Source organism: Rhinatrema bivittatum, chromosome 7 (assembly GCF_901001135.1).
Source record: "Rhinatrema bivittatum chromosome 7, aRhiBiv1.1, whole genome shotgun sequence".
Taxonomy (NCBI): domain Eukaryota; kingdom Metazoa; phylum Chordata; class Amphibia; order Gymnophiona; family Rhinatrematidae; genus Rhinatrema; species Rhinatrema bivittatum.
In genome coordinates, this window is record NC_042621.1 from 142,179,602 (window position 1) to 142,323,780 (window position 144,179).

General features: G+C 42.7%; 2 protein-coding genes across 11 annotated transcripts; both read left to right on the forward strand.

Annotated features, from left to right (window-relative positions):
* The first annotated feature begins 20,099 nt into the window (after positions 1-20,099).
* AIFM2 (apoptosis inducing factor mitochondria associated 2) lies at positions 20,100-79,742 on the forward strand. Of its 3 annotated transcripts, none has more exons than XM_029609284.1 (9): positions 20,100-20,142; positions 40,115-40,306; positions 42,780-42,895; positions 53,648-53,767; positions 62,262-62,354; positions 68,742-68,850; positions 75,027-75,179; positions 76,487-76,687; positions 78,630-79,742. In XM_029609284.1, the coding sequence occupies exons 2-9, from the start codon at positions 40,132-40,134 to the stop codon at positions 78,782-78,784; spliced, it is 1,122 nt and encodes a 373-aa protein (XP_029465144.1). In that variant the 5' UTR covers positions 20,100-20,142; positions 40,115-40,131; the 3' UTR covers positions 78,785-79,742. The 3 variants fall into 3 exon arrangements, with proteins under 3 accessions (XP_029465144.1, XP_029465146.1, XP_029465145.1); XM_029609286.1 differs by lacking the exon at positions 20,100-20,142 and adding an exon at positions 20,587-20,733; XM_029609285.1 differs by lacking the exon at positions 20,100-20,142 and adding an exon at positions 26,984-27,139.
* Positions 79,743-92,979: 13,237 nt separating this feature from the next.
* Positions 92,980-119,051, forward strand: LOC115095510 (protransforming growth factor alpha-like). Of its 8 annotated transcripts, none has more exons than XM_029609287.1 (7): positions 92,980-93,107; positions 98,340-98,404; positions 101,173-101,220; positions 105,695-105,812; positions 108,670-108,822; positions 110,220-110,299; positions 118,480-119,051. In XM_029609287.1, the coding sequence occupies exons 1-7, from the start codon at positions 92,995-92,997 to the stop codon at positions 118,485-118,487; spliced, it is 585 nt and encodes a 194-aa protein (XP_029465147.1). In that variant the 5' UTR covers positions 92,980-92,994; the 3' UTR covers positions 118,488-119,051. The 8 variants fall into 8 exon arrangements, with proteins under 8 accessions (XP_029465147.1, XP_029465148.1, XP_029465155.1 ...); XM_029609288.1 differs by lacking the exon at positions 105,695-105,812 and adding an exon at positions 105,860-105,935; XM_029609295.1 differs by lacking the exon at positions 105,695-105,812 and adding an exon at positions 105,860-105,935 and having other exon boundaries at positions 92,990-93,107; positions 98,233-98,404.
* The last annotated feature ends 25,128 nt before the right edge of the window (positions 119,052-144,179 follow it).

Consider the following 144,179-nt stretch of genomic DNA (forward strand, 5'->3'; position numbering starts at 1 on the left):
CTCTGTATAAACTCCCTTTTGTATTTCCTTTATTCCCCCACAAGGGTTACCGCAAATAGTAAGAGAGTATATTTGATTTATGGAAATGTGTTAATTCAGTTTAAGGTATTTCTTATATGTAACTCTTATGTTTCAAAGCAAAGGAATCTTTGTTTGTAATTTGTAAAAGAAGTTAAATTAAAAAAAATAAAATAAAAAAATCTGTCACCACAGTTAGTATATCTGCCTCTGTCCAGACAGATATCTTAAGCCACAAACAGTTACCAGTTTGGTGTGAATGATACCTGCCCATCAACTCATTCTGGAAACAGGTGGAGAGGTTTAGAAGCATCCATGGCAAAGACTACATTGATAAAAAGTTTCTTCAGGCTTCTAAGATGGAAAAGTATAGTGGAGGGGAAGGAGAAAACCGATCACAAGAAGACAGCTGGACACAATGGGATTTAAGAGGTTTGGACAAGTTCCTGGAGAAAATGTCCATCACACATTATTAGCCAAGTAGACTATAGGAAGCTATTGCTATCCCTGTGAGTGAGTAATAGGAATTAAGATCTACTTCATGGGATCTGCCAGATACGTGCGAGCTGGATTGACCACTGTCAAAGGCTTCATGGACCTGGTCTGACACAGCATGGCAATTCTTATGTTCTTATGTAAAGCCAGTAGAATAGAATCCTCACCTTGACCCCACCTTCTGCAAGCTGAAGAACTGGTATACAGCTCTGGAAGACAAAGTGGAGAAACCATCCTAGGAAGTTGAGGACCCAAAGCTTGTGAGCCTTGGAGATGCAGGGTTAGCAATCACTGTGTCTAAGAAGCAAGGGGTAGTTGAGTTGTTGTTGGCGACTGTTTTCTGAAGAGCATGAAGGCATCCATTTGCCAACCAGACATGCTGTCCTGGGATGCGTGCTGTCTGCTAGGTGCCAAGATCTGAGACATCAGGAAGAGATTGCTGAGAATCATCAAGCCTACAGACTATTATCCGATGCTGCTCATCCATGTTGACATGCATGATACTTCAAGGTATCCCCTGGAAAATATCAAAAGTGAAAGAAAGTGAAGCAGTTAGGCATGCAGGTGGCATTTTCCTCAATTCTCTCAGTCGAGTAGAAAGGCTGAGACAGAGAAGCTTGCATTCTGAATGTCAAAATCAGATCTACATTGCCACACTCTAACTAGGACTAATCCCCCCTAATGGACTAGGAGATCATGACTCATAGGGAAGACTCTGGGAGAGGGCCTATGCAGGAATGCTGTCTCCACGTAAGCTGTTGTAAAATCCTAAGGGCTAAGAGATAGGGCTATCTAGTGGCTGAACAAGGGGTCACCACACCAATCAATTTTGATCCTTAGCAGCTGGATTATAGACAATCTGGAACCTTTGTAGTACTTAGTAAGGGGAGGTAAGGTGGGAGTATTTTGCTTTGAGTTTGTGCTGATAGGTCTGGGGCTTTATCTGGAGGGAGAGGAATCTGTATTTTCATCAGGGTGGATTGAGCCATATTTAAAGAATGTGTTCCAGGGAGTGCATTTAGGTTAAGGGAAGAAAATAGCATGGGTACATTGCATTTTCAACTACATGAGTATTACTTTCTATGGAAATATTACCTACAGAAAAAAGCAGGATTCAAGGGTCTGTGGGTACCTTTTCCCCAGGGTATGTTTCAAAGTACTTTCGCTTTGAAAACTCAAAACTGGTACAAAGTCGGCAGATAAAAAAGTACCCCTTGGCTTGTCTCTATATGGGCAGTTTGAAAGTTGCCTCCTACAGGTTCAACAATCTAACTGCCTTTAGACAACCAAACAAATGTGGAAATCCAAAAAAAAAAATCTTCATGACAGCATTAGCAGCTAAATTTCATAGGTTTTTATGATTCAAAGTGAATACTGAAAGGTTCCTCATGTCCCATAACAGCATCCAGACAGGCTTTCCAACTATTACCAAGCTTCCTTTTCTTCTATCCTAACACTGAATGACTGTTTTTCTGAGGAAGAAGAGTACTTAAAGGCATTAGCAGGTCTCATGCAATCAGACACCTCCAATTTTGTAAAACCAGAGCATTATACATCTGTGGGTCAAGAGGAAAACAAAATGCACAGAACCTGCCAATGAGGAATCCAATATCTATGAGCCAGACACTACGTAGTCTATGCAGCAAGAGTTAATCCGCCTTCACATCCTTAATAAACATCTTGAACAGATGAATGCTGAAATGATAGTGCTATAATCTGTCAGAGATTCTCCTCCTCTTCCTTCCTCTTATTTTCAACTCAATTTGTTACTTGGCAGTCTATTCCACTGCTTCAGCCAAATCAGGGATTACGAATTACCGCAGCTCCACACATCAGCTCTATTGCCTAGACTTGCCAATGCCATTTGTCCATGATCAGGGAATGGGGTTAGGGCAAGGCAGAAGCCAAGCAGGAATCAACTTCTGATTTCTCTCCCCATACAGTAGAGAGAGACAATTATCTTTTACTATATTCTTTTCTGCTCTATCGTCATGCATAGCATTACAGTCATATCGAAGATGATTTTCCAAGCAATTTCTGTGGGTAAAAATCATTTTAGCTGTGCTAACTAGTTGTCTGAAAATGGCCCTCCCTCAATGCTGCTGAAAATCTTCATTCTTCCATCACTCACAGACTTTTAGCTGCATTAAGCAGAAGCATTTGCAGGGATTAGGCTGGGGGAGAAAATGTGCATGTGTAGATTGTATTTTCAGCTCCACCCATGCACTTTTCCAGCAAAACTCTACTTGCAGAAAAAGCAAGTTGTAAGTGCCTTCGTGCACTTTATACCCACAGTAAGTTTCAAAGTGAAAGTATCCCTATATTTTTGTTTTGAAAATTGGTGCAAAACCTGAGGGTAAAAGAGTATGCATGGTCTTTGTCTCAGTGTGCGCCGATTGAAAATTGCCCCCATGATGAACTGAAAATAATCACCAGGATGCAGCATTACCCTAGCTTCCTGTGATGGAAGGAATCACCATTGCATAGCAGGCACTGTGACTTTCATCATCTCTCTGACACAGTATTACAGGGGCTGAGTATGCAGCAGTTGGGCACATGGCAAGGAATGGTGCTCTGTACAATAGGCAGGATAGATGGATGGGCACCTCTATGCTCTCTCTCTCTCTCCACATTCCTCTTTCCTCAGACACTGGGTGTCTCCAGAAGTCCACAGGGACTAAACGTGCTCCTTGAATGGGATGCAGCTTTTGTTGTTTTTAGTCATTTTTAGGTTGCACACTATGGCAGCAGCAGCAAAGTTTGCAAAAGGTTGTACTTCCCATGTTTCCCCTCTCAACTTGTTGAATAGACGAAAAAAAAAAATCCCGAAGGCAACGGCTGTAACCTCAGAGGCCATACTGAAGTGATAGGGGTGGTGAGTTCTCTTGTGGTGATTGGACAGCTGAGACCTCCTATAGCAATCCATAAATCTGTTTAAAAAAGATATATATATATATATATTTGAGTCTGACAAAAAATATGATCAGTTTAGTGGAGATGCTTTGGCACAGCCTGCCCAAGTTCTCCTTCATAGGTAGTTTGTGAGTAGCACAGTGAATGCTCTTATTAGAACACCCTTGGGACCAAGCTAAAATATTTTTAGGAATAGAGTCTTCTTATAGCAGAAGCGCTCCCTAAGGAAGCAGAAAGTCAGATCTCTGGAAAAAAGCTGGTCTTAGAACTGAAGTTCCTGTGTGTACAATCCCCTGTCTCAAACGACAGAATGTTGGAGCGCATGTTAATTCACTTTAATTATACTTTTTGCATATTAGATGGAAATTTCTGTAAGGTCCTTGTGCCTTTAACCTAGATAGAAATGAAATTTATTTGCAAAGGGTCTAGAAAACTTGTTAGTTTTCTCTGAGATGGTTATAGCACAAGAAAAAAATGGTAGGCAAATGATAGGGACACAGGACATTCCATCCTGCTGAATATTTTCAACAGTTATTTTGAAGGTCTGCTGAGTAGGGATATGTGCAAAGGAAAACATTAATTTTACAAATAAATTTTCAACTGGTCCATAAAATCTACATAAATCCAATCCCCGTGGGCTTTGCACTATTTCTCAAAAGGAAAGGATGCACGCACTTTCTGTTTGAAAATTGTCCAACGAAAAAGTATCCCCCTCCCCCAAGGTTTGTACCTGCTTTTCCTCGGATATCTGTTCCCTGAAAAGCGATGCATGAGGTCTTGAAAAGTTTAGAACCAGGTAAAACTGATCTAGTTTGATTTTGCTGTGATAAAATGTGCACATCACAGTTGCTGCCTTTCCTAATGATCCTGGCTGGTTTATTTTTTTAACAGCTGCATGGTGTGGGTGATAGACCCCTTGATCCCTTTTTAAAAATTGGTATTACATTGGCAGCCTTCCAGACTTCAGGTACTATAGATGATGTTATTGATAGTTTACAAATTTCCAATAGCAGGTCTGCAATTTCTTTTCTCAGTTCCTTCAGCATTCTGGGATGTATGCCATTTCATCCAGGTGATTTGCTAATCTTTAGTTTGTCAATTTTCCCTAGTACATCTTCCAGGTTCACTGAGATTTGTTTCAGTTCCTCTGAATAATCATCTATGAATATCATTTCTGGCATGGCTATATCTGGCATGGCTATATATGGTTTTTTGGTTTTGGTTTGGTTGGTATGGCTATATCTCTTACATCTTCCTCAGTGAATACTGAAGTAAATAATTCATTTAGTTTCTCTGCTTCAGCTTTGTCATCCTTAAGTGCTCCTTTTACCCCTTGATCATCTAATGGTCCAACTGATTTCCTGTAGGCTTTTTACCTTGAATGAACCTGAAAAGGTTTTTATGAGTTTTTACTTCCACGGCAAGCTTCAAATTTTCTCTTTGTCTTCCTTATCAATGCTTTGCTTCTGACTTGCCAGTGCTTATGCTGTTTCCTGATTTCTTCATTCGGATCCCTTTTCCATTTCTTGAAAGATGTTCTCCTTTCAACCATGCTGGTAATCATTTAGCCACCTTTTCTAATGCATGGAATACATCTGTTCTGGGCTTTCAAGATGGCATTTTTAAACAACATCCATGCCTGAGCTAAACTCTTAACCTTTGCAGTTGCTCCTTTCAGTTTTTAACTAATCATTTTCCTCATTTTATCATAGTCACCTTTTTGAAAGTTAAATGCTGTCGTAGATTTCTTTTTTGTGCTCCCTCCAGTTATTAAGTCAAATTCTGATAATGTTGTGATCAGTATTGGCAAATGGCTCCAACACTGTTACCTCTCAAACCAAATCCTGTGTTCCACTAAGGACTAAGTCTAAAATAGTTTCCCCTCTTGTTGGTTCTTGTACCAGCTGCTCCATGAAGCAGTCATTTATTTCATCTAGGAACTTTACTTCTCTAGAATGTCCTGATGTAGCATTCACCCAGTCAATACTGGGGTATTTGAAATCACTCATTACTACTGTGCTGCTGATTTTGTTAGCTTCCCTAATTTCTTTTAGCATGTCATTGTCTGTTAGTTCATTCTGGCCAGGTGGATGGTTATTCATCCCCATTACTATTTTATTCCCTTTTTCACCTGGAATATCTATCCATAAAAATTCAATATTGCATTTTGTTTCCTGCAGAACTTTTATCCTGTTGACCCAATGCTTTCTTTAACATATAGTGCCACCCCTCCACTAATTTGATCTTTCCTATCATTTCGATATAATTTGTACCTTGGTATCACAGTGTCCCATAGGTTATCCTCCTTCCACCAAGTCTCTGAGACGCCAATTATATCTACCTCTTCATCCAGTGTTATACACTTTAACTCTCCCATCTTATTTCTCAGACTTCTAGCATTTGTATATAGACATTTCAAAGACTGTTTCTTGTTTGTATTAACAACCTGCTCATCAGTTGACAAAGGCAATTTGGAATCTTTCTGCACTTTTCTTAAAGGCACCTGATCCCCTATGGCATTTATTGAAACCTCTCTACTGGGATGCCCTATTTTCCCTGTTCTCTCAGTATCCTTCAAACATACATTTTTCCAAACCATACACTTCTGAGCAACTATCGACTTTCTCCCATCATCTAGTTTAAAAGCTGCACTATCTCCTTTTTAAAGGTTAGTGCCAGCAGCCTGGTTTCCTTCTGGTTAAGGTGGAGCCCATTCTTTTGGAAAAGGCCCCCTCTCCCCCAAAATAAAGCCCAGTTCCTAATAAATCTAAAACCCTCTTCCTTGTACCAGCATCTCATCCACGCATTGAGACTTTGGAGCTCTGCCTGCCTCTGGGGTCCTGCACGTGGAACAGGGAGCATGTCTGAGAATGCTACCCTGGAGGATCTGGATTTCCACTTTCTACCTAAAACCCTAAATTTGGCTTACAGAACCTCCTTCCTGCACTTTCCTATGTCATTGGTACCCTCATGTACCAAGACAGCTGGCTCTTCCCCAGCACTATCTAAAATCCTATCTATGTGAAGCATGAGGTTTACCACTTTCGCACAAGCAGGCAAGTTACCAAACGATCCTCACATCCACCAGCCATCCTATCTATGTAATGCGTGAGGGCCGCCACCTTCACACCAGGCAGGCAAGTTACCAAGCGATCCTCATGTCCACCAGCCACCCAGCTATCAACCTTCCTAATAATTGAATCACCAACTATAATGGCCATCCTAAAGCTTCCCTCCTAGGCTAGTGCCCCTGGAAATCTATCCTCAGTGCGAGAGGATACTCATCATCTTGAGTGCAGGTCCTAGCTACAGGATTGCTTCCTGCCTCAAACTGATGCTCTCCTTCCAGATGACCTTTCTTCTCTAAAGTAGCACAGGTGCTACCAGATTGGTGGTGGGCTTATCTACTATGTTCCTGAAGGTCTCCTCTATATACCTCTCTGTCTCCCTTAGCTCCTCCAGGTCTGCCAGTCTAGCCTCCAGAGAGCAGACTCGTTCTCTGAGGGCTTGGAGCTCTTTGCACTTAGCGTATAATTATGACCTCTTGCCAGATAATCATACATGTGGCTCTCAGTGCAAAAGTCTGGAAAGCCTCCCTCTCACTGCTGGACTACTTCCTGCATCATAATTTTGTTGATTTGTTATCAATTTAAAATTTCTAAGGGAGCAGGGATGTAAAGCTAACCTAAAGTAATTTTAGTCTCTGGATTTATTTTATATGTGTCTGTCAAGTACCCTCAAAACACTACAATTAATTTACCTCTATCTTCCTAGTTACCCAACTTAGTAATTCTTGTTTTGAATTAGATTCCTTATGCATAAAATCTACAACAAATTACTCCTACCAAACCCAATTACCATGTAAAATCAAAACATATAAAAACAAAGAAGATCTTTTAAACAGATAATGTATAGCAAGGTAAATGGATATAGTAAGGAAACTTGAGTTGGGGCTGTGGAGTTCAAAGCCTGGATCATTCGCTGTGACCTCTGGAGTCCTTTTCCAAGGGCTGCTGGGTAGAATATGCAGATGAGCCTTCAGGTCCTCTTCTGCTGCAAAACAATACTCACCAGAAGGGTGCCCAAGGGAATGGGGTGCAATGTCCCAAGGGAATGGCATGTTCCTGAATTGTAATGACTGGTTTGAGCCGCTTCAGTTCAGGAGCATGCCATTTCCTTGGGATGTTGCACTCCAATCCCTTGGGCCAATACAGTGTCCTGATCATTGTGATGAAATTACCAACCAGTACCCTCTTCTCCTAGGTTTGGCCAATCCCCACCCCTCCACAGTTCCTTTGTACAATTTCCAAACATCTTTTCTCCATGCTGCAACCCAACTTCTATAAACTCCTTTCTCTCATGAAAACCGATGAGAGCTTTCATATGATCTTTATCCTCTCATGTAATCAGGCATGCAATTCACAAATCACCTCTCCTCTCTCATCTATAATCCACACTCGAGAGATTTGTAGCACTTTAGAATGAAGCACTACATGTTTTTCCTCCAGGGACTTCCCCTTCTTCAGAAACCAGCCTCTTGTCTATGTGCTACACAAGCTTTTATACTGCACACAACACACAGCCATTGTTCAAAAATCATATCTGCCAGTCATACCTCTGACACACTCATGTCTGGGCTGTCCTTAAGAACATAAGAAATTTGCCATGCTGGGTCAGACCAAGGGTCCATCAAGCCCAGCATCCTGTTTCCAACCGTTGCCAATCCAGGCCACAAGTACCTGGAAAGTACCCAAACACTAAGAAGATCCCATGCTACTGATGCCAGTAATAGCAGTGGCTATTCCCTAAGTAAACTTGATTAATAGGAGTTAATGGACTTCTTCTCCAAGTACTTATCCAAACCTTTTTTAAGCCCAGCTACACTAACCTTGCTCAAACTATGGACATTTCTCTTTCTTAACCCATAAGATAAACTTTTGATCTTTGGGACTAGTGCCATAACCCCTATGGGAAGGGCAATCCTGATTCTCCTCCCAGCTAGCCACCCCTTTATTGTCCTTTGGCTGAATTTGCCTAGGAAACATGTTTACAGAGAAACATAGAGCCACTGCGCCATCTAGTGACCCCCCTGGGTTACACAAGGTTTCTTTTTTTCCCCTTCCTTCGAAGGATGGGATGAATGGTGGTATAAATAGTGCTTCAGTTGATGAGTGCAGTGTGAAAGACGATGTAGAGGATAGTCAGGGAATCCCTGACTCAGGATTCCATCTAGGTAGACGAGTGGAGAGGGAGTTTAGTAAGTGATAGATTCCAGCTGCTTGCAACCTCCCAGGTATGAGCTGACGGTGTGGTTAAGAATATTTTTAGTCCAGGTCACTGAAAACCATCCAGAGGGACTAAAGCTCTAAGGAGAAGGGGCTTTGATCCTTGCCAGAGAAGCCCAAAGTGAAGCTGGAGAGAAGAGTTACTGCTGTGTGGAGTTAACTCTGAGCTCCTTGGGATGTAAAACTGAAGCCTTGAATTAACATCTGAATGGGATTCTGCAAAAGAGATACTGAACTGTGCTGCAGCTGTAAGTCATTTCTTTTCATTTCGTTTCTATCTGTTGCTTGAAGATTTTTCCTCTTTATCTTGGACTGTATCTTGATAAGTTTAATTATGGTTTTTGAATTTTGATCTTACCTGGGACTTTAATAAATTAATTCCCTTTGAAGCTACAAACTGAGGTGTGGATCTTTGTTTTGTGAGTCTCCCCTTGGGCTCCCCAGCTTTTATGGTCCCTAACTGGTGAACTCTGGTGGACTTTACTCCATTCCGGAGCTGCAGAAGTGTGACTCACCAACGCTGTAGTCGCAGGGGGCAGGTGTGTGTGTGGGGGGGGAGGGGGCAGGAGTTACATAACTAAATATCCCAGTTAGATTGGGCAGGGAGAGATAAGTAGATGGCTTCGGATGAGACCAGCTGCAGCTCACTAGCAGGCCGATACAGTACAGTGCGCTCCCGTGGAGCGCACTGTTATCCCGCGATTGGATGCGCGTTTTGTTTCCTTTTGCTCCTCTGTAAAAGGAGCATTGTGGCATTCATGCCTCTTTTTGGACTATGTTGCCTCCCTCACTGAGCCTTGGGGCATTGAGTCCACCCTTTTTTCTGCATTGCTTTGTACCTGTGCTTTGTGGTTTTTTAATGCCAGCACTCCTGCTGCTGAAGTCTCTTTTGCTACCTTTTCTGTGGCTCTGCTTCTGCTCCAGCTGTCTTCAGGGATGTTTCCAAATTCCTGTATGTTCTTACTGACTACGGCTAAGTCACAACTACAGAGGAAATTTGGCAATATAAAATGCCACAATTTTATTACATGTACAACATTTTAATTGAAATACATATATTGTATACATCCAACTTTGCGAGGAAGTCTTTTAAGCCTATAGTTAAAATTAAAACTCATTACACTCCTAAACTGCTATACATTCCTTACATACCACCATTCACACCACTCACACATAAAACTCTAATACATATATACTCATATGAGCTTATACATTGTTCAATTCACAATCGCATACATCACATTTATATAATACTTATCAAATCATGATACATAGATTTTCACCAAAGCAATGTCTATTTTGTATACTATTCGTTAAACAATATGCAGCAAAAACCCACTAACATTATTTACAATGCTCCGACGAGATTCTCGTTTCGCGTGTATTACCAGGCTTCCTCAGGGAAACTCAATAGTTCAAACACTGTGGAATTTATGTGCTGTTATTCCTGATGTTCAATAATTTGCTTCTTAAATGCTGTATCGTATCATTAGATTAATGACGTTTCTACCGCTGATTGTATGCCATGTTTAATGACACATCTTCAGAAGGATAAACCAAACGACTCCAGATTATGCAGTCGTTATCCCCACAAAGCATCGGACTATATAAAAAACATTAGAATAAGTTGATGACTAATATTTTAATGTGTCTCACATTTAAAGACAACCTTCCATTTATTAAATAATGCCAGAAGAAAATTCATACCTGAACTTAAAATTTTCACCACCTCATTCACATGCAAATTGTTATCAAAATCGTACGTCCATTTCACGACTTTACATCAATATCGGGAATTTGCGTCAATATCAAACATGACTCTTCACCATATTTCAATGGCGCTCCAAATCAGGAGACGTTTGTTAATCTTACCCTCCTGCAATGCAAATGCCCAATACATTATATCACACATTTAAACTACCACAATCTTTTCTCCTATCCTATATATATTAATACAATACACTGTCGTGTCAATCTTACCCCATGTAAACTTATTTCCACTAGTAACCCACTCACAGATTTAACATCTAAAAATGCTTAACCACTAATCACTATCTATATCGCATATACTTACCAATCATAAAGGTGCATGTCTCGAACAAAATTTCCAGCATCCTTACCAGCTTCAATACCTCGTCTCCTGATTCCCAAGTAACCAAATATCAACCGCGAAAAACGCCATCTATTTAAATTCCCTTCATCCAATCATATTCACCCATATGTTGACGGGCCACCAACGCGAACAACGTCACATCTCCTCCAATCAAAAATTGTCTCTCTTGTTTTGCCAAGAACGTAACTAAGCAACCAATATCACAACGCCACCATTCAAAATTATCTATCTTTCTTAGCATAGAAGGATCATCAGGCAGACATTTATATATTTTTGAAAAAAATCGGTAAGATTGACTTAATCATTGCCGGTAATATCAACCAAATCATAACTACAACGTTTGCACAGGAATCCCAAATAAAATATACAACAAACCACCAAAGCTATTAGATTCCATAGAATGCCTCCCATTCTATCATGTCATTAAGGCCTCAAGGATGAATTGTATCCCACTGATATATATATATATATATTTGTTCAATTCTCCTAAGGATGTTGGTGATATCACTCTGTTGGCGTTCTTGGCATTGCTGGATTACAAAAAATCTAATATGATCTACACTATGGTTAGCCTCACCCCAATGAGAAACTAACGGAGCCCCAGTCCTGTTAGTTCTCAATCTACTTTTGTGTTCAATAATGCGCTGTCTCACACACCTCATAGTAAACCCTATATAAACGAGTTCACAAGGGCAAATGATGGCATAAATAACCTTTTAGAATCACATGTAAAGCGACCTCTTATGGTAAAGGGATTCTTCCAATGAGAGGCTTTAAAGGTTTTAATGTCCCATACGTTTTGACATACGGAGCACCCCTCACATTTAAACTGTCCCCAATTATCTTGCTCTATTAATGCTTGCGGTCTAGCTAACATGGATCTGATACTTGCACCATGGTGCATTGCAAAAATGGGTGGCTCTTCAAAGCCTGGCAATGATTGTACAATATGCCTGTGTTTCAAAATACTTTGTTTAATCTGATGAGATTTTGTAGAAAATGGTAATGAGCAGATAGGTCTCGTAACATTGTTATGTGGGCTAAATTGAAGTAGATTATTTCTATCTGCATACAATGCCCTTTTATATGCACGCTTAATGCATTTAGATGGGTATCCTCTTTCCTTAAACTTAAGCATAAGGGTCATAGCGTTTTGTTTATATTCCTTAACAGTAGAGCATATATGCCGATATTGTAAAAACTGGCTAATCGGTATGCTTTCTCTCAATCTCTTAGGATGGAAACTTTGGAAATGCAAAGTAGTGTTCCTATCTGTAGGTTTAATATAAATAGAGGTCAAAATATTTCCATTATGTAAACTAACCATAATCTGAAGAATCATCAGATGAAGACGAAAAGTCACCCTTATTCTTATATTTATTAGTTCTTTTGGTTTGCATCCAAGGGTACACGTATCCAGTGGTATAATCCTTTTCATCACGCTGAAATTTACTCAATTTCATCTTTTTAATCTTTTTAATCTCAGCATGATAATTATCAAGTTGTTTTTGATGTTCATTAAGTTGTAACTCAAATGCCTCCATTGAAAAACTGGTCTGTAATTTAAGAGCTTCTGCTTCTACTTCATTGGTCTCTTCCAACTGTATTTTTATAGTAGAAACAATCAAAATCATAAGGTCATAACTGCATTTGAGTATTGCATTCCAACGCTCAATAAATGCCTCATCTGTAGCAAATAAATGCGGTTCCTTGATCATTCTAAGACCTCGGGGTATTCTATTACAATGACAATATTTGGCTAAGGTGGCTGCATGCAACTCCATACGAATTAACTTCCTTTTAGTTTTAATGAAAGAGTTCCAATCACCTTCTCCTGTTGGTTTTGGTATCGATGTATCAAACAACCTAAACCCAGCTAAAATATCGGATGCTGCTTCATTTGAGTAACTATGCATCTTATCCATCATCTAATCCTTACACAAATCTTTTATTAAATGTTAGTTATCACTGACTACGGGTCATGCTATGCTAAATCTGATTCTTTACACACTTAGTGCACATCACAGGAAACGTTGGGGTGTTTTTGCCCCTTTACCCCTCTCTTGGTGCCTTGGGCGTTTGATGCCACTCTTCTTCCTGTCTTAGCACTCACTCTATCTTGGGGTATTAATGTCTCTCTTCTTGCTGCATTGCTCTGAACCTATGGTTTGTGGCTTTCACTGCCAGTGCTCCTGCTTCTCCAAGCATCTCTTGGTGCCTTTGGGTGGTTTTGTCTCTGCTCCTGCTGTCAAAGTTATATTTATATTCCTTTACAGTACTTGTTGTTTATGGTCATACCATGCCAATCCGAACACAGATTTTACTCAGTGACTTTTAATGGTTTCATGCCCTCTTGAACTTTTTCTTCAAACTCTATCCCCTTGTGGTTCTTAATGTTGAACTCAACCAATATTTAGCCTTCAACAGATTATACCACAGCAATGAGAAAGGCAATCCAGCCTGTAACCCCAGCCCTTTCTACAAATGATCCCATAGGGTAGGTGGGGCCAACACTAGTCCTCAAGAGCTAGAAACAGGCCAGATTTTCAGGATATCAAGAACGAATATGCATGAGAGAGATTTCCATGCACTGCCTTCAATGTATGCATTTTATCTCATGCATATTCATTGTGGATATCCTGAAAACCTGGCCTGTTTGTGATCTCCAGAACCAGAGTTGGCTACCCCTGCCATCAGGTCTCCTCCAGAGATTTCCGCTGGCTTCGCTCTACCTGAAAATAAAATTCACCCTCTTCTGGCTTCTAGATGATTCAGTTAATCTTTTACCATATACAATATACAGACATACAGGTCTGAGGTCTGATTTGTACATCAAGACTGCTACAAGCCTCTTTCAGATATTTTTTCTGGCTTCATTTTGCCTGGGGATAGTAAGTTCACCATATTTCTGCTTCTAGATAGTTTGATTAGTCTTTTTCCCTATACATACATGTGTTTGAGGCATGATTTGCACATCTTGATTGATACAAACCTTCTCCAGAGTTCTCTCCAGCTTCAGGTCATGGTTTGTAATGATTTCCCCTTCTCTTGGAGGTTTGGAAATCCTAGCAGGGGAGAAATGGTACTCCATATAACCTTGACATGAAGAAAGACACTTCTTTGAGAGTAGGTCATCTTCTTTGACAAGCATACGGCTTCCAGAAGGACAAGTAGGGAGCAGTAAGGGAGTAGCTGCATCAATCTTAGTAATCAACAGAGTGACAGATGTAAGTGATGGAATGCTCTCACATCCCTCTTGGAGTGCCTCTGTATCTTGCCACTTTTGCACTTTTGTTAGTGCCCTTTGATCCTCTTTACATGCCTTGGTGTGTTCCTACCACTGTTGCTGCTTTGCTTCTCTTACTGTACCTTGGAGTGTTCATGCCATTTGCTCTTCTGTAAGTGCCTTGGGGTGTCCATGCCTGTTTGGGTTCTGCTGTCTCCCTCACTAAGCCTTGAGGCATTGATGCCATTCCTTCTGTATTACTCTGCACTTATGCTTTATGGTTTTAAACTGCTCCAGGCCACTTTTCGGGTGTTCAGCATTTCTGTATCTACTTCTGCTGTCTTTAAAATTCTTTTCAAGTTCTCTTATGGTATTTACTATTGGTCTTGCCATGCTACTCTAATGCTTTACACAATTGTTGCACGTCTCATAGACCCATGAGGTCTTTATGCCATTGGTGTTGTTGTTGACCTTTGCCCCTCTTTTGGAATCTTGGGATATCTTGCCACTCTTGGTACTGCTTTGCTTCTCTCATGGTGCATTAGCCTGTTGATGCCTCTGTTTGGGTTACTTAGTCCTATCATGGTGCCTCAGGCTATTCATGCCACTTTACTCCAAGCTTGGTGTCTTGGAGTATCCTTCCCTCCACGACTTGTGTCTCCCGGTATGTTTCACTAAGTTTGAATAGAAAACCTCAATGTTGAAACTCAAAAATAGGAAATATTGCTTCCCTTATTGATTTTGATGGGAAACTAATGAAATGAACAACACAGTTTTTGTTTGAAACAAATGAAATTAATTATTGGAAGCATATGAAACAAATTAACAAACCAAAACATTTTTTCTGTGCATATCCTTATTGAATAATTGGTAAGGGTGTTTAAAAACAGAAGTGGAAGCCTTTCCCTATTGACTTGGAAAAATGTAGGCACCTTATCTGTAAAGCTGTACTATCTGCATACTGTGCAATCTTTCTAAAATATACAGATCAACCAGTAATAACCATGATGTGTCTCTTAAAATAAACAAACACTTATCAGCTATACCAATGCTAAGCGCCATCTGGGGCAAAAATTGCAAGAAGGGAAGAGCATGGCTTAGAATGACTTATCAACCACTATATGGTGCTAATGACCCAGTGCCAGTTAGTAACTACAGTCTGTATATGGGAGAGGAATGGGGAGAAAATGGTAACATACAAGAAGCTGTAGATGAAAGAACATGTTTTCCATTGGGTGTACATATGTAGGAGTGGTGTTCTAGTACATCCTAGTTAGTTGCACATGATGGCACTCCCTTATTCTTCCTCCTCCAGCAGATCTCTCTCCCTTTTGCTGTCATCCAGCATTTTATTTATTTAGACATTTTATATACTGTCTTTCCATGTATAGATCACAACGGTCAACAAGGTGACATTCATAGTTTTATATTCAGCAGGAGTATGAAAATTTTGGGCTGGATTTTGAAATTGAGTTACGTTCATAAAAATCTCTGGACACATTTACCTTTCCTTACACTAGCAAGAGGCGTTCCAGGGGGATGGCAACTGCATTTACTAGCTTACAGGTGAATTTGCAAAGGAGTTAGATATGTAAATGTAACATCATCAAAGCTATTTTCAAAAGTCATTTACCCACTTAACACTGGAAAAGCCTATTGATAATTCAATGGCATATACTGTAGCAGTTTTCAAAAGCCCATTTACATGGGTAAAGTGCATTTGCACATGTAAAACTCAATTTTAAGCACATGCAGGGAAAGTCAGCTTTCTCAAAAGCATGTACAGTAGGTGTGTGTATCAATGTGCATGCACATATTGGAGCAACCCACGCATTTTCAAAGTGGACATATGAATAAATCCGTTTGAGGAATAGCAAGGGCCTATAACACTGAGCAGAAGATGTGGATGGAAAAACTGGATGGGCCTTATGGTCTTTATCTACGGTCATGCTCTGTGTTTCTTTGTTTTGAAAATTCGGGCTATACTCTGCAGGCAGAAATACCTTGCAGACGTTGGCCCCATGTGAGCTAATATAAAATTACCCTCTCCATGTACAGACAGAATGGTCCATTTATCTCTGCTTGGGACATAGAACAATTTCTGTGAAGAAGGTTTTTGCTAGCTCAAGTGAATTAATTTAATAGTATCTTGAGTTTGAAAAATCTGCCAAAACATTTTACACAGTTAGGGAACTCTGATTAAATCCTTTTTATGTGGAGTTTTCAGCCTGGCTCCACTTTCTCGTAACATGTTAGTGGCTTCATTATGTAAGCCCTTATTTTCTTTTGAATATTTTGGGCACTTATCTGGCTATTTTTTAGCAAAATAATAGGTCATGTCCCGATTAAAATTTAGCCAAATAAAACAGGGGTGTTCTGGGGGGAGCTATGTTATCTGGCTAACTGAAATGATTTTTCAGTTGTATTCAGCTAAGATGGTTGAGTTACTTTAGGTCTGTCTCACAGTACTCCTAAAGTTATTCAGCTGCATGTGGCTGAATAACTTTAAACTTAACGACTATATGCAAAAGAACACAGCTGGTTAAGTGATTCAGTGCTGTAAAAATTTTTTAAAAAGTGTAACACGGGCCTGAGGTCTGATTCCCATACCCCCAGCTGATATATAAGAATGAGGCTGAGGCACCACCCCCTAATCTCCCCTTGCAAACTTAAACACTTGCAAATCTTGGATCCGGCCACAGCCTCAACCACCCACCCCCTCCCCTCCCGAGTTGCTGAAAGAGACATTTGAAAGCCTTCTCCTCTTCCTGCCTCATCCATAACCCCACCCACTCAATATCTCCCTTCCTGCTGCCAGGATGGAGGTAGGATATGTCTGCTCCTGGTGGTGTCCAGCATTGCTGGGCTAAAGCCCTCACATTCCCTTAGGTCAGCAACTCTGCATGTGCCAACAGGCAACGTGGGCCTGTGACTCAGGCGGCATGACAGGGTGGCATAGAGTTTCGACCACACCGCTGGGCGTGATCAGAGCTGAAACTTGGCTAAGTTAGCCGGATAACATAAGCCCCAGCCCAGAGCTCCCTTACGTGATCGGGCTAAATCCCTAAAATATTCAAAAGTCAGCATTTAGCTGAATAAGTCATAAATTATCCAGTTAAATACCTTTGAATATGGAGCCCCTAATGGAACTGCAAGCTACAACTAGTAATATTATTGTGCTCTTTGGGGCAGACAATGCATTAATGCTTTTTCTATTTATTTTTAGGGCCCTGCAGTTTCCTCCTGCTCCTTTGGGCTTCAGGTCAACAGGAGCAGAGCCTGGGATTTGGTGGTGTGACCCTGTATTTACAGCTACCCTGTGATTTGTTTTGCCCTATTTTATAATCTCCTCCCAACTCAACTATCCCAGTCATCACAGCAACAGTCCTTGGCCAGGAGCCAGGGACCAGTGCTCCTTCTGCCCTAAACCCAGTCATTAGGTGTCACCATTATGCAACAACCGGGCCTGTGACTGTCAAGGAAAAAACAAAGTTGAGCAGAAACGCTGCCTCTGCCTCTCCTCTCTCTGAGCCTGGGGCCCTGTGTACTACACAGGTGAGCAAGAAAGGCGACCGTCCTGCGTGCCACAACACCCTTTTGAGTCAGTCTGCGAGTCTTTAACCACACAAGCCCCAAAAAGGTGCTGTGCGTGTGTGCAGAGCAGGGGAGGGCATTGAAAACTACCCTTGCCCATGCCCCAATGGCACTTGCTTGTCTGTTGCCCAGTTATTTGGAGCCAGGGAAAGAGGGAGATGGAGAAGCAAGAAAAACACCTGGGAGAATGGAGAGAGAGGAGAGAAGAGACACAAACCAAGGAGGATGGCAGAGATATAATGGGAGAGAAGGGTAGAGATGCACAGGTGAGAAAGCAAAGGAGCGGAAACAGAGGGACGAGGGTCAGCACAAGGGCAGACACATACAGGGAGTACAAAGGGATGGATGGGGAAGGAAGGAGAGAGAGGCAGGGCCACAGGGTTAGAGAGGAGATGGACAGATGCCCAGGGAGGGAAAGTGGAGGCTCTACATGGAGAAAGAGGAGCATAAACAGCTTTATTTATTTAAAAATGTCTTGCCCACCATTCCATACTTCATGGCGGGATACAAAATACATTAAATAATAAATACATTTAAAATAGGGATTAAAAGTCAGTAAGACTAAATGAACACATAACACGAGATAAAACCCATGTCACCAACCATACAAAATTAAACAAGACTAAAATAAGACAACAATTAGTTTTAGTAACAGCAGAGATAAAGTGGAGTAAATGTAACCCCATCTCCTGGTGCTGGCTTAGCACTGACCGGCTGAATCACACAAGCTCGCTCTACACAGTCTCCTTTCCCCAGGGCCCCAGGCCCTTGTTGGAGGGGAACATAAGAACATGCCATACTGGGTCAGACCAAGGGTCCATCAAGCCCAGGATCCTGTTTCCAACAGTGGCCAATCCAGGCCATAAGAACCTGGCAAGTACCCAAAAACTAAGTCTATTCCATGTAACCATTACTAATGGAAGTGGCTATTCTCTAAGTGAACTTAATAGTAGCAGGTAATGGACTTCTCCTCCAAGAACTTATCCAATCCTTTTTTTAAACACAGCTATACTAACTGCACTAACCACATCCTCTGGCAACAAATTCCAGAGTTTAATTGTGCGTTGAGTAAAAAAGAACTTTCTCCGATTAGTTTTGAATGTGCCACATGCTAACTTCATGGAGTGCCCCCTAGTCCTTCTATTATCCGAAAGAGTAAATAACCGATTCACATCTACCCGTTCTAGACGTCTCATGATGCATATAGGGAAAAATAACCCATGCTATAATTACACAGGAATTACAAAGGAATTATTCCTTCTGGGCCCAGACTGCGAGGAGTGCTTTTATTTATTTACTGAATTTTCCTGTTAGAGGTATAAACTCATTCTGCTGTGAGAGCTGTAAGTGCCGATAACACACAGAGATGCTCTTTGAGTGTCCAAAAACAAATACTTGACTGAAAGTGAATCAGATGAAGTAATGGCAAAACTAACACAGTCTTCAGCACCACAGATTTATTCTTTATTTATTTTATTTATTTAAGTTTTTTATATACCGGCATTCAAGACAGCAGTCACATCATGCTGGTTCACATAAAACGGGGGTGCATAATAAACTTTAAACTGGAACTATGGTGCAGAAAAAAGCAGTTACATGTAACAGATGATCTTTTTAATTATAGTCCTTCCTCTATCTGTGCATGGGTCTCTTAATACCAGGGAATGGAGTAAATAAGGTTCCCAAGTGGGATATCCTTGCACGGGCAGGGAAAAATCCTCCAATCTGCAAAAATGGATAATACAGTCTATGCAGAGCAAATCCAAATTTCTCTCTCTCCTCAGGGGTGAAGACTCCCAACTGGGGGTCTCCTATAGCTCAACTTGGGCTTACTCACAGTTCTCCTCTCCAAATGCTTCTCTTGATTTCTCACTCTCACAATCAAATCCAATGAGGATAGGGATCCACTGTGGAACACACACAGCTCTCAATATTCCTCTGGACAGGAAGAAAGGGAGTAACAAAAACATTTCCTCCTGCCTTTTCTAACCAAGATGTTCCTTTTCCCAAAAACTGATCCAAACACCAGAACACATCTGCTGCAGGTCACCACCATTCTCCTGTCCTCCAGGAGGTTGCTGAAGGGCAAGTCTTCCCTATTCTGCTCCCCACCCCCCCCCCTGAACTATCCCTAAGCAACACCCAGGGGTCTTGCAGGCTTCTTACCATGAAAAACATCCAAAACAACCCCAGCCGGCCAGTTAGGACAGCTTCCCAACCTCTCTCAGGAGCACCAGGCAAGACTTTCCTGGCTCCTCTCCAAGTAGGCCCAAAACTCCACACCAAAAATATACTCCTGCACCCCGCCTAATCTCTTACCGGAGAGCTGCCTTTGTTACCTTACCAGGGGAACGGCCGTCCCAGCTGCCTCAAAGGGCGGGGCTGCCTATGAGTGGTGCCTCCCCCTAATTACCAACCCATACTAAAAGGAGCTCCCTGGTGCTTTAATGGTAAGAAGTCCAGAGGGCCATTATATAAATAATAAGCTCGAGCGAGAGGTAAGAGGAGCTGTAGCGGGGGAACGATTGAAAGGCAGGCCTTAAAGGAGGGAGGAAAACAGAAAAAACGAGGGGAAAGGAAGAGCAAAGCATTAGTGGTTTTTTTGGTGCACAAGAGTGTTAGTGTTAATAAAGCCTCTAAGGAGCTCCATGGCGCCTTCTGGCACTTAGCGTGTGTAGCAGAAAATGCTGAGCGAACTACCCCCTCCCCTCCGGTTGTGACTCATGGTGGAGGGAGGAAAACAGAAACATTCACATGCAGGATGATTTTGCGATGCTTGTATTTCTTTTTCTTAAAATGGTTTTCAAGATTCAGGAAACTGCCTATTTGGAGGTCCCCATTTAAAAGATGCGCGCACCCTGACCCCTAACCACCAAAGCTCTCCGGTGTGTGTGACGTGTGTCCCTTAGAGAGAAAGCTGTGGCCCATGTACAGGTTGGCGGTGCCTCTATTCCCCTTACACATGGAAGCCATGGTAGGCTAAACCCTAAAGAACTGCATGATACAATTGTTTTTGGGTTGTTTTCTTCTTATATAGCAGCAGCTTACCTTCTCGTTAGCTCCTGCTGGGGAAACTTTGCCTCCGATTGGTAAGTCCTGTTTACTTTTTACTTTTTTGCAAATTACTCCCTCTGCTTGTTTGTCTACAGGACTGTGCTTGTGCAGTTTTCTGCTGCTCCCTTTGCTCTTTGAGCAGCGCTGTTCCTTTCATTTACAACAAACGATCCAGCTCAGACCTGGACATTCGTCTTTGGGGGCTGCAGTACGAAGTTAGCTTTATTTTCCTTAAATCATTTTGTTTAGAAATGCAGATCTGCAATAGCACAGACAAAACGGTAGGTCAACAGGTACATTCCTAGGCTCTGCTACTTTATGAATAAACCGTTTACTATTTGGTTTGTTCTGCCCCCATTAGCTGTGAGCAGATTTGTGTTTTGTGTGTGCCGAGCACACTGGGCTGGATTTTCAAAACCCCACGCGTACGGGGGCGGTACGTGCGCTGGGCCTATTTTCAAAAGCCCTGGTGACGCGCATGTAAGTCCTTAGGCTTTACTAAAGGGGTGGTCTGGGGGTGGGGTCAGAGGCTCCAGGCACAGGGTCAATTAGCTGCTGTGCCAGGGATCACGCGCCGGCAGTTGCCCGCTGCGTGCAACTTACTTCATCCTCATGGCTGAAGTAAGCTTTTTGTGATAAAAGACAGGAAAAGGTAGGGAAGTTCCCTCCAAGGTGGCTCCGATTTCAGGGTGGCCTGGGAGGGAACGGGGAAGGCAGCTTGGCGTGGGCTCTGCATGCGCGTGCCAACCCCTGACTTTATAACCTGTATGCGCCGGGTAGCGCGTGCACATGTATGCCATGTGTGCTTCTTTTAAAATCTACCCCACTGTCTAACCCCGTGGTTGGATGCGCGTCCAAAGTGGCTTGTGCATTAAGGGGATTAGCCTGTCCAAAAGAGCAGGTGTTAATTTCTGATCAGCCCAAAAAATTGAACAAAAAAGCAAATAATGCTGTTTTCCTGTACATCCTCCAACTTAATATCTTAGCGATAAGTCGGAGGAACCAAATGATTTAAAAAAAAAAAAAAAAAGTGCCTGCGGTCTGGTTAGGGACACGGACGCTCAACTAACAAGCATCCATTTTCTTAACCCGTGGCTGTGCTCCGCTGCCAAGGAGGTGCTAGGGGCGCACAATTGTCCCTATTTTGGCTTGTGGTTTCCAGTTCAGTTTTTGTCTGCACATTTCTATTTATACTTTTGTGGTGTCTTTTTTTTATTCTGTATTTGGTGAGGGTCTGTCTGTGTTCTGTATATGTGACTGATATGAGGTATTCTTCCAGCATAGAGTTTCTGTGTAGAGGGATCTATAATAGCCTGGCTTGTTATGTTTTCCTAATAAAAGATGTATTGGTATTTTCTGGCCTGGTGTAGTATTTGCATTGTTGTCTTTTTTGAAAGATAGGGTTGAGTATTATTTGAGCGCTTGTAGTCGGTACTATTTTGTTATAAGAGGTTTATTGTATTTTAATTTTACCATACTCAACACAGTTTACAATAGGCTTAATACCATATGAATTTCAAGCGCCTATTTTTTGCAGGGTTTTCTGGTTGGCACCGTAGTATGCATGTGCTTCTGTACATCAAATTGGTGCTGGCTACAGGGCTAGGCGGCAGCATTTTTATATTCAAACAGGTAGAGTAGAAGCATCATGGATAGGGTAATAGGTTCCAGGGGATGAGTCAGTTTTTAAAGTTTGGATCACCGAAGGGCTTTTTTTTGGGGGGGGGGGCAGGGGAAAGGGGCCTGGGAGGGAGTGTGACTTGACAGTTTCGACTATGGGTTGGTTACTACCAAAACACAATCAGGCCGATTCAGGAAAACGCGTGGGAGAGCCGGTGCTCGGAGGTGAGTGCCCATTCTCCCAACACGCGCCCAGGCCACTCTCCTGGGCATGCGATTCAGTATGCAAATGAGGGCCTGCGGTAAAAAGGAGGCGCTAGGGACATGTCCCTAGCCCCTCCTTATTGGCAGAAGTGGCGGCTGTCAGCGGATTTGACAGCCGACGTTTAAATTTACCAGCATCTGTTGTCTAACCTGCTGACAGCCACAGGTTTGGAACACGGACGCCGGCAAAATTGAGCATCCGTCTTCGGGCAAATTTATTATTTTTTTATTTTTGGGGCCTCTGACTTTATCGCTATGATATTAAGTCGGAGGGTGTACAGAAAAGCAGTTTTTTCTGCTTTTCTGTACACTTTCCCGGTGCTGGCCGAAATTAACTCCTGCCTTTGGGTAGGTGTTTGTTTAACATTTTTTCTATACCGAACTTCATGACAAGCTTCATATCAGGCCAGTTTACATCAAACTTGGGGATTAACTGAACATAACCATATAACAGGAAGGCCGAAGCACAGGTACAAATAGGGAGAATGAACTTGGGGGCTAGAGTAGCCAGGAAATAAAGGACAGAGAAAACTGGAGAATGAGAATGTATGAAAATACAGTGGCTGGGTCGGTCATTTAGTCTATTGGGCTAAATGAAAGAACTGTTGCAATGATAGGCTTGGAGGAAAAGCCAAGTCTTGAGTTTTTTTCGGAAGGTAATCAGGCAGGGTTCTAGTCTTAGATCAGTCGGCAGGTTGTTCCAGATGATGGGGCCAGCTGTGGAGCATGCCCGTTCTTTCGTGGAGGTTAGACGGGAGGATTTATCAGAAAGTAAAATTTGCGGCTTGGCTGCACACTTTACTTTCTGTATCGCGCAGGACTAACTAATAGGCTCGTCAACATGCATTTGCATGTTGTGGGCGCTATTAGTTTTGGGGGGGTTGGCCACACGCTATTACCCCTTACTGTATAAGGGGTAATAATAGCGCGTCGAATGCGCAAGTCCAAATGGGGGCTAACGGTGCACTCTGCCTGAGCGCACCGTAGTGAATCTGCCTGAATGTAAGTGTTTAAAAAAAAAAAATAGAATGGAGGCCAGCACAGTAATTGTTTACACAGGGCAGCAATAATGCTAGCAATGGCACCTCACCTAGTACCATAAAAGATTCTCTGATGCTGATTTATCTCAAGCCATGCAGGTATAGTGGGCTAAAGGTGATTTCTTGGCCAAAAAAAAAAGCATAGGAAAAAAACTGGTACAACAGACAAATGCAGATTCTGTAGCAGAGAACTGGAAAAGGTTCTGTAGAAATTCCTACTAGAACAGGCACAAGAGCAAACTACCTTTTGTTCTGGGAGGAAACATAATAACCATAGTGTGGGCATATAGATCCCCCATGTGGAAGACTATTTGGTAAATTCCTCTGCTACACAAGCCCTGACTGCCATCTAAGGGTGTGGAGTGTCTTTGTTTTGTTTTTTTTTTTTTCACCCCAGAGGCAGCATGTCTTGGCTGTTCTCTATTTTCTGTTTGACTCTCTTCCATAGTGACTTTTTGTTTTTTAATTTTGGATATGGGAGTTTCTGTCCACCTTCCCTATTCTTGTAATTTCTTTTATTCAGATTTCTTTGAGTTCTGCGTACCCATTAACTAGGGACTCTGTTATTTTCTTTGCTGATTTAACATCAGAGGGAGAGGTTGCTTCCCTGGGAAGGAACCTGTGGGTCTTCAGTATCCAGAGGAGAGATGACTTATAGCCGTCCAGAGAAGGAGGAAATGCTGGGTGTGCAATCGTTTTTAAACAAAACAGATTAATTGCAACAAAACTGTCTATTTTGTCTCTATTTGGGAAGTGCTGCAGAATGCAACAAAAAATGCTAAAATTTTGTAAAAGTTAGTATTTTGTGTTAGTGTGCACTAACTGAAAATGTTACCAATAAGTTAAAAAGCGTCAGTTGGGGGAGCAGTTAGGTAGAGGTATGGTTCTGCATTCCCACTGGCTGCCTCCTTAGTTACTTGTTTTGTGTTGGCAAAAATTGCAAGGTGGTGTTTGTGGGAGGATGGCCAGTGCCTGGTAACAAGTGACCTAGTAATAGCATCAAGTTCTAGTCAGCAAAAGCATACAACGCAAAGAAATGCATGTTTTGAATTCACCAATCCCTTTTATATCTTAGGGAAGAGGCCCTGATGATTGGAATATGCATACATTGAATTCCCCTGGGGGATGACTGGGGTGGTGACTGAAAGAGAGGCAGCCTGATGTATGGGGGTGACTGTGTTTTGAGGAGATCCCTGCCAGTTTTTGAGAGACTGTATTGAGATTTTCTGGATAATTTAATGACTGGTGTGAACCCTGAACCCCTTTTGGTGAAGGACAGATCCGAAGGCCAGGGAGCTGACGACCAGTGAGCCACCCTTCTATTCCGGAGAAGAAGCGGCAGTGTCAGCGTCACCCCAGAGTTGATGATTTTCTTGAGGAGGCTTTCGATTTCCCCCTTCCCCCTTCTCGCTGGGAAGCTGGGCTGTGATCACTAGTTTTCCTGTTCCTTAACAGACCTTTCCTTCAGAAACGTCAGTCGTCAGAAGTTTGGGAAGGAGCAAGATCAGGAAACTCACATCTGGATCTCCAACCCCAGGGGACTAGGACTCAGGCTGGGCGAAAGTACAAATGATTTGGACTCAGGTTGGATTTTTTTCTGGATTAAGGGGGAACCAGAGAGAGAGAGAGAGCCTTGTAAGAAAGACAGCTGTAATATCACATTTTTGGATTGATTATTCGACATTGAATTTACTTTGAAGAATCAGTAAACTTAATTTGAACATCAATCTGTCCAGCTTGTCTGTCCCTGCGGCGTAGCATCACAGAGATCGAGAGAGAGCCAGTGAGATATACACACCCTTGGGGAAGAATTCACAACACCACCTGGTACAAGAAGGACTGCCTTCACCCCCAGAGAAAGAACTCACACCTTGGGGGGCAAGCGAAGAGGGGAGAGAGAGTTGCTATTGAAGACAGCCCCAGATCTAAACTTATTTTTGTGTCTTTGGAACCAAATGCCAGAAAAAGGTTACACAGAGGTTTTTGAACCCTTCCTTTATTTTCAATGCCCAGTTCACAACCAGCAGGGACACTGCAATTATCGCGCTCTCGGTTCTGTTTCTCCCCAGAAATATTGGGCACTTGGTCTCTTGGTGCTGCACGTCCCCATAGCCTTGGGGGATACTGGCTTGGTCCAGCTGGTAGTGGCTGTTCCCAGCACCTGGATTCACATATGTCTGGGTACAGGCAAGCATGATTGGATACCACCGGCCCTTCCTGGATACAGATGCAGCTTGTGGTGCGTTACTGGCTGGCCTCCAAGCCTCTTCAAGGGGATGTTCCTCCTCCTCATCCAAGCATGGTTTCCTTATCTAGGTGCAAGGACCTTTCTTCTAGAGCAGGGCTCCCAAACTGGGGGTCGTGGACCCCAAATGGTCATGAGTGCCTGAAATGGCAGACTCTTCAGTAATCTCCACTGCTGAGTGTGCATGAGCAATAGTGGAGATTACCACCGTTCAGCTCTTCTTATTCACAAATGAACCTGCTTAAGAGTAAAATATTGCCCCTGTCAGCAGCCTGTCCTCTTGTCCCTCAGTCATTCACCTTTTGGCCCAGGCTCCAAACGAAAATGTTGCTGCTGACCCCGAGCAGGGGAGTGTTTAAAGGAGGGGCTGTTTAAAGGGAGGGATCTGATACAGGAGGGACTTGTGGGGTGGATACGGGGTTTACTGCAGAGGGTGAAAGGGGGAATGACACAAGGTCGAGTGGAGGAAGTAAGAGAGGAGTTGGGCATGACAGAGGATCAGCTAGAAGTGTGTGAGAGATTGGGGAGGAGATGGGGGTGACAGGAGGGAATGGAGGATGGGGTGAGAAGTAGGGGATGACAGGATCAGTTGGAGGTTATAAGAGCTTGGAATAAGGGAGGATCAACTGGGGGGGGAGGTGAAAGGAGCCGGGGGATGGATGTAAGAGGGGATCAGCTGGAATGTGGGGAGGGTAAGAATGGAGTGATTGCTGGAGGGGGGACCCGTACCCTTACAAACTTCTTTTGGTCGTTCTGAGGTCATGTGAATTTTCAAATGCTAAAATGGAGTCACATTGGCTAAAAGTTTGGGAAGCACTGCTCTGAGAGTCCCAGCTACCCACTTACAGCATTTCAAGCTCTCTTGCTTTAAACTGCCTCTAAATATGCAAAAAGCCTAATATAACATCGTAAGCTCAGACCTGAAATGTCAGTGTGCTTATCTTTTCCAGTTCCTCTGGTTCCACCGGGACGTTCTACGTACATAACCCCAGGCAAAATCCTCCTCTCCTTTCACTGACTGTGCCTCTGTGCATTTATACGGGAGCACCAAGAAGCTAGAGCAGGGGTGGAGGGAGGATCGAAAAGGATCAGGGTAAGAATAAACCAGGCTGGGGGAGGGGAAAATGCCAGCTCCCAGGGAAGCAGCAGAACGTCACCAGAGCCTTAAAGGTGTATGACTGGGTAGTCGGGAAGGAGGAGCCACAGGAAGAAGGAAGACTTGTGAATGCAGACCTGGAGTAGGGAGCTGTGGAAGGCTGCTCCAGCTACAAGGTAAAAGGCTTCTGTAGAGCTGTTGCTGTTGGTTTCCTAACTATCAGGCCGATGCAATAAGATGCGCATGGTTTTACTCGCAGTTCGGCATGCTTTTCGGGCTTGCAATAATTGCATCCAGTGTAGCAAGGAGATTTAACGTGAAAAATGCACGCCCTAACAAAAGCGTACCAGATGGTGCCCATTGCATTTAAATTCCATGTAAATGAAGACATTAGCTATAACTGCCCGAAGCAAGAAAGTGCCACCAAGGCACACTTTTTAATGCTGAAAAGTTAACTCCAGCTCTGAAGGTGAAGTAAAGTTTACTCAGTCAAGGGCTCATGAGAAATATAAAATATTTGGTCCTCTGTGTTGTGTTAAATGTGCCCCTTGTAGGGTTGTTTAGAGACATTAGTATAAGAATTAGTTATTTGTTAAAAACAAAAAATAAAAACATGTATATAGGGCGTAGTGGAGTGGAGCAGGATGATTAAAGAGCAGCTTAAAAAATCGTGGGTGATTGCGTTCCTGTTGGTAAACATGCATAGCAAGCAGATTTCTGTAATTTCATGTAAGCCATGCACTTTTGTTAAGAACGCACAATTGCATCCATGTGCCCGATGCAATAAACCTCTGAGCACCAGAAATGCACATTTCTCCTTAGCGTGCCCGTTTTGTACGCTGCACCACTTTTTTTTCTCATTTAAATACTGCATCAGGTGCTTAGGGGATGTGGATGTGTGCGAATTAGGAAACCGGGTGCACAATATAAGCGCACGCTTTGATACGCGTCTGTGTTGGCTTGTACGAACAGAGGACTAGGGGGGAGGTGCATGAACAGGTTACAGTGAGCAAGTAAAGAGAGGATTCCTGCAAGTGGATGGTGACAGTCCACTGCAGTGAGCAGCTGTGCTGGGGGAAGGGAGAGCAAGGCCTCTATGAACCACGACTAAGACTTGGGAAGGTCTGCCTTGAACAGGAGACTTGGTTTGTCCTAGAATACTGCAGTAAGAATCTGTCTTTGGGAAGTTCTGCCGTGGAGTGAGTTGACGTTCAGAGACAGAGCCTTTAAAATATTCATGAGAGATTTGTATGCACTTCTTCCATTGTATGCAAATCTCTCTCATGCATATTCATTGTGGATATCCTGAAAACCTGGCCTGGTTGTGGCTCTCGAATACCGGAGTTGGCCACTCCTGAGCAAGACGGTGGGCTGTGGGAGCCAGCAGCCCTGCTCCGTACTGCATTGGCCTGAATGTTACAGGCACGAACGCGCTAAAGAACAGATGTCCAAACAGGGCGCCTGTTTCCCTAACGTGCGCCCATCCACCTCTCCTGGGCGCACGAAGCAGTATGCAAGGGAACAGCTGCATTGAAAAAGATGCACAATTTTCCCTAGCACGTCCTTGGCATTGGCACCCAGGAGACGTGGCTTTGCGCGGGCTAACAAAATGGGCACTCAATACATGCATCTGTTTTTTATCCCGCAGCAGCGAATATATATACGTGGCCTGCAGCATGTATATTGTGTGCCCAGAAATTTTATTTTTTGTGTCGAGCAATTTTTTTATTTTTTCCTGATGCTGCTTTCTGTGGTTCCTCCTGTTTAGTATCGCGATGATATTAGGTAGGAGGAACCACAGAAAGGCAGTACTCCTTTGTTTTTAAAGTAGACCCCATAACCCATGGCAAGACTTTATGCCTCCTCTGGGGCAGTGTAAAATTTGAGGGGTTAAAAAGTGCACCTTGGGTGGGCGGTGATTTTTTTTTTTTTTTGCATTGCAGGGTAATAGCCTCATCTACTTGGCATTTACATGTGATGAATGCTATTAGCTATGCCTTTGTCTGGATGTGCATTTTGGACTGGCTGATCCCCTTATTACATGGGGGGGGGGTTATGGACGAGTGGCCAACAGCTCGTTAAGCTGTGTGCTAGGCTGGACGCACTTTATTACCTCGGTCCATTAGCAGCAGAGTGGTGGCAGTAGCTGTGCCTGCTAAATTGGAGGGCACACGTGCTCCCACCCAGGTTTACAGAATTTCCAGGTATATGTTGCCTGTGTACGTATTATACTCTGTAAGCTTTCTATGGCACAACACAAGTATTAAGAATGCATCCAGTAAATGTGAGAGATTGAGATTGTACCCTGGCTTACAAGTGAGGTTCACTTCTGGCATGTGGTGCACAAGACAAATCAATATGGAGACAGCCCCCCCTGCCAAAGAGATTCTCACCTCTTCCCATTCCCTAAAAGTTGGAACTGCAGTTTCCCTAAATATATTTAAATTGAATTCTGTCATAGGGCAGTGCCCAAAGATCACTCAGATGATTAGAATATGGCAGGGGTTACTCTGCCAGGGGAGTACAAGCACTATGCAGCCAGATTTGAATAAAGCAACTTTATGAGCCACTGCTCAGATTAAGTCAGTGTCATTATTTGTTATTTACAGTTTGTAAGGGGGGAATCTGGCCCTTTAAGAAGTGCTGATTATGGAATGCTGGTGTGTGTGTGTGAGAGAAGGGTTGTTGTTTTTTAAAAGGAGTTCTGTGAAGTTCATTTCCTGGAGAGAATCACCCTTTGTGTGTTTCTCTCTGTTCCCTTGACTTGTAGAAGCTGCAGAGGTAAGCGATCTTGAGGTTTGAGACTGCACATACGTAAGATACATAGAGATCGCATTGACTCTCTGCCAGTATTCAGGGGGACTCCAAGGCACTAAATAAGCTAAGCTGGTTGTTAGTGAACTACGCCACCTGATTGAATGTGAATGAAAAATTAAAAAAAAGATGCTGTGCTCTGCAGTACTAGCACAATGGTATTAACTCTGCTATAAGGTTATTGTTTAATTAGTTGGTAAACAATTATAAGGTTTTGGCATACCTGCATATGAGGGCCAAGTGGAAAAATAGATGTATTAAGTTTGAAAGTAGAGAGGTTTTTGTTTAGTAGTTACATGGTGAGCCATTAAGATCTTCATGAGACAGACTGACCTGGGAGCAGCAGGAATCCTGCCTTGATCATTCTTCAGAAGGGGTGAGCTCATCTGATGCATAATACACAATTTTAAGTGATTTGCAATGTTTGATTGTGATCAAAAGAGCTCAGATTTAGAGTTGTAACTAGTCTAAACTGGTGAACATTGAGGTCCTGTGACAGTTTTTTGCAATTGAAAAGAAAAATATACCCATATGCAAATTATTTTTTATAGTTAGATTTATAGCTGGTCAATCCCAAATACTACCTGGCTACACTTAATCTGCAGAAAGCTGAAAAGAGGTGTGTGGTTTTTTATTTTTTTTTTAAGTGCAAGGAATCATTCTTGACAAGGAAATAACTAGGGATGTGCAGTTCTGAGTTTAATTTGATTTTCTTTTCAGGGTATTGTTTGGTTGTGTTTGTTTTTTATTTGGTTCATTAAAATTTTTTTTTTTTCAGTTTGATCAACCAAAACCACATTAAACAAAAAAAAAATCCCAAACCACTTAAAAAAAAAATCCTAGCTGGCCTTCCTGGGCTTTAAAACTTACCAGGCTAAACTGAATTCCTGGAAATAAACTAACATCAGAAGAATTCTGTGATCGGAGAATACATAAAATATATGCAGAGGAACTATTACACAGAAAATTGATAAATGTTATATTGAAAAATTTAGAATTGAACACCATCCTTTCTGCCAGGTCAAGAAGAATATTCTACTAGAGAAAAAAAATTGGTACTCTTTAGAGACAAAGTGATTGAATTGTTAATGGAAAGATTATGATCCCAGCCTACCTAAGAGTTATACATTTTTAACTTTTGCATCTCAGCTCTTCCTTCCAACCTTTGACAGTATGGGTATTCTCATACTTATGAATGGGATTGTGGGAGGAAAGTAGGACCCCCATACAATATAGATTCTCAGAGGAATTCAAAGCTTTTTTTAAACTTCTGGGTGTACAGGATCCTAACTCTCTCTCCCAGCACCATGAGATGTGAGGTTCTGAACATGCAACATTGCACCCTCTGTTTCTTCACTCTTTTACATTAGGGATGTGCAGGAAAAAAGTTTGTTCTGTTTCCCTTTGGAGAGAAGGAGACAAGGTCTCCCAATCACCACTCAAACCTCATAAACTCCTCAAACTGTTTGTTAAGGGACATCATACACGGAAAAACTCTGCACATATCTATAGAGAACACCACACCATTTGTAACGATAGTCCCATAATGTTTTATTATCTTCTCCTCAATCATGAACGAACAATTGCATTTTTAAATCCAGTATCATTTACAGACCTTTGAGCTGCATACTTCTGTTTAATCAAATTCAAACTCCACACTGCTATGGCAATCATCAGCAAACCATGTATGAAATCAAACACCTAAAAGTACTGTGATTTAAAAAAAAAAAAATAAAACTGTACTTTCCTTAGTCAAAGCTTAGCCAGATTGCATTGGGTGCATCACTCTAACATTACATAGATAGATACACCCAGTGTATACACCCATTCAAAGAACTTCAACAGCCAAAGTTAATACCTGCTGAAGTTAAGTGTGGCTATTATTAGCTCTGTTTAATTCTATACAATTTTAAATACTCTACAGAGTAAGCATCAGAATCAAGTCACATGCCATCCCAGTCATACTATGAACAGCTTGGAGACAATTAAAGTGGAATGACTACATTCTCCAGCCTTCCAGCATAGAGATAACATGTGCTCAAGGTCTATCTACTGTCCCACATTTCCTTCTAGTGAGCTGCATGGCAGTTGCTTATCCTCTGCTCTTACTATTGGTATACGATGTCATTCAGGGTTAAGTGGTGGGGGGAGGAGGGGTTATCCTCTAGATATGGAGTGATGCTCACACAGAGGATCTTGCTTAGGTGAAGTTGGTTGGTCATCCAGTCAGTTACTGTTTTGAGACACCAGTTGAGGAATATTGTTCTGCTATCCATGTGGCCAGTTGAAATAGTATTGAGTATTTTTAGAAGTTCTTTATTACTGGATAATGTAATATTACATAGATATATATCCACAGGTTGTTGAAATATCTTAATTTTCAAGGGAGAAAGGAGTCTATCTTGATGTTCATTGGTTTTGACGTTACAGAAGGAAATGAAAGTTATCAGTACTTTCCTCTGGTATATATTACTACGCACTAGTGATATACACCCAAGTGAAAGTACTCTGGCATAACTAATTTTTGGGTGGGCTACACTAAGTGCTTTTTTTTTTTTTCAAAATCATTTTTATTGAGAACGCATAAACACAATTACAACCGTCGCTAGACAAAATGACCAATAGTAGCCCGAAGCGGCCACCAAACACCAACATAGTATAAGACATTTGGAAGAAAACAAATAAAAACAATACATATGCCGCAACTGCCTATACGTCCCCATTTTCTAATATGTATTTACCTCTCCTCACTCATCCCTCTTACCATCCTAACCACCCCCCTATAGTGCCCCCCCTCCCCTTCCCCGGGGAATGGTGCATTATAAACAAATAGCAAATGAGCTAAATATTCAAACACTCAACTATTCAAATAGATGACGCGTTCAGGTCCATGTGGTATTATATCCAGTATTTAAGTTGGGTTTGTATATCCATAGGCAGCAGTGCAAAACAAGCAGCCCAGTAGGCCACACAGAGGTATTCAAAGTGCGTCCTGTTGAAAGAGCATCTAAACGCTCCATTTGCATGGTGGACGCCAGTCTGTGATACCAAGCTTGCATAGTAGGTTGTGTCGTAGGCTCTATCCAAGAGGCCAATATAAATGAGATCATTTTGGAATATTGTTCTTTGATTCTTGACTTAAAGACCAAAATGACTTATTGACAAATACATCCTCAAAGGGGTCTAGAATGTTTTTGGGCAGAGTACCAACAAGTTGAAAAGGACATTCAACAAACATTGCAAAAAGATGTGCTTCTTTCTCAGTCCAAGAAAGTCACGATCTGTTCACACACACCCCCCCCCCCCCCCCCCCCAAAAAAAAAGAAAAACAGCCCAACACACAAATCATGATGACCAAAAGGTCCTTCCAGTCTGCCCAGCAAACTTCTTATGATAGTAACTGCCTCTCTGTGCAGGTTACCACCAAGTCTTATGTTAAGGGTGGTAGTATTAAAAATTAAAACCAAGCAACTGTCAAACCCACAATAAAATTACTGCTAGCTACATTTTTGTAGCATGAGCAGCCTTCCTGATAATTCATACAGTGCTGCTGCTTGAACATGCTTTGCTTTTGGACTTGACCATAGAAGCAGTCCTGTGATTTTTCCATAATGTCAGAGTATCAGTACCCTAGACCAGTGGTTCTCAACCTTTTTTTTTTTTTTTTTTTTTTTTTTTTTTTTTCCCTTTGGGACACATCTGATAGTTCTCACATGTGACACACTGAACACATGACAGACACAAGGCTAACCCCACCAACACCCCGACCCTCAATGAGTATAAAGCAGAACTAGAACATTCTCCGTACAACTCGCCATACAAAAATGATATTCTGAGGTTATCTCAATAACAGCAGCACACGCCCTCTACTACCAGGCGCAATAGCCCTCCTTATAAGAAGACAGCAGTTCACCGCCAATGCATGTCCTATTGAGAAAATACAACAAATAAGGTGAGGTATTTTACTAGCCTACATGCTAGTTAAATATCTCATCTCTGTCATACAAACAAGATCGACCTTCACAAAGTACAGAAAGATTACAAATATGGAGACAAACTGGAATGGAAACCCAAAAAAGCCACTCTGCATGCAGTATAAAACTAGAGAAATGGAACAGAAAAATCGTAGCAGGATCTGCAATAATGCACACAAAGTTACACCCACATTATGGCATGCACTCAAATGGAACAGCCCTACCTATAAAAAGGCAACACTACAAATATTAAACCAGGCCCTAAACACCAATACACCTCCAATTAGGAAAACAGAAAAAGCCAAGCTGCTATAGAGTCCATCTAACAATTAAACTCTTAAATTTTATTAAGATTTCAAAACAGCAAACACATCATATAATACCCAATAATAAAAATGGCAGTCGAAAAATGAACTGAACTTACAAAGTCACCTTTACTTACCCTCTCCAGAAGTTCTCCTACTCCTTTCCCTTGGAGGCCACACCAAAGCAGCAGTAGCTGCTGAAGCTGTTCTCATGGTCCTCTTCCTTAGGGACCTCTGTGTCTGTCTTTAGCCACAGCCAGGAGCACCCTATCCCTCTCACTTGCACCAGCCCCCAGTTGAACAGCTGGTCTCTGGCAGCAGCGGCTCCAGTCTTCAGGTCTTCGGCCCTGTTGGCTTTGGGTAGCTCGTGACACAACTCCTGGTGCATGGTGACACACTGAGAATCGCTGCCTTAGACTGAAAAAGTCGGGCCCAGTGTTAATTGTCTGAATCCAATTCCCCTTTTCTCTGCCTCCCTCTGCCCCGCCATTGAAACAGAGCAATGCTGCAATTGCTTCAAAATCAGTAATCCCTCTCTGCTCACCTCCTGGTTCTATCATAGCCTATTGGCCTCCCTCTCCAGCAAACAGTGGCTAATGAGATGGAGGGGGCGGGGGGGGGAGAGAAGCGGGGCAATTTCAGGGAGTGAAGAGAAGCAAAGAGAATTTGAAAAGAAGCTTGCCGTCGTAACAAACTCATAATAAAAACTTTTTCAGATGAGATCATCGCGTGATTCAACATCGGCTGATCCACCCCATCTACCACACAAAACAATTGTAAACTTGCTTGGGGAACAGTGAATCATGCTATCTTCAGTTGCAGCACATTGCCTGGATAGTCATGTCTACAAGAACAGCCAAAAAAGAGAGAGAGAAAGCCAAATTGCCTGAAAGCAACGTGGCAGAGGACACCACTCTTGGGGAATCCTTACCTATCCCGAAGATGGCCATCATAGAAGCTTTGGAAGATTTTTGATAAATTAGAAGAAGTCTTGTTACTGGCTTTAAGAGACGACTTGCTGATGTTGAGCACTGAATTTTGGATGTCCAAGATGGTCTCTACATTGAAGTCAGCCTTGCAGAAGCAATCTTAACATTTGAAAGCGTTACAAAATAGATTTATCAGGCTGCCAGAGTTCTTGGAGAAGCAAGATCTACAGATGTTTTTGGAGTAGTGGCTTACTGCAAGCTGGGTCTCTCTGAGAAAAATGGTAAATTAAGGTTTGAATGAGCTCATCACCTCTGCCCTAAAGGGTAGATTAAAAGGCCCATGCGCGTAAATCTTGTGGCTTATGCGCATGGCTGGACCTTGCGTGCACCGGGTGAATTTTCAAAGGGGCCCGGCTACGCGTAAACCCTGGTTCGCGCATAAGAGCCTGGCCTCTTCAAAGGGGTGGGCTGGGAGGAACGTGTTCAGGAGCTGAAGTAAGTTATGAAACAAAGGAAAGGCGGGGGAATGAGGAATGGAGTATGGGTAGGGAAGCATCTCCCAGTCCGTTCCTTAATTGGAGGGGACTGGGGAAAGCTGGAATGCATCACTGCGTGGAAATTGCGAAAGGCCCACGCTGCCCGCACATACATATGTGGATTATAAAATCTGGTGCATGGATTTTGACGTGCACCTGTGCGCGCATGTTATAAAATCGGCACGTCCATGCGTGTGCATATTATAAAATCTCCCCCTAAGCGTGTGAACTCAGTTTGTTCCCATGTTATTACAAAAGTTCTCAATTTTGCTCATAAAACTCAAATCTTACAGGTTTTATGATCTGGGAAGTCTCTTTGCTATAACAAAAACTTTAGTTTTCCAAGACTTTCTGTGCAATGTCAGGCATTTGCTCCATAATGCACCAAGCTCTATTCTATGGGCATTTGGGCTGCATTGCTTTACCCAGCAAAGCTGCAAGTAGTTACTCCTGAAGGTATTGGATGGCTTACTGGGTTAGCCAAAGCTCAACAGTTTATCGGCCAAGATGACAGCCATTCCACATTCAGGTCAAGGATCGGTTTGTGATATGTCAAGAATTGGGAGCGAGTTGTGACATTTTTGTATTTACAAGTTCCATGCTACAAGAGTTTCAGAATGGAAACCTGAAGATTTGTGGCAGCAGTTTCAATATTTTGTTCTGTGATTTGAAGGCTTTATAGCTAGTTTCACACTTTCATTTTCAAGTTAAATATTTTTTCTGTTATCTTATTTGCTGCTTTTCTCTTTCATAATCATCCATTATTTTATACTACAATGAGCAAAAATTCTGAGAGCTGCAGCTATGGGTGGAGAGGGGATAGGGAGATTCATCCGCACGGAGTGTGATCTATATTGGTTAACATGGGGGTTTGATCCATTTTTTTTTTTCCCTATGGAGTCAACCAATATTGGGTTTATACGAATCATATTACTAGAATTTTGGGATAGAGGATGTATTGCTGTGGGAGGGGGACTTATACTGGGAGGTTCAGTTTACAATTTTCACCTTAGGATTCGATTGGGTGTAGGTTAAATGTCAAAGAAAGGCTTTAAAGTTTTTTTGTCATGGAATATATGTGGAATAAATTCTGCTGTTAAATAAGCGAAGATTCTAACTACTTTAAGACTTTTTATTTATTTATTTATATTTTGTTTTCTTACAAGAAACTCATTTAAGTGACCTCAAACAGTAAGCTGCTTAGAGACTGGGTAGGGTACTGTTCATTGTGCTTAAAGCAACCACACGGTCTGAGGGGGTGGTGGTCCTAATACAGAAAAAAGTGTCTATTACTATTAAGGACCCTAATGGTAGATACCAGATTCTGATTGCAGAACTGGATCATAATCCTCTAGTTTTTTATAATATGTACGCCCCTAATATATGATCACACATTCTTCAGAGGTACTTATAATGTTTTGCTTCATATGTTGACAATGGTCTAATTTTGGGCAGGGACTTCAATATTGTTAGGGACCCAACTTTAGACAGATTCCCATCCCCAGTGACTAGATGTAGAACCACAGCTAAGGGGATGGCTTGTTTTGTTTTTGGAAGATTCTTTACATTTGGTGGAGGATACTTCATCCATTTGAGAGAGAACACTCATTTGTCAAGAGCTCATGCTACTTACTGTAGGTTGGATTACATTCTTGTTGGTAAAGATATTTTCTCTAAGACTACTGCTATGGGCATTGATATTTTGATTTCTGTTCATACTCCTGTCTGGATCCATATGACTTCTCGTGCTGATGTTCAGCTGGTCAAAAGTTGGTGCTTCCCTTACTATTTAGCAGCCGACCTACAATTTCAAGAGTACTTACGTTTAAAATGGAAAGATTATTTGACTTATAATGGCAGTCACGTGGATGATTTTATTTTGGTACACCGCAAAGGCTGTGTTAAGGGGAGATTATCTCCTACATCGCTAAGAGAAGGAAAACTCTTCACAAACAGTTGGTATCTTTTGGAAGGTCTGCTCCCGCAAGCTGAACATTCTTTGTTACTGTCTAATACTCGTATGAATAGAGAGATTTGTTTGGCAATACAGGTATCTATTAATTCACCTATAAATAAATAATCGCCTAGAAAGGATTTTAGACAGTACTAGGGAGGAGCCAGCGGTCGTGGTACATGTGGGTAGCAACAACATAAGAAAAGATGGGAGGGAGGTTCTGGAAGCCAAATTTAGGATTTTAGGTAGAAAACTGAAATCCAGAACCTCCAGGGTAGCATTCTCTGAAATGCTCCCTATTCCACTTGCAGGTCTCCAGAGGCAGGCAGAGCTCCAGAGTCTCAATGCGTGGATGAGACGATGGTGCAAGGAAGAGGGATTCAGTTTTGTAAGGAACTGGGGAACCTACTGCTACTTAGTGTTAAAATTCTAAAAAAAAAAAAAATGTTTAATTTTAGTTCTGGGGTCTGGCCTGGAAAAAGAACTGAATTTTTAAGTATTTCACCTTCAGCACTTATTGATTCTTGTCTTTTATTTTACTCATTTATCGAGTTTTATATACAGTCATTCAGTTTCGCCATCACAACGGTTTACAAAGTTTCAATGTTTAACAGTGTTCAAGAATTCATATGCTTGTTAGGTTTATAACAAATAAGATAACATTTATCTTGGTTGTAAATTGTACAAGTTAAATTACATTTTTGGATTGGGTCTGCATGTTTATATGGGTCGAGAGGGAGGGAGGGAATGTCTTGTCAATTAAGCAATGGAAAAGCCAAGGAGGTACCATTGTTGGGCTGTGCTTAGGGCATTAGTTGTCCTGATGGCTGAGTGGGCTAAGGCACCGAACTTAATCTAGCCCTGTGTGCTGCCCCATAGATTAGTACAGATAAATGTAGGATTCCATTCGGATCCCTGCTAAGGAGTTTGCCCCTGTAAAAAGATAGTGTAGATTAGAGGAATGTACCTTCTTTGCCATAGCACCCCTCCATAGGAAGTTGCTGCAGTGGTTTATTCCTGGTTCTATATAATGTGACCCTCTAGGATCAGCATGAACTTTCTATTTTAGAGACTGAGAGAACAGGTACCTTTTACCTCCTATTGCACTGCATATGAATCTGCAGGCCCAAAGCCATGATGAAGAGAGCCAAGGTCTTGGGTGTGAGAGTGGCTACTAGTCGTGTTCCTTGTGGCTAGTGAGCTGCTACTTTCATCCTGTGAATTTTGATTTTTGGAGGGATGTCTTGTTCCACCCTTCCCTTCCCATCTAGCAGAGAGGGCAAAGGCCGCTTAAACACAGGTCTGAAGTCTTTCTTTCCTCTAGGGCAGGGGTGGGCAATTCCGGTCCTCGAGGGCTGCAAACCAGTCTGGTTTTCAGGATATCCTTAATGAATATGCATGAGAGAGACCTGCATACACACTGCCTCAGTTGTATGCAAATCTATTTCATGCATATTCATTAGGGGTATCCTGAAAACCAGACTGGTTTGCAGCCCTCGAGGACCGGCCTTGCCTCTTGCGAGACAGACCCTGGTAGTATTTGATTTTTGGAAATAAGGGGTTTTATTCTAATGACTGGATATTTATTTGAGGTTTTTGGAACCTTTGTTACTCAATCAAAAAGACTCAGTTGCTCAGTCAGCATATCTTGGAAGAAGGAGTGGATATTCATTTGGTACCATGCTGGGGAGGAGACAGACAGGTGGTGCCATCCTGGTTCAAGGAGGGGAGGTGAGTGGAAGAACAAGATAAAGTAGTGGATCCTATGTGTGGAAGGGGAATCCTTAGATTAGGAGCAACTTATTCATAATACCCAGGGATAGCCCTAAAGATTCAGAGGAGACCTCTGAGAAGAATTCAGTCTACAGACACAGATTCGGACATCTATTTTTTTTTCTGTAAAATGAATGTGACAAGAGTTGTACACATTTGCCAAATTACCACTGAACCAAGTAGTCTGTAAAGTTTGTTGGAACACCATCCTGGATATACGTATATATTTTTTTTTTTGGCATGTAGAAAATGCTAGACTCAAGTATACATAATGTCTTGTCTTGGAGATTTATCCTTTCTTCCAACAGAGAACCTGCATTTAGGATACCTAAAGAGAAAAACAAGGCTTTTAGCTTTGTTACTGAGTATGAGCCCACTTCATCTAAAGGATAATCTGGGTCAGGGTTATATATAAAAATGAAGAAACCCCCCCCCCCCCCCCCACTAATTTTACGAAGAGCTGGTATGTGCTAACTAAACTGCTGTGTTGGTGGCACCTAAGCAAAGGTTTTCACTTGCCAGGGCCACAGTCCATTGACTTTATTGCTTTATAAGACTATTGTCTGTGACATGTCAAACTGTGCACAGATGTGTAGTCTGTGAGTACTTGTTTGGCGAGGCAGATTTTAGCATTATATTTATGACTAACATGCATTTTCTTGATGATATGCTGGGACATCCACAAACATATCCAGAGAAAGGAATTATGGCAGCTGGCTGCCAGCAGAAATGAGGTTGTCCAGTCTGAACCTCCCTCACCTAACTCTGCTCCCTTGTACTGTTTTTTTTTCCAGGATTGTGTTTTATTTCACAGAATACTGGTGGTAGAAAAGTTGTCTCACTCCTTGTGTTTTTTTTTTTTATAGAAACATTTGTGCCAAAGATGGGATCCAAGCTCTCGGTGGACAATTCAGTGTGTGTGGTAATCGTTGGAGGAGGCTTCGGGGGGATTGCAGCTGCCAGCCAGCTGAAATCCTGGGGAGTCCCCTTTGTGCTGGTGGATATGAAGGAAGCCTTCCACCACAATGTTGCTGCTCTCCGGGCCTCTGTAGAGAGTGGTAATACTTGAATTTTCTTTAAATGTCTCCCTGATGCATTTATTCCTTTCTCACAGGAAGATGCCAGATACGGTAGACAGAGGCAGTACAATCTCTTTTTCTCACTTGACGTCCATGTATTTGAGAGTGGTGATAGAGGGATCGAGCATAGCTACCGATCTGCTCTGTGATATGAAAGTGCTTGCTTGTGTGGTAGTGAATTTTAGTTCCGATGGTGGATTTTTGTGATGTGAATGGTTAGCATGGTTTTTTTGGTCTTGGTTACCGTATCTATCTTTCTTTTTTTCCTGGTGATCTTTATGGAACGCAGCATTGAGAATCCTCCTTGGTTTTTCTGCACATTTATTCCTGCTTCCTGCCCCTTGACTCCCTCCACAGACCATTTCCACCTCCAAGGTTCTCTCTGGTTCTCTGCTCCTTTCTTGCTACATCATTTACTATACCTTTTTGCTTTGCAGAGGCCTCTCCCCTCTGTACTACTTTTCTTCAGTTCACCCTTACCTGCAAGTTCTCCATTGCTCTCTTGCTTTTGGAGCTTTTTGCCCTCTTCTCTCCACACTTCTTCTACTGTGAAGCTTCCTGTCTTTCATTTGAGCCCCATTGTGTTTGGCAGTATCCTTCCTGATTGATGTTTCAAGTGAGCACAGCAATCCAAGGGATGTATTCAAATTATCCTTCAGGATTTCACAACAATGCATGACAGGTTCCTGTTGTGTTAGCTGGACAAATGAGATTTTAAAATTCTGCTGAAAATGAGCTTCTATATGGGCACAATACTGAGTTCCACATTTAAGTTACTTCTCAGGTAAAGAACCTTGGAGTCTTTGTGGACAATATGTTGAAATCCTTATCTCAGTTTCTGGCAGCAGTAACCCCCCCCCCCACCCCCCAAATACAATGCTTATAAATTACTCAGGAATAAGAAATCAATTTGAGAATATCAAGTATCTGTATAATTCAATGGTGAGGCCATACCTTGAAGAGTGTGTGCAGTTCTGCTTGCTCCATCTGAAAATTGATATAACAGAACTAGAGATAAACAAAAATGATAAAGGGGATGAAACTGGTCCCTTTATGAAAAGAGGCTGAGCACCGTGCCAGTGCGAGGGTCTGCAGCCGCCCTAGTCAGCAATAATGTGGTGGCATCATGCAATCTCTCTTTCCCAAACTATCAGAGCTTCGTTCGCACTCTGCGACCTTTCCCATCTCCAGGTCTCTCCACTGTTGCTTTCAGAACTGCCGCCCTCACGTCCAACTATGTTGCCCTGCCCACTTCCAGCACTCTAGCTGAACAGATTAGGGCTCTTCAACTTGGACAAGAGGAAATAGAAAGGGAATATAATAGACATAAAATCATGAGTGGGGTGAAACAAGTTAATAGGGGACATTCCATAAAACTAACTGGTGGTAGATTTAAATTAAGAAGAAAATTTTTTAGTCAATGCACAATTAAGCTGTGTCATTTGTTGCTAGAGAGTATGGTCCAGTATAGCTGGGTTTACAGAAAAAGGTTTGGATATTTTCCTGGAGGAAAATTCCATAAACTATTAGCTAGGCAGGCTTAAGATTTGCTGTCTCTTATTTCTGGAAGTGATTAAAATAGAATGGATCTCCTCATTGAGAGCAATTGGGAACTTCCAAGTGACCTGAATTAGCCACTGTTGGGACAGGATCCTGGTCTGATGGAACATTGGTCTGATCCAGCATGTCACTGCTGCTGATCTTATGACACCATCATGGATGGCTAACTCTGATCCTCAAGAGCCAAAAATGGGCCATAAATTTGCATAGTAACACAGCCAAACAAAGAAGAGTCAGTAGTTACCCAACACCCAAAAGAGGAACCGCAAAATACAAGTATCAAATCAAAATAGCCTTTACTTCAAAGAATATAAAAGGTGTCAGCAAGCCTATAATTTACCTTTTTCTTAAATCATTGTCATTGCCCCTGATGAAGCAACCTTTTGCGAAACATCAGCCATGTTGGGCTTTCTGCAGAGACATTAAGACTGTCTTTTGTTAAACAATTTTATTTGCATCTAAAATATTGCTATAAAAATTCTCCTTTACTTTTCAAGGTGAATGAGACATCTGGGTGATCTGTTTATTTCCAGATACGCAGAGACTTGCTGACACCTTTTATATTCTTTGAAGTAAAGGCTATTTTGAATTGATACCTGTATTTTGTGGTTCCTCTTTTGGGGGCTTGTGTTCCATAAATTTGCATACCATGGAGGCAGTGCATGCAAATAATTCATCCATATTTTATTATGGATACCCTGTAATATATTATCATTGACAAAGTTTAAAATAAATTAGCATTTTGGATCCACAAATGTTTTTGATAGAAGCCTGTTGATGGAGGCCAAGGAGATAGGTTTGTTTTGTAACGTAAGGAAGATCTTCTCTGGACATTTGTGTTAAGGTTTGCTCACTATGTACCAGGTGATCAGAAATAACTTTTGTGACCCAGGATTTGCACGGAAAACCTTCATCTCCTATGCAGCAAGCTTTTCGGACAGTTTCAAGCAAGGTAAAGTGATTGGGATAGACCTGGAGAAGCAGCACGTCCTTCTTGAGGATGGAGAGGTAAGTGCATCAACATTCTGGAGCATGAGAGATCTTAATCTACATGGCAATATCACATTTTAAAATGAAAACATGTATTGCTTTTTTGAAGTTATTCTATACCTTACAGCTCATGTCTTTCCAATTGGCTAGTTAAAAATTACTTTGCCACAGCTGAAAGTATCAAAAAAAAATACATTGGAGAATTATTCTGATTCTTTCAAACCCTGACACCATTAAACTATTTTTTCCTATTGTCCGGTGAGATCAGGTGCTGAAATAATCATTCTAAGCTTTGCATTGCTTGGCTGATACTTTGTTATTGCTTATCTTATTTTTATAAATGCTTTTCACAGTTATAAGGCAGATAAACTTACAAATGAGAAATACTAAAAAAAAAAGTTCCCTTTACTGATCAGAGGTTAAACAATTTTATTATAGTATTAGCAGGAATATGCAGAAGGAGTCATTTCACAGGGACCCCATCTTATTTCTTGAGTTTCAAAACAAAAATTGTTTGTTCATATTTTTTGTTTGTCATTACACTCTAATGGTGGCAGCTTGAAATCTGTTTTGGGCTCCCGAGTTGGGGTTTTCTCATCCAAGTCTCATAGAGCTTGTCTGAAGAAATCAGAAGGGAGGGAGAAATTCAAGGTACCTGGACTGTGGTAAAGTGGCATGAATGACCTAAGACTCCATAAAGGGGAAAAGGGATACTAGCAGAGGCAGGATTTCTCCAAGGTGGCATCGAAGAAGAAAGCTAGTGTAGGAGGAAATACTCCAAGGCCCCCAAAAAGGACATGTGCAACTTTTGACAGCACTAGAGGCAAAGTGCCATTCTCCTACGGCAACAAAAAGGGGGAGCAAAGCAGAAAAGATAGCACTAATAAAGGGGCAGAGCATCACAAAGAATGGCATGAAGATTCCAAAGTAACCTGAGAGGTGCAAAGCAGAGCCCTATAGTGGCAGGAATACCTCTAGGTGTAAGGTGTGGGGTTTGGCAGCAAGGCTGACTGTCACACAGATCTCTGGGCATAGCAGAACGGCAGTGTGGGATGAGATACCAGTCATTCTGTTGAAGCACACTTGCCAATTTGATTGTCAGATTGAGTACAAGAAAATGAACTGTGATAAGTATCATTTTCTTGAAATAAGCTTATTACATTCCCTGCTTGAATTTGATCTAGCTGCTGAGTGGACATTTGATTTTCTTGTGAAATGGGTTTGCTGATGGAAACTCTTATCACATTCAGAACATGTAAATTGTTTCTCTAATGAATGTAGTTTGTTTTTTCTGGAAAGTGGCAAGGGTTGCTTTTATTTAGAAACCTTTTCCCATAGTCTATAGCTGAACTCTGGCTGTTCCATTTCTTGATTTTTCTGGTTTTTCAAGCTTCCTCTCTGCCTTTCTGATAGTTTTACCACACTCAGAACATGTAAAAGGTTCCTCTCCTGTATGTTTTCTGTCCTGCCTGTATTTTTTCCTGCAGACTGAGGGCTTTAGTGAACAAACCACCCCAGTATATAATCATTAATCAACAGGATGGGAAAACCAGGCTGGGATTGTGGAGAAGTAGAAGAAAAAACTATAGAACAGGTGCTATGGTGGTAGTAACTTGTTGGCCACATTTTAAAACAACCACATGCGCATGGCCAGGCCTTGCGCGCATTTTCAAAAGAGCCTGGTCACACGTAAGTGCCGATACGTGCACAAGTGCAGGGCCCTCTAAAAGGGGTGGTCTGGGTAGGACAGAGGCTAGCCAGGACAGCAGCCATTGGCTGCATGTTATAAAATCTGCATGTCCATGTGCGCACATCTTTTTAAAATCTACCCCGTATGTGAGACAGCAAGTATTTTTGATGGAATAAGGGGCAGGGCAAGTAGGCACGTGGCAGCAAATCCTCTCTGGTGGCATTAGGCATGTGGCAGCAAGTCCCTTATGTTGGCATTAGGGCTGGGCAAGTAACTGCATCCCCCCCCCCCCCCCCAAGACAATGTCTGCAGAGGAAATAATTAGTACATTTCATACTCAGTCTTCAAAATCTGTGTCGCTGGATCACTGTTATGTTTCTGTGCTGTGGTCTCCTTGAGAACAGCTTATAGCCTCACACATAACTCACTGGGAAGGGCTAACTGCTAATTTGTGTTATAGTTACAATTGCTAACTTATCACCTGCCTGCCATTGATTTCTATGGCCCATAGACTTCAATGGCTCATATAAATGAATGGGAAACTAAACAAATGAGATGAATAGGATTCTTTTAAATTGTGGGACCTCCTCCATTCATTTTGGGGACCCAAGAAAGAAACAAATGGGGATCCATTTATTTGGAATGCCCCTTTGTTTTAAACAAATGCACAACCTTAATTAATAATCCTATGACTCAAAATTGGATATGAGGTACTGAGGAGTTTGGAGGGAGGGGTACAAAATATGCAATATAACTTCAAAAATTAAATCTTAAAATGAGTGAACAAGTATCTAAGCCATTAGGCCAAAGCAAGGTAAACATCACTTCAAATATTATATAAAGCAGAATTCTTGTCAATGAATACCTAAATTGATTTGGATCTCAGAAAAAAATAAGCTGCCCTTTTTATATTTAATCTTGCACTTGGCTCAGTAACATAACAGTCAGCACCCAGTACAACATTTTGCTTTAGCAACAAACTTTTTTTTTCCCCATGCTCCTTTGAGTAACATTCTGGCATAATCTGACCTCGGTGCCCAAAATATTCTTGTCCCAAGTTCTGAAATAACCTTTAGTATAAATCTGATGGGCTCCATGGCAAAAGAAACAAGACACATGTATTTTTCAAATTGCAAATTTAGAATATCACCTGAAATATTCAGCACAGAACTTCACTGGTAGAAATATACCCTCAATATTGCTGAAAGGGTTACTACTTTTTTTTCCAATGCAGAACCACTTTAAAGCTTGCCACCACACTTCCAAGTCCTCTTTTTTTTTTTTTTTTTTTTTTTTTTTTTTCCTCTTACAAAATATGGCAAGAGATCCATAGAGTACTTTAACTAGCACAGCACTCCTGTCCCGTTCTGTATCCATTAACAGATTTTCATACCCATTGGCAGAAGGTAGACCTATAAACCTAAGATGTGTCATGTTGGGTCAGATTAAGCATTTAACTTGCAGTACACACTTATTGCAGTGATATCGCATGATATTTTCTCAAAAAAAAACCCATATTTAAATTAGCTGCTTTGCAAGCATAAACTTTGCAAACGTTTACAAAGCAGCTCATTCATATTTATTTTTATGTAAATAAAATAACAGATTGCCTCAAATAAGACCAGCTGCATTATTTCCCAAAAGGTTAGCTACAACTCAGGTGTTGTAGCCAACTTTTCCCCAGAGTATTGGCATGTTAATACGTCCCAAAGCTCCAGGACTGAAACTTTCAAGTGGCAGCAGTGGTCCAAAATAGGTGCCGCAGCCATCAATGTAAAACAGTGTTTTTATAAAGTGTTCCAACGTCGCGTGGCAACTGCCTCTCCACTATCCCTGCCCACTGAACCATGAAAGATCTCCCTCTCCAACAGCAGCCGGATCATACCTGCAAAGCCACCCTATCAAAGTGCCACCCCCCCTTGGGCTAATCTTTCAGCTCCCTGGTGGCCTAGTGATGGGGGGGGATTCCTAGTAAAGGGTCCAGATGGTCGGTGCCATATTGATTTAGTGATTGGCTGGTCTGGAGGCTCTGTGGGCCCCACTAGGTCACCAGGGAGCTGAAAGATTAGCTTAAAGGGGTCAGGATTGTGGAGGGTCTTTAGTTGAGGGTTTGCTGGCTGGGATGGGGAAGGGTCCAGATACTGTTAGAGTGGAGTTGCTGGCTAGGGGGAGGTGTTTCATGGTTAAGGGGTGGTATAGGGGAGAGGCCATCATTACATGATGATGGCACTTTATTTAAAATTTAATTTGAGCCCTGCAGCCCATCTCTAGAGGCTGTGGGGGGGGGCTTTGCATGACCCCTGGGGAGCTTTAACATGGGTGTTATTTCAAGCTGACATGGCCGTTTTTAAGAAGATGGCCCCGGGTGAAGGGGACTACATCATGCAATCTTTTCTACTTTCTCTTTGACACTTTTTCTCATGGGATTTTTTTTCATGAAAAAATATCACAGTGGCTTCCCCACAGTATTTTCTAACATGGAGGGGAAAAATATATCGTGGGAAGACCTCCCCCTCCGTGGTGTCTTAACATGGCCTATGGTATTTGTCCCCTCCCACAGTAAAATATGGTAGCATAGCAAATTCTGAGGAAAATTTATTATCTCTCAGATGTGTTTAAATGGTTATATTTATCTAGCTGTATAATATATAGTGGTATTAATTTATCAGAATTATACAGGATGAATCTGAAAAGAGATTTTGTTAGTGTATTAACTAAATTTTTTATAAGTTCTTTATCTGCAACCTTGAACAATATTGGTGTTTGAAAAAGTATGGAAAATTGTTTTTGAGTTGGAACCAGATTAAAAAAAACAAACCACACACTAAAGGGATACATCATTGAGGGTGTCGCCGTTGGCTTATCTTATTCAATCCTTATATTTTGTCACTCATAGGTTAATATGAACACCATTAGAAATTTCAGAACTTTACATTTCCTAGCATGTAGCAGATGGACTCGGGCCCAATGGGTATAGTGTACTCCTGATAGCAGTTGGAGACGGATCAGATTTCAATCTGACGTCAGCCCTAGTACATATACCCCTGCAGGAAGTGCAGCTCTTCAGTATTTTTCCATCTCCATAGCAGTTAGGGATTCTATTCACACTCGCACAGCGTTGGAGTAATTTTACCAAAGAGAACCAAAATAAGAAGAAATCTTACCTCTACAGACGAGCCCCACTTTCCTGCAGTTACACCCATTGGGTCCCTCCCCCAGTTGAGAATTCCTGAGGTGATTTCCGCAATCCCTCGGAGGTAAGCCTTGGTCTGGTGGCCAACCCTCGGCGGGGACTTAGCCCCCAACATCGAGTGAGGCTGAGAGGTGGCGGAGAAGGTATTTTCCCTCTCCCCCCGCAGCCGGAGACCGCCCAGAATGAGACCAGGAAGCGCCGAGGCGAGGTAAGGTAGAAATATATTTAAGTCTCCAGTTTCCGAAGCTCGGAGCTGCACAGGTTGCCAGCTGGGACCGGTGCCACCAGGTTGATCTGCCCTAGCAGGCTAGACCCCGGTCAGATCAGAGGGTCCTCCCACATGGAGGCCCTCCGATGTGGTCCCCATCCCAGTTTTGCTCTGTTCACCGCCATTCCGATCCGTGTGCACAGAGGCGAGCCTTGCGCACAAATACCTTGTGTACACAAGCGATGCGCATAGTCACGCGCTTACTGTGCCGGGCGCATAACTTCAACCTGTGCGCACATCTCCCTGAGCGCGCACCAAACCTACGCGCACAACTGTATTTTACGCGCACAAGCCATGACACCATCGGAAAAGAAACTCAGTGCCTTTGCCCAGCATGCCACACTAGAGTTGCACAGCATGAGGAGGCACGGCCCTGTGTATATAGTGTGAAGAGGCCCTAGGGGATCCAACTCTTGGCCCTCCCCAGCCAGTGCCGGGTTGCGGCCTCTCTAACAGTTGGGAACTCCCCTCAAACGAGGCTTCCCAGGGACACCGGTGCCCCTTAGTCTAGACCCAGCATCTATCTCTTGAGTGGAATTCTTCAAAGGTCTGCATACCTTCGTCCACATGCAACTGGTGCCTCCTATAAATACGGCCACAAGCTCCACCAGAGGACCTCAACATTCCGGGACCCTCTATGCCCAGGGAAGCGATCCCACCGCCCAGAAGTCCCACCTTCGGGGACACGGACAACTCGGATGAGGATTCAGAACCCCTGGAGGAAGGGGAACTCCCTCCAGGGACAGAGCCCTGCCGAACCATGAGACGCTGCTTCACCAAGGACTAGCTTCCAGACCTGGTCACAAATGGCTTAAAAGAGCTTACTAACCTGGGCACAAGTGCCTCAGGGGAACCTAAGACGAACCCCCCTACTAGAGGGACTCCGTCAGACCTCCCCGTCATTTCCTACTATTACAAGCCATCCAGCAACTAATTGACCTGGAATGGGATGCCCTGGAAACTACGTTCAAGGGGGGGCAGGCTCCGGCAGCCATGTACCCTCTGGACCCAGCCAGAGAGTGGTTGCCATAGTCTGCATGGAGGGAGGAGCAGCACTCAAGGATGCTCAAGACAGACGTCTGGAATCTATCCTCAAACAATCCTTTGACGTCTCCGCTATGTCTTTACAGATCACGGCCTGCTGTGCCATGGTGACATGTGACGTGGTGATAAGCAGACAGGAGGAACCACATGCCGTGGTTCCTCCTGTCTGCTTATCACAGACAGGAGGAACAGTCCTGGGGAGGCCCTGGACCCAGCAGTATCATTCCTCGCAGACACCACTTCTGATCTGGTGCGCACCGCAGCTAGAGGAGTTTCATCCGCCATGGCAGCCAGAAGACAACTCTGGCTCTGAAACTGGTCGGCCGACGCATCCTCCAAAACAAGACTCACAAGGATGCCTTTCAAGGGAATACTCCTGTTCAGAAGCAAACTAGAGAAACTAGCCAACAAATGGGGCAAGTCCCCACTGCCATGGCTACTGGAGGACAGGAACAAGAGAAACCAGCGATCCTTTCCCCGAACCTCCAGGGGCAGAGGATCACAGCGCTTCAACCCATATAGAAGCACATATCAAACTGCCCACTCTGCACGCCGAAGCCAGTCCTTTCGGAACAAGCACAACAAAAGGGGAGCCAGCTCGGGCCCAGGCCCCAGCCAACCCGTCGAAAGGAAGAAGCCATAGGGGGCAGACTTGCTCTATTCTACCAAAGATGGGTTGAACTTCGGACAAGTGGGTCCTATTCATCATTCGAGAGGGATATTACCTGGATTTCCACCACCTTCCTCCGGACAAGTTTGTGGAATCCCCCTGCCATGACCTTTCCAAGAGGATGGCAGTGGAAGCTTCACTGACCAGATTGCTAGCCTTAGAGGCTATAACACCGGTGCCTCCACAACAAATAAATACTGGACATTATTCCATCTATTTTAACGTCCCCAAGAAAGAAGGAATGTTAGGACCCATCCTGGACCTCAAGACTGTCAACCGTCACCTGAAGATTCCTTGCTTCCGCATGGAAACCCTATGCTCTGTAATAAGGGGGATACAACCGGGAGAGTTCCTTACATCCCTGGAACTGTCGGAAGCCTACCTACACATTCCGATCCATCAAGAGCATCTGCGTTTTCTACGCTTCTCGATCCTGGACCGGCACTACCATTCGGGTTAGCCAATGCACCCTGGACATTCACCAAGATCATAATGGTGGTAGCAACACTGAGGAAGGAAGGAATCCGTGTGCACCCTTATCTAGACAATTGGCTGATCAGGGCAAAATCCCCAGAGAAAAGCCACCAGGCAACCAACAGTCAAAACTACTGGAGAGCCTCGGGTGGGTGGTCAACACACAAACAAGAGCTGCCTGCAGCCCTCCCAATCTCTAGAATACTTGGGAGTCCAGTTCGACACCAAACAAGACAAGGTCATCCTGACACAGACAAGGAGATCAAAACTGATGACCCTGTTGAGCAAACTTCGCCCCACAGCATGGGACTACCTACAAGTCCTCGGCCTCATGGCATCCACACTGGAAGTAGCGCCATGGGCACGAGCTCACATGAGACCCCCTACAACGCTCACTACTATCACGATGGAATCCACTGTCCCAGAACTACACTGTACGTCTTCAGCTCCCAAACAGAGTTCGGGCCCAACTATGGTGGCTACAAGAAGGCCATCCTGAGCCAGGGAACGAGACTATCCTCACCAACCTGGATCCTGCTCACCACTGTTGCCAGCCTACGAGTATGGGAAGCACACTGCCAGGGGCTAACCGCCCAAGGGCAATGGAACAAAGAAGAGTCTGGATGGAACATCAATCGCCTAGAAGCCCGGGCAGTCAGACTAGCCTGCCTACGGTTCGGTCACAGACTCAGAGACAAAGCGGTCAGAGTAATGTTGGACAACGCCACAACAGTGGCCTACATCAAACGTCGGGGAGGACCCAGAAGCCAACAGGTGTCTCTGGAAATAGACCCCTAATGTCCATGGGTAGAACCGAATTTTCAAGAGATCTCGGCCGTCCACATTGCTGGGAAAGACACAGTCGCTGCGGATTACCTCAGCAGATAAAGTCTAGACCCAGGAGAATGGTGGCTGTCGACCACAGCATTCAAATTGATAGTAAACTGTTGGGAACACCAACCATGGACCTCCTGGCAAACCGGTCCAACGCTCAAGTGCCCAGTTTCTTCAGCTGCAGGCAGGAACCCTGGTACAGACCTGGCCACAGGAGACTGTTATATGCCTTCCTGCCATGGCTCGTATTGGGCGCAATCATCCACAAGAGAGATCATCACAGGAGACCAAACGTCTAGTGGTCTCGCACTGGCCAAGAAGACCGTGGAACGCAGACATGTGAAGACTGCTGACAGGGAGCCCCCTACCTCCACACAGAGACCTGCTCCAACAGGGACCAATCCTCCACGAGGATCCAGCTCGATTCTCTTACGGTCTGGCCATTGAGAGGACTCGCCGAGGAAGAGCGGATACGCGGGGGCAGTAATTGACACCCTATTCCGAACATGCAAGTTCTCCACATCCCTAACATACATAAGGATTTGGAGAGTATTTGAAGCCTGGTGCGAGGACCGCGACATCATACCACGGTCAGTCAAAATTCCTGCGATTTATTTTTTTTTTTTTTTTTTTTTTTTTTTTTTTTTTTTGGAATTCCTACAGAAGAGATTTGTCTCAATTCCATCAAGGTACAGGTGGCTGCATTGTCATGCTACGGAACCAAGAGAGAGCGGCAACATAGCCTCTCACCCGGATGTCTCCCGCTTTTTGAAAGGAGTCAAGCAGATCCGACCACCCCTAAAGTGGCCGGTGCCTCTTTGGAACCTCAACCTGGTCCTAGATTTCCTAGCAGGAACCTCCTTCAGACCTCTCCGCGGCCTGTCTCTCAGACTATTAACATTGAAGACAGCCTTCCTGCTGGCAGTCTGTTCGGCCCATTGTATATCCACGCTACAAGCACTGTCCTGCCGGGAGCCGTTCCTCAGACTCACCCTGGGAACTATCCAGTTATGCACAGTTCCATCGTTCCTCCCCAAAGTGGTGTCTGTCTTCCATCTCAACCAAACCATCTTGCTACCATCGCCAGATGAACATAAGAATTTGGAAGAGGCTCGAAGTCTACACCATTTCAACATCGGCAGACTCCTAGTCCGATACCTGGAAAGGTCTGAATCTGTACGAAAGACGGACCATCTATTAGTCCTTCACAGCGGGAAGAAGCAAGGGGAAGCGGCCTTGCGAGCAACCATAGCCCGCTGGATTAAAGAAGTCATCAAGGCAGCCTACGTAGAAGCAAGCAAGCTACCGCCTTTACAAGTCAAGGCCCATTCTACTAGAGCCCAGGCAGTGTCCTGGGCAGAAACCAAGATGCTGTCACCCACTGAGATCCGTAGGGCGGCAACATGGTGGTCCATCCACACCTTCTCCAGGTTTTACCGCCTAGATGTTCAGGCTCGGGAGGACACAGCATTTTGCAAGGACAGTACTAAGTGGGTCACGGGCAGCCTCCCACCCGGTTCGGGATTAGCTTTTATACATCCCATTGGTCCTGAGCCCATCTGCTACACGCTAGGAAATGGAGAAATTACTTACCTGAATTTCATTTTCCTTAGTGTAGACAGATGGACTCAGCATCCCACCCAGGGCTACTGTTATTCATGGAATTCTCGGGTGATTCACGGGTAAGCCATGCTTTTCTTTCAGCTAAGACACCCATCCTACCGGATGACGTTTCTCGGTTGAGGGCACTGGCGGTCTCCAGCTATAACCAATTCAACTGGTTCAAATTAATTGTTAGCCTAGTTATAAAGTTAATCAAATTATTCAGTCATACATACATCCACAATGCTTTGAGGAGAATACTGAAGAGCTGCACTTCCTGCAGGGGTATATGTACTAGGGCTGACGTCAGATTGAAATCTGATCCGTCTCCAACTGCTATCAGGAGTACACTATACCTATTGGTCCTGAGTCCATCTGTCTACACTAAGGAAAACAAAATTATCAGGTAAGTAATTTCTCCATTTCATTGAGTGATAAATGTTGGTTTTGCTTAAATGAGACTGGTACAATTTCTCTTCTGGTTTTCTTCTGTATTTGTGTGACACAGTATTGGATTGATATTTGGTCTAGAATCCAAGATAAACTAAAATTTAAAGATTTCTTCTGGTCATGTTCAGAGGGAAGGAGCAAATTTTTGGGTTGACAAGCCAGCTGGAAAATGAAAGCTTTTTTGATATCTCTTTAGCTATCCAACTAATTTTATGTAACTGGAAAAATGAATCTGAAATTGACTTTAATACTTGGAGGAACATAGCCTGCAGAACCTATAGTATAAGCTGGCAGCTGAAGAGAGATTTAATAGGTGAAGACAAATTCATAATATATGGGACCCCCTTAAATGTCTTCAGAAAACAAAATATTTACTTTTTTTTTGTTTTTTTTGTTTTTTTGTAATTCTGTTCACTCATTGCACGCAGTTTTAGTTTTGGTGCAATATTATCTGTTTGGTTTTTTTTTCTGGTAATAAAAAAAAAAAGTTAGAACATTTCCCTACTTATTTTAACCTTGCCAAACTATCTTTTTTTTTTTTTTAGAAACTTCCTTTTTCTCACCTTATCCTTGCTACGGGGAGTGATGGGCCCTTCCCGGGTAAATTTAATCAGCCGGTTAGCATGGAAGATGCCATCCAGATGTATGAGGATCTGGTAAAGGAGGTAAGATTAAAAATAGTCTGATATTATGGGATGCTGTTTTCAAATGGGTTCACTCAATCAATACCTTTGGTAAAATTCATTTGAGAATAGTCCATGGTGTGTGTTTAATAAATTTTGCTTTTCTAAAGGGAAATGAGATTTCATATATTGTATACAAAGGAAAGCATAAATGAGACTTTGTATCACGTGATTAAGGTAAGGTCAGGTTGACATCATCTTGAAAAATGTTGTCATCAGGTCTGGAGCTAGGGAATACTCTGGGCACACACTGAAGACCAATGATTTCAATTAGAGGTATGGGAAGGTTTGGAGGTGGGGTGGGGGTACCCCCCCCCCCCAGACCACCAGGGGGCTTGGGTGAAGATAGTGGACACCGGAGATATTTTAGTGTTTGGACAGAGGGTGGTTTGAAAAGATGTGGGGGCTTTTTTTTGGATTAAGGGGAGGGTTTGGGGAAGGGAGCAGGCCTTCACTGTGCAGTCTGCCTAATTTCATTTTTTAACTTTTTTTTTTTTTTTTTTGTCGGAGGCCAGAGCTGCCTCAAAAATAGGCAGGGGTGGTTCTCCGAAGACCTCCTGGGGGTGAGCCTTGGGTGCTTTAAGCTGAGGTGGACCACCATCACATAGTTAGGCCCTGTACTGTAGCGTGAGTGTTTGTCATGCGTTTGTACCACAATAGATTGTCATGGAGAGGCTGTATATCGTGGGGATGCCCCTCCATGATATTTGACTCCTACCATGATAAACTACTGTGGCTTTGTAATTCTCCTTATTAGCTGGATAACTTAATCCTGTCCTGAAAATGCCTTCAGATTATTTGGCTAATAACTTAGGCCTGGATTTATCAAAATGCACTAAATACCACATGTGATAGAAAAAGAGGCGTGTTTTATGGTAATAGCGCAAATTGCGATAAACTGCCTAATACTATGCGAAGAGCTAAGTTACTGCAAATTGCGATAACTTTTTCGCACTTTGAGATAAGTGCGGTATTTCCTACATACAACCACTGGGGGGACCAGGTTTACTATCAGAGCCACTGAGAAGGGAGAGAGACTAGTCATAATGCCCCCACACTAGATAAAGATATAAATACCTATAGGAGGCCCACCTAGTAACCTGAAGTGAGGTTTAGGTATTAGTGTAGGAGTTAGGGGCCACTTTGACATTCAAGTGAATCGTACGAACAGAACAGTGCTCTCTTGTGAAGATTTGATGACCCTTGGAGTGAGGAAACTCACTCAAAGATGAGATTTGTGCAGTGTTCTCTCAATCTAGCTTGATGTTACCCAGATAAAGAGTCCATCAAGCTAGGTTGAGAGAACATTGCACAAATCTCATCTTTGAGTATTTCCTCACTTCGAGGGTCATCAAATTTTCACAAAAGAGCACTGTTCTGTTCGTATGATTCACTTGAATGTCAAAGTGGCCCCTAACTCCTACACTAATACCTAAACCTCACTTCAGGTTACTAGGTGGGTCCCTCTCTCCTACTAAAACAGGCATGTGAGAACACGTCGCAAAATGTGATACAGCCTTAACGCAAGCTATCACACAGGTTAACGCTACTGAAAAAAGGGTAGCTAAAATCAGCATTAAAGCTGTGCGATAGGGCTTCGCAAAATGGTAAACCCAGCCCACTCCCGCCTCTAACTCCTCCTCCTCTTTTTCAGATTTGCATCGCACCATATGTTATGGTGCTATTGCATGCGATAAGCCCTTAACACATGCGAAAACGCCTTATAGCATTTTGATAAATGCTCCTATTAGCCAGATAACCAGGAAGTGTTCAGTGCACAGGAGTTTTTTTTAAATTCCATCATTTGTCCAGCTAATTCCCGAATTTAGCCAGATAAATCTTGAGGTCAATATTCAGCATGTTTTTCAGGCAAAGTTTGAAAAAAAAAAAAAATCCCTTAAAACTGAGAGTCCTAGATAGGACTCAGTCTGGAGCAGTTTGAGAACCTAAGGTTGATGTTCTAAATTTGTCATGTTAACAATATGGGTTTGGTTCCTGCATTGGTCTTTGGGTAGAGTGTGTAGCTGCTCTCTGTTCCTGGGCTCCTAGGGAGTTGAGAGACAATTAGGTTTTCGTTTATAAGCTGTTTATGTATATTTTTGATTATTGTGTTGAGGCAAAATCCGAATTAGTTGCTTTTAGAAAACATCTTAAGACTTTTTTTTTTTCTTTTCCTAGCTTATTAAGGCCTAGATTTATCAAAATGCAGTAAATATTGCATGCGATAGGAAAAAGGGTTTGTTTTATGGTAATAGCCTATTTATCGCAATGTGTGTTATCTTAGCACTTCGCATAGGTGTTACTGCAAAGTTTAACTTTTTGCGGTAATACCTACACAATTGTATTTTCTTACCTGCAAAGTGCTCATTTCACCACTGGGGGGGGAATCGAGAGACAGAGAATCTACAAGGCCCTTGTAGTAGTTAGCTATTTATGCTACTATAGGAGGCCCACCTAGTAACTCGAGGTGAGGTTTAGGTAGTGGTAGGGGTTAGACACTTTTACATGCAGAGTGAGATGTATGAACAGAACAGTGCACTCCTTGTAACTATTTGATGTCCTTCAGAGTGAGGAAACTCACACAACGATGAGATTTGTACAGTATTCTCTCAATCTTGGTGGTTGGACTCTCTACAGGTAAAGCTTAAATACAGAGAATGAACATTTTTTGTTGGGCCTCTTCCTTCCCCGAGTCTCCGTGCTTGGTGCGCTGATCTGACATTCGTTCCCACTCCCAAGGGAGGTTAAAGGACATGGGCAACCTGGCAGGTTGAGCAGCCCTTTTGGGCTAGGCCCCACTCTTAGGCTTTTCTCTGTGCACCATGTGGTAGGTCGCAGCAGCTGTTTTCGCACATGTTTTCCTGCCCTCTTCAGGATCTTCGGTTCGTACAAGTGCGTCCAATTGTGCACCTGCTTGGGTGCCCAGTTGGTAGCAGCATCTGTTTTTGGCACGAGCTTGCCTGTACATACTATCTGGGCTAGGGCGCTTACCTCTGGCCACTCATAACACCCAGGATTGGGATGCCTAAGTCTTGGATGCATGTATTATACAGCACAAATTTAGCTGGACGCACATCCTTCAGTTGCCTGTTAAGCGTACTGACAGACTGGTGCCTGTAGCTAAGAAACCTAAATGCCTCTCCCTCTGAGCTGTCACACTTGGGCATCTCAGCCAGGCGTTCCCTCTAACTTGTGCCAGCGCAGCTTAGAGGCTCAGGGAGAATTACCTTCATCTGATTTTACTTAGCCCAGTTCTTCCCAGCCTGAGGAGGACCTGGGTAAAGATGCGTCAGGGGGGGTGCCTGACCTCTTGGAACTCCCTTAACTGGTTCATAGATGGGGGAAGGTAGCTCAGTGGGCACAGCACAGGTGCCTTCTAGGTTTGGCATGGATTCTTCTGCCTTTTCTTGGGTGGAATTTTTTCAAGGGTGACGTCCACAGCCTCAACTAATTTTGTCAGATCAGAGTTGCAGATGGTGACCTCCCATTCATCTGGTACTGCTGTTTAAGCGCTGAAGTATACCTAGATCGGCAGCCAGCCTTCCCAATAGGGATCCGGATGGCATGGCTGATTACTCTCTGGAGGATGGGAAAACTCCTCTGGGACTGGAACCATATAGGACTATGTTGTGGTTCTTTCATAGGGATGAGTTACCAGCTCTGATTTCCCAGACATTAAAGATAGCAAACGTGCCTTGTCTTCAGCAGGTCCATCAATCTGGAACTCCCTACCTTCTTTCCTCTGGTTAGAACATTGCCCAATCGACTTCAAAAAGAGACTAAAAACCTGGCTATTCAAACAAGCGTTCTAATCATGACATTAAGTCACATCAACGTCCACGCACTAACAAATAATCTATCCAAAGACTCTCAACCAAGCTTGAAACATAACACATTACAATTAAGATAAACTTTCAGTTTCGCCATCATCTATTATGTTATAAGCTATTTTACCCATGTATTCTGTTCCAAGTTTTTAAGACCCTGTTCTATGTAACTTGCACTCTTCATGCATGTCTTTTTCAGTTACAATGTAAACCGAGCTGATATGCAAATTCTGCATGAATCCCGGTATATAAAAATGTTAAATGCTGGGAGAACCTGGGGCTGATTCCATGTCTGAGCCAAAGAAGAATCCCATTTTGGTTTCTCTGTGTAAAGCCTCTTGTTTTTTCCCTGTGTTAGAGGCTATCAAGAATGGATTGATCTTGAGTGGGTCACCCCCGGAATATAATTTCAAAGGGGGGTTGAATCTTGGAAGGCCTGTACCCCCTGGATACAATGGCGAGAGAGAGGTTGTGTTTTCTGAACGTGGACATGCTTGTGTGTGCCGCCTCCAAGCAGATGACTACCCCATGGAGGGAGGAGCAGTCTTGAAGGATGTGCACAATGGAAGAATTGAGGCCATCCTTATGCAAGCATTTGAAGCAGTGGAAATGACTTTGCAGAAAGCTTCTTGTTCCCTGGTGCTTGCTCCTGTTTACTTCTCTCAGGAGGCTGATGAATCTGGTGTGAATTCCAGGGCAGTAATGTAGCAAGCAGCCACCTTTTTGGCAGATGTGGGCTGCGATTTGGTCTGCACCTCAGCCAGAAGAGTGGCTTTGGTAATAGCGGCCAGCATTAGTTATGGCTGAGAAATCAGCCTATGCTACCTCCAAGGCTAACTTTACAAAATTACCCTTTAAAGGCTCGCTCTTGTTTGGGAGCAAGTTGGAAAAATGGCAATTAGTGGGGGTGAGTCCCTGGTTCCTCAGTTGCTGGAGGGGATAAGAAGCAGGAGTCATGCTAGCGGATCCAAGGGTTTTTGACCCTACAGAGTGGCCTTTCAGAGAGCTCAGCCTTTGGATACGTCTCATTCTTTTCATCGGAGACGGCCCAGACAGAGCACAGGCTCAGGTAGTGGAATCTCCCAAGCCTCCCAACAAAGATGTGCCAAGCCACCCCCGAGAACAGGAGATGGGGAGTTGCCGCTTTCTTTTATCGAACGTGGGTTGAAATCATGTCAGACCAGTGGGTCTTGAAGGTGATACGAGATGGATATTCACTGGAGTTTCGCAGTGTTTATCGGGATGCATTCATGGTATCTTTGCTTTTCCCTGCAGAAGAGGCAGGCGATGGAGTGTACATTAAGGCTACTCAGTCTGAGGGCTATGGTTCCAGTGCCCATGTCTCAAGAAAACACAAGCCAATATTCCATTTAACTTGTTTTGCCCAAGAAAGTGGGCTCTTTTCGTCCCATCCTGGATCTCAGTGGTCAATCGTTATTTGTGGGTGATTCATTTTCGCATGGAGACATTGTGCTCAGTGATAATGGCCATGCAGTCGGGGGGATTTCTGACCTCCTTGGATCTCTCTGCATACCTACATATTCCCATCTGGCTAGAGCACCAGTATTTTCTCTGATTCGTGGTTTTGGGTCGGTGTTATCAGTTTTGAGCCCTGCTTTTGGCATGGCCACTGCACTCAGAACTCTTTCCAAGGTTTTGGTGGTGGTGGCAGAGTTGAGAGAGGATGGGATCCTGGTACACCCGTTTGTGGATGGCTGATTCAGGCCAAGTATCTGGAAGAGAGCTTCCTGGTGAAATGCAAGGTGATCTCCTCATTACAGGAGGCCAGTTGGGTGGTGAACCTGACCAAGAACAGTCTTCATCCATCTTAATCGTTAGAGTATCTTGGTGTTCAGCTCAACACAAAGCAGGGCAGGACTTTCCTGCTGGAGGGTCGCGTGAGGAAGTTGGTGCAGGTGCTCAGTACACTCAATAGTGTGGTCCTACCTGCAGGTGCTCTGTTTGATGGCAGTGATCCTGGATGTGTTGCCATGGGCAAGGGCACATGTGTCCTCTTCGGTGCTCCCTGCTGTCTTGTTGGAGCCTACAGTCTTGAGACTATTCAATTGAGCTCCACCTGCCAATGGAAGTGTGCTGTAAACTACAGTGGTGGTTAAGTGGATCATCTAAAAGGTTTCCCTAAAATCACTGGACTGGCTAGTATTCACAACAGATGCGACCTCTAAGGTTGGGGAGCTCACTGTCAGGAACTGACAGCACAAGGGTGCTGGAATACAGAAGAGACTCTCTGGAAGATCAATTGGCTCTAAGCCCAGACTGTCCGGTTGGCATGTTTACAATTTGGCGACAGGTTGAAAGGTCGTGCATTCTGGTTAATGTCGGACAGTGGCTTACATCAATCAGCAGGGAGGAACCAAGAGCCAGCAAGTGTCGGAGAAAATAGACCAACTGATGGAATGGGTGGAAGCACATCTCCAGGAGATCTCAACCTTGCACTTTGCAGGAAAAGACAATGTAAGCGTAGATTATCAGCAGGCAGAGTCTAGACCCAGGAGAATAGGTATTGTCAGAGGCATTTCAGTTGATAGTGGATTGCTGGGGCTTTCCGTCTTCTGGACCTGTTGCGACTTTTTGCAATGGGAAGGTTCCTCAATTCTTCAGTCACAAGAGAGATCCGAAGTCATTGGGCATAGATGCTTTTGTGCAGGAATGGCCAGAGGACAATTTGCTGTATGCTTTCCCCTGTGGTCCATATTGGGCAGAATGGTTGAGGGTTGAAAAAGATCTGGTGCTTTTGGTGGCACCAGATTGACCCAGGAGACCATGGTATGTAGATCTACAGAGGTTCCTGGATAACCTCTTCCCCCCCACCCCCACCGATATCTGTTGTGGCAGGGGCCTGTTCTTCATGAAGATCAGACTATTTTGTCTTACAGTATGGTCCTTAAGAGGGCTTATTTGCTGAAGCATGGATATTCTGCTGTGGTGACTGCCATCTTACTACAAGCAAGAAAGTTCTCCACCTCCTTAGCCTATGTGCGGGTTTGAGTATTTGAGGCTTGGTGTGAAGATTGAGGGGGTGCTTGCTCGTTCAGTTAAGGTCTCACTCATTTTGGACTTCTTGCAGGATGGATTGAATAAAGGGTTAGTCCTTAATTCCTTATAGATACAGTAGCGGCTCTTGCTTGTTTCAGGAGTCAGGTGAATGGTGGTCCCTTGTCAGCATATCCAGATGTGGTCTGTTTCTTAAAAGGAGTTGAAACATCTTCATCCTCCATTGTGATTACCGGTACCCTTGTGGAATCTTAATCTGGTTTTGGATTTCTAAGCAGGCCTTGCGTTTTGACCGATGCACAAACTTTCCCTGTAATTGCTGACATTGAACACCAGTGTTTTTTGTGGCGACTTGTTCTGCTCATAGAATATCTGAGCTGCAGGCCTTGTCTTGCCTGGAGTCATTCCTTTGACTCCAGGGGCGCTACAGCTGCATACTTTCCGTTCCTTTTTGCCCAACATGATCTCTGATTTTCACTTGAATCAGTCCATTTCCCTGCTATCTCTGGATAGGGAAAGAGATGCGGAAGAATATCACCTATTACAACCTTTTGGATGTCAATAGACTTGTGAGGTATCTGGAGGTTTCTAAACCTTTCCTGAAGACACATTGCCTGTTTGTTCTCCACAGTGGAGGTAAATAGGGTGAGCCGGCTACAATAATTCGCTGGATTAAGGAGGTAGTCATGGCCACATATATGGATGCTGAAAAGCAGTTACCTAGTCAGGTTAGGGCTGAGGCAGTGACATAGGCAAAAGTTAAATTGTCTCCTGTCAACATTTGCCAAGCTGTGACATGGTCTTCCTTACACACCTTTTCCAGGTATTATTGTCTGGATATGCAGCCCCGAGAGGACACAGCCTTTGCACGTGTAGCTTTTCGGAGTGCTGGTGCACAAAATTCCTTTATGAAATCTCATCTTCCACCCAACACTGCAGTGTTTCGGAACAGGCATACATCCTCAAGGAAAATATACTAGTCATGTGTCCCCAGTTGGAAATCCCGGGTTTTGTCCATTCAGAGCAACAGTAGCAACCAGTCAAATCTGTCACTCTTCTAAAGGGAGACAATCCGGGATTCCCAAATGGGATCACATCACAAATATATACTCCTGAGGAAGGACACCTTTTCCAAAACATTGCAGTGTTGGGTGGAAAATAACTGTCAACTTTTTAATGAAATCTTATTTTGTGCTCTAGCGCTCCGAAAAGCCATTCCTTTTTCCTGGACCAGTCAAGCTGAAGATAAATTCAGCTTGTGTGCTACTATATCATTTATTTTATATGCAAAGACATTATACTTTTAAAAAAATGAAAGGTAGCCTAACAATATGGACATGGAGACTCACCGTTGACCAATGATTATAACTTAACGCACTAAAGGATATCAGAAACAAAATCTTCCATGCCTGACCTGTGCAGTATGATGGACGTAAATATTTAAATATGTGAGTCTAATTATTTGTCCCAAATATTTTGTTTTGAGTGAGATTTTTCACACTGTTTATTGATTCTTTCACTTTTTTGGGTTCCTTTTATTAGTAAAGATACTTTTCTTCACTGACAGAAGATTGACAATTGAAATAGCTAAAATAATGCAACATTGATAATTTTTCTTTTCACTATCTGTAAAGATCCAAAAAGCTAAGCGCATTGTGGTGGTGGGAGGTGGCTCTGCAGGAGTAGAGATGGCGGCAGAGGTGAAAACAGACTATCCTGACAAAGAGGTAAGAGAGATTGAGTTCACAGATTCATCTTTCCCTCCATAATGTTGTGTGCACTGCTCACAGCAATCCTTCCTGTTGGATGAATTTGTGGCAAGGAGCATCCATGAGCTTTCCAGTACACAAGGATCTAAAAAATGTTCTGTACAACCGTGGTTCACAAACCTGTCATTTTGACCCCACAGCCTGCCAGGATTTTCAAGATAGCCACAGTGGATATGGAAAATTTATCTTGTGCATATTCAGAGTCTCCAGTGTGCAAATCTTATACACTTTCATTGTGGATATCTTGACAACCTGACTGGCTGGTGGTTGATAGGATGGGATTGGAAAACACTGCACCACAATGATGTATTCTGGGAGAAGCTGAGAAGTCTGGGGGCTTTTGATACACACTCCATAAACCTTCAGTTAGATTGCGCTTTTATAACTGTAAATTCAAGAGGAACATAAATATGAGGTGATAAAATGGCAACACGGGTCCACCATGGCAGCAAGTAATCGGTAGCATAGCATGTCCATATTTTCAATTGGGGAAAACTCTGCCTAAGATACAGTGCTTGTTTCTGGGACCAACAGCCTGAAGGGGAGACTTACTATGCTGCGGTATTTTACTGCAGCTAAAATTACTGCAGGATTTACCAAGCACTGCAGGTTGTTAAATCCTGTGATTAATTTTCCACGCATTGCCATGGTCAGGAACCTTGTCGCGCTCCTAGCTGCAGCAGTACGCAGCGGGGGCCCTGCTTCCTGGGGCTGCCAGTTTTAAAGGCCTGTCCAGCCACATAAATACTCCCCTCCCCTCCAGCATGAAACAAATTATCTTTTGTGGTCTAATGGGATCCCTTTCTCTCCACCCCTTGCACCTTGAGTGAAGTTAAAAATTACAAATAGCCCACCTCTATTAGCAGCCCCCTAAAATAAAATTTACTTATACTCCCTAGGGTCTAGTGGGGGCAAGAGTAATGCCAATTTGTCCCTGCCACTTCATTTTACAAAATGGTGTCAATTGACCTCCTGATTCTCCTTGAACCTTTTGTTTTGTTTTTTTTTGGGGGGGGGGAAGAGTCAACAAGAAGCATCAGGTGTTAATCGGCAGGGCAGGAGCAAATGGGCATAGCTCCTGCACCCACTAGACCACAGTATAAGTTGGCTTTTAAGGGGGTGGGATGGCTATAGGGGTAGAGGAGTGGGGGAGGGATTTCTGCAAGGGGGGCCTCAAATTTACTTGTATTTTTTGAGTTGCGTCAGGATAGGAGAGAGAGGTTCCACTAGACCATGATAGATAACATTTTACTTGGCATTGAGTGGGAGAGGGTAATGGGGCTGGGAGGGCCCTTTAAGTGGTGGACCTGGGAGCACTGGAATGCACATTAGCAAGAAGTGTTTGATTTGTGTATTAAGCTGATTTGCATGCCCACATTTTGCCAGACTTGTTTAGTTGCATATAACGTTCAGAATCTTATTCTGCACATTATCTGTGCGGTAATGCTATTTACAGACCTGTCCTCTTACTAAAACAGTTCTTAAGAGTGCCGGTTCCGACTTTTCACAAAGTGATACAGCCAGGTGTGACAGTTACTTTTACCTTGACCTCATGGTCCAATTCTTTCCCCCCACCCCCCTAAAAAAAAAATAATAATCATATGCGTGATTCAGAGAAGGAAATTAGATTGTACAGCTTTGAAGAAAGCATGCTAAGAGTGGGACTTACCTAGCATAAAAGGATTTCTAGGGCAAGTCATACATTTTTTATATTGTGTGTACTGTATATATAGCACTGCTGTAGTTTAAACTAGAAGAATCTGTACTGTACATTGAGGTATTCGTTCTCATTCAGTATTAATGTATTTGTTGGTTGTAATTTGTTTCTAACATGCCTTGAGTGCTCTTGAGTGAGAGCATGCAACAAGAATAAAATTATTTAATAATGTAAGTGTATAATACACTGCAGCAAAGGAATGTTATATGGCTGTGCAGCACAGCTCACAATGAAATGCTTTCCTTTATTTTTTTATGTCATTGAGGTAGGCCAGTGCTTACTGGTGGTACATTCTGGCTAGTCTTTCTACCCTACTGCAACTTGAGGCCAGCACGCCTTCCCTCTTCTTTTTCATTCTTTTTGTGTTCCATCAGAAGAGTTATAAATCTTTATGGGCAAATAAATGACTGTTAGAAAAATAGCCCGAAGCATTTCAGGGGGTGGATTTGGAATTTATGCACGTGTGTTTGATTTTATAAAATGTGCAGATAAGTTATCCTGCACAAGTTATGCCCGCCAAAGGGGAGTTGTAACTTTCTGTGAGTTAATTTGTGCATGTCTCAGGCCAATTCCAGCAAACTTTCAAAGGAAGCTTGTACGTATGTACCCCAAATTTCCAAAGTGAAAAGTCTGCATGTAAAAGGCACACACAGTTCTAAAATGATCTTTTGTAAGCTGACTTCCCCCACCACATATTGAGCTGCTTTCCTGCTGTTCTTACAGAGCACCACAAGAGGAGCAAGAGAAGTTAGCAATGTACAACTGAAGCTCAGTGGTACCTTGAGCCACACAGCAGGGGAAGAGTTTGCTTTTTGTCTTTTATTGAAACATTGATTTTTCAAAAGCACATCAAGCGTAGGAACACATCAGTTGTCAACTAGAACCTACAATAGACTAAACTCCCACCAACACATGAACTCTCTGGAACCCCCTCTTGCCTCTAGTCACATGGGCTCATTACACATTAAGGCTGTGATGGTGCGGGTTGGCCTTTAAGGAGTGTTGCTGTCACATCCACGGGGAAGGTGATGGAGGAAGCTGGCAAGACAGATCGGTTTGGGAAAAGAGCGGAGAGATTATTGGAACGGTTGAGGGGAAGGGAGAAGTACCTCCGGTTTTATTTCATTCTCTGGCTGTTAGCTGTGGTGTGAACACATTCAGCAATCCATTGCTCATGCAGTGTCTCTAACTCGTAAGCACCAAAGTTTTGAATTGCAGTGCTAATGCATTAAAACAGAACTGCAGCTTAATCATGTTACTTAAATTGGTAAATTTTAGGGTACACTGCATAAACTGTGAATAATATGAGCTAACAAAGAAGCTCAGAGTCTCACTACATAAGCTATGTTATAAAAATGAAAGTGAGGAACAATATAGTTACAATGTCCCATCAGTGCTTCAGAAATCAGATATTTACTGTTTCATGGTACTGGATTGTTGAATAAATGTACTAAGATGTTTTCCCTGGAAATGAGACTTTTTTAAGTGCAATCAAAAAAAGTCCAGATTGGCCTTCACATGGTAAATGGTTATATTCTGGTGCCAAGAGCATTTTTTTTATCTTTGGTTTATTGCTGACTTAGCACATGCATTTATGATACTATATTCAATGAATATTAATTAAATCTGGTTCTAATATGCCTGGATATGTTTTGGACACCACCTCTTTCACACTGAAGCATTTCAGGGACATTGTAACTATATTGTTACTCACTTTAAGATCTATATTTTTTTTTAAACTATGAATAAGGGCATTTTTACTGTGTATCTGTAATAGTTCCTTCTGGGTAACTTTAGTAAAGATTCTCTGAAGGGCAGCAGTTCACCTTGGACCTGTAACTGTGTGTGACTTTCTTGATGTCAAACAAATGGATTCTTCCAGAGATTTCTGGGAAGGCCAAAAAGCTTTGTATACCTGTATGCAGTAGTTCCCATGGTAACTGTGGTTACAAATTTCCCTTCACTTCCATTTTGTCTGCCAGAACATTTTGGATTTGTTTTTTGTTACTGTGGCCCACAAAGTTGCTGAAGAAAATGTCTTTCCCCTAAAATTCCAGTGAAATTGGGCCACTAAGTGTCATGGAGAGAAAAGGTAGACTTTGCAAAAGCTACTACTTATCCTGGGCATAAGCAGCATGCAATCTTTCTATTTGGGATCCTGAGGACTTACTTGTGACCTGGATTGGCCACTGTTAAAAACAGGATACTGTGGCCACTGTTGGAGACAGGATGCTGGGCTTGATAGACCCTTGGCCTGATCCAATCTGACTGTTCTTATGAGAAGCTCAGACTCCTTTTCTTGATGTATATATCATTCCAAATTAACCTGAGATTTACCCTTCTAAGTCCCTCTTCTCCAAATTGTTTTAACTAAATGTTGGTTACATTTTTCAGAGTTTAGCCTAACAATTAATTCTGTTAGGGCTTATCTCAGTGCAGTTGGTGCTTATTGCCAATGTAAAACGAAACCACTTCTGTTTAGCCTCTAGTTGTCTGATTCTTGCAGGTTTCCTTTAATTGAAGCTTTTCATCAATCCTCCGTGACAAAGGGAATCAATATAGTTCTTTTCTAGCTGATGGAAGCCTCCTCTTCAACCTCTAGATTCATGTAAATTAAAGTACCTGTCCTGGTAAATCTTTTTTTTTTTTTTTTTTTTTTTTTTTTGAGGCAATCACTTCCATGAACCCCAGGCTCAATTGTCTTATCCATCTTACACCAGACTTTCATAATTAAGGTGATGCTTTACCCATATCCCCAAGTTCCTGAATCAGTCAATAGTCTTTCCACCATTTTTCCCTAGGCCACATCTATAAAAGTGAAAAAGCTCTTCATTCTCTTGGTTGCAAGATTGCTGTTGTCTTCTGTCTGGAGCAGTCTTAAGTCCATTGGAAATCCACCAATTTTGTGGTTTCTTTTTGACTCTAATAAACCTGGGAGTGCAGTGACAAAGTGCATGTTTTCTAATTGGCTGGATTATATCCATTCCTCTTATGCTCAGGCAGGCCAGGCTTTAGAGGGTCATGCAAAGCCCCATAATGTTACTGCCATGGCAGCATTGGTCCCTCTTTTTTATAAGGTCTACCTCCATATCACAGCCTTGCCAATCTTCTTAATGGAATTCAGTCCATGGATTCACATCCCATCACTGTTTGACATGACCTCCTGGTAAATTAGTAGGTATGAACTATCTGTTCTCCACATTCTTTGGAGAGGTAGAGCTCAACTCTATCCCTCCTAGGTACTATTTTATAACTTCAGGTTGCCTTCTCTGTTTAAAAAAAAAAAAAAAATCTACAAAAGGACTTATCAAAAATATTTCCTTTATCTTTATTAAAAATGCATGTATCTCCCAGTGCCAGGGCTCTAGGTGATTTATAGTCAAAACATTCACAATAAAAAGTATGCTGAAAAACAAATTAAACATTCATAAAATCATAAACAGAACATGATATAAACATTCTTTAATCTCATTTTTTTTTATTTATTTTTTTTTAGTAATATGTGGACAGGTAATAAGAGTGACTACTTTAAAAGATTACATAAAAGCTAAATGAAATAAATCTGTCTTTAAAAGGGATTTGAATTGTTTTGGACAGGTTGCCATCCTTGGTTCAAAGAGCAAAGCTGTTCCAAATTTCAGGGGTACCTACAGAAGATGCTCTTATACATGTAGTATCCAGTCATGCCATATTATGTGATAATATATCCAGGAGGCCCGTATCTGAGGATCTAAGAGCAGGGGTAGCAACATAGATCTTCAAAAAGGAGTTTACCTATGGAAATGAGTCCAGTCTTACAAGATTGTACATCACAGCTATCCTATAAAGGATATGCTGTTGAATGGGTAGCCAATATAGGTTTCTCAATAAAGGGGAGATATGCTCCCGAATGCTAATACCAATAATAAGACGAGCCACTGCATTCTGTAATAACTGTAGGTTTTTAAACTATAAGCAGGTAAACCTAATAAGACAGCATTACATTAAGCAATGGGAAAATAAATGCCTGTATAATGGTACAGAAATCTTGAGGGATAAGGTAGAGGTTTTAAACTATGTACTATGCTCGTAGTTTGTAAAATCCAGATTTAATAACAGCCTTGATTTGAGGTTTCCTGCCTGTTTAAGGAGTTTATTTTGTTTCTCCCCTTTTTATATTGAGAACAGCCCTTGGCTGTGGAGCCCCATGTGTAGGACTAAGGTGAACTGTGTGGTCTTCAAAGAAAGCAAAGTTGCCTACTTGCAACAGGTGCTCTCTGAAGACAGATCACCAGCCGCATAAACCCTCTTCCTTCCCCTTCAGAATTATTCTGTGCCTACCTCCAGTCAAATCTATTATATGGAACAGAGGAGGGCTGCAGCAGTGCATGAGCAGTGAAAGCTTTTATACCTTTCTAGAACATTCTAAAATAACGTTTGGTGCCTGGCACAGCCATGACATCCTTGCTGTCTTCAGAAAACACCCGATTATAGGTAAGCATAAGTAGCTTTGCTATTATAATCTTCAGGCATGTACAGTATGTTGAATGGTTTTTACTGTTGTGTGTCAGCATACCAAGTTCTGGACTCCTGTCTTCCCCTCTAAGTGCTCCAAGTGGTGTGAGACAAACTTCTTTTCTGTTTCACAGGTCACCCTTATTCACTCAAAAGTAGCTCTTGCTGACACGGAATTGCAGCCTTGTGTCCGGTGTGCAGTGAAGGAGATCCTCCTGAAGAAGGGCGTGCAGCTGGTACTAGGTACATTCTGGTCTTTTAATTTACCTTTTGCGGCTAGCTATGGACTTGTGGTAGAATGCTGGAGCAGTGGCATAATGGTAAACATTTGAGAAAAAATATTGAACTCAGGAGGAGAAATTGAACTTAGCTTAAACATGTATTCTCTGAGGACAAGCAGGATGGTAGTCCTCGCACATGGGTGACATCATCAGATGGAGCCCCAATGCGGAAACCTATGTCAAAGTTTCTTGTCTCTACTCTGCCCCAGCAAAATGGAACTCTTCCTCCACCCAGGCTTAAAATGCTGATAGCCCGGGCGGAACGTGACAGGAGAGCTAGAGTCTGTGGCACAGCATGGACCCTTCTTCCTGCCCCCCATGCCTGGAAGGGGAAGTGGTGTGCAGCGGCAGTGCGTGGGAAGAGACCATGCTAGTGCGTGCAGCAATGGTCCGAAGAAGAGCAGTGCGGCACGGAGCAAAAGAGGAGTAATAACAATAGCCCCTGCGACGGATGGGAGTCCTTTCTCAAGGCTGCAAGGGCTGGAAGTGGAGGAGACTGTGTGTGTGATTGAGGGCATGACTGTAAGTGTATGAGAACCTGTATTTGTAAGTGAGAGTGATCATGTGTATGTATGATTAAGAGCCTGCATGTATAAGAGAGAGCTTGCGTGTCTGTGATTGAGAGATCATGTGAGCATGTGGTAGTCTGTGTGTAAATAGAGCATGTGTGTAGTGTGTGAATGAGTCTGTATGTGAGAAACAGCATGTGTGTGTAAATATATGATTAAGAACCTGTGTATATGTGTGTGAGAGAGCTTGTGTGTGACGGGGAGAAGGTTGCAAGCAAACCATTCCTCCTCTTGAGAATTCAAAACAATCTCAGGGCACCTGGATATCAAACGTTCCCAGGTATGCAGAACACAGCACTTTTTAATCCTTATTTTTCATTATTGGGTCTTTGTGTCTACTATTTTGAAATATTTTATTGGTATCTAGAAACCTGATATGAGTTTTTTAAATTATTGGATATTCCATTCATCAGCTATTTTGATATCTGTTCTTTTTGTTAGTATGGTTTTTCTGCTTTTGATTTTATATTTCTTGATTTGTTTTGAGGACCGCTGAAGTTTCTTTTTTTTTCCTTTGTTACACTGCATACAGTCTCTCTGGCTTGTTGCAGTTTCCAGTTCAGTTTTTGTCTGCATGTTTCTAGTTATGCTTTATGGTCTCTTTACTCTTTGTGAGGGGCTGCACATGTGACTGAGGTGAGGTATTCTGCTGGCGTGTAGCTTTTGTAGGGCTCTAGCAGCCTGGTTTGGTCTGTTTTCCTAATAGATGTACTAATGTCTTAAGGCCTGGTGTAATATTTTCAGTGTTTGTCTTTTCTTAGGTAATATGGTTACTGTTTTGAGTGCTGGAAATTGGTGTTTTGGTATGGGATGTTTACTATTTATGCAATTTCTGTTCAGATATAGTACTTGTCTTTCTCTTGTGTTCTTAATAATAAAAATAATATTGGACCTTTATTTTTAACTTCCACCATGAATTGTAATGAGCAGTGTGTCACATGTGAGCGTGGTCTGTCAGGTTTGTCACAATGGGGGGGAAAGGTTGAGAACCACTGCCCTATTCCATGCAGGGTCCCTCTCCAGGCTTTCTTTTTCCGTGACACTGTAAGCTTCACAGTCTGTGAGCTCACTTTTGGATAGTTTTGGCCTTCTGGAAAACTCTCTCCTCTTTCCTTGTTTTTCATGGGTTTTTTTCGTTGTTCCATCACTGGGTCCCCCTCGGTGCCTTCCTGTAGTGTTTCTAGTCCAGGGTTTTCAGAGATTCTGGTAAGTTTCCTTTTGTGGTCGATTCCCCCATGGCGATGATGCCTGTGTCTGCCAGCCATAGACACCAGCTGCCATCTATTTCGGTTTTGCGTCCCTCTTGTTTCTTCTTGATATGGCCCTTTATTGCACAATATAGGTCTGGTTTCCACTCCTATAGGAGTTGTCCATCCAGAGACCGATCAGTCTGGGGACGTCCCCAGATCTCATCGAGGCAGGTTGTGGCATCCCAGCCTCCAGGCCCTGTCCTTCACAGCCTGGATGTTGAAAGGTTAATTCTGCAGCTGCTTGATCTCTCAGAGCATGTGTCTACTCAGGTCCTGGTGGTTTCTAGAAGCCTTCCATTAGAAAGCCCTATGGACTGAAGTGGAGGAGGTTGTCTGTGTGGTGTGACAAGAAGGCCCTAGATCCATTCACCTGCCCCACACAAAAACTGCTTGATTACTTTCTTCACCTATCAGAATCTGGCTTAAAAACCAACTCTTACAGTTCATCTCAGTGCAATCTGCATATATCACCAAAGTGTAGATGGTAGGCCCAACTCTGTACAGATTATAGATGTTCTATTTCATGCAGGGCCTGCTTCAATTAAAGCCTTCCACTATGTCGTGGGATCACAATGTGGTGCTACCTCAGCTGATGAAAGCTATATATGAGCCACTGCGTACCTGACCTGGAAGGTCATATTCTTAATGGAGGTCACTTCAACATGCAGGGTCAGCGACTTATCTAACTTACACTAAGTTTTATCATAACAGGGTGGTCTTGCCTACACATCCCAAATTCCTGTCTAAGGTGGAGATGGACTTCCATCTTAACCAGTGCATCATCCTGCCAACATTCTTTCCCAGGCCCCATTCGTACCAAAGCGAATGAGCACTGCATAGTTGGAACTGCAAGCAAGCCATAACCTTCTGTCTGGAGTGGACAGAACCCATAGACAGTCCACCCAACTTTATTTCTTTTGATAGGAATAGGTTGGGCATTGCTGTTGCCAAATAGACATTATCTAACTGGCTAGCAGATTACAACTCCTTCTGTTATGCCCAGGTAGGACTGCATCTTGAGGTTCATGTCAAGGCTCATTCTGTCAGAGCCATAGCAGTGTCTGTGGCCCACTTGCAGATCTCCTCCACAGGAACTGCTCGCAAGGGTGCATCAAGGAGTTCTCTCCACATATTCACATCTCACTGTCTGGATAGGGATAGTGACGCGACAGTAAGTTTGGCCAGTCTGTCCTTTGGAACCTATTTGAGGTATAGAACCCAACTCTACCCTCCTAAGTCCCATTTGGATTCAGGTTGTCTTCCCCCCTCTGTTAACAGCAATGTTGTTGTGCCCATTGGCACCTGATTGGGTGTCTGGCTCCCTTTTGTGTTGGGGAGCAGCCTGTAGCTAGGGACTCTCCCATGTGTGAGGATTACCATCCTGCTTGTCCTTGGAGAAAGCAGAATTGCTTACCTCTTAACAGGTGTTCTCTGAGGACAGCAGGATGTTAGTCCTCCCAAAACCTGCCCACCACCCCGTGGAGTTGGGTTTCTCCTATTTTTTGTTCTAATTATAATTGTTACAAGACTAGAGGGACCCCCACATGAATGCATGGTATATAAGACATGTTGGACATGCTCCATATGCCTAGTCAAAGTTCTAGAAACTTCGATATAAGTTTTCCGCATCGGGGCTCCATCTTATGATATCACCCATGTGAGGACTAATATCCTGCTGTCCCTGGAGACACCTGTTACAGGTAAGCAACTCTGTTTTTTACACAAAATCATTCATTTATTTGGTGCCTTAGATTGTGAAACCAATATTTTAATTTAATATGATTAGCATTTTGGAACATCATGGACAGGGCCGGTGATAGATTTTTTTTTTGCTGCCCTGTGCTAACAATTTCTGTGCTGCCCCCCTCTTCATTCATTCTCTTCCAGGCCTACCCAAAAACAGCCCAGCTCCCTTCAGTAATACAAACTTTAAAAACTGCCCCCCCCCTCCCCATGGCTGGTGCAAGGTTATGAGGTACCCTAGGCAAACCTTATAGCCTTGCACAACACGCCCCCACCCTTGCCCCATTCCAAACACAGAGTTGAGTTGTATGTATTTATTTTACATGAAAAATGTCAAAGTACAATATTCTGAGGTAAAAATATCACTTGCATTATATTTACATGCACTGCTAGGATGCCAGCCAGAAATCCCTACAAGAAAAAAATTTTGGAATCCATATGGAATTAGTCCGATTATGATTTGTGTTGGGTGAGGGCTTGACCCTCTGAAAGCCACATCTCAGTCACACATGCAGAACATAAACAGATCCTCACCGAATACAGAATAGAACAACCATAAAGTAGAAATACAGATGTGCAGCAAAAACTGAACTGGAACCACAAGAAGCCAGACTCTCTATGCAGTGCAACAATGAAAAAACAGAACCACCACCATTCCTCAAACATCAAACAATAAAATCAAGAAAAAAACTAAATACATAATCATAACACTAAAAAACATACTAATATATTATTTTTAAAAAAGCTGATTAACAAAAGATCAAATTAAAAACTCATATACAAGTTTTTTTTAAAGTCTCAAACACCAATAAAATATTTCAAGACAGCAAATAACACTTGAAAAATAAAACTAAAAAGGATTTTAAAAATTCATGTCCATACCTGGGAACTTTTGATTTACAATCACCCTGGGATTGTCTTGGAGTAGCGAGAGTGGGATGTACAAACTTTCTCCTCTTATATCAATACACAAGCTCATTTGCGATTTTGTCCCTCTCGGACAAAACAGCAATGTCTCCAGCTTTTCTTTGGGTGGAATCCACCTGCAGCCCCCATTTTTTCTTTCTCTCTGTCTCCCGCTCACACACGCTCCCATTTACACCCAGACAGCCTCCCATTCAGACACACACATGCAGACCAGGCAGTCGGGGTCCATGGGTCATTCCTCCTCCGCTGCTGCTGCCAGCCTGTTCCTTCTTTATGAAGAAAAGCCGTTCTGCAGCTCCTCTTCATATGCTGGCCCCAAAGTAATTAAATGCTCACGTCACGGTGCTAGCACTTTTTGTATTCTCATCTTGCAAGAATACAGGAAACTCTAGCACCCCGAGCGTTGAATACTGCAGGGCCAGCATCTGAGAAGAAGTTGCCAGATGGGCTTCCTCTTCTGTTGTGGCCTCCTGCTTCCGCCGCTGTTCAGATCAAGTCCACCAGCAGCACCACGGGCCTCCACTTCTTCCACTGCTGGTGGGATTGGGTCCACTGGCAGCACTATGGGCCTCTCCCAAATCCTGATGCCACCCCACCGGGTGAGCCTTCTTGTGCAATTGCACGGTTTTTCACACCTGGTAGCACCAGGCCTGATCATGGAGTAAAACAAAACCATGTTTGTAGAAACAAAATGTCAGAAAATCAAGTTTATTGACTATAGCAGAAGTATTGCATCTCTAACAGGATTTGTTGTGGGATCTTTGAATACTCATTTTTATTTAATCACCTTTATAATCTATTTCCACGAAAATCCTGCACAAAAGGAAGTATCTCATCATTTGAGATAATGGGGAAAAGGTAAAGGAAATATCAAATATTCAGTGTTTAAAATGGACGTGCAGCTTGCTGCCTGAAGTCAGCAGGGTCTCGGAATTCACTGAAAAGGCTCTCATTTGAAATGAGATGTATTTAGTGGGGAGGTGCAGCAAAAACGGTCTTCAGGATTTTTTTTATTTTTCCATTTTTATTTTTGGTTTTTTTTTTTTTTTTTGTTAGTTTCTAGTGCGCACTAATTTCCATGTAGTCTGCACTATTTCAAAACAAAAAATATGAATGCACATCCCTAGTATTTAGAAAGTTCTTGCAGATTTGCCAAGAAGTGTGGTGTCTTTGGAAGAAAATTATCAGATGTAAGAAAAGGTAAATGCTGTCTGACTGAAGAAAAAAAATATCAAAAAAGGCTTTTAAAATGACAGAGGAAGGAACAAAGGAAGTCGTACAGTGTTACAAGGCATGTAACAAAGACTAATAGATGGTAATAGGACAAGCTAAAATATGAAAAGAACTAATTCTAAATATTGCAAAACAAACCCCAGGAGGTTGTGTTTTTTTAGGAATATTAATTAAAAAAAAAGGGTGATGGGGCATCTTATGGGTCTCTTGTGGCTGGCATAGGAAATATTACTGGGGAAAGCTGGCAGTCAGAATACATTTTTGCTTCAGTATGCAAAAGCTGCACCTCCATACTATAGCCATCTGTGTACACGTGCAAATCCACACATCCATAAGATTTTGCTGTTGATGTGACAGTCGGGGCCCTACTTGAGTTGTGATACTGATGACTGTCTCTTACTTTAATCCATTTACAGGCCAGAGAGTCAGTAACCTGGGTTCACTGACTAAGAACAGAGTCCAGGAGAACATGGAGATAAAGTTGGATAAAGGCACGGAGATCATTGCTGATCTGGTGATTTGTTGCACAGGGATCAAGGTCAATTCATTTGGCTATTGTGATGCATTTGGTGAGTGTAATGGCAAGCAAAGCAAAAGACCACCCAGGAGAACCCTTTTAAACTGCTTCTATTTGTTAGCATCTTCAGAGAAAGTTAATTCAAGAGGGTTAGTTGGGTTTTGGAACTCTCAATGTAGTACATATCACAGGGAGTTTTTGTCCTTTTATGACCTGCAGAGCCAATGCAACTTGACTAGAAGGCTTTTGGAAGAAGGGGAGACCTGTGAATTGAATTTGCTGTTTAAAAATGCAGGACATTTAGGTCTGACTGAAGCCCATTAGGATTTTATTCTGGTTGCTATATTCCTGACTATTTTCTGAACATAAGGCAGAACTACCAATGTCTCTCTCTCTAAATTAAAATCCAAGCTACAAAATGAGTTGGCTTGGATCTCTCTTAACTCCTTTCTTCCTGATCAAAACAGCTTGATCTTGGGGTCTGAGACAGCATTCCATTCAGAATGTGTCTTAAGGAGAAGGAATTCAGGCATAACAAGGCTAGCAGTGTGGCAGCTGAGCAGCACCCATTGCTTTCTATGGTATTAATTTGAAGCTTTTAGAAAAAAACAGGAAATGTGGTTGTAACAAACCTTATCTTTACTCTTATCACATAACCTGAGAACAAAAAACTGGCCCTAACCACTCTACCCACCTTGTTTCTACTGCTCCTCTGTTTACTCCCTTCCTCATGCTGCTGGCGACATTCACCATTCTCCAGATATTGCACTTCTCTAATCACACCAATGCCACCACTCTTCAGGTTCCCATATTTCTAGCAATTGCTGAATTCATCCTTTGCTTCTCTCCCCCATTCTGCTGCTACTACCTTCATTCCATAAATCCAACCTAATGTTCGCTGCCTTCCATAGCTGCTCCTGCTGCTGGACCCTTTACCTGGAGTTGGATCCTGCTACCTTCCTTCCACCAAATCTGGTCCCTGCTGCCAACAAGTATGCTCTAGTCTCCAGGTGGTGGCCCCCAACTAGCACCTACCTGCCTTCTCATTTTAAGGCTTCCTTATAGTAACATAGTGATGACGGCAAAAAGACCAAAAGGGTTCATCTAGTCTGCCTAGCAAGCTTCCCAAGGTAGTAACTGCTGCTCTGTGCCAGTCAAGCTTTATTTATTCCCATCCTCTAGCCTTTTAGGGATCCACAGTGTTTATCCCATGCTCCTTTGAAATCCTTCACAGGAGCTAAAACAGAATATGCACATGCATGCTAATGAGGTCGATATTCAAAAGCCTGAGCCTAGAGTCTTATAAATTTTGTTTCCGGTGGCTTCACTATTAATGATATTGATATTTTTGTTGGCAAGGGGGCAAGCTGGCAGAAGATGGTGCATTACAAGTCAACAAAGAGCTTCAGGTGGAAGGATACCCCAATGTCTATGCGATCGGTGACTGTGCTAATGTAAAGGAGCCCAAGATGGCATATCATGCTGGTTTGCATGCCAACATTGCAGTGACTAATATCATAAACAGTCTGACCAACCAGCCTCTGAAAAGCTACACTCCGGGTAATAACTTTCATAATATATGTCCACAGGGTCTTCTGTTAGCTACTGATTAGAGGGTCTTAGGGAAGCCAAGTGAGATTTTTAATCATCTGAAGTGAATTGAGGAGCATATCCTATACCTACATACTAAATCACATTTCACATTGAAAACACAATTTAGGGAATCAAGTTGTTTTAACAGGAATAAGTCTGTCTAATCCCAGGGCTGTTGTATTTTATTACAGCACTGGAACAGAGCAGGATTACATATCCCAAAATTCTTTGAATTGAGAACTAAGTTGAATGAATAATTTTTCAATACTCACAGTAATGCCTAGATACATTAAACTAAAACTGAAGGAACCAATGCCATTCTACTGATAAGGGAATTCACTTATTTCATTCTCTTCTAGATATTTTCACGGCAACCATGCAATATTTTCATGGTTACATGCAGCAACTACTGGTGATCAGAACAGTGTCAGTCATCCATGACATTTAGATGTCAAGACACTATCACAGACTATATCCAAAAAACAAATTTGCACATGAGGTAGATTTTAAAAAACCTTTGCCATGTGGGTAAGATAATTGGGTGAATTTAATGAGTTATCTCTAGCCAGATATTCAGTGGCAGTTACCTGCTGTTGGCACTGTTTTTGGGAAATGTTGAATGTTGAGCAGACAAAGAGTAAGTCCTCCTACCTGCTTACCCTCCATCCTCATGTTTGTCCAAAGTCCACCCAGGGTGGGAACAGGAAAAGAGGGGATGTGGGGGAGGGAAGGGAGTTGATGATGATCAGAGGAAGAAGAGAATCTTCACTTTTGAAATTTGATACCGGGGAGAGAGCAGGAAGGGATGAGGGTTGGTACTCTAGGGTGGAGTACATATATAGATATATATATATATATAGATATATATATATATATATTTTTTTTTTTTTAAGTCAGGTGCCAGGAAGCAGTTTAGTAATCAGGACTTGGAGAGGTAGACCACACAGATTTGGGCTTTCTGTCCCAGAGTCTAGATTTGTGTGGCCAAATTTATCTAGTTAGTGCTTAATATTCTGCAACTTATCCCGCCTCAAACCCAGCCCCCTTCTTATCCAGCTAAATTTGTATGTATAGCAATTTTGTGTGTACAAATTGAGTTGTTCAGAGGGAAGATTCCAAAAAAAAGTAAATTTAATTGACTAATTATATCAAAATCTTTAGGAATTCCACTCCCGTAGTTGTAAGCGGTAGAATGGTTAAAAACAAAGGCCTCAATTCTGTGAAGTTTGAAAACATGTAAGAAATCAGGCTTAGGGTTAAATCGCTGTGGAACAGAACTGAACATCCACCCATCCCACACCTACAGATGAACGGTCTGGAATGTTTGATTTTTGCCATGTGACAACAAAACACTATGGACTAATATCCAAATGTTTACCCATTTATCCAGATTAAGAATTTTTCAGACCAGAGGCCATTAGTATTTAGGTGCTCACTAGTGTTTCAAAGTGATAGGTTGTCTGCTGGATGCCTAACTTCATCTTTTTATAACAAACAAAATATCACCTTGAAGGGGAGCAAAACATACTGTACAGCTAGAGTAATCCTTTTTCAATCCATATTTGAAAGAGTTAGTGTAACATTTGGTTGCTATTTCCTAAAAGATATCGCAATATACTGACTAGTCTTCTCTAGGGCTAATATAGCTAGCAGAATCACACATGATGGGATGTCCAGCTGTTGTACTCCTGTACAGGAAAGCATAACTTTCCCCTTTCTCTTACCTAGTTTCCTTCCTTTTTTGCCCTTTTGTTCTCTTCCCCCATCTTGTGCTTTGTCATCTTCTATCATCCTACTTGTTTCCTTTCTTCTTATGATGTATCCTTTCACTTTCCATTTCAGAACTCCCCTTTCCTCATGGCCTCTTCCCTCCCTTACTCTCTATCTTTTTTTTTTTTCCCTTTTTCAGGATCACTCACCATGCTGCTATCAATGGGTAGGAATGATGGTGTGGGCCAGCTCTATGGTTGTTATGTGGGAAGCTTTGTGGTGAAAATTGCGAAGAGCCGTGACCTCTTTGTCGGGAAAAGCTGGAAGGAGATGGGGCAAAGCATGCCACATTAAACAAGAGGAGTGCAAAAAGTGCCAGTATGATTGTTGCTATAACCTTTGTTGGGCCATCTTTAATCAAATGTAATGTGCTTTCAAGAATAGGATGTTAAAGAAAAGCTGAATGGTTTTATCTGCGAGGTGGCAAGGTGTTAGACAAGTTACCCAATATTATATATTGCTCTAAAGTAATCAACCAAGAGGATTCCTTTATTCTGTTGTCTGCTTTTTAGCAACAAAGAGCTCCTCAGACAGCATGCTATAAACAAATGGACAGGCAGCATTCTTTGCAAACAGGTCTTATAAAATTGTAATGACAATTTTGATACATTATTTGTATGTATTCATTTTGATATTTATTTTTGTAAAATTTATCACAATTGCAACATCCCTAATTTAAAAAAGAAAAATGAAAAACTGGACAATCAGGTTACATGGGCTTGCACAATGTAGTTGGAGCTGTATCTAATAAAGACAAACTAGCTGGATGCTAAGGATTGTATCAATTCTGAGCAATGTCATTAAAGGCTTGTAAAAAAATAGGTAATACTTTAATGCCTTTTTACATGATTTAATGCATGACATCGTACATAATTGCTGTAGGTAGTATGTTCCACAGCCATGGGCCTGCAACCAAAGGAACCCTTTCCCTGATGGTACCAGGATGCAGAAATGTTATTGAGAGCACTTCTAGTACATTTTTGTTGGTTGTCCTTAATAGGCAGGCAGGCTCATAGTCTTTATAGTGCATTAAGCCAGGGCATGGAATTATTTTGAAAAATCTATGTATTAATAAACACTTTTTAGTAAAAAAAAAAAAAAAAAAATGGCCAGCTGGACCAGTAACCAGTGCTGTGAAAACAACTGGCATTATATGATCACATATCGCTGCACTGATGAGCAGCTGAGTAGCAGCATTCTGTGCAAGTTGCAGGCTTTGCATGCAAATGTCTAGCTAGTGCATAGTAGTGGTGTGAAAAATTCTGAAAACCAGCCTGGTGTGCAGTCCTCAAACTGGATTTGGGGAGCCCTGCTGTAGCCTACTAAGACCAAATAAGCCTTTTCTGTACCTAAAATGCTGTTTTACCACCAAAAATTGACTCTTTACTTACTCCCCATCCTCTATGGGTGTAAACATACCTATATTTGTCAGTAGAAGGGGTACTTTTACCTGGGTATGGTTAGTCATTCACAGGACAAGGTTTGGCAGGGGGTGGTGCTTAGGGGTGGTTTTGAATAGGAAAAAAGCAAGCACAACACTTGTCTATGGGTACTTTAAGTGGGGCACTAAGAAAAGCAAAACTATTCACATACATTTTCTTTGATTATTCCAGTAAAGCCCACAGGCAAAATCTACATATAGGGATAGCAGAAACATGGGCTAATTTTGATTTAGTATCTTTGCATAGTGATGAAAAATACCACAGCTTGTATTACAGCCCTGAAGGTATTTATAATCATAGTGTACTTATTCTCACAGCAATCTGTCAGAGGAAAAATGTCCTAATGCTGTAGGTGTCAAGGTCATAGAGTAGGCATTCAGCTTTTACCGGTGCAGACTGTGATTTTAAATTAGAGATGGGCAGAAAACTTGGACCAGCATGCGCTGTAGAGCATATCTGTTTTAGGACAGATTCTAACAGAAATGTTCCAAATTCTTCTTCACTCTGTACATTTTACAGACCATACAGGTGAAGTTCCACCACCAGCCATGCAGGTGGCTCTGGTCCCAGCAGAACCTCGTACTAGAGAGAATGTCTGTCCTCCACCAGCTGTTTCCCAAGCTGGTTTGTTTCCATTTCCTGGTAAGGGCCTATGTAGAATGAAGCTTGCCTGCTGTCTTTGCTAGAGCTTCACTCTCACTACAATATGTCCTTGTGCATCTAGGTTTAACAAGGATGATGCTGTGCCTCTTTTTAATCTATAGTTCTTGCCTGGACTTCAGGCCTGGTTCCAGATCAGACTGTGATCCAGCTTTCTTTCTCTAAATGTACCTTCCCTGTGAGTGCACATGGGCTACCTCACCTACCCGTGTAGCCAAAGGCCTGGTGCCTGTCCCTACATGAGGACGCAAGCGAAGGGGAAGATGGCTACTATAAATGGCAAAGCATGCCTTCCTTTCTCTGGTGAAAAAACAAATTCAACTTCACAAACCATTTTAAAAAATATGGCAAAGAATGTGAAAAAAAAACTACATTCACCTCTTAGAGATAGGAGGAAAAGACTTCAGAACAGTACTATCTATAAACTAGATCAGCTATTACCTCTTTAAAAAAAAATGTTATGACCAGTGATTTAAACTCATATACTTATAAGATCAAGAAAGTTTCCTTTAACAACTTTAATGATTTATCCTACCACTGAGCTAGGATTGGAAAGACTGCCTCCTTAGGAAAAGTAAAAAGCTGTTAAAACACTTTTTAACTGATGCTGTAATTTATAAGTTTATTTTAAATGGTTTTACACTTTTTTCATGCAGGTTTGTGCTGCTAGTGTATAGTCATAGCTTCTTCCATTTAGCCACATCCCTATTGTAGTGCTTAACTGTACTATCCTTAGTCTAGTTATTACTAATATGCGGGTGCACAGCGAATCCAACTTATGTATGCCTGAATTTCAAAAACTGTCAACATGCCTACAGTTTTGCAGACATGACTGCTGCATCAGGCTAATTCTGTCAAATATTTCATAAATTAAAAAAAAATAGTCCTATTACTATCAACTACAAGTGCCATCTACATTTTTTCAAAAAATAAAGCATACTGTCTTCTGCCTGCACCCTTGAATGTTACTCCTTCAAAATACTAGTATTCAGCACATCAGGTTTTTGGCACTGCTGTCTAGCCTATACCGCTCTTATTGCAGTGGACCAAAGTGTCTTCCAGTGGCATGACTTTCATAGAGCACTGCAAGAGACAGCAGCGGTCCAGAGGTCTCTTCCTCCTACAACAATAAGAAATGACTGTATTAATTTCTTCACTTTAGCAAATTTTAAAACAGTTTATGAAGTTTAACGTGGTAGGTTTTGCAGGGGTGTGTATCCTTCACCACTCTCATTCAATCATGTTGACTGTTTCCTTTTTTTTTTCCAGTGCTCGCCACAGCCATGTTTCTTACTTGCCTACTCCCCAGTCTCAGGGCCCCCTTCCCCCCCCCCCCCCCCCTTTCTTGGATGAGACTCGTCAAATGCATAAAACTCATGTTCTGGCCCCTACTGGGAGACATAAGAGAAGGAGCTCAGGGAAGGTCCGGGGGGCTGCCTTGGAGGCAAGCAGCGGGCTGAAGAACGTCGAATCAAAGTCCTGTCCAGTGGTTCCGCTTCTGGGGAGGGGGGAGAAGGAAAGCTGGCACACATTTGCATTGGGTGATGAGACCTGAAGCGTGGGGCAGATTTTGACCATTGGTCGGAGCACTTAGGGATGAAAGAGGAAAAAACAGCATTGAAGGTCTGCTATCCTGTACCGTTCAGGATCAAGGGAAATTGTATTAAAACTTCTGATAAAAGCTCAGTCTGTGATAGAAGTGAAGGGGGCTGTACCTAAGTTGGGCTGTCTAGGATCCTGAATTGATTTATGACTGTGAGAGCGTGTTACCGTGACAAGTGAAGAGTTTATGCATTTCTCCTATGTGGATCAGAGCTACCAGAAAAATAAAAAAAAAGTTTGGTGGGAATGATGGGGTACAGAGGCACAGCAGATGCCCATGTTCGTACCCTGGCTGGTGCAGAAGAGGGCTTTTAGGAGAAGTTTGGGCAGCTCAGTCAAGTGACCAGTTTAAATGAAATTGGCAAAAGTTCTAAATTGATGCTATTGCGTTTGGGGGTTGGGCAGTCAGCTGTATAGAAGAGCAGGAGCTAGTGAGAAGAATAAGCAGGCAAGCTTGCTCTGCATCCTACTGAAGATTTGAGTCGTGTGGGGGCGTGGCTGGGCTAGAGAACGACAGCTAGCTGACACTCCTACCACTGCATAATTAAAGCACAAGGGGGGGGGGGTGGAAACAGGATCGCTCGCTACTGCCCCCACCGCTGACGCAGGGACGGCTGGGTGGTGCCACTGCAGGCTGGCCCTGACGTCACTGCTGACCTAGTAGAAGCTCCACGGCATAAAGAAAGAGACGTAGGCCCCAAGGAGGAGGCATGGGCATGTCCCTGCCGCACTAATAACCCGGCTCACATCTAGAAGGAAGGTTGCAGTCCCGCTGCTACAAGCGCTGCGGAACTGCAGAAGCATAAAATAAGCAGTGAGGAGCCCTCTGGGAAGGGTCCTACTGCAGCGATAAAATATAAAGAAAATCTATACCAAAAAGATGCAATTTATAAACGTGTGTGTCGCAATAAATTTGCCCAAAAAAATAGGCGCAGAAATGACAAGACTTCTCTGTTATGGTCTATCCAATGCATGGTCTAATTTGAGAAGCAGAAAGTGGAAGCGTACTAAGGCTGCAAAATAACCTTTTTGAGGTGCTTTTAAGGAAACCAAAAATATGTAGAGACTTTGATCACCTGTAGCAGGGATGATGGGAAAAGACAAAGTCCATTTTGTGGGTACATCAGGACCTCACAGTACCCATTTTCTTCAAGTGACATGAACATAAGAAGTTACAACACTGGTAAGAGGTGTCGATCAAGCCTAGCCTCCTTTTGCCAATAGTGGCCAATCCAGGTTACAAGTACCTGCAAAAGTGGCAAGTACTCAAACATTAAATAGAGCTCCTGCTACTACTACTGCCAGTAATAAGCAGTGGCTATTCCATAAATGAACTTGATTAATAGCAGTTTATGGACTTTTCCAAGCACACTGAGCCAACAATTTCAATGTATTATTCACTCTGCTGCCTAGATCTTTTTCCTGGGTGGTAACTCCTAATCTGAAACCCAGCATCTTGTAATTTCAGCATGGGTTATTTTTTTCCTATCTACATCACCTTGCACTTGTCCACATTAAATTTCATCTGCCATTTTGATGCTCAAATTTACAATCTTTCAAGGTCCTCCTGCAATTTATCACAATCTGCTTGTGATTTAACTACTCTGAATAATTTTGTGTCGTCTGCAAATCTGATCACCTCACTGGTCATTTATGAATACATTTAAAAGCACCGCCCCAAGTACCGTACATATCCCTGAGGCATTTCATTGTTTTCCTTTTTTCACTGAGAAAACTAGCCATTTAATCATTGTCTGTTTCTTGTCTTTTAACCAGTTTGTAGTCCACAAAAAGACATTGCCTCCTAAGCCTTGCCATTTCATTTTCTCAGAAATCTCTCATGAGGGATTTTGTCAAATGCCTTCTGAAAATCTAAATATACTAGATCTACCAGCTCACCTTTATCCACATTTTTTTGAATGTGGATAAAGATGAACCGGTAGATGCAGATAATACAAAATTATTCAGAGTAGTTAAATCACAAGCGGATTGTGATAAATTACAGGAGGACCTTGCAAGACTGGAAGATTGGGCATCCAAATGGCAGATGAAATTTAATGTGGACAAGTGCAAGGTGTTGCATATAGGGAAAAATAACCCTTGCTCTAGTTACACGATGTTAGGTTCCATATTAGGAGCTACCACCCAGGAAAAAGATCTAGGCATCATAGTGGATAATATTTTAAAATTGTCAGCTCAGTGTGCTGCAGCAGTCAAAAAAGCAAACAGAATGTTAGGAATTATTAAGAAGGGAATGGTTAATAAAACGGAAAATGTCATAATTCCTCTATATCGCTCCATGGTGAGACAGCACCTTGAATACTGTGTATAATTCTGATCGCCGCATCTCAAAAAAGATATAGTTGCGATGGAGAAGGTACAGAGAAGGGCAACCAAAATGATAAAGGGGATGGAACAGCTCCCCTATGAGGAAAGGCTGAAGAGGTTAGGGCTGTTCAGCTTGGAGAAGAGACGGCTGAGGGGGGATATGATAGAGGTCTTTAAGATCATGAGAGGTCTTGAACGAGTAGATGTGAATCGGTTATTTACACTTTCGAATAATAGAAGGACTAGGGGGCATTCCATGAAGTTAGCAAGTAGCACATTTAAGACTAATTGGAGAAAATTCTTTTTCACTCAATGCACAATAAAGCTCTGGAATTTGTTGCCAGAGGATGTGGTTAGTGCAGTTAGTGTAGCTGGGTTCAAAAAGGTTTGGATAAGTTCTTGGAGAAGTCCATTAACGGCTATTAATCAAGTTTACTTAGGGAATAGCCACTGCTATTAATTGCATCAGTAGCATGGGATCTTCTTAGTGTTTGGGTAATTGCCAGGTTCTTGTGGCCTGGTTTGGCCTCTGTTGGAAATAGGTTGCAGGGCTTGATGGACCCTTGGTCTGACCCAGCATGGCAATTTCTTATGTTTATTAACTCCTTATAAAAATGTATATTTGTCAGGCAAGAGTTCCATGCTGGCTGTGTCCCATTAAACCATGTCTATTTATATATACTGTGATTTTGTTCCTTAAAATAGTTCCCTCTATCCTGTCTACACCAGTCTCTGTCCTTCCACCAGTCTCTCTCAATCCCCCCAACATGTGCCCCAATGTCGTTCAAGCCATACTTTCCTAAGCAGTATCTCTCAATTCTCTCACTCTATGTCCATCAGTCTCTATTCTCTCTTTTTCTGTACCTTCTGTGTCTCATCCTCTCTCACCAATCTCTTAGTTCCCCTACTCTGTCCTCACTAGTTTCTACGAATCCTCCCCTATACCCATCAGGACAAGGAAACTGAAAAATGAAGGAGGATGGTGGGGGGAACATACCTGCACCTGAAACATTCTTTAGCCATGGAGCTTCTGAACAACTAAAACAAATATATGTGACAATGGAGATTGTAATAGATCAGTTTGACAAACTAAAGAATAACAAATCACCAGGACTGGGTGGCATCCACTTCAGAGTTCTAGAAGAACAAACATGAAATCGCTAACCTGTTACTAGTAATCTGTAACCCATCATTTAAACCACCATGATTTCTGAAGATTGGAGGGTGGCCAATGTGATGCTGATTTTTAAAAAGGGATCCAGGGATGAGATATGAAAGTATAAACTGGTGAGCCTGATGTTTGTGCCCAGCAAAATGATAAGACATTCTTAGAAAAAAAATCACTGCCCATATAGACAGACATACGAACATAAACATAAAACTTGCCATACTGGGTCAGACCAAAGGTCCGTCAAGCCCAGTATCCTGTTTCTAACAGTTGCCAAGTCAGTTCACAAGTACCTGGCAGGATCCCAAGGGGTAGATAGATTCCAAGCTGCTTATCCCAACAATAAGCAGTGGATTTCTGCAACTCTATCTTAATAATGGTTAACAGACTTTTTCTCCAGGAACTTGTCCAAACCTTTTTTTTAAATGCAGCTACACTAATAGCTTTCACCACATCCTCTGGCAATGAATTCCAGAGCTTAATTATGCATTGAGTAAAAACATATTTTCTCTTATTAGTTTTAAATGTGTTACCTAGTAACTTCATTGTGTGTCCTTGGTCTTTGTACTTTTCGAAAGAGTAATGGAGAGGATTCAACATGGTTTTGGCATGGGGAAGGTTTATCTTACCAATCTTTTTTTTGAAGGTGTAAGTAAAGGTGAGCTGATTGATATATCGTATTTTAAGAAAGTATTTCACAAAGTCCTCCATGAGAGACTCCTTGAAAAATTACAAAGTCATGTAATAGGAGGCAGTGTTCTATTGTGGATTGATAACTGTTTAAAAACCTGGAAGCAGGGTAAGATTAAATGGTCAGTTTTCCAAATTGAGAAAGGTTGTTAGTGGAGAACCACAGGGATCAGTACTGGGACCTATGCTATTTAACATACTCATAAATAACCTGGAAAAGTGAATGAATGAGGTGATCAAATTTGCAGATTATTCAAAAGTATTCAAAGTTAAAACAGCAGAGGATTGTGAGGAACTGCAGAAGGACCTTGTGAAACTAGGAGACTAGGCAACTGAATGGCAGATGTAATTTAATGTGGGAAAAATACAAAGTGAGGAACATAGTAAAAATAATCCCAACTATATATATACAATGCTGGGTTCTGTATTGGGAGTCAGTACCCAGGAAAAGGACCTTGGAGTCCTTGTGAACAATATGTTGAAATCCTCTGCTCAGTCAAAAAAGCAAATAGAATGTTAGGAATGATCCAAAAAGCAGTGAAGAATAAAATGGAAAATATCATATTGCCTCTGTATTAAGTCATGGTGCAACTGCATCTTGAGTATTGTGTGCAGTTAGGGTTGTCGAGTCTCAAGAAAGACATAGCAAAGCTAGAAAAGATGCAGAAGAGGGAGACAAAAATGATAAAAGGGATACATCATCTCTCCTATGAGAAGCTATGCAGGCTAGTACTCCAGCTTGGAAAGGACACAGCTGAGAGAGGTCCGGATAGAAGTTTCTAAAATCCTGAGTGGGAGTCGAATGGGTAAATAAAGGACAGATATTTACCCTTTCAAATAATATTAAAACAAGGGGACAATCTATGAAACTAACAACCAGCAAATTCAAAATGGATCATAGAAAGTACTTTTTCACTCAGTGCATTATCAAACTGTGGAATCTGTTGCCAGAGGATATGATCAAGGCAACTAGCATAGCAGGGTTTGGACAAATTCCTGTAGAAAAAGTCCATAACTTATTAGCCAGGTAAACTACAGAAAGCTATTGCTATCCCTGGGAGTGAGTAACAGGAATTATATCTACTTTTATGGGATTTGCCAGGTACTTGCAACTGGATTGGCTACTGTTGAAGACAGGATGCTGGGCTCAATGGACCTTGGTCTGACAGAATGGCAATTCTTATATTTTGTCTTTACCAGAATCTCTCAGTCTTCCGACCCTGCTCCCATCAGTCTCTACCCAGCATCTCCCGCTCCCCTTACTTGTCCAATGTCTCTCTCATTCTTCCCACCCTACACCCACCAGTCTCTCTCAATCCCTCACCATTTCTTCACCATTGTCGCTTGGCAGTCCCTGCATAACTTCTTCATTCCCATTCAAGAACAGAGGCTCAATGACTCCAAAACATCTCCCACCCCCAACTGCCCTCTCTCCTGCCTCTTCTCTCTATCTTTTCCCACTGCCTCCACCCTTCTCTCTCTTTCCCTAAGCCTCAACCCCTATCTTCCCTCCTTCCACCAGTACCCTCTCTCATACACCGTTTGACATCTTCTGGCTCTCACCCCCATTCCATCCCCCTGCCCCCCCGCCCTAATCACCTTTTTCCCCTCCCACTCACCATCTCTGGTGCTCTCATATCTCCCCACCTCCCCATCACATCTCTGGCTCTCAATTTCTACCCCTTCCCACATCACTACTTTTGGCTGTGTTACCTTCTCTCTCTCATTCTTTCTTCAGCATCTTTCGTTCTCTTGTCTGCCTCCCTCCCCCATTCACTACCTGTGGTTCTATCACACATCCTCTGACCCCTGCCCCCTTTACCACCTCTAGTTTTTGCTCACCCCCACCTCGTCAACTGCCTAGTCCCCACCCTGACTCCATTTCTGAGTTCCCCCAATCTTCTTTCCCTATCACTACCTTTGGTTTTCTCACACATCCTTTATCTACTGCCTTTTCCCCAGTTCTTTCAAACTTCTACCCCCATCCCCTAGCTCTCTCATACTGCCCTCTCTGTTTCACACTCCCCCCCCCCCCCCCCCGCACACATGCACACACTTGACTCTCATACAGCCCCTGACTCTTGTTCTCTCTCATGCCTTCTACCCAAATGTTGATCCCTTCACACCTGCTGCAGAAAAACATGGCACTATATACCTTGAGGAGAAAAAAAGTGCCCAGTTTCCATTGCTGACATCAAGGAGACAGGAGACATTCACCCCCTCCTCACCATCTCCCAGCATTCATCTTCCTCCTAAACTCTCTCAACGTTCACCGATTTTTCACATTACATCCCCCAAAAGTGTTCACCCCTCCCCCATTTCCCACAACATTCACCCCTTCTCACCATTGCTCCCATCCAGCAAGCATTTACTACCTGCATTCATCCCCAAATCATTCTGACCTGACTGGATTGCCAGGTGATTCTCTCCTCTCCTCAGCTTTCACCTGCCTGGGGCAGTGTCGACTCAAACCTCTCCTTTCTAAATAGCACAAGATACAAGACACAACTACTATAGGCAGCAGATAGAGATGGGGAGGGCTGGAGCAGGCTGATGATAGACTCTTCTGTACTATCCTGTCAGCAATGATAGATCTTGCCATCCCTAGGCACTATTTGTGCTGTTGTGTCCTACTATCTTCCCCCATTTAGGAAGTAGATTCTCTAAGGCATAGCCCTACAATTTTCTGCAGTAGCTCAAGAGTAGATACTGTGGCAAAAAGGCAAATTTTTCCATATTATTTTTACATTATAAAAATAAAGTAGTTTTCAAACCTTGCTGGTGACTGCATAGTTTATAGGGATGTGCAGAATATAAAAATTAAATTTGGTTCATTCATTTGTTTCGTAGGTCATTCATTCATCAGGTTTGTCTAGAAGGAAAAAAGAAATGATTCCTTTGTTTCATTCAGATTTGCATTTTACATTGAAGCCTAGACCCAGGCCCAACACCAGGGCCTGGCCTGAGGTCAGTAACTGTTGCTGAGGCCAAGGCCTGGGCCTAGGAATGAGGCTGGGCTGCAGCAGAAGCTGGGTCTTGTTGCCAAGGCCTGACACCAAAGCCAGGCCTGAGGCTGGGTCCCGGCCACCTAAGCCCAGGCCCATGCTTGAGGCCTGGTCCCAAGCACAGCTATAGGATCCAGCCACAGTGTTGGACCCAAGCTTGGGCCTTGGCAACTGTGACCTGGCATCAGGCCTATGCCCAGGCGATGGGACCCAGCCTTGACGTCAGACCCGGCCTAGACTACCGTTACTTGGCATTGGATCTGGGCCTGGTCCCACCAGAATCCATTTTGGTAATAGTGTACCCTATTTGTTTAGGGTACACTATGAAGAGCTGAAAAGCGTATGGCATATAAGTATATCAAAATGAGTAGGGAGCCACACACACCAGAAACACAAATTACTAAAGAATTACGGAGACCTCATATATTAACAATGAGTGATTTTTTTTTAAAACTCACTTATTCAGGTAGAATACCAGTTTCATTAACCACCGATGTGACTCAACACTCTTGTGTTAAACGCTTGTTAAACACAAGCTTCTTTAAATAACTGTCTTTTTGTTCTTTCTTATAATAAATAGTGGCAAATTCATGGCGTGAAGCAATGAAGAAAGTATTCAGAGTCCTATGATTGTACTTTAACATGAGGGTGTGGAGTCACTTTGGTGGTTAATGAAACTTTAATATACGAGGTCTCCGTATCTCTTTAGTAATTTGTGTTTCCGGTGTGTGTGGTTCCCTAGACATTTTGATCTATTTGTTGAGGGTGTACGGTTTTCCAAAAATGAAATGCACACATTTTTTATTTTGGGAAAATAAAATGTGGTTCATGTGAAAGGAAACTAAAATGGGCTCATTTGTCCTATTCTTCATTTTCATTTCAAATGAATGCACATCCCTAATAATTTATTTTCTTTTTATTGGGTGAGAAAAAGGGATGTGAAGTATCAGTACAGAAAGGAAATGGGGAGAGTAGGTATATAGTGAGAGAGGACCAGGAATTGAGGAGAAGAAGAAAATTTGAGAAGGAAAGAGAACTGAGGATAAGAAGAAGCAAGGACTGGGGCTGGTGAGGATGAGAGATGGGGATGAGGAATCTGGGTTGGAGAAGAGGGAGATTATGGGATTGAGGAAAGGGAGGAGAAAGTAGGGGGTGGGTTCCAGGATCAGGAGAGCAAGAGGATGTAGATAGGAAAGAAGGGAGGTTTCTGGAACTGGGGGATAGAATCTGAGATTAAGAGAGGGAGGATCAAAATTACAGAGGGGGGAAGGGGGAAGGTTCTCCAGTCTTGTTCCCCATTGTATTCACTAACCACCCACCCAACCTGGCATATAGGCACACATTCTACATGATCCCTTCTCTCACACAAAAACACTACCTCCCCATTTTCACACACAGACACATACCCCTCAGCCAGTCCCCTCTCATACCCCAACCTCTCTTCTCACCCCCTCCCCCCCAACAATCTCCACTCAGCCCCCCTTAACTGCCCCAAAATGATCTCCCTTTGCTCTTTCTGCTCCAGGTTCATCCCCTCCTCTTATGACCCTGAGTGAGGGGAGGAAAGGGGAGGGGCTGGGTTAGAGTAGCTTTGCTTTGCTTTGCTGTACTGGCTCCCTGCTCGCTCACTCCCTCCTGTCCTGTTTCTGCAGGCTGCCTGGGAGGGGAGGAGGCTGTGTCAGGAAGCAAAGAGCTGTTGCCTGAGTGAGATTCAGTACAGGTGGAAGGCAGTACATCTACTGCCAGCCTGCTTTCCCCAACTAGTTGCCACCTTAGGTACAGTCATAGTGGGCATATTGATAAATCCAGGTCTGCCATTCAACTCCAGCCTCCTATTCTGTTCTCCACTGCTGCTGGTTGCAGATAGGAGGGGAGAAGCAGAGTAAAAAAGCCTCTACTCCTTGCTCCAGCTCTTCCCTACTATCTTCACAACAACCAGCAGCATTACAAGAAGGGGGGGTGGGGGGCATTCCCTTCCTGTCTTCTGTAGTGCTGCCTGGTTACCATGACAACAAGAGATATTAAAGAGCTTCATGCATGTGGACCGAGAACCAGGTTGACATGTATAGATCCATAAGCTACAAATCTCTACCTACCAGAAGGTAAAAGTGGCAATGGTTCATTGTGTCACTGGTCACATGGAGTCAATTGCTTACCAGTGCTGCAGTCAGGCATAAGCAGAGATAGGACCACAGCATATTGCAAACCTACAGACTTTAGTAACAGCCCAAGTTTTCTAGGACTTTCAGGAGCCTCCTGGGCTGCTTGGCCTCCCTCCTAGCTCCCAGATCCACTGTTGGGTCTCATGGTGTAGCGGTACCTGTGGTAGTGCAATGTTGGCATTAGGTCCTAGCTAGCACAGGGGCCTCATGAAGTGCATATCCACCAGCTCTGCCTCAGGCCCACAGCAGGCCTTCCTCCTCTCCCCTCTGGCACACTGCAGAAAAAGAGGAGGATAGTTTTAAGTCTTATCTTCTTACTATAGTTTTAGGTTTATTGTTCTGAGGGTGTTTTGAAGGGCAGTTGAACAATGTGAAATAAAATGATGGGTTATCAGTAGGGATACAGTCCTAACTTATCAGAACTGGGTTTTGGAAGGTAATTGAAAATGGTAGTATTTTAGGGTTTATTTATTTGTTTTATATACTGTTGTTCCACATATAGATCACAACTGTTTACAAAGCAGCATTCATAGTTAGGACTCAACAAAAACAATGATTTATCTAAAGTAGAAAAGAAACGCACGATTCTCCTCATCCATTGACAAGATCTTACTAAGAATGAATGAAGTTAATAAAACACCATCCTTGGAACCAGATAAAGCAAGCGGGGCTTTCCATTTTGAGCCTATGGAGAAGGCACTCTGCATACTTAGCCCCCTTTTTTTCTTAGAGACATCCCTCAGAAAAGGTGATTCTAAACTAAAAAAACAAAACAGGTTATTCCTTTATCCATAGTTTTCTATCTAAAAGATCTGCACTGCTGAGTGGGAATTTATTCCCAAAGTGTTTTATCCAGTTGTTAAATGAAAGTGGTCCCTTCCCCTCTTCACCTCCCTTGCTATATAATAATCTCTCTTACAATTCCTCTCATCCTTCCCAGTAACAGGACAAAATGCTTTCTCTAACTGTGTAAAGAGAACCAGCTGGAGAGTGGAAGCTGCTTTACAGCACCAGATCTGTCTCAAGTTAAAAAAAAAAAAACCAAACCAAAAAACCACCTCACCCTCCCCACTGCCTGTTTTCTTAAATTAACTCTTAAGATACCTCATTCCTTTCAGCTTTTCTCAATTAAACGTCGCTCTGTCCTCTAAGCACACCCTTAGCCCACCTCCCTTCAGTCTTCCCAATCATGTATTTTAACTCAATCTCTTATTTGCTTTTTTGTTGTTGTGTGTCTATCTTGACTAGATTGTAAACACCCAAGCAGTGCTGTACATCTTGTATACACTATTCAAATTATGAGAAGAAGAATAATTATGATAATCTCACCGCTCTTATTTGTCAGAAGGCCCTCATAAAAAGCATGGGGAGAACATAGTTTGGGAGAATGAAAGTAAAAGGTTTTAATTTACAGAAGTGATACAATTAAACTGATAGATTGGCAAGAATGAGATTACTTATTAAAAGCTGCTTGCAGGGGGTTGGCTTTTATTTTTTCTCTACCACGCAGATACCTACAAAAGTATATGAGTTTCCTTCTCTGGAGAAGGAAATATTGAGGTACTTAAAATGTTTGCTTTGTTATTAATGCTATAAAAAAACAAGAGTATATAGGGATGACTGCTTCTTAGTGTTGTTACTTAATTTAGTTTAAGTTGCTGTAAGTGCTACCTTGTTAAAGCTAAGTCCCTTAGCTTCTTTTTGTTAAAGAATGGAAGTCTGAATTTCTGGATGATGTTATGCTTTTACCATCGGTGAACTTATTTATTATAGTAAGGTGAGATGTCATGGGGATCAGACTGAAAACTTAATTTATAATTTAGTTTATAGGCTGGAGTTCTACTTAGTTTTAGCAACTATAATAAGAATTCTGGCATTTAGGTATATGGGTTTTTCTACTTGCTTTCAGATCTGGGTTATTTGAATGCTATCTAACTTCCGTGGCTACATAAAGTAATAAATGACTGCCTTGGCAGTAGTACTGACACTGACCAGGTATCTCATTATTCTACTAAATGCTTCCATAGTAAGTATCTGTATATCTTAGAATGTATTGTCTGCTGGCAACCAGAACCAAGATTTCAGAATGTGTATCTGATTTGTTAGTTTATCAGTAATCATAATGAATACATTGTCTGCAAAGAACAGGAAGTGGGGTTGAAACCATACATAGCAGTACAAAGAACACATTTTTTTGTCTGTTTCCAATTTGGATTCTCTTATTCTGTTTTTTGAGGGTATGTATGTAAAAATTCTATTAACTCAAGTTATGTGTTTGGCATCTGTAGTAGTACAGTATATTTCTGTTTTCCCTCTAGATGTATTGGGGTTCTGGGGCCTGGTGGAATATTTCTCCCCTCACTTCCCATATTGTCCTTTACATGCTACCTAGAAGGGGCTGGAGCAGGAAGCAGAGGTCCTGAGATTTAGGCACTTGCTAATAGTGATGGGCCAGATCCCTATATAATCATGCAATGGGCTCCTGACTGTACCCATAGATAAAAGCTACTGTACTGATTAATATCCACCCATTTTAGCTATTCTCTTATTTATATATATCAGTGTGTTTTATGTAGCCTTATGATGATAACAGCTACAAATAATATATTAGGATTTGTAATGGTATGAGTAATAATGGTGGTTTTATAATAATTAAAAGGCTATCAATGGGAACAAAATCATGAGACCTTGTAGAAATCTTTTTAAGGTGATCTTAATGATGATGGTTCTGTGCTTTCTTTTAAGATTAAGGATCTCTTCAACAAGTCTACATGCTGTAATGAAGGCTGTTGAGTACTTGGGATTAGGGGCTGAAGGGTATTGGTGACTCAAGCCGTAGTTTTTTCACAGAGCATGCAGCTGCTGGGTTTAGTGGGGTGAATATCTGAGCTTTCGTGCTGTATTGTAACAACTGCATAGTAGAGGATTAATCTATTGCCATTATCAAGCTATATAAACTGCTTGTATGGGTTTTTGCAACCGTTTCCATGAGTTGCTGGCCATAGCTCTATCTCTCCTCTCCCTCCCCCTACAAGCAGCTGATGGGCAGAGGGAGTTAATATGGTACAGAGAGATCCTCTTAAGAACTCATTTATATACAGCCATTCTGTACCAGATGAGCTAGATAGAAAATAGCACTTAAGTAAAATCTTATGGGTTCCTCGGTGTGTGTGTGTGTATATAGGCAAAGCATCCCAAACCTATCCTGTGGTTCCTATAGGCAGCCAAACTTTCAGGGTAGTCCCAATGAATAGTCATGAGAAATCTTGCGTATGTTCTCAAATATCTCACTGTGGCTATGCCAGAAAACCTGACTGGCTGTGAGGTTCCCAGGACAGGTCTGCTTATTCCCTTTAGTATATCTGGCCCATAGAAAGTAGTTAGAGCTGTGTATCTGTGTCTGTAATCTGAAACTAATTCTCTGTAGGTAGGACTGCATGATGTTTGTGATAAGTGGGAGCTGGGCTTGTCCTGCATGTTAATAGTATAAAGGAAATGAGCTGAGTTGGGGGGGGAATGGCAAAGAAGGTCACACTGTGTATAGCGGTGACCCATTCTGCATTTAGCCATTTTAGTAACAGATAAAAGAGAGCATTTTTTGCACAGCAGCTAATATACCATTATTCAGTAAGAACATAAGTATGTAGCTATTTTACTACATGTTCATGTAAAACAGATTTTAAGATGGCTGCCTTCATAGCAGACAAAGCCTATTAACTTGTCTGCAGTGCCCTTATTACAGCCACAAATGTGACTTCTGGGATCTATATATGGGCTATAGATACAAGAGAGATCAAGAAGTGATATTTTAATATGCTTAACTGGATGTGTTTGTCAGCAAACTGGTGAAGTTGCTTCCCACCACCCACTAACAATCAGAATATTAAAAAGCCTAGTCCTGATTCCAGCTCTCCCTGGGACCCATCGCTACCACAGCCCTTATCAGATCCTGTTCCACAGAGCTTTCAGGGACAAGAGCCATCCTGGGTTGCTTCTGCCCCTCCTCTAGCTTGGCAAAATGGCTGCTAGTGAACCCAAGGTCTGGTGCTATATAACATAATGGCACTGGCCTTGGGTTGAGTGGCTATTTTTGCTAAGCCAGAGGGCAATATTGGGGGGGGGGGGGGGGGGGAATAATTCCTGCCTCAGGAAACTACTGGTGGATCTGGTAAGAGCTGGGAGTGGGCAGCATTTACAGTCAAGGTAGTATGTGCCCTAAGTCACACTAATTGCAGGAGACCCTTGTGAGACTGGAAAAATGGCAGATGACATTTAATGTGTATAAGTGCAAGGTAATGCACATAGGGAAAAATAACCCATGCTATAGTTACACAATGTTAGGTTCCATATTAAGAGCTTTTGCCCAGGAAAGAGATCTAGGTGTCATAGTGGATAATACATTGAAATCGTCAGGTCAGTGTGCTGTGGCAGTCAAAAAAGCAAACAATGTTAGGAATTATTAGGAAGGGAATGGTGAATAAAATGGAGGATGTCATAATGCCTCTGTATCTTTCTATGGTGAGACCGCACCTTGAATACTGTGTACAATTCTGTTCTCCGCATCTCAAAAAAGATATAATTGCACTGGAGAAGGTACGGAGAAGGGCGACCAAAATGATAAAGGGGATGGAACTGCTCCCTTATGAGGAAAGACTAAAGAGGATATGGCTGTTCAGCTTGGGGAAAAGATGGCTGAGGGGGGAATATGATAGAGGTGTTTAAAATCATGAGCAGTCTAGAACGGGTAAATGTGAATCGGTTATTTACTCTTTTGGATAATAGGACTAGAGGGTCACTCCATGAAGTTAGCATGTAACACATTAAAACTAATCAGAGAAAATTCTTTCACTCAACGCACAATTAAACTCTGGAATTTGTTGCCAGGGGATGTGGTTAGTGCAGTTAGTGTAGCTGGGCTTAAAGATTTGGATAAGTTCTTGGAGAAGTCCATTACCTGCTGTTAATCAAGATGACTTAGAAAAAAGCCACTGCTATTACTAGCATCAGTAGTGTGGAATAGACTTAGTTTTTGGGTACTTGTAGCTTGGATTGGCCACTGTTGGAAACAGGATCCTGGGCTTGATGGACCCTTGGTCTGACCCAGTATGGTAATTTCTTATGTAAGTCCCACCCATCCAAGTTGTGGACTGAACTGCCTTTTCAAGTTTTTCTTGGGAGAGGTTTACAAGGTGGTACTTTATTCACATTTGTTCCTTTCCCCTCCTGGAGGCCAAAAGTGGGCATGTAATATAAGGTACTTTCTAAACACATCAGAGATTGACCATTCACAGATGGGGGGGAGGTGGAATTCCCCATCCAGTAGAAGAAACATCTCTGTACATGGTCCACTACACCAGTGGTTCTCAAATTTATCCTTGGGACATACCCAGCCTGTCAGGCTTTCAAGCTATCCACAATGAAAATGCATGCAATTTGTATGTAAATCTAATACAGTGGTTCCCAAATCTGTCTTGGTGTACCCCCAACCATTTGAGTCTTCAGGATATTCATAATGAATATGCATAACAGGACAGGTTTGGGAACTATTGCTGTAACGTGTTTGTGGATGTCCTGAAAACCCAACTAGCTGGGTGTATCCCAAGGCACTGGGTTGAGATCCCCCTGCAATATTCCTGTTTGCTCAACTTCTTTTTTTTTTTTTTCTTTTTAACCCATAGACCAAGGTAAAGACTGGAACCTCCTCAGCACATGGGTTTTATTTTAAGTGCCTCTGCTGGGGGTTACATAGTCTTCCAACAAAATCCCTTCTACAGGTTGCAGAGGAGAAACAAAATCTCGCCACTATAGCTATTTCCATTATGGTATGGTAGGATCACACTTCCAGTCCCAGCCCTGAAGAGTAATTCATAATGTGAGTCTTTTGAGACAGGCTCGTTACATTTCATAATTATGATATGGAAAAGCAAGATACCTGGATATAGTCTGTTGCTATTCCAAATTGGAATCCAGATCAACCTAAGTGCACCACAGACTGCTCTGACTGGTGGCAAATGTCCCAAGGATGCAATCCTGCCCAACAATAGATTTCTCTGTAGGTAAGATTATTGCAATAGTAGCAAAATGGCTAACCCAAGAAGCTGGTTCACACCTATCTAAAGATACTCCTTAATCCTTTCAATGTTTTCTCCTCCCCGTGCCTGAATCTGGTACTAGAGGCCCCTCTAGCCAGTCTGGTTTTTAGAATATCCACAAAGTCAATCATGATATTTGCATTCATTTGTGTCTCAAATATTCATTGTGGATATTCTATTTGAGACACAAATGAATGCAAATATCATGATTGACTTTGTGGATATCCTGAAAACCAGTCTGGCCTGAGGCTCCTCTAGTACTAGGTTAGGGACTATTGCTCTAGGGCACTCCATACCCTCTGACCAGTATGCAGCACTAGAAGAATCTCCAAACCTGGTCCTCACGGGCCACAACCCATGAGAACTATTTGCAATCCTGAAAACTCAACTTGGTTGTAGCCCTTGGTGTGTTCTATAGCAGGGGGTCTCCAAGCTGTCAGCTCTGATTTAGACAATCCTTTTATAGGAAAGAAAAGGGACACTTAACTTTAGTCATTTTGTTCTGGTCTCAACTTGATGTGTGCTAGGTACTTACTTATCAGGCTTTTGTATTAAATGTACTCTGGCTTTCTATTTCATTTTTTTTTTTGTAGGTTCTCAAATGCTAAAGCAATATTTTGACCTCCCCTCACAAGTGCATCTTTCTATTTGAGAAGCACGTAAGTGGCTGCTGTTTTGAATGAAAACTGTTCTTTAATAGTTTCAGAACCTACAATCTGCAGGGCAAGGTGACAAGAATGCTTGGTACCCTCATCCTTCTAGCAGGTAATGTGTTTTCTTTACTTACAAGGCTCAAGCTGGGTCCTTCCTATGCCCTTATCACTTCTTGTGAGGTGTTCTCTCAACATGCCTGTATTTTTAGGATCACGAAAAATGGATATCTTGCCCTATGCAGGCACAAAGCAAAAACAATCAATGTAGAAAAAGCTTGTATGTGTTAGGCTGGCTAATGAGTCAATCTTTCTAAACATTTTAGTTCTAGAAATAGATTAGAAAATGCTATCAAAAGGTTCTGAATCCTTTGGGTAATTACAAAATGCTCCCAATGGAGCAGATGTGACTCTGGTTATCTAGTCTTAGGTTTCCTAAACAATAAGGAAATGTTTGAGAACTTGCTTGATCCTTTTGAGAGAATATTCAAATTGTTTGACAGAAACTAGTTATCCTGATGGGGGACCCCAGGACCTTAATAGTGGGTTCACTATATGTCTAACTACCAGTGCAAGTAATGTGGTAACAGTGTTGGCTTTAAGGTAAGGTTGATCCCTGGAGTGTCTTGACTAGGGGCACCACTGGCTGGGATCAGCACAGGAGTCTCATTAGGCGGAGCTCATGCTCAAACATCAATTTTCTGGTGCATGAATATTTTCTGCTGCTTCCCGCACATCCTGGATCCTAGTCCCTTCCCACTGTTAGGGGCCCCAGCTCAGAATCTTGACCTCATCCACCATGCTCACCCTTGAAACATTTAGTCGCCTGACATGGAACTGTTTTACTAGGGCTGCATTGGGAGGGACAAGTAACATCCATTGGCAATACACCATTGAAAGGAATCTCCCATTTAATCATACAAACATTACAAAAGGCATAGGTGTGTATATGAAGAATAATAAAGAACTGTGCAAAAGTTGAATTGTGTATCCATGTAATACAAATTGTATGTAAGGAGTATACCACTCTTGTTGTGCAAAGGGAATTTTGAAAGCCACACAGGGTGGCAATGTAGGCTAAAACACTCAGCCCTGAACAATATTACTTTAGGCAGTCAAAAGCATCCAAAGCAAGATTAATGTGGAATGGAAACTTAAAGATAACAGAAGGAAGATCTCTGCACTTTTAAGTGCAGCCGAAGCTGGTACAACATGAAAGCAGGGCTTCTGCAGCTTTGAATCTTTCTAAAATGCCCTTCATTGAATTTGACCAATAAGCCTGCAGTAGCAATGCTATGGACAAATATAGCTTTTGCAACTTTGGTCACTAAAATGTAACGTGAATTTTGTCCCTAGCATTCATGTTCATGTCATGAAGGTTTTTTTGTTTAATATGCATTTTAAAAGTGTCTCAATATGTGCAAATGCCATCATTAGATAAGGTAAATGATGAAACTGAGCGGGCGGTTCAAGTTCTTGGGCACGAGACAGGCTTGCTGACACCTTAAATCTAAATTTAACAGGAACTACTGACCAGATTGATTCATCATCATTTGTGGTTTCCCTAAATTTTTTAATATCTTATTTGGGTTACCTTGGGCTTTCTGGGGGATTTCTGATTTTACTCCCAAGGCATCCCAGGTGCTGCACTGATCCATGTACCCAGACTGCCTGGCGTGACATTACCTCTGCTGCAAGCTACCCCAGAGTGTTTCCTGCCCCATGGCCAAAGATGTCTATAACATCACTGTTTTGTCTAATTGCTTTGCAGTTAATCTAGGAAAAATCACTTTTACCTCCTCTAATTTGGGCACATTGATATACATCACAAAATTCATATTATAAATTCTTTGAAAATTTTCAGCAAAAAACTGCACAGTTAACAGCTAAGAGGAAGTTATGGTCAAGTGAGAGGTTATTTGGCCTCCCTCCCCTTGCTTGCAAAAAGGCAGCAGCTGAGGTTGTACCACTTCTTTGGATGGGTTTCTTTAGCCTATCGCACATCCTTCCCTTGATCCTCATAGGCTGCATCCCTCTGTGTAACTTTCTGCTAGTGCCAAGACAAGCGAGTGGAAAAACAGGGCAGTTGGAGCACAGGTGCAGTGATATGGCCCGGGATTCAATTTATTCTTCACACCAGTAGTTCCAGACCCTAGCAAGTCTGGGCTTTCACGATTGCCAAAGTGACTGTGCTTGAGACTTGTATACACCAGATCTCCAAGGTAACAAATCTCTCATGAATATTCATGGGAAAGATCCTGAAAATCACTTTGACAGGGGTGAAAGAGGAATTGAATTCAGACAACTAATATGGGCCCTGACTTTTATGGTCTGGGATACTGATATGCACACAAGTGAAAAAGCACAGGGACTGCCTCTTAAGGCCAAGTCCATAAGCAAAACACATCTGCACTCTGAATTTTCAAGAAGGCTCATTCCCTAGTAAAATGTTGCTAGCAATGATAACCCAGAAAAGTTTGAGGGTTGGGAATAACTGCACTGAGTGACAGTTGCTACATAAGCTTGCTGGGCAGACTGAATGGATCATTAGGTTCTTTTCTGCTGCCATTACTATATTATGAGGGTTGGGAACCACTACCTGGGGCTTTTTTTTTTTTCCTGGAATTTCAATGTTGTAAGAACAGTGGAAAAATGACTTTTTTTTTTTCTCCTGTGTTTTGTCACTCTCCTAAAAATTTTTTATTTTTTATTTTTTTAAATGTAGAACAGACATTCCAGTTAGAATCAAAAACAAAGGCCCTATCGATACTGAAAACTTCTTGCTAATGGGAGTGTTTGTCAGGTTTTACCTCTTTGAATGGTGATAACTTAAAGGATGAAGGCAAGTTACTGATTTTTTTTTTCTTTACTTTTCTCTAAAAGGTATTTCTTCATGTTTGTGTCAGGCCTCCAGTTCTGGAATCCAGACATGTAAGTAACACCAGTGATGGTAATCTTATAGAGTAAATCTGACATCTGAATCATGGTAGAAACGTGGGTATACTGGAGGGGAGATCTATCTGTTATTTCCTGAATTGCCTGTACTTAAAAGCAATTGACCGACTTTTTTTTTTTTTTTGTTTCAGATTTTATTGTGGATATAAAGTATCTAAACAGAACAATAGAGTGAACTCATCAGATATTTAAAAAAATATCCCATTTGTCTTGTATCCTCTTCTCCCCTCCCCCCCCTCCATACAAGAACATGTTTTGCTGAAACACATATTGCGTGTACTTTGCTAGGTTCCTAAGTCCTGTGTGGTTTTTTTTTTCCCCTTAATCACTCCAATCACTGGGTCATTGCAGTAGTTTTAGATGTATGGTTGCGTTTGACTCTCTCACATACTGTTTGAGGCTTGTCGACATTAAGGTTGGAGGGAAAGTGGACTACTAGTTTGCATCTTTTTTGAGAGAATGCTCATCAAGTGAAGGCTGACCAGGATTCATCAGTGGTTACCATTGCAATGGGAGGTTCTCCAAGGGTCGTCTTTGTTAGCCACACTTAATATCTACCTCCACCCTTTACGTACTAGGCTTCAGATTTGAATTTTTTAAACTTATTTACTGATGTACAGTTATTTTACCATATCAGATGTTAAATATACAAAGTATCACCAGTTCTATACACTAGGTTATTTCATGGATGAATCAGAATGGTTTATTAGTGAATGTTTAAAAAATAAACAAAACAAAACCCTGAATTCATCTCACTTACTTGTGTGGTTAAACCACTCAACCATCTATCCAGGCTAGAGTTAATGATATCAAGGTGGTAGAGGCTGTTGACTTAGGAGTATTCTTAGATTCAGAATATACAATGGGTTTACAGTTGTGGGGGACTTTTTCTTATATTTTTTTTATTAATTAAGGAACTTCATTGATTTGAAATATGTACTTAAATGATTTTATAAGGTTATGCAAGATTTTGTTCATGGGTGGACTATTGTAATGTCTCCTATGTAAGCTTTCTGAAGTACTGCTTGAGAACATTGCAAATACTAATGAATGTTGCAGCTCGGATGATTGTAAGCTGTCAATTGTCCGTACATGCAAACAGTGCTGAAGGACCTCCATTGAATTTGGGAACTAATAGGGAGCCAATTTAAAATATTGACACTTGTACATCAGATTCTATGTGGCAAATGCCCTTGTATCTAAAATCTTGTTCATGAATATTGTCATCTTTCAGTGAACAAACAGCTATTCACTATTCTGGCATGAGATTTGCTTAAAATTCACTTGTCAATACATTCTCAAATCACTCCTGTTCTATTCCATTAGCGATTACATATGCTTAGTAACTACAAAGGTTTTAGGAAGAAATTTTAACATTTAAGTAATGGAAATTGCTTCAAACCTGGTTTTGGTAAAGAATGCAGAATATAAAAATTTATAAATAAGCTGTGAACAGTGCTGCCACTACAAATTGTGGCATGGAAAAATCCATTACTTGAAGGAATACAAAATATTGGGAAAAAAAAAATCTTGTAAATCACAAGCATAAGAACACGTTTGCTTACTGTGTAAATGGGGTTTTCTGTAGATAGCATGAATTAGCCATGCTAGGTGGCCGAGCTCTCTTAGAACACGGAGTCTTTTTAGTGCAGTGCGCCTGTGTGGATCTTTCCGCGCAGCCCTGGTCTCCCTCAGTCCATATCCAAGCAAGATGGAGTGTAACAACTGTCCGGGGAGGCAGGAGGTTCAACAGGGCTAATTCGTTCCGCTATCTACAGAAAACACTAGGGATGTGAATCGTTTTTTGACTATTTAAAATATCGTCCGATATTTTTTAAATAGTCAATAGAAATTCCACCTATTTATTGTGAAAAAATCGTTAATCTGGTTAGTGCACACTAACAGGAGTTAGGACACAACCCAAAAACCCACCCCGACCCTTTAAAACCGCTCCCTTAGCCTCCACCACCCTCCTGCCCCCCCCCCCCCCAAAAAAGTTTTAAAATTACCTGGTGGGCCCTGGGAGCGACCTCCCGCTCTCAGGCCGTTGGCTGCCACTAATAAAAATGGCGCCGATGGCCCTTTGCCCTTACCATGTGACAGGGCAACCGTGCCATTGGCCAGCCCCTGTCACATGGTAGGAGCACTGGATGGCCCGCACCATTTTTAAAGATGGCGCCGGCCGTCCACTGGATGGCCCACGAAGGCCAATGTATCGAAGGCCTCAAATACGGGTGCCTTAGTCCTTTCTCCAAGTTATGGAATTGGTCAGGTGGTCTGGGGATGCCTCCTGAAGTAGGGGCTTTAGAGATTTCAGACACTCATATAGGTATTGTGCAATATAAAACTGCTGCTGCTGAATCTTTGCATTTAGCATCCCAGATTGAAAAGCCCACTTCCAAAATCATGCAAGTATGGAATCCTTACCGGGTGGAGTGTTTGAATGCAGATGTGACTTCTCAGCTTTCTGTATAGCTGACTCCACTACCACTGAGGCATGTGGAAGCTGCACCGCAGAATAGAACTGCAATTACCTCATACAGAATTCTAAATCCATTTTGTGAGAGGTGGGGGGGGGGGGGGGGGCTTCAGAAAATGGAGCTTCCCAGGCTCTAGTCATGATTGTATCCAAGACAGCATGGGAGGGTAAGGCCATAGGTTCTGAAGGTGACTCAAAAATTGAGGATACCCAGGACTTCAGCTCTCAGGTCAGGTATCTTCAGAGTTTCAATGTTGAGACACTGCCCCACTTTTCTCCACAAACTTGGAATATGAGAGTACCTCCAGTGGAGATACGGGCTCTGGCTGTTCTGCAGGGTCCGAAGGATACCCAGTGGAGGATCCTGGTGAAGTGGAAGGTTGGGGGGGAAATATCCCCAGGAGGAGAAACGCATGGGCCAGGAGAAAGACCTGGACTGATCCTTTCCTGTAGTGATGGAGGGGCCTCCAGGGGCCCTTCACCTTGACTTTTTCCTTGTTGCTCAACTGTGGTGAGAAACTGAGACAGGATGAGTGAGATTTGAGACTTAGCCTGGGAGGCTAAGGTGTGAGAGGCAGGCATAGGATCTCTGAGCACCTCTGGGTAGTGCTGCTGCCAGCAGTATGTTGGAGTCTGGACCTCTTGGTTTCTGTGTCTTTGGTAGGCCGCTTGTCTTTTCTTTAGTGGCTCCTGGAGGCCTGAGTTGGTCCTGTGCTGGGAAGCAGTGGACAGACCAGAGTAAACCCTAGATGAGGCTGGAAAGGAGGGTGCCACATCAGTCCACCACCAAGAGTGGGGAAGGTTCCCTGGGGCTGCTTCGGTATCTTGGTAGCACTGTATGTCGAAGGTGTCTGCTTCAGCGTCTATTTGCTTTGATGCGTCATTGCTTGTGCTTCGTGACCTGATCGCGTAGTCCGCTCTCAGACTGAAGTGCATCAGGGGCACTGCGCTGATGGTGGCATCAGCACTGCTGACTCATCCCCTACGTCATGCGTCTGAATTGTGGGAGCTTGCTTTGGCGCCGGCCCTACCGAGCAGGCTAGTCAATGCATCTAAGCTTTTGGAGGTCCGGGGAAGTCCCGGAGAGGACTTAGTCAAGTCTTTGGAAGGGGCATACGATCCCAATGCTGCTGCTTAGTTTTGCGATCTGGAAGCCCGCTGCTGCTGGGTTTGAGGGGACATGCATCTGCAGGCTGCTTAGTAGTGTTGAGGACTGAGGCAAAGGTAACATTTTGAGTGCCCGTCAGTCAGACATGACTTTTGCCACACTGGCAAAATTTAAACCCCAGTGACCATGGTATTTTGACGAGAAATCCTTCAAGGGACAAAACAAATCCAGTCAGGCAAGAAGAGCTCCGCATGCAGATAGGCGCGTGGGGAAAAAAATGGACTGGGGGAGAGCGGGGTGCATCCCCACAGGCGCACTGCAGTAAAGACTCTTTTTAAGAGAGCTCTGCCACCTAGAGGACGTCCCAGACAGCATGGCTAATTCATGCTGCTTTATCTAAGGGAAAAAGTAGAAGTATCTCATATGGACAGACAATTCCCCTTTTTTTTTTGTCTACTTTCTCATCCCCCACCACAAACTTTTTAATGTAAGTAAATGTGTTGCAATACTGCTGCAGCTGCTGCATATGGATAGAAATTAAAAGGTCAGACTTAGATGACTTTATATTACAGCAAAGCTCTTAAAGTTTAAAAGTTCTCAAAATAGGTCATATTTTGGGCAACAGAAGACTGAGTGCTAAAACTAATACCGCAAGATGATCCCCTCTGGGGTATTGCACACTGTCCTACATGGTTGACTGTGCCATAATACAGGGGTGCAGGTATGTCCACTGAGGAAAAACTCCACTTTCTTCCTCAGCATGTCTTTCACTTTTGTCTTAAGTTGAAGAGGAAATAATTAGAAATGGAACTTCTTGCCAGTTTGCTGTGACCTGGTAGTAATAGCTTATTTTTTTGTTGCAGCAATGCTGTCAAATTCAACATCACAAAAATTGTTTGCCCAATGCCCAGATGTCTATGCCACCTACTGCCATCATGGCACTTGTCGCTTCCTCATAGCTGAAGAAGCAGTAACCTGTATGTAAGTACTACAATGGAAACTTTTTTTTTTTTTTTTTTTTTTTATAGCTTGTTTAATTTCTAATGGTGATGTGTTAGGCTGGAAACAAATCCTGAAGAATCCAAATCGGGCTTCTAATTTGAGGTGGGTTGTAAACTTCATTCTGTGCTCTTACATCTTCATGCTCATCCTTTTTGGTGTCTTTGTAAAAGCATGAGACTTGCACACAACTTCCTCATCTGATTCATTGCAGGTATCCTGAAAACTGACTGGCTGGGGGTTCTTTCAGGGCTGTTCTAGTCTGGTCTGGTATTTTAGAACAATACAAATGAATATGCATGAGTTTTATGCAAACTAAGGATATCCTGAAAACCCAACCAGTAGGTGGAGTATTGGTATTCTAGGACCCAGTGCAATATTTACCTGTGCTTTTTTCACAGGTGGGGCTCTTGTGGGAGACCTTGATGTTACTCAAAATTTATATAACAAACTATGACACAGTATCTTTTTTGCTGAGTTTTGTGTTGATTCACATGTCTGGCAGTAGAAGGTGTTTATGCTGCTATCACTGTGTAATATTTTTGTATGATGAGCTTTAAGAAAACATCCAAGCTCCATTCTTGGAATTTCTGTGGATGCAGAGAACTGGAGGTACAGGATTTCTATTGACAATTCTGTTCCTTCCTATATATTCCAGACTTTACTCTCATAGCCATATAAAATTTAGTTGAATGAGGCTATCAAATTTTTAATAGTATTCTTACTAGAAGTGTGAAACTAGCCAGCTTTCTAAAATTTTGCAGAAGACCCTTGGGACTTCCTTATTGAGACTTTTTATAACCAATTTTATAGCAGGGGGCCATGCTATGGAGGTGCATGTGATATGAGGAAATGTCATTTTGGCTTCCCCCCCCTTCCCCCAAACATTTTCTGTTTAGAGATGCCACTGATTTTCTGTGACATCAAGCATTAATACAAGAATGATGGGGGGGCACTGGAGAGGCACACAAATGAATTGGTCCCAGGCACTGGAGACCCTTGGTATGTCACTGGTGGCAGAAGTGGAGGCCCATGGTGCTGCCGGTGGGATAAAGTTCACCGGCAGGAGGCCTTTGCAGAAGAAGCAGCCAGTCTGGCAACCCATGAGGAGTTGCCAATGAAGGAAGTGCTAGCACCACGAGCGTTGAATTATCTCTGGGCCAGCACATGAAGAGGAACTGCAGCTGCACAAAAATAGGCTGGTGGCAGCAGCGGAGGAGGAGGAATGACCCATGGAGCCCTGACTGGTCTGTGTGAATGGGAGGCTGCCTGTGATTTTGGGTGGATGTGATGAGAGCCTGCCTCGTGGTGGGGGTGGGGGGGGGGTTAAGTGATAACAGGTGCTGAAATGAAGATGAGGGCCTGATGCTGCTGGTAGATCCCAACCAAAGAAGAGGGGTGGGTGTGTGTGGCTTGTGCATCCCTCTTCCACTAATCCATGATCATCTTGGGTGACTGGAAGTCAAGTTCCCAGGTATGGAGAGCATGAAGTTTTAAATCCATTAGTTTTATTTTTCAGGTGTTTGCCGGTTGAAAACTTTTATTGGTGTTTAGGTTGTTTAAAAAAAATTGTATACTTCAATTTGATCCTTTAATATTTCAAAAAAAGCTGCTAGTATATTTATGTATTTAATTTCTTGATTTTGTTTGAGGCATGGTGATGACTCAGTTTTTCATTGTTGCACTGCATAAGAGTGGTTTCTTGTGGTTTTTAGTTCAGGTTTTGTCTGCACATTTTGTATTTCTACTTTATGGTGGTTCTATTTTGTATTTGAGAGTTTGCTCTGCATGTGTGACTGAGGTGAGGCATTCCTCTAATAGGACGTGTATTAGTGTCTTAAGGCTTTTGGAGGGTCAAGTCCACACAACACACATCACAATAGGCCTAATAACATATGGGTTCCAAGTGTTGTGTGTGGTTTTTGGGTTTTTTTTTTTTTGTTTTGTTTTGTGTTCCTGGGACAGAGAATGAATGAGGGGCGGGGGGGCAGCACAGTGATTTATTCTTATAGGGCAGCATAAAAGCTAGCACTGGCCCAGAGTCTGTGGTATAGGAATTTTCAGAACTGAATCAAAGATTCACCAACCTATTGAAAGCTATTTAAGCTCGGTCCCAAATCGGGACTCTGGATGAATTTGTTAGAAAAATATTTACCAACAACGCCAGCCCTGCAAATGAGCATGTTCAAGCTTTTGCTGGCTGTGCTGATAGTGCATTGCATGGGATTGGCACAGATCAACCTGCAAGGCTTTGAAAAGACTTGGTTTTTTATAGTTCTGGCACTATATAGACAGGATCCCCTCCCTAGTAAAATCCTGCTGCATACTGTTCCTCCTATGGCAGCATTATGTGTAGACATGACCCTCTTCTTGCCCTCTCCAAATCCATATGATTTTTAATTAATGGGGGGTGGTAGTGCACTAAATTAGCACTCACCAGAGTTCACCTATCAAACTCAGTCTGAGCTTTATTCATCGGATAACCCTTGTATAGTCTGTACATTCAGGAGTACTACTACCAAAATATATATATTGGGCCTGATCAAAATCTAGATATTGACCTGGTAAACTGAGCAAAAAGTCCCATGGAGCAACTGATAACATCCGAGATGTTTGGCACCTAGTGTTCAGATTTGGGGGCCATGGGCAGTTATCCATGGTTGGAAATGGCTTGTAGGAACTGAATTTGGTTACTGCCGAGTTTGTCGGCTAAGGAGCAGTTCCAGTCTTTCATGGTTACTTTGTTCAATTGGACTTTAAATAGTTGATAGGCATGTCAATTGCACACAGTCTGGATGTACACTGGAAGCTAATACTATTGTCATACTTGCCTTCCTAGCTGTTTCAAGGGCTATCTTGGAAGCCAGTGCCAATATGTAGACCTGCTGCAGGTGACGGCAGAGGACCCGGATGCTCTCAATGTTACAATGACTTCGGTGACTGCCATTCTTGTCATGCTCTCCTTCTTGGCTAGTGTGTGTGTTGGCATCTGGTGAGTATGGACTTCTCACGTCTACTATACACATTCACGAAGGCCTAGCTATCTAACTTTAAACTTGTTTGTGCAGGATATTTGTTTACTTTGCTTCATAAATACCTAGTATTAATGTATTGTTGCCTGTTCCATTTTTTTTTTTTAATGGATCCAGTTCATATAGATTTGAAATTTTATTGTAATTTTTGTCTTAAGTGGACTTCATATTACTAATTTAATACCAAAACGAACTGATCATATTTGGTCTTTCTACTTCTCTGTAGACTGAAAACTCAGGATGAGCATTTGTTTAAAAATGCAAAGAAATACCCTTGGTGTATATTTTGCTTCATGTGTAATATTCTTTTCAAACCAAAATCCTGCTACCTTTTTTCCTGCGCTTGCTATTTGGCAATAGAATGTGCTACTTGGGACAAACATAATTTTCAACTTGTGTAATGACAAAAAATGTCTGCATAGGTCTAACTGAAATATGTGGAACACTAAACTGAAGGAAGTAAATCTCTCCTTTTCAGTTTTTAGTTCCTGCTGACTTTTTTTACAAAAATGAAGATTCAGCTATACAGAAAAGAACTCAATGGAAGGAGATATCTAGCAACCGTCATATTGCCGCAGTGTACTTTATGGCTTATATTGTCAAGCCCGTGAAACACTGGGCTTGTCTAATCATGGGTTGCATAGAATATGGGATATTCTCCTGAGCGAGGCTGTATTGCAAGTGCAGTCACTGTGAAAGGTAAATCTACTGATGCTTGCACTTAGATTATTCACTGGTGGAATAAGATATGTGGATTGAATATACTATCTATTCACTGGTGGAATAAGATAAGTGCAAGCATCAGTAGATTTACCTTTCACAGTGACTGCACTTGCAATACAGCCTCGCTCAGGAGAATATCCCATATTCTATGCAACCCATGATTAGACAAGCCCAGTGTTTCACGGGCTTGACAATATAAGCCATAAAGTACACTGCGGCAATATGACGGTTGCTAGATATCTCCTTCCATTGAGTTCTTTTCTGTATAGCTGAATCTTCATTTTTGTGATTGATTCTTTTTTTTTTTTTTCAGCTAACCTCTGGGTGGTTTTTTTTTTTTTTTTTTACATCTTTTTGGTAAAACCTTAGATTCTCTCAAGACTAGATTGAATGCTATAGTAGTTCCCTTCCCCTATGGACAAGGGACATGTTTGAAAACCTACTGGACTCCACTCTTCTTTTTATAGAAGGTACATGACATTTCAGTCACACTATGCAAGTAGGCTGAGCATCAAACAATATACTGTTGGCATCCTTCATAAGTTTGCAAATGTCCAAGAAGCAGTATAACTAGATGCTCTATGAATAGGTGAGAATACATGCATTTTGTTTGTTTTTTTTTCCCCTCCTCCAGCTTCTGCAGTATAAGAAGTAAGAAGAACAGTTTGACTCTCCTGGATAACAGCAATGATGCCAATGGCCTCAAAGATTCAGGTTGTTTTTTGTTTAAAATCAAATTCTAGCTACAGTCATTACCCCCCCCCCCCCCCCCCCCCCCCCAAAAAAAAATACAAAGTTTGTCCTATTGACCTTTGGATCACAGGGACATGAATGGGTATCATAGTATTCAGAATGATGCATGTAGCTAGATTTGTACAGTTTTGTCTAAATTCCAGTTTGACTTGGTTTTCAAGAGAACAAGAATGTACAGACTGGGTAGGTGGAGGTCTTGAATTGGGTTAACCTAGAGAAGATGCAAGCCTCTTTATACATGACAGCAGTCCAGTTCTTCCTGCCACATGGGACTGAGTTGAACGTACTGTTAAGTGAACTTGTAATAAAGGCATGAGGAAGATGGGCAATAATGCAATAGGCAATTAGAGGATTAGAAAACAATTAAATAGCATGTTGGTGTTGTGGGTTCTTTCAGTGTCTGCTAGTATTTGTATTTGCCCTGTGTCTATATCACATAGACTAAGAAAATAAGACAGCTCTTTTTTTTTTATTTCACACAAGACAATCTTTCTGTATAATATATGTACAAACAGGTGCTTATAAACACCTGAGACAAATTACAAAACAGATATTCAGGACTAGCGACTCTTGAGTCTCTCTCTGTTCAGTTCTAGTCTAGCAGCAGTCTCTCTCCCAGTGGGGCAGGAGCAGCCAGGGATTGTTCCTGCTCCATGAAAGGAGGAAAAAGATCTGGATCCCACACAATGTGCAGGTGGCTTTTTGTACTGAGTTTGAAACTTTCCTTATTAATTTTAAACAAATTGGGAAAGCGTTTTTTGTTTTTATTTAATATAAAACTGTATTTAGCATTAATGAGCTGTATAACTACAATATAAAGTTATTGAATAATACTAGCAGTGGTTTGTAGCCACAGTGGCTGCCTAATGTTCTCAATCTGTGCATGTTTCTTGGGCTTTACATGTAGCAATACTGGTCGTGGTAGTGCTGGCTGCCTTGAAAATATGAAATTTGCAACATGGAAGTACATCAAACTTTCTTAATGAGGGATGCATAACAAGTAAATGTAGTAGTTTTTGTAAAATGCCAATTTTTAAGTTTCTTTTCTGCTTGCTTTTTGTCCATTTGCATTTTAAAATATATTTTTATTGTGAAAGTGGCTTATGAAGCTCCAAAGCTCAGGATGTGGTTGGTGGGTTTTTATCCTGTTTTCTGAACATCTGTGTAGCTTTCAACAATTTTAAAATGGTGGCCAGCTTGAAAAGACTCTAGAAAATTTTGAAGCTGAACACTTGTAGTCAAATGACTCACTTTTTGTGTTTAAAAAAAAGCTTGCCATCACTGTGTAGCAATGGTGGCTAATTTGACACTTTTTAAAAAAAATTTTTCCTGATGTGCTTTTAGCAGTTGTCTTTAATACATAGATTTTAGCCTCATGCTTCTTACAGGGAAGCAGACCTGTTATTATTTTGGTCAAGTTGTGCTAGTACCCCCACCCCCTGCATACTTTTCAACATTTTAATCCAGTTTCTTTCAAATTTATTTGGGTGTTTTTGTATACCGGGATACGTTGGGAACATCATCTCGGTTCACAGATAACTTAAATAGCAACAAGCTTTACAAAGAACAATGTTCTGTACAAATGTTCTGTCAGAGCATGTAGTGACTTCTAGCTTATACTTTCAGGTACCCTTTGATGCCCATGACACTCTGCATCCTTTCCCTGTCCTATAAGGAAACAGAGTTACTCAGGCATGTTCAGTTCAGTTAACCTCTAGAGATCAGAGTATATTGTCAGGTTATCTAGCTTTCTGTCTTCATTGGTGTCTATAGGCACCTGATTTACAATTTGCATGTTGTATTTTCATATAGGGCCACTTGACCCACTTTGAGGCTCTGGGCATACTTACATGGATGGGCCTCCTATTCTCCATATTTATTCCCTTTCTGCTGCACCCCCTCCCCCAAAAAAGGAACAGCTATCCTAAAATATTAGTGTAGCCCCTGTACTTGGGGTCTCTCCTCAGTCATGGGTATACACCATACCAGGGCTGTCTATGGTCTCTCAATGTTGGTCTCTTTTTTTTTTTTTTTTTTTTTTTTTTTTTTTTTTCTTCAGTTGGATATCCTTCCTAGAGGGAAGAATAAACATCCTAGGCTCTAAGTGTTAACCCTCTCTTTAGGAAGTGGCAATAAACAAGCTGCAAATAAAGCTGGTGTTAAATGTAACCTTTGCTATAAAAGTAGTTTGAAATGTGAAAATATGGCACTTGATACAAGTCTCACATTTAATCTGTCTGCTTGTCAGTCTTTATTTTATCTCTTTTGGGTTCCCCGTTATCCTTAACCAGGGAGGCTTCACAAACTAGCTGACTATAAATCATGGGGTTTTCGTCCCAATTTAGTCTCCCATCCAAATGCCTGCTCCATAGGCTAGCCAATGAATTCTCTAAAGTCTCCTGAATACAGAGCAGGTATCTGTTATGGAAAAATACTTTATCTCAGGACAAGCAGGATGATAGTCCTCACATGTGGGTGATGTCACTGGACAGAGCCCTATCATGGAAAACTTTCTGTCAAAGTTTCTAGAAACTTTTGACTGGCACACTGAGCATGCCATTATCTTTCGAGCCACAGGGGTCTCCCTTCAGTCTCGTTTTTCTATGCTGCAGTTTGCCTCGCTGTTAAGATCCCAGTGTGACTTTTTTTCGCACAATTTTCCTCATGGAAATATCAATAATTCTTCAAAAAAAAAATCCCCTCATTAGGGGTCTTCCATTTAGATTCATTTTTCTCCAGTTCAGTGAGTAAAATACTTGTGGTCAATACCGTTCTCACCGTCCCTCTGTGCCCACAGGCAGTCAACAGCTGTCAGGCCTCAACTTTTTGTCATGGCAACAGGGTTTAAAAAGTGCACAAACTGCCCTCCTACTATGTCAATAACTGACCCGCATGACAATTGAATCTTATGCCTTGGCGTGAGACACGTTTCTTCTTGTCTTAAATATGCCAAAATGACAGCAGAAAAATTCAGAATGGTGTCCTTGGGCACCATACTTCCCCCTTCTGCAAAACAGATTGGCTCTGTTCTCTGGATCTTCAAGACGCTTACGCTCACATTCCAATATTCCCACCTCACCACAAATACCTGCGCTTCATAGTGGGGATACAACTTTTTCAGTACCGGGTCATGCCTTTCGGACTTGCCTCGGCACCCCAAATCTTTACAAAGTGCCTAGCAGTAGTGGTGGCCCATCTGCGCAAGAAACACACATCTTTCCTTACCTGGATGATTCGCTCATGAGCTGCTCTAAACTCTCTCAATCTCGTTATCAATCTACTTCACTTGTTGCTTTCTCATCAACTACCAAATATCCCGACTAACGCATCTCACCTCCTGCATTTCATCGGAGCAGAATTGGATACCACTGTAGCAAAGGCCTTCCTGCCAAACGACCATGCAGACACTCTCCAGACAGCTGCATCTCTGCACACAAAGAAAACTGCCTCGGCCCATCAATTTCTTATGCTGCTGGAACACAGTTTCCACAGTCCACGTCACTCCTATGGCCAGATTAGCCATGAGAATAACACAGTGGACTTCGAGATCACAGTGGTTCCAAGCCTTTCAACCACTGTTATCTCCAATTCAAATAACCTACCAGTTACATTCATCTCTCTGGTGGACAAACATGAACAACTTGCTGACAGGCCTACCCTTCTAGCAACCAGTTCCACAAGTACCATTAACCACAGATGCATCCATCTTCGGTTAGGGAGCACATGTGGACAATCTTCAAACTCATGGTACTTGGACAAGACTGAAAGCAACATTTCAAATCAACTTCTTGGAGCTTCGAGCTATACATTATGCTCTATATGCGTTCAAGGACTGCCTTTCCCATAAGACTGTTCTAATACCACATGGCAACTGTGTTGTCTGTTATCTAAACAAACAAGAAGCCGTGCAGATTTGGTATTGGGCCCTAATACATTCCATATTTCTTCGGGCCACTTATCTAGCAGGCATACACAACGAGTTGCAGATCGCATCAGTCATCAGTTCCATTCCCACAAGTGGTTCCTGGATCCCATAGTAACAACCAAGATATTTCAACGCTGGGGTCAACCAACAATAGACCTCTTTGCATCCGAACTGAATCACAAAGTGGACAGATTTTGCTCCTTATACAAGCAGATAAATCAGTTAGCCTTGGACGCCTTTTCTCGTCTTGGAACTTCAGCCTCCTATACGTGTATCCCCTGATACCGCTAATAGCCAAAACTCTCATGAAGCTACAACAGGACAAGGGGTCAATGATACTCAGCCCCGTAGTACTGGCCTCGACAAGTGTGGCTTCCCATGCTTCTTGACCTCTGAGAACCCATTCACCTGGGCACAGTGCCCACCCTCATAACTCAGAACCAAGGCATATTACCCTATCCCTCACAGCCTGGATGTTGAAAGCTTGATCCTCCAACCACTCAACCTTTCAACTAATGCCTAGCAAGTGCTTGTGGCTTCATGAAAGCCTTCCACAAGGAAACTTTATAAGTGGGAAAAGATTTACCACATGGTGTGCACAGAAAAGTATCAACCCTTTTTTTTCCTGCCCCTCGCCATCTCTATTAGACTATCTCTGGCACCTTTCAGACTCTGGTCTCCAGACTTCTTCAGTGAGGGTACACTTGAGTACCATCTCAGCTTACTATAAGGGAATAGGAGATGCCCCGATAACAGCGCAACCTCTTGTGAGTAGCTTTGTGAGGGGTTTAATGCAACTTAAGCCCCCTCTACGGCCACCAGTCACTGAATGGGACCTTAGCATAGTATTAATGAGGCTCATGCAATCCCCGTTTGAGCCCATGGATTCTTGCAACGTTAAATTTCTTACATGGAAGGTTCTCTTCCTAGTAGTCATGTCTGCTCGAAGGGTTAGTGAGTTACAAGCACTTGTCACATACCCATCCTATACCAGGTTCCTACATGATCGAGTGGTCCTACGTACTCACCCTAAATTCCTTCCAAAGGTGGTTACTGACTTTCACTTAAATCAGTCTATTGTCTTGCCCACTTTTTTTTCCCAAGGCCTCATTCTCACCAGGGTGAGTTTTACACACTCTGGACTGTAAACTTGCATATTACCTAGCCCGCACTGCAGTCCATAGGAAATCAACCCAGGTCTTTGTTTCCTTTTGACAAAAACAATCCGGGGGTAGCAGTGGGCAAGCAAACTCTCTAACTGGCTAGCAAACTGTGTAGTTCTGCAATGAAAAAGCAGGCCTTCCTCTCCAGGGACAAATAAAGGCACACTCAGTAAGAGCAATGGCAACCTCAGTAGCACACTATCATTCAGTACCGATTACTGAAATTTGTAAAGCTGCAACATGGACTTCTCTTCACACGTTTGCAGCCCATTATTGCTTGGACAAGATTCAGCCTTCGGACAATCTGTCTTGAACTTATTTCCAGTATAATCCCAACTCCTTCCACATCCAACCTGCTGTGATGTCAGGCTGCCTCATTTTTCCAACAGCATGCCAGTTGTTGTGCCTGTTGCACAAGTTGTATGCTGTTGGTTTAAAACACATATGACTCAGCCTGTAGCTTGCTAATCACCCACATGTGAGGACTATCATCCTGCTTGTCCTGGGATAAAGCAGAGTTGCTTATCTGTATCAGTGTTATCCCAGGACAGCAGGATGTTAGTCCTCACGAAACCCACCCGCCACCCTGCGGAGTTGGGTCCGAAACATTTTGTTTTATTTTTTTGCTTGCACTTATTGCTACAAACGAGACTGAAGGGAGACTCCTGTGGCTCGAGGGATAATGGCATGCTCAGTGTGCCAGTCAAAAGTTTCTAGAAACTTTTTTTTTTTTTTTTTTTTATTTTGACGAGTTTTCCGTGATAGGGCTCTGTCCGGTGACATCGCCCACATGTGAGGACTATGTCCTGGGATAACACCTGCTACAGGTAAGCAACTCTGCTTTCTTGGATTTCATGTCTCCTCTTGCTTCCTAAACCTCTGCTGTGTACTGCATGAGTATCCTCCGTCCTCCCTGATTAGCAAGAGTTTCCTAGAATAAGGGACAAAGTTGACGACAAACTTTTTTTTTTTTTTTTTTTTTTTTTTTTTTTTTTTTTTACAAAAATGAAGTGGATAAAATCTTTCTCTTTACTTCCACACACTCTGCTATGCAGAATAAGTCTCAAGCACTGTTACACTGCTCGCTTCTCCCACAAGTTTTCTGTTGAATACCAAAGGAAAACTTCAGCGTTCTCAAACTTGTTCACAGTACTAGCTAAATAGCTGACCCAAAGAATCCTCCCACTTGCTTCTTGTAGACTGACTTTGCTGGTATAACCTTTTTAACTCACCCAAAAGGGTTCTTGCCCTGCCACAGAAGATCTAGGCACTAGGGATTTGTAGGAGGAGAAAATTCGTTTTCAGGAGGTGTTTTCCCACTAATTTTGGTTCATGGATTTTGTTTGATTCGCTCATTTGTGAGAAACTTAAAAAAAAAAAAAAAGCCACCTGGGACAGCCCTCACCCGGTATGGTGTGGATCCACCAGCTTTGGGCAAAGGCCGAGGAGTGCAGTAGCTTGCTGCAACTTTGGCCTCACCCGGAATTTGAGACCCAGTGGCCAGGGTCTCCGCCCAGGCTGGGGCCCAGACCCTAGCTGCTCACAGGGTCATGGTGTCAGGCCTTTGTCTGGGCCCCCGCCTAGGCCTAAGCCCTGGAGTTGGGATCCGGTTTTTGTTGGATATCTGACGGATAAGGTAAGGGTTGTTTGTGTGGGGTTGTGCTTGAGTTTTTTCTTTAAAGCTGCCTGGTAACAAGTGTGTGCAAATTCCTTTTTATACCAAAGGAGCAAATGAAGTGTTAGGGTGTTACAGATCAGAAGTTAAAATATTCTGAGCTTCTGTATGTGAATATATTTGCTCCTGAATGGGATGTAGAGATTATGGTACAGTAAAGTTAGCTGTAGTAAAGAGATCCACGAATGTATAGTGCGATTAAAAAAAAAAAAAAAAGAACAAATATAGCAGTTATTTGTCAACTACTTGCTCCATACTTGGGGGGGGGGGGGGGGGGGGGTTTGGTATTCAAAAGCAACTTATTTCTAAATACACTGATTTAGACATTAACAGAGAGCATTGGGGGTGGAGGCAGGTTGGAGACAGTATAGAAGAGTAGAGATGCGAATCTGTTCGGGTTCCAATTCACATCGTGTATTTTTTTTTTTTTTCTCCGTCTGGCCAGATCGTGGTTTTGTTTGGCTGCGCCCGAGCCGATAAACAATAAACCCACCCCGACCCTTTAAAACTAATCCCTTAGCTTCCTCCCCCTCCCCCAAAAAACATTTTACAGGTACCTGGTGGTCCAGTGGGGGTCCCGGGAGCGATCTCTCGCTCCTGGGCAGTCGGCTGCCACTAATCAAAATGGCGCCGATGGCCCTTACCATGTGGCAGGGTATCCGTGCCATTGGCCGGCCCCTGTCACAGAGGGAGCACTGGATGGCCGGCGCCATCTTTAAAAATGGCGCGGGCCATCCAGTGCTCCCACCATGTGACAGGGGCCGGCCAATGGCACGGATACCCTGCCACATGGTAAGGGCCATCGGCGCCATTTTGATTAGTGGCAGCCGACTGCCCAGGAGCGAGAGATCGCTCCCGGGACCCCCACTGGACCACCAGGTACCTGTAAAATGTTTGGGGGGGGGGGTCAGGAAGGTGGAGGAAGCTAAGGGATTAGTTTTAAAGGGTTGGGGTGGGTTTAGGGGTTATTTTTGTGTGCCGTTTTTCCCACCCTCCCCAAAAACAATAAGAGAACCTCCAGTAACAATATTGTGGGATTTCCTATCATTTTGGGGGAGCCCCTGATTTCTGACAATTTTGAAAATATCGATATTTTCAATCGTCTGAAGCCCAATTCACATCCCTAGAACAGTATAAATTATGGAGGTGCATTTTTTGTCTGTTCTCCTTAGCTAAAGTACCCCTGATATTTAGTTCTGTGTAGCAAATGTAAGCATCTGTTTGAAACTGGCTTGTGACACACATGCATGAAAATATCCCATAAACTCTCTTCCTTTCCATGACCTTGAGGCAGAACTTGTATACCATGGTATAAATGGACATTAGTCTTTAGTTTTTTCAAATGGCTAAAGATGTGTTGGGTTTTTTTGTTTTGCAGATGTATAAAATACATTACAAGGAGACTGACCTGAAGACCTCCTGTGGAGATTGAACTTTTATAGTGAAGTTGAATTTTAATGTGAATTTTACTGTAGTAAACACTTTTAAACTTAAAAAAAAAAATTATGGAAGCACATAACTGGATGCAGTGATGACGTTTTTATATGTAGACTATGCAATTTTTGTAAGTAAAGGAGGCTTTATCTGGCTAGGCATAGTGATAAAATTGTATTGCTGTCTAAGAGGCAACGTATCTTGCAAGCTCTTGTCTATGTGGAATTGTAATGTTAGCCTTCTAAGACTTGTTAAATAGATCAGTGTTTGGGCGTTGCTATCATGTTAGGAAATATGATTGCATTTGAATATGATGAAGTGTACAGGTAATTGTGTTCTTGAGACTTGGGAAGCTGCATGCTTTGCCCTGTGGACTTTGAAAAGTGTGAGGTTTTTTAGCAATTGAAGATGAGCAAAAAGGTAAGATTACAGTATTACGGTCTCTTGTAATTTCAGAAAAGTTATTTTGTGAATGTTAATGGTTTTATGTATCAAATAAAATTTTATTTAAACAAATTTTTAAGTGTTGAATTATCTGATGCAATACTTTGCACACCCCTATATCCCTACACTACAGCAGGAATGATCTATGCCTGGGGATTTCTAAATACTTAAAACCACAAAGTGGAATTTTGCTTAGGACTTTGGATTGGCTTTCTAGATTAGTGTTATACTGTTTAGGGACTAGGGCAATGGTCCTCAAACTTGACCCTTGAGGACTGCAATTGGTTGTTATCTGGATTTCCACAATGAATATTCATGAGAATTCAACTGATTGGGGGACCCTGGTCTAGGAAGTTAGTGGAAATTGGCAGATTTAGATGAAAGAAGCAGAAGGGTAGCAGGAAAACTTGACGTGAGTGGGACAGAGCCTGAGTGCAAGCTTATTTTAGAAGGGATAAGATTCACTTGTCTATTGGGTAATACCTCTTTCTGAATAACTTACAGAAAGCATTGAACAAGTTAGGTTGGCTACAGGGTAGACCACACTTCTTTTTTTTTTTTTTTTTGTGGGGAGGGGGTGAGATTTGTATATTTAACAAACTGGACTATTCTGGCTGTGGTAGGCTCCTGAACCAATCTGAGGATGTGACAACATTGGATACTAGCAGATTCTTGGGAACACACAAGCTTCTGGGGATAATGTGATAGGGAGACAAGTACCACATGGTGGCCATCCCAGCTAGCAGTGGTACCTTTCTGTCAGTGTTAAAGGGGATGGAACAACTCCCCTATAAAGAAAAGCTAAAGAGGGTAGGGCTGTTCAGCTTGGAGAAGAGACGGCTGAGCAGGGGGACATTAAAATCATGAGAGGTCTAGAACAGGTAAACATGAATTGGTTATTTACTCTTTCAGATAATAGAAGGAATAGGGGGATCTCCATGAAGTTAGCATGTAGCACACTTAAAAACTAATTGGAGAAAATTCTACTTCACCCAATGCACAATTAAGCTCTGGGATTTGTTGCCAGAGTATGTGGTTAGTGTAGCTGGGTTTAAAAAAAAAAAAAAAAAAAAAAAGTTTGGATAAGTTCTTGGAGAAGTCCATTAATTGCTATTAATAAAGTTGACTCAGGGTATAACCACTGCTATTACTAGCAGGGGATATATTTAATGTTTGGGTATTTGCCAGGTACTTGTAGCCTGGACTGGCCACTGTTGGAAACAGGATGCTGGGCTTGATGGACCCTTGGTCTGACCAGTATAGCATGTTCTTATGTTTCTGACCTGGAACCTTTTTCTGAACCTGCTTCCTTTCTTCCATTGGGAGAAGGTAGAGGCTATTGCTGAGCTGACCTAGTAAAACCCTTTTTTATAAAGCATTACCACTGCCAACCAGTAAAATAAGGTCTAGTGGTACCCAAAATTTGGTTGACTATATATTAACTGGTAGGCTTATGGGGCTGCTCAGTAACATAGTGAGTGGCTTTACAGGGGTAGGTTATGTTGGCTAAGGGTTTAGTTCAGTTTCCTCAGATTGATGTGCCATGAAAAAGTTACCACTACCTGTTGCTCAGTTCCCTGTACATACTACGGAGCAGTCCAGACTCCTGGGTTTTGCCTCCCTTCCAGCAGATGGAGACAAAGTTCAACACTCTGCCTTATATGCCAAGGTGCCACCCACAGTCTGCCAGTATTACTCTGTCTCTAGCAGATGGTGGAGTGCAAAACTCAGTCCTATACTGGTTACTTAAAAAATAAATTAAAAAAACTAGAATAATAGTCAGTAGTTAGTCAGGCACTTAAAGTTATTTTTTAAATGGAAAAAACACAAAGTAAACATAGTTGCTCCATCGTGAGGAGAGCGTGTGGCTCTAGTCGTGCGTGCCTCTCGAGGGATGGACTGTGTTCAGCCTGCATCCCTGGGGACGAGGGAACCTCCAAGGCCGCCAGAGGAGGGGGTTGTTTTTTCACAGTAGGTCCATTTCGCTCGCGTTTGGAACCCTGCTGGCTTCTTTCCCCAGGCCATTCCCGCTGAGCATGGGAACAGATGCCATTTTGGGCTCCTTCTCCTCCTCCATGGCAGCTCAGTGGTGGGGGAGAGGAATCTCCCACCTCCGCTGTCACCCTTAGCCTGCTCCGTGTCCTAAGTCTCCTGTCATGACAGATTCAAATGCAAAGGGGGATGTTCTGGACACTGATTCTGATTCTTCCTCTTCATTTACATCAGATTTTGTTTAATGCATAAGGCCTGTAAAAAGCAGTCTAACAGAATGAATTTCTCTGTGCCACTCTCTCAGGCCAAAAAGCAGCCCCAGTCTGAGGGTCGGGGGGGGTCCTCCAAAACAAAGCGCCCCTTACAGATGGCGCCACAGGAAGATTCTCACACTCTCAGATGCAGTGGACCCAGATGGTCAGGATCTGCCAACCCAGCTCCCAAGGGGGGGTGGAGGGTGATGGGGACCAACAGCAGAGTGCTATGCGGGAGTCCCATACCGTCGAGGGGGATGTCCCTAAAGTAGTCCACCTGTTCCGAAAAGAGGAACGTGGACCTCTCATTCCCGTCATTTTGGGGGAATTAGGGATAGAGGCACCTCCAGACGAACCCCATTTGGGGTCTGTGGACCCTGTCTTATTGGGCCTGAGGGGTCCTCATTGCTTCAGTGTGACCGGGGAGTTCCTAGCCTCTCTAGATCTAACAGAGGCATATTTACACATCTGCATCCAGGGCAGATCATCAGAAGTTTCTGAAGTTTTCCGTCCTGGGTCAGCACTACCAGTTTCAAGCTCTGCCCTTTGGCCTTGCTACAGCCCCCAGGACGTTCATCAAGGTAATGGTGGTGGTAGGGGCACAGCTACTCAGAGAAGGATTGTTGGTGCACCCATACTTGGACAATTGGCTGATTCGGGTGAAGTCTGAGGTGCTTTGCCACACAGTGATCCAGCGTGTACTAAAATTATTGAATGCGCTCGGCTGGGTGGTCAACTTGGCCAAGAGTCATCTAATCCCCTCCCAATCATTGGAATTTTTGGGAGCTTTGTTAGACACCCGACAAGGGAGAGTTTCCTAACAGCCACCAGCATTATCAAATTGCAAGGGCAGGTGCAAGTGTTGCTCTTCAAGCATCCTCCGAAGGTCTGGGATTACTTGCAGGTTCTAGGTTTCATGACGTCAACTCTGGTACTAGTTCATGGGCCTTCGCTCACATGCGTCCTTTACAATCAGCTTTGGATTCCTGTTTCCGAACAATTCCATTGGCCCCTGCTGTTGACTGAGTCCGCTCGGTCCAGTCTGGATTGGTGGCTGGTCTCTGACAATTTGAGCCGTGGAGTTCCCTTGGTGGTACCCAACTGGACAGTGGTCACCACAGATGCCAGCCTTTCCGGTTGGGGAGTGGTTTGTCTGCAAAAATCAGTTTAGGGGCAGTGGTCACCTGAGGAGTCTTGGTCAATTGTCTGGAGACCAGAGCAGTACAGCTGGCATTGCAGGCCGCCTTCCTGCTAGTCAAGGGAAAGTCTGTCAGGGTGCTGTCCGACAATGCAACCATGGTGGCTGTCATCAGGGAGGAACCAAGAGCCATCCAGTGGCAGTGGAGGCCAGACTTTAATCTGTTGGGCAGAACAGAACCTGCTCAGCATAGCGGCATCGCACATAACCAGGGTCGATTAACATTCACGCGGATTTTCTAAGTCTGCGTAGTCTTGATCCAGGAGAGTGGAAGCTGGTGGACAAAGCCTTTCAACTCATCTATGACAGATGGGGGGGGCAACGTTCCAAAATGCCAAGGCTCTACACTTCTATGCTCGCCACAGACACGGGAGCAGAAGGTGTAGATGCTCTAGTTCCCTGGCCGACGATGGTTCTGCTTTACGTCTTCCCTCCTTGGCCTGTAATAGGCAAAATCCTCAGGCAGGTAGAAAAACACCTGTCAGAAGTGATCTTGGTGGCTCCCGAGTGACCAGATCCACAAACCACAGCCAATCTAGTGATGGAGGATCCTCTGCAGTTCCCGTGTCTTCCGAACCTTCTTCATCAGGGGCACATATGTTTCAACCAGGTCAATCACTTCTGTCTAGCGGCATGGCCTTTGAGAGGCAGCAGCTAAGAGGCAAAAGCTATTCTGATGAAGTTGCTACTCTTGATCACATAAACCTTCAACTTCCCTGTCTTCTGTAAACGTCTGGAAGGTCTTTGAGTCGTGGTGTGTAGACCATGAGATTGTACCCACCCGGGCATCTGTATCTAATATCTTGGGCTTCCTTCAGACTGGATTAGCTGAAAGATGATCGTGTAGTCCATTGAGGGTGCAGGTGGCGTTGGCTGCGCATTCTGATGTCTCTCTCTTCCTTTAGGGGGGTGAAACATTTACACCCTCCGCTGAGCCAGCCATGTCCATCCTGGAATTTAAACTTTAGTCCTTACCGCTTTGTGCACGGCGCCATTTGAGCCTTTAAAAAGGTCAACGCTAAAGGATCTCATGTTGAAAGTGTCATTTCTGGTGGCAATTTCCTCTGCTTGTAGAGTGTCTGAGCTTCAGGCCTCGTCCTACAGGGAGCCCTTCTTGCAGATTTCAGATTCTGGTGTATCCTTGCGAACGATTCCTTCCTTTTTTTCCAAACATAGTTTCCTCTCCATTTGAATCAATCGGTGGAGCTCCTGTCCTCTTCCAATCTTGACAGGTCAGATCCGCTCTCTAATGACTTAAAGCTGGATGTGCGCAGGGCTTTGCTGCATTATCTGGAAGTTACCAACGATTTTCAGGTCTCTAATCATCCTTTTTTTGTTCTCTGGAGTGGTCTGAAAAGAGGTTATATGGTGTCTAAGACCATGATAGCCTGGTGGCTCAAGGAGACAATAAATTCCACATTTTGCTACGTGGTAAGCCCTTACCAATAGGGCTTCAGGTGCATTCTACATGTTCTCAGGTGCCTTCCTGGGCTGAATGTTCCCAGATTTCGCCGCAGGAGACTTGCAGAGTGGCTACGTGGAAATCCTTGTATACCGTTGCCAGGCATTACACGCTAGATGTTCAGGCACCAGGTGCAGGAAATTTTGGAGAAGTGTGCTGAGTGGGCCTCTCTAGATCCCATACCAGGTAAGAAAAGCTCTTGTACATCCCAGGAGTCTGGACTGATCCAGGTTTGTACAGGGAGAAGAAAATTGGTTCTTACCTGAATTTTCATTCCTGTAGTACCATGGATCAGTCCAGAGCCCCGCCTGCTTCACATAGAGGTAATGGAGAGTCCGCTCATTCAGTATTTGTTTGTTTTTCATTCAGGTCTGCAGATTATTCTTTTTCTCTGGTTAATGAAATTGGTTTGCAGGTGGGGGTAGTGATCCCGTTTGAGTTATGTTTCCTGTATATAGTTTGGTTTTGAACCATTCTGCTTTGACACTGAGTAATACTGGCAGACTGTGGGTGGCACCTTGGCATATAAGGCAGAGTCTGTCGGAACTTTCTCTGTCTCCAGCTGCTGGAGCGGAGGCAAAACCCAGGAGTCTGGACTGATCCGTAGTACTACAGGAACAAAAATTATCAAGTAGAACCAATTTTCTTATCCAGGCCAGCACTTAGGCTATAGAATGAGCCCTGGTGTGTGTGGTAACCAATAGGCAGAATGATGGGCACAGAAAGGTGGGTCCCATTCTGTGCAATGCATGCACTTGCATGTAAAGGTCTCCTCATCTTCTCTTGAGTTTCCTCAAGTCCTTCCAGCATCTTATCCCCAGGCTGAGTCGGGTGGGGAGAGCAAGCATTGAGCACTGTGTGTGACACTGAGAGCTGGGTTAACAGCAATAAATAGCTCTGGTAGTCAATGTAACTTGTCTACTACCAGCACCTTACTGACTTCTGCACTTAGATACAGAAGGAGCTGGTCAGTTTGTTGGCTTTGTGTGTCTGCCTCTTCTCTCCTTATTTTTTAAAAAATTGAGAGACTGATGAGGCCTTCAGCCTTCCCTCTCTTTTTTTTTGTTAGTTTTCTATATCTGCATTGCCTGCTCAGTGGAACTGGGTGTGCCCTGGGCTTGGAAAATGTTGGGGAAATACTGGTGAAGACTGTATAATCCCTTATGTAGACCCTATTTTACCATCTAGTCTATTGCAAAGGCTCACTTCATGCTCCTGAGTTCTTTTTTTTTTCCTTTATGGCAAGCCAGCATCTCAAGGCCTTTAGGTTATCTGGACATCATCTAGCCAAATCCCCATAAGAAAAGACTAGCAGCCAAGTTTTCAAGTTTGGGTTCTTACTAGGTTCAGTTGTAGGTGAATTCAGAGCTGGGTACACAACCCATCATTAAAATGTGCCCCTGATAAATCTGTGCTTCTGGCAACAGGTACACTCAGTAGGCCCCTGGCACTTCCCCTGAATGTTACATGCAGACTCCATGATGAACTTCCTCCAATAGCAATCTGCAACTAAGACTTTCCAGTATGGCCAGTCTCCCCCTACCTTCAGCCAGCAGTCTCCTCTTCAGGATGCTAGGTATTCTCTCGTGGAGTATGGAACTCTTTCTCCTTTTCCTTTGGATCACCTCTTGGTGTATTAAGTATAGCGTGCCCATCCTCCCACTGGGTCCTAGGCCATGGAGTCTCTTGACAGGGTGGAGGCTTAACCTCCTGAGCTCAAGGTGTGCAGGGAACGGGGAACTCGCTTTCTCTTCACTCTCCCACAGTTAATACACTCTGGCTCAGATGGTTCCTTCAAGGTGAAAAAAACAGGCAGGAGCCTGGAAGTGGTGTCCAAACAAAACTTACTGTAACAAATAACTGCAGTCAATTCAAAAGAGAGTTCAGGGGTTTTAACAAAAGTTCAGTACCTGTTCTCATTTTGTTATGCTTCAGAGGTAAGAGTGGGTGCTACCTGAGAGTAGACCCTCTCAGGTCCCTACCATCGGAAGGCAAGACTGGACTTAGGTGGACCCCTGTGAAGACGGTAGAAGGAGGATGTCTAATCTGGGGTCAGAAGCCAGTCCAAGGAGGAAAGGAGTGGGAGCTGGGACCGGGCAGGCAGTGGAGCTCAGGATCAACATGGAACCAGCAACCAAGGCAATAGCAAACAGGAAGGAGGAGTCCCCAGGGTGGAGCTGCGACAATTTCCTGTCATGGCTCGAGGAAGGCCTGGTGGGGGAGGAGCCATCAAGCAGGAGGAAGGCAGGCCAAAGACATAGCCAAGTTCAGCGGGGGCTGGAACAGCTGCAAAGAGAGCATCGGAGACAGCTGCCTGCTCCTGCAGGCACTTCAGGAATGGCTGGTCTGTGAGGGTGAGTGGGTGGCTCTGGTCATGGATTGCCACGGCCATAATAATTTCATTATTCTCTGAGCCTGTAATCCCTAGGGGTAGGGACAACTAACATCCATCGCCTTGGGAGACTAAAAGTAAGCTCCTGGCAAAAAGGCCAGGTCTTGATCTCTTATAGTCCTCAAACTCTGTACTCTGAATGGTGAAGTTTCAACTTCCCAAACTTGTAACAGCTGTCTCTCTCCACTTTTCACCAGGCAGATGCAGCCCCCACTTTAGCTGGGTCTAGGGCAAGCAACGCACCCAGACTTTCCCTCAGGCAGGTGGGGTCCCTCCTAAAACTAGGATAAAGTCCAAAAACACTATGAAGGAAAGTCTCTTTTTTTTCCAAGAAGTTAACCTTTCTTCTTCTTTAGGCTGGGGGGGGGGGGGACGGGGACAACGACGACGACTATTTCCATCGCACTCCTTACCATTCCTGCTCATCTCAAAACACCCTTTGCATGTGCTCAGTCCCAAGTTATTGGGCCAAGCTGACCAATCCCAGCCTTGGAAGCAGTGGGGTACTGAAGGTCTCTGATGCCTGGCGGCCAATGCATTTGTGTCTCTCCATTGTGCGCCCTGCCCCCCCCCCCCCCATCATTCTTGTACTAATACTTGAGGTAAAAGAAAATCAGTGGCATCTCTAGACAGAATTTGGGGCGGGGTGGGGGGAGTGCAAGGCAAAAATATTTCCTAATCACACCCACCTCCTTAGGGCAGTCTTTTTTTTTTTTTTTTTTTATAGGCAAAGTCTCTCAAAAGTCCCAAGGGTCTTCTGTGTAACTTTAAAAAAAAAAAAAAGGCAAGTTGCACCCTTCTAGTAAAACTGCTATTAAAAATTAACTGCAGTATGGGTATGATTAAAGTCTAGAATGCATACAGGAAGGGACAGACTGTCAATATAAATCCTGCATGCCCAGTTCTGTAACACACTGTGTGCATCTATAGAAATTCCCCCAAGAATGGAGCTTGGCTGAGTCCTTTGCAGCTCATTATCTATATAACTTTCAAATTCTGGCGTTGCCTCACAGTAATAGCACAATCACCGTGCACTGCCAGACATGTTGAGAACTAACAGACCCCACAAAAGATACTCAAAATCTGTACAGTCAACCTCTCATAACAGTAATAACACCAATGACTCAAATAAGAACCCAACCTGTGAAAAGGCACAGGTAAATATTACACTGGGTCCCAGAAAACCAATTCACAGTAGCTAATTGGGGAATAAAATTTCAAACAATCTAATTTCAATATTATGACCTAATGTTAACATTTCTTTGCGTAAAGAGCAAATATCATGTAATTTATTTTGATTATGGGGGGGGGGGGGGAAAGACCTCAGAGACCACCTTGTTGATAACACAAGTCTTATTTCAAGCTTTCAATAACTATTGATCAAAAACCTCTGACCTCCCTAGTGACACAAGTAAAAACAGAAATAATTCACACTAAGACATTTTTTAAAATTTATATTTTAAAAAAAATTGTAAATTAAATCGGGAGGTCAGAAGTTTTTTGACCAATGATTATTCAAAGCTTAAAATGAGACTTGTGATCAAGAAGCTGGTCGCTGAGGTCTTTCCTCTCTATAGAAAGAACTATGATATAGTCCCAGAATACCAATACACTACCTATGGAGGAAATGAAATAAACCCAGTTGCTATAGATCTCTACAACTAGCAGCATCTCTCACATTGGTCAAACTTACAGAGCAGAGACAGACCTCACCAAATACAGAATAAAGGATCACAAATTAGAACCAGCAATATGCAGACAAACTGAAATGGAAACCCCAAAAAGCCAAACTGTGTAACAATGGAAAAACAGAACCACCATTCCTCAAACCAAATAAAATCAAGAAACATAAAGCATCAATTATAATAGTAAAACCATTCTCATAAAAGAATAAATGTCAAAACTACTGCTGAAAAGAATAACATCTATTAACTTGTCCTACAGTTCTAAATTTCCCAAGCACCAATAAAATATTTCAAAACTGACACATCAAATAAGACCCAATAATTAAAACTAATAAGGATTTTAAAAAGGCCCTGCTGTCCATACTTGGGAAGTCTTGATTTCCAGTCCCACTGAGCTTGCAGGGGCTAGGAGGGGGCACACACACACACACACACACTTTATCTTCTCACACACTTGCATGTCCATTCTCACATACACTGTCATACATGTGTTCTTGCTTACACACCCACAACCTCTCTGACACTCATGCACAGACTCTCAACCCTCCCCCAGATTCTCTCATATACATACGCTTCTCACTTTCATTGGCTCCTTTGCATACAGATATACTCACACCCAGGCAAGCTCCCGTTCATTCTCACACCACCCCTCCAACCCCCAGGCATTCACACATTCTCATACACAGACCTCCAGCAGACTCCAATTCATACACTGAAGGCAGACCCCTCTTTTGCCCGCAGCCTCGGAGCCTCTCTTGTTCCCCTATTGCCGCTGTCACTGCTGCTGCGTGGCTATTGGAGAAGAGCCAATCACTGCTACTGGCACTGAAGTCTGTATTTGGATTTTCAGAAGGTGTTTGACAAAGTTCCTCATGAGAGGCTTCTAGGAAAAGTAAAAAGTCATGGGATAGGTGGTGATGTCCTTTTGTGGATTACAAACTGGCTAAAAGACAGGAAACAGAGTAGGATTAAATGGACAATTTTCTCAGTGGAAGGGAGTGGGCAGTGGAGTGCCTCAGGGATCTGTATTGGGACCCGTACTTTTCAATATATTTATAAATGATCTGGAAAGAAATATGAGTGAGGTAATCAAATTTGCAGATGATACAAAATTATTCAGAGTAGCTAAATCACAAGCAGATTGTAATAAATTGCAGGAAGACCTTGTGAGACTGGAAAATTGGGCATCCACATGACAGATGAAATTTAATATGGATAAGTGCAAGGTGATGCATATAGGGAAAACTCTATTTATTTATTTATTTAAAAATGTTTCTATACCGTTCAGTTGTATTCCATCACAACTGTTTACAGTGAGGCACATACATACATCTTTGGTTGAATGTATAGATTAGTACTATCACTAGGGCGTGCCATTAAATTTCGGTAACAAAGTTTCATAAATACTATTTGTAAAGTGTTGTAAATCTTGTCTTTTTTCTATGTTTATCCGTCTTAGTTACATGTATAACTCTACTGTAATGTATATTTTGTTTTTTAAAAGACACACAATGCACAAAACAAGGTGCTGCATGCTGATGGTCTGCTGCTAGATTTCATATTCCACTATTCTCCGTTCTCTTTGTAGAAGGCTTGTTTGAAAAGCCAGGTTTTTAAACTCTTTTTGAAAAGTTTGAAATCTCTCTGAAGTCTAGTTTCTAAAGGCATGGTGTTCCATAGTATTGGTCCAGCTAATGATAAAGCCCTATCTCTAACTTGGGTCAGTCTAGCTGTTTTAACGGACGGCATGGTTTGGAGTGCTTTGGCAGATCTCGGGTTTCTATGTGGGACATGAACACGTAGAGCTGTGTTCAGCCATTCTGCTTTTTCGTCATGAATCAATTTGTGAATTGGGCAAAGTGTTTTGTATTGAACTTTGTATTCAATAGGAAGCCAGTGTAATTCTGCTAGGGTATCTGTAATGTGACCACTTTTTTTCTTTTACCAGTTAGTACCCTTGCGGCCGAGTTTTGCAGTATTTGGAGTGGTCTTATTGTTGTGTATGGTAGTCCTAGGAAAAAGGCATTACAATAGTCGGTGCTAGCAAATATTAGTGCTTGTAAGGCTGTTCTGAAGTTTGTCAGTGTTAGTAAAGGTTTTAATTTCCTGAGTACCATAAGTTTGGCGTATCCTTCTTTGACTTTTAAAGATATGTGTTTTTTAAGACTGAGTTCCGTATCAATTATTAAGAACATAAGAAATTGCCATGCTGGGTCAGACCAAGGGTCCATCAAGCCCAGCATCCTGTTTCCAACAGAGGCCAAAACCAGGCCACAAGAACCTGGCAATTACCTAAACACTAAGAAGAACCCATGCTACTGATGCAATTAATAGCAGTGGCTATTCCCTAAGTATAAATGATTAATAGCCATTAATGGACTTCTCCTCCAAGAACTTATCCAAACCTTTTTTGAACCCAGCTACACTAACTGCACTAACCACATCCTCTGGCAACAAATTCCAGAGTTTAATTGTGCGTTGAGTGAAAGAACTTTCTCCAATTAGTTTAAATGTGCCACATGCTAACTTCATGAAGTGCCCCCTAGTCCTTCTATTATCCGAAAGAGTAAATAGCTAGACCATTCTACACCTCTCATGATTTTAAACACTTCTATCATATCCCCCCTCAACCATCTCTTCGCCAAGCTGAACAGCCCTAACCTCTTCAGCCTTTCCTCATAGGGGAGCTGTTCCATCCCCTTTATCATTTTGGTTGCCCTTCTCTGTACCTTCTCCATCGCAACTATATCTTTTTTTTAGATGCGGCGACCAGAACTGTACACAGTATTCAAGGTGCGGTCTCACCATGGAGCGATACAGAGGCATTATGACATTTTCCGTTCTATTAACCATTCCCTTCCTAATAATTCCTAACATTCTATTTGCTTTTTTGACTGCTGCAGTACACTGAGCCGATGATTTTAAAGTATTATCCACTATGATGCCTAGATCTTTTTCCTGGGTAGTAGCTGGGTTTAAAAAAGGATTGGATAAGTTCTTGGAGAAGTCCATTACCTGCTATTAATTAAGTTGACTTAGCAGTGGCTATTTTCTATTACTAGCAACATGGCATAGACTTAGTGTTTGGGAACTTGCCAGGTTCTTATGGCCTGGATTGGCCACTGTTGGAAACAGGATGCTGGGCTTGATGGACCCTTGATCTGACCCAGTATGGCATGTTCTTATGTTCTCCTGTGCAGGTCATATGGTAACATTTGCAGGGTTTTCAGTTGCTCCATGCTGATCTCATTCATCGTGAGATCAGCATAGAGAGTGCTACTTATGTACATTCCCAAAGATAATATATGCCAATCACAAAAAATCTTTCTCTTTCTCTCTCTCTCTTCCCCCCCCCCCCCCCCCCCCTTTGTCTGAGCTTAGTTTTCTAATTGATTGGTTTGACTTTTTTTTTTTTTTAAACCACATTCCCTTTCTTTGGCTCTTGCCAACTCCTTTTACAGGGTCTTTTTTTTTTGTTTGTTTTCTTCTCTTTCCACCTATCGTCTTCCCCTCCCTCAAACACACACTCAAGCTCTCTCTCTCACACACATATACACACTCTACAGGGCTTCTGGGCCTCCTCCTCACATTTCCCAGTGCAATAGGCTCTGCTACTGGGCCTTCTCTTCACGGGCTGCTGCAAGGCAGGATCTGCAGAGGCCTGGCCACAGATGCTGCTCCTCTTTTGCACTCGAATCAATACTGCTCCTCTTTCCTATCTGCGCAGTTCCAGCAACATCTTTCTTCCAGGGCTGTGCAGGCATGAAGAAGGAGCAGCTGGAGGCGTAGAGGACTTTTCTTTGGTCTATGGTGGGATGAGCTCCACCCCACCCTGATGATCTTCTCCTGTGTGCAACTGTGCCAAATGTTGTGCATAGCCATGCATGCACACAGGTTAAAGGGAACAGTGGCTGGTACACAGGAAAAGAATGATGTGCTTCCCTGTTCATCTGGTGCAATGAGGTCCACCCGTGGCCACAGGCCCTGTCTTCCTGGGTTTTTTTTTTTGGCTGCCAGTGGGATGGGATCCACTAGCGGCCACATAGGGAGGCCCATGTTAGCATCTCTCCCTGCTCCCCACCTCAGTATGCCATTGGTTGGGAGAAGGAAACTTTAAGGAGGGTCTAAAAAACAAGTCCCTAATGCTGGTACAAAAAGGGAAAAACACATTGGTAAGGAATTGCAGTATCCCTTACGTTCACCACCTCCAAAAAAAAAAAACCTGACTGCAGGGAAACTGACTCAGGTTTTTTTTTTTTTGTTTTTTTTCTTTAGCTGGTTACTAAACCCTTGAGAATTAGCTTAACACCAGCAATAGACAAAGAAAAATGCAGATGTTATACTTCAGTTGCCCACTTGGGGGAGCTCAAACCCAAGAAGCAGGTTGTATCCAGCACACCTTTGAACTTCTAGCAGAATATAAACATCATTGAACACATTGTAGACATCACTGCTACATACTGTAACCACATCCTTGACTTTACTCCACATTTTACCACAGCTGGGAGCCTTTAACATATTGTCATATTGTCATTACTATTCCTTTGATCTCCTCTTAGCTTTCTATGGGGGAGACCATCTTCAGTATACATCATCTTTAATACCATCCCCTCCATGCTCTGCAGCTCTCTTGGGGGGGAATAATAGTTTGGATAATTGTTACAACCTCCTCAACCCATGTCCTGTGGGGCCTCATCCTCAATGTTGGGCACCTCCAGGCCAGCTGCTGGCAGATACCAAGCCCATGGGGAAACAATACCAGTAGAGAGGGGCATGTATCCCTCCGGCATGTCTTCCCATGTTTGACTATCCCCAGAGACACAGCATCGCTCACAATACATTTCGTCTTTCCTGAGGTGGGATACTGGGTCACTCGAGTCTTTGGGTGTCCCTTGTGCAAGGGAACACTGGACATCCACCTAACACATAACCATCCTGTTACCCTGTGGATGGAAAAGTTAGTTTATCCTCCACCTCTTCCCTCCTTCTGAAATCCAACACAGGAGACCCAGGCAGACACTGGTACTACAAAAAGAAATAGTTATGAGATGGGAGGATCTGGATGTGGGACTCCTACCTGTAAATGGTTATGGCATCAGTTTCTAATTAAAGCAGGAACACCACTAGTTTTCAAAATTTAAGCATTTTGCAATTTTTTTATATTCATTTTTTTAAAATGTAAATTCAGTCCCAACAAAATTTAGTTCATGGTCATGGGGGACATCAGGACAACCTAGAAGAGAAACAGGACATACAGCAAGCAAAAATGAAGGAGGAATTTGAATGATCCTATTCTTTTTGAACAGGTTAACAGCACAAGGGAAGAAATATATTTTTAATTGCAGTTCAAAGAACTCTCAGAATGCCAGCCCATGCCAATTTACTCCAACAGATGGGCACATGCCAGCGCAAGTCTTCGCCAAGGTCTTTCACAAGTACAAACATCTTTCTTCTCCCTCCCCTGTGTCCCAAGGGTGGAGATCCTGTTGAGGGTCTCTGAGATCTTGCTCCTTCTTCTTTATCTCCTGCTAAATGTGACCTCCCTGGAGGGCAGGTCTGATGCCACAGCAATCTGGCTACTCTAGCCTAGCTTCCCTCTGAAGACGGGTGGATAAAAAAACCTCCTGCACCAGAAAGTAGGAAAAATCTCTTCAAAGCCAAAAATGTCACTGTGGGGTGATACTGTCACGGTTCTTTTTCTGGACTAAAAGAGACCCACAGCTCTTCTGCCTTTGGATTCAAGGAATGGCCTTCATGAAGGGGGGTAGGGTTTCACCCTAGCAACTCAAGTTAGCAAAACTCAATAAAGTCTCTGATTCCAAAAGGGACAAACCCCCGCAGGCAAGGAGTGCGCTAAAAACATCTCCTCAAACAAAAAAAAAACACCAAGTCCGGGTGACAGGCCCTAACCCAGTAAGATACTAAAAATAGCTCCTTGCTCACGTCTTACTCAAACTGACCATATCGGATAAGCACCTACTCCCCTCCCCCAAGTGGACAGAGATGACAGTCCCAACCTACCTCTAAAGGAGGGGCTGCACTGGACTGTCTCCTCCTAATCTTTAAAATCTATGACAGGGATCTAGGGCCAGCTAGTGGCTGAGCAGGGTGCCACCACATAAGCTTGGGTAGAAATTATAGAGTAGATCAAGATGACAATGGTGTGCTAGCACCGTGAGCGTGGTGCCCTTACCTTGCAATTTTCTTTAAAAAATTTCCTATTTGAAATGCCCCATTCGGCCAGGAAGAGGTGAGCCCGGGAAAAGGCTCTCCCTGGGGGCCCCCCCCCCCCCCGAGACGCCCAAGGCGGACCCAATGGATGCCCACGTTCTTCGAGGAGCTGTAACATAGGGAGAGGAGACACGGGAGCAGGGAATAGAAAGTGAAGGAGGTGTGTTCCCTGCTGTACTCCGAAACCACGCTGTCCCCGATGGTGAGGGAGGCGCCGAGGAGCCCCGGATGGAGACCTGGAAGCTCTGTGTACCGAAAGTGCTAGTGGAGTGAGCCGGGCAGGCAGTCTCCTTTCGGGAGAGAGTGGCATGGAAGAACCGCCCGGAGGGTGTGAAGCGCTCCTTAGCAGCCCAGACAGAGGTGAAACGGAGCCGAGTTTACCGGGCATTACATCCACGCCACAGCAGATAAGTTTGAAATCTTCCTCTTTTTATCTGCAAAGAGCAGATCAAATAACTTTAGAAAGTTTATGGGAAGCTATGGTTGGGCTAGGTAATTTGATGATTAAACAGACTGAGCCACTTACACTTAAAATGGAGGACCATGAGGCACGAATTAAATTGCTGGAAAACACAGTAAAGGTTATCCACAGTCAAGATAGTGAGAAGATATTAATAAATTCTGTGAAAAATAAGCATGATCTATTGGTAAAAGATAATTTAGCCCTGTTAAAATTGAAAACATGGAGAATCTATTAAAAAAAAAAAAAAAAAAAAGAACCTTCAAATAATTAATTTCCCGAACGTTTCTTATATATTGCCAAGAGACATGTTCAGCAAATATCTTCAGGAAATATTGAAAGCATCCTTGGATCAAATTCCACCATTCACTCGTGTATTCTATGCCCCAGTGAGGGATAACTTAAAAAGAGAAGCTTCTGGTGTGACCACTGACCCCCTGAGGGAATAAGGGGAGGTTAAAACTGGTGTAACTGCTTTAAATGTTACAGATCTCTTGGAGTTATCTGACCAAGCCCAAGCAGAGCTGGCACTGGAGATGGACAAAGAATGGATATTGAAGTTTTTCTTTAAACATCGTCTAGAAACATTTATGGGAATGCAAGTGAGGATATTTCTAGACGTTTCTAAAGCTACACAGAAAAGGAGACAACCATTTCTGTTGTTAAAACCTCAGGTCTTACAGATGGGGGCAACCTTCATGCTAAGATTTCCCTGTAGATGTCTAAGTTTAAAGATAAATCGTTTCTCTTTTTCTTGCCATCACAATTAATACAATTTCTGTCTGATAAGTCTGAACTGCAGTGTGTGTGAAATCCTACAACTTAGCTCCAATGCCTACTAAGTCTGAGTTTGTTCCACCTCACATAATATATATATAACTCCTGCCGATGCTATGATTCTATTTGGATATGGTTAAGATAGTGGTGACCACTTGGATCTTTAATTGTGGACTTGTTAATGGATACTCTGTGGGGGTGGGGGTTTTTTTTTTTAATTTTTGTGGAATTTATGATGTATGCATTTGATTTACTGTCAAGTGAGTTGTCTTGATATAAATTTGTATAAGTTAATAAAGAATAAATTATAAAAAAAATTATAGAGTAGGTAAGTGGTTAGTATAGTTAAACCAAGCTCAAGTCGGCCAACTGTTCTGTGGGCCATATCTGAACTACAAGCAAAAAAACAGAAATGAGTAAACTTTGTTCTGATTGCCCAGCTGTCGTGTTCTGCGTACACAAGTTCAGCCAGACAATGAAACGTCCTAAACCTGAGAAACTTAACAGGAAAAGGAAGTGCTACACAAAGTTCTGAACTGTGGCCAAATGTATGAAACAAGCCAATCAAAGCAGCATGTGGTCCAGCCCATGAGTAAGGCTTCTTCCAAAACAGCAGCTCTGGCAGGAGAGCCTCTAGCAACAGATAGAAGCTCATGTTCTTGCATGAATAAAGGTGTTTACAGATGGAGAAGAATAAGGTTTTTCTCCCCCCTCCCCTCGCCTCTGTTTCCAAGAAGGATACTCTCCCAAACCCCAATCTATACATGCCATCTCCATGCCTGATGAGCAAAGAATTAGTACCATTCCAACCTACATTGATACCATTTGCCACTGCTAGATATTGTGCACATACAGAAAGCAGAGGGCAAAGAAAGATGACATGGGTAGATACCGATGAGGTTTTCCTGATGTCAGATTATTGCCTCCACAGAGAGACCACTGACATTGTAGAGAATTCCTTATTTTTTTGGTTAGCTAGTTACAGATAATGTCTATCTGAGGTATTAACATAATTATGGTCTTAGAATTTTCCTATTTATTACTCCAAAGCACATATCTGTCTTGGAACAGGTCTTTTCTACTCTCAAGATCCTTCTTTGATCCTAGGGCTTGGAATGCCACCTTCGGGCGACAAGAGACTGATACTACAGAACACAAACCCAACTAGGATCATGACTTTTGTGAAATCACTCTGCAAGATACCTCCCCTGGTGCAATGTCAAGGAACCCTACATTTCTCTTTGACACCTCACGCTCAGGGACTGTGAAGACACTATTTTATATATAGATGCATCAGTGATCACCTCAACCTTATAATAAACAAAGCTCCAAGCTACGGTATATTTTATAATGAAGGGTGATCCATGGTTACTTGGGCGATGGAGGAGGAATCTGTCCTGGCTGCTTCTGTACATACACTATAATACTTCTACATGATATTTATTGTATAAACCCTATAGTACACTGTCCATTTGATGCCAGTGTGACCACATCAAGTAACAAGACATTGGACCATCTTTCTTATTTCTCTGATTTCTTGTGAAGAGGGAAGTTTAAAAAAAAATCTGGGTCATTGTGGGGATCTCTGTTCTGGAAAAAACACTTAAGGTCTGATTCAAGAATGACAGCATTTTGTCTTTATATTAAGACAAGTTGTCTGTTTCCATTAATAATTTGAAAGCACAAATTGTGACACACAGATAGTCAACAGGTTCAGATTTGATGTCCAGGCATTTTTTCATCTATTCCATGCTTTAATTCTTCCTAGAAGAGGAAAAAGCTACTCGCATCCTCCAAGCAAAAAATCTTCCTCTTATCAGTAATCTTGTAGAACGGAAGCATAATATAACTCATGTATTACCAGAAACGCCTCTTGGCTGCAAGAAGCATGTCATAAAAGTCAATGGGGGAGAAAGCTAATTTATCACTCTTTGAATGAGGGAGGAAAGGGTTCAGTGAGTACTCTATTCTACATGCTTTATAGCTAATGACATTTAAATATGACTAAATAGCTGTTAAGCAGAACTTCCTCTGCATTCCCATGTTCAGGCTTGGTTAAAGCAATACTACATTCTACATTAATCAAAACCTACCTACTACTTCTTTTTGCTCCCTCTCTATAAAGTTTTGTCTAGGTTTCCCTTTTTTTTTTTTTTTTAGTACAAATTTGGTGTTGCACTGCATAATAGTTTGGCCTGTTGCGGTTAACAGTTGGGTTTTTGTCTGCACATTTGTATTAATACTTTGTTACTTTATTCTGCATTTTTGTGAGGGTCTGTTTGCATTTTGCATGTGTGACTGAGTTGACATATTCTGCTAGTGTGTAGGGATCTATAGTGGCTTGGCTTTTTTTGTTTCCCTAATAGTAGGTGTATTCGTGTTTTAGGGCCTGGTGTAGTAATTGCAGTTTTGCCTTTTCATAAGTAGGGTTGTTAGTGTTTGAGTGCTGGCAATTTATTGGAGTTCTGATATGGGAGACTTATTATATTGAAATCGTAATTCAGTTGACTTGTGGCTTTCTGAGGGCCAAGGCCAAACCTAACACATATTACAATAGACCTATTACCAATTACAAAGATCTTTTTTACTTTTTTCTTGCAATGTTTTATAGCACTGCATGTAAATATAATAATACATGTTGTAAGTGATATTTTTACCTCAGAAAACTGTAGATAAATGTTCTTGTTAATGTAAAATCTATTATAAATGCACAATATTTAATTGTGTGGAGAGGATGTGACCGGGGGCAGTGGGAAGGCTGTTTCACCTAGAGTGCCTAATACCCTTGCACCGGCCATGTGTTTACCCTGGAAGAGAGAAGGTGCAGGGGAGATATGTTAGACCTTCAGATACTTGAAAGGTTTTAAGGATGCTTGATCTTCTAACTTTTTTCGTTGGAAAGAAAACTGTAAAACTAGGGCTCACGAAATGAAACTCCTAAGGAGGACGACTCAGCACCAACATCAGGAAATATTTCTTCATGGAGAGGGTGGTGGATGCCTGGAATGTCCTTCCAGAGGAGATGGTGAAGACAAAAACTGAAAGATTTCAAAGGGGCATGGGATAAACACTGCAGATCCCTAAAGGCTAGAGGTTGAAAATGAAGAAAAAGGTGCATGGGGGTAACCTGCATGGAGTGGCAGCTACTACCCTTTAACCAATTAGCCTTGATGCCTGTGCTGCAACTGTAACATTGCTCTCTGCTTCGAGGGCAGGGACAAAAAGGGGAATTGGATTTCGACAGTAACTAACAGTGGGACCTTACTTTTATGGTCCGGGATACAGACATTAGGGGCAAAGTACAGAATTGCTTCTATGGCCAAGTCCAAATGCAAACAAGGCTGGTGGCAGCACTAGGCCTGGGCCTAGGGCGCTGAGTATTAGGGGGCGCCGTGAGCAGTGGTATCCTGAGGGGAGCCAATGCCCCCGGGCATAGGGAGGCTCATGCGGCCGCCGGTGGACCTCATCCCACTGGCGGCTGGGCAGTGACACATAGCAGGCAGATCGGCAAGGCCGTGGTGGAGCTCATGTCTCCACGGCCCAAAGAAAAAGGTTGCGTTCAAGCCTGCAGGTGCTCCTCCTCCTTCCTGCCCGTGCGGCCCAGGAAGAAAGCATTGCCGGAGCTGCGCGGGCAGGAAGGAGGAGGAGCATCAGTGTGTGCAGAAGAGGAGCAGCGCTTATGGGCCGCCGCAAATCTCAAGTCGCAGCGGCCCGAGAAGAGGAAGAGGACCGGTAGCAGGGCCACCGCGGATCCCACATTGCAGGCGGCCCGAGAAGATCAGGGCCGCTGCAGAGCCCATCCTGCGGTGACCCGTGAAGAGGAGGCCCAGAGGTGAGAGAGAGGCTGAGGGCCTGTAGAGTGTGATTATGTGTGAGAGTGAGTTGAGAGACTGTGTGTGGGAGTGAGGACCTGAATGTTTGCAGAGACAGCATGCGAGAGCCTCTGTATGTGTGAAAGAGACAGCATGTGACAGTGAGCCTGTGCTTAAGCAAGACAGCATGTAGGAGTGAGAGAGAGCCTGTGTGTGTGAATGATTGTATGAGAGAGCATGTGACAGTGAGAGCCTGTGTGTGTGTGTGTGTGTGTGTGACTGAGAACCTGACTGTGTGTTTGAAGGAAGAAGATGGAGAGAAAAGAAATAGAAAAAAGGACAATATAAAAGGAATTGGCAAAAAAAAAAGAAAGGGAAGGTGGAAAAAAAAAGCCTGTGACCAACCGATTAGAAAACTAAGATCAGACAGCAAAGGTAAAAAAAAATAAAATTACTTTTTAGTGATTGGCACATGTAATCTTTGGGAATGTGCAAGAATAGCACTTTCTCTATGCAGATCTCACAATGTACAAGATCAGCATGGAGGAAGTGGAAGCCCACGGGGCCTGCACAGAGGAGGCAGCAGAATGGGCTTCAGTGTCAGTAGCAGCAATCGGCGCCTCCCCAATAGCCATGTGGCAGCAGAGGAATGAGAGAGGTTCCGAGGTTGCTGGCAAAAGAAAGAGAGGAGGGTCTGCCTTTAGTGTGTGCATGTGTATGAATGGGACTCTGCCTGGGGGTGTATGTGTGTGAATGCATGGGTGCCTGCCTGGGGGTCTGTGTGTGTGAGAATGAATGTGTGCATGCCTGGGGGATTGGGAGGGAGTGAAAATGAATGGGAGCCTGCCTGGGGGTCAGTGTGTGTGTGTGTCTGTGAGTGAGTGTGAGAGCATGAGTGTGTATGAGAAAAATCCAGGGGAGTAAGAGTTTGTGTGTGGAGGGGGAGAGAGTGTCTTACAGCCTGAGAGTGTGTCAGTGTCTGTGAGAGCGAGAGGTTATGGTGGATATAAGAGCATGAATGTGTATGTATGTGACAGTGTATGTGTGAGAGAGAATGGACATATGAGTATGTGTGAGAGAGAGAGGATAACCTCCTAATCCTCGACAACAGCAGGGTGACTGGAAATCAAGAGCTCCCACAGAAGGAGACAGCAAGGGCTTTTTAAAATCCTTATTAGTTTTAATTATTGGATGTTATTTGATATGTGCTGTTTTGAAATATTTTATTGGTGTTTGGGAAATTGTAAAAAATGTATATGATTTTAATTAATAAATAGAATTTCTATCAGTAGTTTAAAAATATTCTATTATTATGGTTTTACTATTATAACTGATGCTTTGTGTTTCTTGATTTTATTTGTTTTATGAGGAATGGTGGTTCTGTTTTTCCATTGTTAATACACAGAGTCTAGCTTCTTGGAGTTTCCATTTCAGTTTTTGTCTAATTTGTGCTCCTTTATTTTGTATTCTGTATTTGGTGAGAGTCTGTCTCTGCTCTGTGTGTGTGACCGTGCTGAGAGATTCTGCTAGCATGTAGTGTCTGTATAGGGATCTATAGCAATCGGGTTTGTTTTGTTTCCTCAGTAAGTAGTGTATTGGTATTCTAGGACCCAGTGTAATATTTACCCTTGCTTTTTAACAGGTAGTGTTATTGTTGTTTGAGTCCCTGGTGTTATTACTGTTATGTTATGATGGGACTGCAGTATAGATTTGAGTGTCTTTTTTGCGGGGTTTTGTGTTAGTTCACAATGTGCCTGGCAGTAGAAGGTGTTTGTGCTGCTGTTACTGTGAGATGACACCAGAATTTGAAAATATATTTTACTATGAAGAGCTGTAAGGGAAACATCCAAGCTCCATTGTTTGGGGGAATCTCAGTGGATCACAGAGTTAGAGAACTGGAGGTGCAGGATTTATATTGACATTCTGTCCGTCCCTATATATTCTAGACTTCACTCTCATAGCCATATAAAATTAGTTGAATGAAGCTATCAAATAATTTTATAGTAGTTTTACTAGAAGTGTGAAACTGACCAGCTTTTTAAAATTACACAGAAGACCCTTTGTACTCTTTTATTAACACTTTTTTTTTATAACCAATTTTAAAGCAGGATCCATGCTATAGAGGTGGGTGTGATGAAGAAATGTCATTTTGGCTCCCCCCTCAAAAAAAAAAAATTCTGTCTAGGGATGCCAATGATTTTCTGTGACCTTAAGCATTGGTACAAGAAGGATTAAGGGGGGGATGCTGGAAAGGCACACAAATACATTAGCCCCCGGGCGCCGGAGACCCTTGGTATGCTACTGGGTGTGAATCATATGAGGCCGCAAGCGGCGGCAAAGAGGAGTGGAGATTTGGCAGGCCGCGAGCAGTGCCCAACCTGCTCGCGACCCAGAAAACCACAGTCGGTGGGTGTGATCGAGAACAATGTAGGAGTCGGGGCTGAGACTAGGGTTGGGGGGGGGGGGGGTGTGCAAGGGAGAAGGCTCGCCTAGGGTGCCTAATCCCCCTTGCACCGGCCCTGAATGCAAAGCACGTTCAAGCAGCATTATCTGAATTATGATGAAGGCTGTTCACTCTGTACAAACATTGCAAGCAATTTTGTAATGTGGTTTGACAATTCCTTGGTTTGGATTGTAACTATTGCTACCCTTAGCATAAGGCTTGGGGAGGACCTGCGCAGAACGGAAGGTACTACCATAAGAGACTTGCTGGGCAGACTGGTTGGACCATTTGGTCTTCTGCCATCACTACTATATTACTATGCTGGTCTTTAGGAGTCCCTGCTTAAAGAAAATCCCAACAAAGTCTCTGATTTGTGCATTGTGCTTGCTGGAAATATTTCTTTCATCTAAAGCCTCTGCAACCAATACCACAAGTTTCTGATTCTCTTTGCCTATAGCAACTCTGCTACACTGAGGTACTAGCTTGTAATGTGCAATGCATTTATACTGAGCAAGTAAAAGTTTGGAAGAGCAGTCAGACAATCATGCTGTGTGTCAAAGCTCAGTACTGCCATCACATAATTAATTACTTATCAGCAAACACCACTGTAAATTCTTCCTGCACACTGTGTATCCAACCTAGAACCAATGGCTATTTTTTTTTTTTTGGATCACTGTAGCCCACAACAGCCATTCTGGTGTAATGTGTTTGAGTAGTTTGTGCCAAGAGCACAAGGTAGAAACAGTCTTCTCTTTCAAATGAAGGAGAGGTTCCTGCTCACTCTCTGGAAAGGAAAAGCCTCTGGAGAAGTGATGGCTAAAGGAGAGAAGATTTCCTAAACGTTCAAGGTCCGATAGCAGACCAGGAAATGGAATTGTATACTTTCAGGTTAGATTATAAACTTTTGGGAGTATGTAATCATATAATTGAGCTTGTAATGGAATTTGTGCATTAACACCCCTTGTAGATAGAGGGTTTATTCACAGATTTTGAGTGTGAAAGGAAGCTGAATAGCTATTTGGGCAGAGTGGTGAATAAAAATGTGCTATTTGGATCTGAAGCAGAAACTGTGTAAAGGGTGAATATGATGAAAAGGGGGGGGGGGGGGGTAATGACGCATGCTGAGTCCACCCTACTCTTGAGTCATGGAGTGCATTAGCTGCTTCATTTCCCAGGCATGAGTTGCTCCGGTGCCATCTGTCCCCCTATACAGAGGCAGGTAAAACACACTGAGCATGCTCAGGCCATGATCTCAGCACTATATAAACACAAGAAGCCAAAAATACCTGTCCCTGCTTCTATCACCAGACAACTTCATTTTGTATACTCTCCGTAGGAATCAGTGGGGGAAACCTCTGCATTCATAGTCAGAAAAAATTGCTTATTACAGTCAGAAAAATCATCAGTGTCTTAGCAAGCAACAGATCATGATAACACTATGTTCCCATCTATACAATCATTCTGCATTCTTCAGTCACTGCTGTTTGATCCATTAAGGGACAGCATTCTCAGGACATTAGCTAACATCATGCCACTTTTAATTCCTACACACTTGTCGTAACGTTATAATCTTGCAACTCCCCCTTCCACACAGGCCTGTAGGATTAGGGCTACTGGCCACTACAACTGTCCAGTGGGCGGTATGGGTTTGTGAGTGGCGTGTATATGTTGGGTGTAGGAATTTGGGGTGTGTGGCAATGGGTGTGTATGGGTGGGAGATGTGGATGTGTGTGACAAGTGAATGGGGGTGTATGGGCAGTTGCGATGTGTGTGTATGGGATGGGATATGTGGATGTAAAAGTGTGGGCTGTGCATGTAGGATGGGTGGGTGGCAGGTGAGTGGGGTTGTATGGGAAATTAGGGTGGGTGAGTGACTGTGTGTGTGTGGGGGGGGGGGGAGCATATGTGTGGAGTGTAGAAGTGTACTTGTAATTATAGATCCTACCCACAAAGTTTCACAAATAGGTTTCAAGTGTTCAAAGATACCATGTTTGTTTAAGGCTTCAGAGTATAGGCCAGTAACATCAGTCATTCCCCCGACATGGTTCGTGTTTCAGTGGCGAGACTGTGTCAGGAGGGACAATAGAGGCAAAAACACCTTTTATCTGTGAATAATAAACATGTAAAAATGAAGAAAGTAGAAACTACTACAGCGAGCAATACAAAAATAAATTACCCAAAAATACATGTACTTATTTGTACCATTTCACAGAGGTACTCTAATGTAGGAACCATGAAGGTAACCATGAGGCATTTAAAGGGCTATGTAAAGGCAAACCCCAGGAAACTAAACATGCAGAAAATTGCCCAAGCAGAGCAATATTTATTTTAGTTAGATGTTTTATATACTGTCATTCCAAAAGAAGATCACAACGGTTTACAAAATCAGCATTCATATTCTTGGACAACATTCATATTCTAGGTCAACACACTAGCAAATACATTTCTAGGTTAGCACCTCAGCTTCAGGTACAAGCTAGCGAGGGGCTATGAT

What these genes read in the sequence shown, in the direction of transcription:
- AIFM2 (XM_029609284.1), top strand. Translation starts at nt 40,132, where the DNA reads ATGGGATCCAAGCTCTCGGTGGACAATTCAGTGTGTGTGGTAATCGTT. An exon ending in TGGCTATTGTGATGCATTTG is followed by an intron (nt 75,180 to 76,486) that starts GTGAGTGTAATG and finishes TTTGTTGGCAAG; the next exon opens with GGGGCAAGCTGGCAGAAGAT. An exon ending in TCTGAAAAGCTACACTCCGG is followed by an intron (nt 76,688 to 78,629) that starts GTAATAACTTTC and finishes TCCCTTTTTCAG; the next exon opens with GATCACTCACCATGCTGCTA.
- LOC115095510 (XM_029609287.1), top strand. Translation starts at nt 92,995, where the DNA reads ATGAGATTACTTATTAAAAGCTGCTTGCAGGGGGTTGGCTTTTATTTT. An exon ending in TACCCTCATCCTTCTAGCAG is followed by an intron (nt 98,405 to 101,172) that starts GTAATGTGTTTT and finishes TTTCTCTAAAAG; the next exon opens with GTATTTCTTCATGTTTGTGT. An exon ending in GAAGAAGCAGTAACCTGTAT is followed by an intron (nt 105,813 to 108,669) that starts GTAAGTACTACA and finishes TTGCCTTCCTAG; the next exon opens with CTGTTTCAAGGGCTATCTTG.